A 121,896-nucleotide genomic window follows, 5' to 3' on the forward strand; every position below is an offset into this window, starting at 1 on the left:
ATCTTAATGTCACCTCCCTCCATTAGAATATTGATGTCAGCTGATAGGAATACTGAAATATCTGTTCAAGTATGGCTTCGAAACTGATTAATATCCGCTGGATTAGAAGCCATACTAAAGCCGAGCTTCAAATTAAACTACATTAAAAAGGCCGAGGCAATTAATTAAAACAAGGATGACAACATCCATAAGTAGCGAAGCACAAAAAATCAAGGATAGGAATATTTACAAGTAGATTTAAAGTGTATTAATTAAAATCAAGAATAGATTTATTGGAAAATATAAACACGAAACCTTGTTTTATTTTGTATGATAACGACGGTTTAAGTAAATTACTATACATATAGATGCTGTTTTCTTTAAACGACGAGAAATTTAATTTTGATATCTTTTCCTGAAAAAATTTTAAAAATCGGACCATAAACACCAAAGATATGGGGAAAAATATGAAAATAGCCAAAAACCTAGCTCATACCAATAACGAAATTAATTTGGAAAAAAATCACGAAACCTATACGTGTTTTTCAGCTGTCGTTGGGGGGCAACACATCGTAAAATTGACGACCTCTCCATTTGCCCCCCAAATATTATTTTAGATTTAATTCCCTTGTTGGTTATACCTTATTCCTGCCAAAAACCTGCTAAAAAGCGGTCCAACTGTCTTAAATGTGTTATAGTTAATTGTTCTCCTTAATAATGGAAATGTTGTCAAAAATTTCAGCTTTCTATCTTTCATAGGAGCTGAGCAAATCCCATTTCCTCCATAGCGTTACGGACTGACTGACGGACAGACAAATTGAATTATAGAGTAGCTTCGCTACTAAAAATTACGTTCTATTCCAAATCTTTATAGGGATAAAATTATATTTCTAAAATGTTTATTTCAATTCCTTGCCTAATAACATTGAGTATATATTTAACTGTATAATATTTGTGATTTATGATAGATGATTTGGATAGATAATTAGACAGTATTTAATGTGTGTAAAATTCGTTATTTGGTGTTTTCACTCAAAGTGCCAGTTGGACACTGATATCCCCCACCGAATTTTCAAATAAATTATAATGAAAGAAGGGGTAGGGTATTTCCCCCTTATGTCTAACTCATGCGGGAGGCCCATTACCCATTACTCAATAATTTATTTTTTTTCTTTTTAAAACGAGAGGGTAGGGTCGTCTTATATCTCTCAAAGCTAAATATATAAAACTTTTTACAACAAAAAAATCTATGAAAAGGGTAAATATAAGCATTCATTTTGATTCTTTGTTTTTTATAAGATGACACACAAATTTAGGGATCGATTTTGTACAGTGCATATCCTGAACTATGGTATTTTCTCGTGTTTTACAAATATATTTTTACAAATGTTCTTCTGAAATGTCCCAACAAAATTATTTAAAACCAAATATTAATATAAATTATCTTGTACATTATAAACTTGTGTACAATCTCGGAGTACTGGTTAGCTGTCACCCTAATAAGATATTATATCCTTGTAAGTATAAAAGAAACAAAATGGCTGGGGGTAATATATGTACGATTTGTAGGTCATATGCGAAATACTGAGAGGGTTGTTAGATCGTCGTTGGGGATGTAATAGGTTTAAATCTCGGTTTAACACTGCGTCATAACCAAAGACGTAAAAAATGGTTCCTACTGCTGCTATGTCAGATGCGCGAAATTAATAGATAGAATATGGTGGTAGTAGGATCTAAGTTTTATAAATACATTGCCCCTTTCTATCCTAATATTGTAAACAAAACATTGAGCTAAGTACAATATTAATATTCTTCCTGAGTAAATAAATATAAACTTATTTTATACAAGGATTTCTTCATATATAAAGAAAGTATTTTTATCTAACTTAGGGGAATGAATATAGATTATCAGTGGATATATTGGCAGGGGGGGGGGGGGAATTGTCGTTAATTTAGGTTGCTAACATGGAACTCGTTTATTGGCCAGTTCGTCCATAAAGTAGGAGGAAAGGGGATAGTATAAAGGGAGTGGATGGGGGTGTGGTTATTTCAGACCCGCAGCGAGTTTTACTTTATACTGTAACATTAAATTCTGGTGTAACATCCAAGTAATAATAAATCCATTACCATGGGTTAGTGGATATGAAAAATACAAATCCTTGCATGAAAGTATTACGATGTTTTAATGTCTGTCACAATTTATTGGAATAGTTATTTCTCGCATCGTATTATAAACACCTTTCCGCGGATATAGAATGTACAATTATAAGATTAAAACCAGTTTTTTTAGCCCCGAGGTGCCGAAGGCATTGTTTACTTAAAAGGCCATTACAAACTACAACATGTATTTTTTCATCATGGTTCAGAACCATTTTGATCAGGTGGAATTACATAGTATTTAATGAAGTGCATCCAAGCCTTTTTAAATTCAGGGGGTAAAAATCTAATTAGTGGAAGTAAAATAGCGCACAAAGCGCGCATAATTGTTTTGGGGGATTATTAATTTTTTTGGGGGTAAATACCATCTCCTTTATGGTTAAATTTTATATATTTATATTGAATTCGTTTTGGGAGGTAATCACTCCTTTACCCTCCCCCTCTTGGACGTCCCTGTCAGTCCGACCAAACGTGTAGAAACAATCTGACCACATAATTGGTGAAACGTGAAAAAATTAGTTTTTTTTCACATTGGGAAAATGACATCGTCCAATTGTACAATTTAATTGACCAATGGTAAAATGTAAACTGGCCTATCATTGGTCATTTGTATTTTATTACGTCATTTTTATAGGCGCTATAAGTTGCTTCATCTGATTGAGCATCTAGGTTATTGAATGTATTAAAAATGTGACGCTACATGTGAGCACAGTACATTGAATAGAATTACACATAGACAAGCATGCACAATTTTAATAATTAATTGCAAGTATCACTGGAATAAAGTAAAAGGTAATTATAGTTAGTCATTTATCGCATTGTATCATAGAGAACATTCCGCGTATGAAAACTTAATGAATTAAAACTCATAAAATTAATTCCAGTTTTGTTGATCCTGAGTTATGAAAGATCCTTGAAAACAAAATAGGATTATTTTTTTGTGGAACATTGTTTCTTAAAGAACATGTTTTAATCCAGTGAAAATAAATCAAATTCAGAGCCATACTAAAAATTAATACTAATAGGCCAAAGGTATTTTTACGCTCGATAGCCGCGCGTGAGCTGAGTTTGAGCCTCAGTGAAATTGTAATATTATAGCTTTAAATATTAGCCGACTGCCGAGCCCTGGTTATTTTAGTTAGTACTCAATACTCTTTTTTATACCAACCATGTACAGACATCTAAAGTTAAACCCCATTAGAGGTCTAGAACAGTTATTCATCTCATAGCTTTCCGCGAGTATTAAAATAAAAAAATATGAGATTATAACCAGTTTCCTAACCAAACCTTGAATTAATTTTATGAATGTTATTTCAGTATGTTTGAGAACCGGCTTTATTCTAGCGGATACTAATCGGTTTTGAATATACACTGTTAATTATTTTTCGATTATGAAAGGAAACTCAAAATTACATTCTTCCTATTATCTTAGCAAATAGACATCCAATTACTGCAAAGAACGACATAAACATATACTTCAAAAAAAATTTATATCCGATAAAGATCATAAAAAAAACACATCAGGAAGAAGACACATTTTATGGTGGTTTTTGGTTTATAGGTTCTTAGGACGAAAATTTTGTAGAAGGTGGAAATAGTAAACGTTTTTCTCGTATTCATTCGAATCCGGTGGATAGGAACCGGTTCTCATCCATACGAAAAAACTATGTCTAGCATCGTATTATAAACCGCTTTTTACGAATATAAAAATGTACAATCATATGATTAAAACCAGTTATTTTAGCCCGTGCCTTCGGCACCTCGGGGCAAAAAAAATGGTTTTAATCTTATAATTGTTCATTCTATATCCGCAGAAAGCCGTTTATAATACGATACGAGAAATAACTATTATACTATTTTGAAATACTTTATCCTAGAAAAATGCTTTAGTTAAATGCTTGTACTTTAAAATTACTTAATCTTAATTATTGTAGGTGCTTCAAATTATTTCTTCCAAGAAAAGCTAATAATTGCATGTGTAGTGTGTACTGTGTAAATTCGATATATTATGTTCTCTAATAAATTGAAACGCGCAGCTGGCTAAAATATCGATACCTGCTATCCACCCTTATTTCCCCATCACCTCCCCTATTACTCGATAAATGGACTGACCAAATTAAAGGCCCATGTGAGCAACCTAAATTAACGACAAATTTTCTCTTTTCAATATATCCACATATATTCTATATACGACCGTGGCTCAACACGTAACGCATCCACTCGTCGTCCGGAAGGTGATAGGTTCGATTCTAGGCCCGACACCGCGTCATATCTAAAAATGTTTCCTACTACTGCTATGTTAGGTGCGCGACATAAATAGTTAGAGAAGGGGGAATACATTGGTCTAAAGCAGGCGCAACTCACTACCATGCACAGTTAGGACTTCTCAGACAAAGGTCGTGCAATCCAAGGGTTGGGCAAATGGACGCTATACTCCGCAATCATAGGGCTTAGGCCAAGGGCTGACAACCCTATCCTATACCCATAAAAAAGCCACATTGTTATAGAAACTGTGACAAATTGTCAGGGGCCTTTGCTTGCTCCCCCTGTGGAGTGAAAAGGGCTTGTTACTGTTACTGTTTATATTCTACTAGCGGCTTCGCCCCTAGCCTCTAGGGGCTTTGACCCAAGAGGTGATCAAAAATTTTTTTAGCAAAATTCGTAAAAGGACCAAGGAAATCTTCAAAAAAAGAAGAAAAAAAAATGGGGGGGGGATTTTTTCTTGTTTTTGGGGGGGTTGGGGGTGTCCCACCCCCCAAGAAAATAGCCTAAAACCACCACAGGACCAGTAGGTATATTCCCTGAAGAGTAGAATCCAATCGATTCAGTGGTTACCGAGATCTTAAGGGACGGACAGACAGACGGACAGACAGACAGACAGACAGACGGACGGACAGACATCATTCTACTTTGTATTATAGATATCCATTGCTGTGTAGAAAAGACGGGCATGCTCTTTTTGTTGGTAGGGTACAGAATATTGAAAAGGATAAAATGGCTTTCAACCCCAAGTTATGCTCTATGAAATGTCTATAATTATATTGAAGTAAAACCAAGACGCGTAGCGCCAAATTTTTTGGTCTTTGTTTCAGGTGATTATATGTTTTGTCTATTACGGATGGTGGAGGGTTTAATACTATAATTCAAAATCTCCCGCCCTACTTTTACTTTTACTTTGTAATATAGCATTAATCCGTCCTATTTGGATAACCTATAAAAGAGGACTGGATAAACCACTATTGCATGCTTACTTTGATTTTATTATAAACAAAAATATACCGGATTACGAAATCAAACGTACTATAGACAATCAACTCTTTCAGTGCACGATCATTTGTCTGGATGCTACAAACTGTGCATATGGTAAGGAGTTGAGCCTGTTTTGGGCCAAGGCATTTCCTTTTCGCTAGGGTTGGGCCGGATACTTTTTTTGGCCGGATACCGGATATCCGGCTGATTTCAAATGCCGGATATCCGGCCAACGCCGGATATCCGGCAAATATCCGGTTATCCGGCCAAATTACCGGATATCCTGCCGGATAACCGGCCAAATTACCAGATATTAAAGTAGTAAAAAAAATTTCTTCAGAAATCTTATATAAATTTACATCAAGTTAAACTTATTCAGAAAAAATGTTCTTCTAGCTTCAATAATACGAAAATTATAGCCATTTAAGATTTTAAAAAGCAAAGATTTTTTTGTGTAAAGTATAAAAAATATTAGAGCCGGATATCCGGCCGGATAGTTTCAATATCCGATATCCGGCCGGATATTGAAAATGGCCGGATATCCGGCCGGATATCCTGCCCAACCCTACTTTTCGCCTAGTGGCTTTAGAAATAACGTAACCACCTACTAACTTATTACATGTGCTATAGCTAAAAAACAAGGATTGCAACATCCATAAGTAACAAATCTAGGAAAAAGCGATTTACAGAGCAGTTTTTATGTATCTTAATATTTATATTTTTTTGTAACATTACTGAAAGACCGAAAGACCAAGTAAAATAATATTCTGAATCCTTATAGGTATGGTGAATCTTCTTAAAAAGTCAAAAGTCTAAAACTTGAACAGAAGCCTATAAAATCCACCTTCTCCCCCTACTTTACAAGCAGATTATATAAATTATAGAGTAGCTTCGCTACTAAAAAACTCTAAAAGTTAAACACAGATTAGAAGGGATGATAAGCTTTATTACGATTCTAGAAAAATACAAATATTAATGATGATTTCAAATCTGATTTTTAAGAAAATACTATATCATGGTTTTACGTAATCAAATCCTACAAAAAAGGGAAAATATATCAAAAAGTAGATTAAGTATTGTTTATGAATATAAATTTTTTATTTTCAAAAATATTTTTATAATTAAATGTTACTATAAATAACTTAAAATTGTCCAAAAAGTATGATATTTTAAAATATATAAACTTAATAAACATTGTACATCAATTATTATTTCAGACAGATATAAAATATATATTTATCGCATCGTATTTTAGACAGCTTTCCGCGGATATTAAAATGAAAAAGAATATAAGCTTAAAACAAGGTTTGCTTGCCCTGATTGGCCGAAGGTCCGGGATAACAAAACTGATATTTATGATATTTATTTTAATATTCGAAGAAATTTTTTTGTAATCGATGCTATACATGATTTTTCATTATCAACCAATTAAAATTATCGGTTTAGAAGCCATACTGGAAAAAATTCTTACACTGCACTGTTTTGAAATATGTTTCTAAAAGAAAATTTGAATATATTTTGGCTCCAAATGAATCTATACAAAACTTTCTATGATTTCTTGGAATATAAAACAATCCAACATGTTGATTGAAAAGAGAAAAAAGTATCTCTAAGTAAGGGGACAAAATTTAAAAACAAAATGTTATCAAAATCAAATCTATTTTGTTTTCTATTAATTCTTCAGTGATTAACAACTTAAGATCAATAAGATATAAAAACTAAATAATACATTTTGTCTATATGATAATCATTTAGAAGATTTCGGTATAAATAGATTAAAATGTAAGATTTTTCAGAAAAAGATATTTTTTATCGTTTACTTAATTAAAAAAAAATATCATTACAATAATATGTTTATTCTCCTCCGGGTGACTCCGCAATCTTGTATAGGGTCAGGGAAACGTTCTAAAATCATTAAAAATTTGTAAACATATATTTGAAAAAGATGAGCATTTTGAAAGCATGCATTTCAATGAAAACAGTAAAAGTGTCTAACTATGACGTCAGAAAAAAAAACAATTTACCAATAAGAAGCCAGTATTCACTGTGATAAAATATATAGCGGCCTCTCATTGGTTAATTGTTAACTTTTTCTGACGTCATAGTTAGACACTTTTACTGTTTTCCATTTCAATAAAAAACTATCTATCTATTATACCTTATCGACAAAGCTATCAGGAGTATCTGTTTATTTTTCAATAATAACTATCTTGTATCTATCTATTTATCTGTCTGTCTGACTGTCTATCTATCTGTCTGGCTATCTTTCTATCTATTATACCTTATCGACAAAGCTATCAGGATTATCCGCATGTATTTCAATAAAAACTGTTTCACACACGTTATCATCGTCCTCGATCTAAAAAATTATTAAAAATATTAAAAATATTAAAAAACAGGGATCTAAAGGGATAAGACAATGAAAGATAATGATAATAAACCAAATAATCTCTTTTAAAATGTTTTTTATTGAAAAAATTGGTCACTACTATAGTTTGGAACCAACCAATTAAAATTCAGAAAAAGTACTAAAGTTTAGAGCCAATGGAAAAGATAACGTGGTTATAAAACTTTGGGTACCAGTTTAAATCACAGTCTAATATCCCCTCCCGCCCACAATATATGATTAATGATGACAACATTCATAAGTAGCAACGCATAGATGAAACAAGGATGACAACATCCATAAAAGCGAAGCACTGAAACGGTAGGACAAACGGACATTAATACTCTTATAGTGTAAGAACTGAATAATCAGAATATAAATGTACAAGAGTCGAAGCAAAGTTGTAAGTAAAATTGTTGAAAAACTGCTTAATACAGAATAATGTTTATGGACATACTTACATTTTTAGGACTTGATTATAGAGTTGCTGCGCTTATAACATTATACTTTGATGTCCCAGGAATCAATATACCAAAAATCAGGTAAATCGGATGATTAGATAACATAAAAATTTGTTCTTAAAAAAGTAAAAAAATCATCATGTTTAAAATGGACGTACGGACATTCTGGTAATGATTATAGAGTTGCTACGCTTTCTAAATCGTACCTAACTACTACAGGAATCATCATGCAAAGTTTGAAATCGATAGGACAATTCTAACATGCCTAAATTAACGAATAAAAGCTATCTATCTCGGACGGACGGACGTACGGACGGACGGACGGACGTACGGACGGACGGACGGACCGACCCTAATTATAGAAAAGCTTCGCTTTTAACAAGGATGACAACATCCATAAAAGCGAAGCACTGAAACGGTAGGACAAACGGACATTAATACTCTTATAGTGTAAGAACTGAATAATCAGAATATAAATGTACAAGAGTCGAAGCAAAGTTGTAAGTAAAATTGTTGAAAAACTGCTTAATACAGAATAATGTTTATGGACATACTTACATTTTTAGGACTTGATTATAGAGTTGCTGCGCTTATAACATTATACTTTGATGTCCCAGGAATCAATATACCAAAAATCAGGTAAATCGGATGATTAGATAACATAAAAATTTGTTCTTAAAAAAGTAAAAAAATCATCATGTTTAAAATGGACGTACGGACATTCTGGTAATGATTATAGAGTTGCTACGCTTTCTAAATCGTACCTAACTACTACAGGAATCATCATGCAAAGTTTGAAATCGATAGGACAATTCTAACATGCCTAAATTAACGAATAAAAGCTATCTATCTCGGACGGACGGACGTACGGACGGACGGACGGACGTACGGACGGACGGACGGACCGACCCTAATTATAGAAAAGCTTCGCTTTTAAAAACATACTGATTTGTCATTAAAGTAATACAATAGAGGGGGAAGGGGTTAAATAACTGTATGCCCCTCCCCGTGGACGTTTTTGCCGACTTTCGATTGTTTAATTGTGTCTTTAATAGCATCGGAAATAGTATCACAGCCAAGTTGCTACAAAATAGCAGAAACCAATTTGCTAGCAAACGAAAAAGGTCTCCAACACTAGATCCAGGTAAATGTCTGAGTTATTAGTCTATACCTTGTTTATTGTTTTGTCCTAATTTTTCATACAACGGTTTTTAGACTTAAGACAGGCATTTGACTATAAATTATCCAACCTGGAAAAGTCCACTCTTAAAAACAAAAGTTGGAGTTTTGACACCAAGAATTCCCTCTCTGGATCCAATACAACAAACCTATAAAGAAACAAGATTATTTTTCATGAAAACTGATGCCTTTACAGTTTTTTTAAATTTAACACACCAAAGAAATGATGAAGAGCATTGAAATCCTTTTTATTAATTGGTGGAAGAGCCGAACACTAGATGCCTTTTTATCAAAAAAGGAAAAAAAAGATTACTGTCCTTTCGTGTACAGACATTTAATTACCATTAATTTAGATCCTGACAACGTCATAGGATTGAAGTGTATTCTTCTTTCCGCGCCTTCTATGGCTTATGAGGAATTATAATCATAACAAGGATGACAACATCCATAAGCAGCGAAGCACTAAAAATTCGAGGAAGGACAAACATAAAGATGAATTATAAAGAAGATGTTCAGTCGATAAATGTGATATAATTCATAGAAATCACGAAACTTTCTGATGTAACAAGAACAAGGATGACAACATCCATAAAAGCGAAGCACTGAAACGGTAGGACAAACGGACATTAACACTTGAATAGTGTCAGAACTGAATAATCATAATATAAATTCAAAAGGGTCAAAGCAAAATTGTAAGTAAATTTGTTAAAAAACTGCTTGATACAGGATAATGTTTATGGACATACTTACATTTTAAGGACTTAATTATAGAGTTGCTTCGCTTATTACATTATACTTTGTTGTCCCAGGAATCAATATACCAAAAATCAGATCAATCAGATGATTAGTTCACATAAAAATTTGTTGTTAAAAAAGTAAAAAAAATCAACATGTTTAAAATGGACGTACGGACATTTTGGTAATGATTATAGAGTTGCTACGCTTTCTAAATCGTACCTAACTACTAAAGGAATAACCATGCAAAATTTGAAATCGATAGGATTATTCTAACATGCCTAAATTAATGAAAAAAGCTATCCGTTACGGACGGACGTATGGACGTACGGACGGACCGACCCTAATTATAGAAAAGCCTCGCTTTAAAAAATATTTTTAATGTCTTTATTTGCATGACTGACAGACTGACGGACAAAGTAAATTATACACTTGATGCCCATTTCAATTTTAGCTATTTATCTTCAATAGCAGCCGAGAAAATCGCAATTCCCCCATGGCGTTAAGGTCTGACTGGCAGAAAAAGTGAATTATGGAATAACTTTGCTAATAAAAAAATCAGATTATCTGCAAGTTATATCATTAAGGGATAGAAATTAGAATATAACTTTTATTTCTAATGTACATTTTTTACCTACAAGCAGCTACGCCCCTAAAAGGATCTAGGGGCACTTAAGGAGGGGAGGGGAGGATTAAGTCGACTCCATCCATCTTTTAATTTTAAGATTAAAAAAGAAAAAGAAAAGAAAATGTATTTTTGGGAAGAGGTAAATTTTATTGAAAGGGTGGGGATACCCTCCTCGAAAATAGTCAAAAACCTTCCTTGAACTTAAAATAAGCTCCACTGTAAATTGTACAGACAAAAAAAGCTTACTACTTTATATAAAAGGAAAAATAAAGATTATGAAAACATATTCAATTTCTAAATCCGGATTCTTAAAGTTTCAAAAGGATTTTATGTTAAACTCGTAATTGTCAGCTTATGGACTCTTAAGAAATATTTTAAAAAGATTTTTATTTCTTGATAAACTATTTTATAAATCTTTAATTCGAATTTAAAATAATTTTTTTTTTATAATACACGGAAAAACAATAAGAACGTATTAAATATTGATCATAAATAAGAGAGTAGAGCAGCATTAAAAGTTGCAAATTTATTGGACGAAAAACTTATAGCAAAATGTTTGGTATATCAAAATTCTATTATAAAATGTAGTAAGCTCTTTTTTTAACTGTAGTTAAGAATCTCTCTAACCGCGGAACCGATACGATTCTCCTTTACAGTGAAGCTTTTTTTAGGTACAGGAAAGGTTTATAACTATTTGAGGGGAGGGTATCTCCAACCCTCCCAAGTGTTTTCACCCCTGCACTGGATCAAATTTACCCCCTCCCAAATTTTTTTTCACTTTTTCTTTATAAAACTTAAAGGAGGGGTCGGCTTTAGTTGCCCCAAGAGGCTTCTTTGGCATACCCCTTGGTAACTAAATATATTAGTTTAATATGGCCTAATTTTATACCCCATGCACTTCCCTAGGAGGGAAAGGTACAACCCCCATGGAGCTGTTTTTTTTTTGAGGTGAAAGGAGGGGGTTGGGAACCACCCTATCTATGACAAATCTAGGAGTGCTCTACTAAGCATGGTTAAACATTCTACAAGATATCTTTGAAATAATCTGGGCTAATGAATCTACTAAATTGTACAGATTAATTAAGGTTCACAAGTATTTCAGTTTGTAACTTGGGGGAATAAATATATACGGCGAAATTTGAGACGAATTTTTCAACGATATATTTTTTAGAAAGCTAACTTGAAGCTAATAAAAGTGGCTGACCCAGATTATGACGTCAAAAAAATTAACCAATGAGAGGCCACTAAAAATTTTAACATTGGTAAATTACAGTGTATACTTTTTTTTGACGTTATAATCTGAGTCAGCCACTTTTACTAGCTTCGCTAACTTTATTCAAAGAATTTTATATCCAACTTATTATGTTTTGTCGTATGCTTCACATTATACGAGGGGTTTGGAAGGGAGTGAAAGGGGATAAAATTTCGTTAATTGGCCCATCCCTTAATAGCATAACCTACCTCTCTTTCCAGCATGTTGCTGGCAATCTTGACTGACAGGAAGGCATCCTGAAGGATTCCAGATATAAACACGGAATAAACTCCAGGCTCCTGAAATATTGATTAATATATCAGAGCGAGAGGTGACAATGGGTTGTTAATTACACTAGTTACAAAAATTTTATAATAATGTTTTCCTATTCGTTTGCTTAACAACTTTGGGAACTTTTGCTGAATTTTTATTTGTTGGTTTATTAAGTTGAATGTTCAAACGTTTCAACCACTAATTTTTATCTAAAGAAGGGTTAATATTTTGTGTAATCATTGGAGATTTTCGTCAATTTATCGGCCTTATAATTTAGAGTATGGTGAATGGTTTGGCCAAAAAACAGGCGTACCTCATTTCCCTGAACAGTTAGGACTATAGGAATTCCAGACAATTAAGGTGCGGCAAGGGGCCCGACTGTTAAGGGTTAAAATGAATAAATCTTATCTATCTCTCTCTCTCTATGAATATAGAGATATTAGACAATCATTAACTCTAATCCAGATTTTTCAAAACATTAAGCTTAAGTCGCAATTACAATATTAATCTGTATATTTTAAACCTACCTTTTATATTAGCGAAGCTACACTATAACTCACTATGCATATCCGTCCGTCTGGCGTCAGTTTGTCAAGTAGGCAATGTGGTTTAATAAACTTCTGTTATTTCTATAATTCACTTGATTTCTTTTCTCAATTAGCGCATCCGCTCTTCGTCGGGGGAGGTGATAGGTTCTAATCGCATCCTGACCCCGTGTCATAACTAAAGACGCTAAAAATGGTTCCTACAGCTTCTATGACTGGTGCGCAACATAAATAGTTAGAGTAGGGGAAATACCTTGGCCCATAAACAGGTGGAACCTCACATGAAATCGACGCCCCAATTCGGTAATTCCAACTCTAAAACTTATTTTGTAATTTGTCCATTTATTAGTTCTCTATGCTGCATTATTTATGGATGTTGATATCCTTGTTAATCAGTTATTAAAAATTAATTATTCGTTTTAAGAATTATAATCTATGATCATCATAGCTTAATGTTGAATTATATCTTTTTAACACTTAAATTGAAATCATGAAGTTGGAATTTTAAAATATGAATAGCAATGTTTTAAAATATATTGAAAAATACAAGGATTACTTATCCTTGGCATTTTTCTTTTCAATATGTTTAGAAAAATACAGAGTAATGTTATTTTCACAACCTTACCCTCTATTTTTTAATTTTATTGGAAATTAATTATTTTGAATTTTGTCTTTATACTTAGCCATAACTTGATATATTGTCTTTTTATATAATGTTTTAATGTTGATTAATGTCAACGTAAATATGAGGTCAACTAGTCCCTAGATGTCTTTAGGGGCACTTAGGAGAAGGGGGAAGTCGTGCTCTGCTTTTTAAAAATGGTAGAGGGGGCATTTTTTCTAGGGGCGATTGAAGGGCGGAGGTACCCTTCCTGAAAATAGTTTTAAAAACTACTTTAATCTACAAGAGACTTTACTGAAAATGAGAGCCATATCGGTTCAGTGGTAAACAAGACTTTTTGGCAAAAAACACATCCTGTTACTATGAGGGATGGAAAAAAGGGATGGCCCCTGACATATTAGCGAAATAACGATGCAGTAGTCATGTTGTCATACAAAAAAAATTGAGTGGAGACAATGGACTTTTAAATAAACTGGTCCCCACAATTTTTAAATCACGTCCTCTCATTCGTTGACTTAAAAACTTGGAACAATTATTAAATCTTGATTGGTTGCATCAAACTTTTATTTAGAGACGGAAAACTTTTTGGGGACCATCGTTTTAAATGTCCCAAGGGACATACAAATGACTAGAAACGAGAAAATGGCCTGAAAATTAATAAAGAGTGGGAAAATAATATGGTTACAATAGCTAAATAATATTGGATTTGTATAAAGTATTGCAATAGTTTTTTACCTTATTTATTATTGATAAAAAAAATCAGAAATTATTTGATTCATGAATTTTCTATAAAATAGTATACATTTTCATTTAAAAAAAAAAAATTCCATATTTTCCTTATTTATTATTGATAAACAAACAAAAATCAGAAATTATTTGATTCATGAATTTTCTATAAAATAGTATCACATTTTCCTTTAAAAAAACAACATTATAGTTAATGCTAATTTTAAAGTCATCTAAAGTATTTTTATTTAGATGAAAATTAAATAATTCTTAATTAAAGCCAAATGTTGATTTTCAAATCATAATACATTATAAAACATTTTTATAAACGCGTTATCAATCGACTCAAAAGTTGAATTTTGATTGGTTGGTTCCAAACTTTAGTCATTTAAAATGATAATTCTAGTCTACAGAAAATATGATTTTGTTTTTCATAATTGGGTATGAACATTAATTTATTGTCCATTGTCTTATTTCTTTAGATCCTGCTAGATTTTTTTACCTGGATAACAAATTGATCATTTGCATCATCCCAAGGCATTTTATTCATAGCTGTGAACCTAAAATTATTATTCTTTATTGTTTGAACACATAAAAATCAACTAGTGACTGCGTCCCAAGCATTTAGGGTTTCTATATTCGAACAGGTGAGGGAGTGGGCAGTAAAATAGCCTCAAACCAACCCAAGAATTAAATCCTATTACAGGATGTTTTCTGCATCTTCAGATCTCGCCAACCTCTTAAACGCGATGGATCTCCTTTACATTGAAGCTTCTAATTGGTCCAGGAAAGGTTTACTTCTATTTTAGTAGAGGTTATCTCGACCCTCCCTAAAGAAGTCCTTGAAAAAATGTGCCCTACCCTTAAAATTCTTTTTTACTTAAAAAAACATTTCAATGAAAAGTGGAGGGTCGACTAATCATCGTAGAAAAATATCTATATTACGATGCTATACATGGTTTTTCAATATGGCTGAGAACCATTCAATACAAAGGATATTAATCGGTTTTGAATCCATACAGGAATATTTTATCAAATCAAATAATCCAACATTGGTAAATTGTGTTACCTGTCAAATTTGACGAGTCCATTTCCTGTCATGGGTGTCAGGGTCATGCAGTCCACATAGGGTCGGTCATTCGTCATTATCAGGCTGTCCATGATGGGTCCAATGTCAGGATGGTTGGGGTCCAACGCGTGGGCTGCGCCACCTCCATTTTGTGCTCGCACCTCGTTTATCTAGATAAGTTATCAATTAGGTCAGTTGGGACATTTTTCGCTCCTAAACTATAAGTACAACAGAAATCGTTTTTATATTTAAAAAACTAGAGTTCATAGCGGTTCTAACGGTATGCTTAACATTTTTCTACTAACTTAAAATTAAAAGGGTCCACATTTATTTTTGCTCACCCGGCCTTTAGATTTAAAAATTAGCATGTTTAATAAAAAACCTTTGTGGTAAAAAAATAGAATAAAACAAGGGCCCAGCAGCCTCAGTAGCCTAAAGAAGCCTTAAAATTAGCCTCCAACTTCCATTAGACTAAGCCTTAGCCACAACTCAGATTAAACCATCTTCATCTGCGGCCACTCTTATTCTCACATTGCTTCTAAGCCACACTTAGCCCAAAAGCTATTTAGTACCTTCAACCAATTTTTATTTCAAAATGTATGTTATTTTATGTGGACCCTAATATACAGAACAATATAATTTTATACCTTAATGCTAAGATCAGCAACTGCTTTGTCCAAATCTTTCTTGGTTGAACATTCGGTCTCAAGCTTACGAACTAAAACAATTGTATATGATCACTTCAGCTGCCAAATATTGAAAAAAGGTTGGCTTATTATCGGCTGGAGATTGATAATAAAAACTGGAGGCTTCGCGCTTACCACAAAGAAGTGGTAGAAAGGGGATAGAAATAGAGCCTCAAATCGACTTCTTGACTTGTGTTTAGAAAAAATAGCCTGAAACCGAACCAGGAGGTTTATAAAGCTTTCCTAAAAAGGAAAACTTCATCAAAACAGTAGATAGACAAAAAAGTCTTCATGTAATATGATTAAAATAGTGTGGAAAGAAGCTTTATAGAGCCTATAAAAAAGAGGAAAAATTTAAAACTTTTGGCCGAATGACGCCGTGTTTCATTTCATTCAGTAGGTTTTTTCATTTTGTGGAAGTAATTTGCTTGCTTATGAGTATTAAGACATTGCATGGGTCCGAATTATTGGTTCAACTCTACAGTGAAGCTTCTGAAAGGTTTAGGGAAGGTTTACAACTATTTATGAAAGGGTATAACATCCTCCAGAAAGAAATCGCCCATAGAGAAAATTTAAAGGAAGTGGTCGACATCAATAACCCCCGCCCAGCCTATCATGTGCCCCTAGAGGCCTCTAGAAGCGTATCAACTAGTTGTTATACATTTCCTTTAAACAACAAAGTAAAATATGCACAGTAACCTATTTTTAAAATCCGTAAAGGTTATGTGTTATAAGTAAAAAACAGTAGTAGAACGATAAAAATTTATGTTAACTTAAAAAAAAATTTGTCTATAGTTCTTTTCAATAAGAAATACACATATTTAGTGAATATTATCGTTCTACTACTATTTTTAAGCCTTAAAACACACACCTTTACGTATTCTACCAGAAACCTACCCCTCTTTTTAAAGTTTAAATTTGGTAATTATTATATTGTACCTGTTTGTTGAAGATGGTCTGAATCAGCTGAATTGGTAGATTTTTTACCAGAATCCAATTTTCCTTAAATAATTTTACAAAAATTAATTAGAGAGCTGGCAAGAATAAGTATTTTAGTAACAGGGAATTTTTTGGTTCTTTTTTTTAGTTTTGAAGCTACTCTATAATTACAAATATCCGTCCGTCCGTCCGTAAGACACAAAGTGAGAGAAACGTGATTTTATCAGCTCCTATTCAAGATACACGGCTTAAACTTGTAGCTTAGTGTCTAAATAATCAGCTATGTGACGTTATAAAAATAAGGGGGATGAGAGGAGAAGTGGGAAAGAAAACCCCTGCAAAAAAGATGGATAATCCCTCATTTTTATGACGTCACATCCCTGATTTTTTGAGACACTTTGTACAGCTACTTAAACTTACTAATATTATGGACCATAATTAATTATAAACATCCATGGCAGTTGGAATGCTTTTAAGCAGATAAAAAGTTAATTGTGCTTCGCTACTTATGGATGTTATCATCCTCGTTTTATTTATTTTAGCTGCTGTGCTCATTGAATCTAGAGAGAGGGTGTTAAAATAGCCTAAATCAAATCCAAGACTTAAATTAAAGATATAATAGCCTAAAACCATCCTTTTTTATTTTTTGCAAGCTCATGATTGTACTTAAACTTTTTGCAATTAACTCACTTAACTTTTAATATGATAATTAATTTTAAACTTTTTCCAGACAATTATATACTTTTTAACTTGTATTTAACCTAAATTCTTTTGTTGTACTATTTAATCTTGCCTTTTTAGTAATAATATGTTGTACCAAAGTAGGATATAAAATCTAATAGTATGCTAAATATTTTACTAATAGTACAATAGATAGTACTGCACCCCCAATTGTGATAAACAAAACCTCAACTAATATTCAACCAATACCCCCTGAGTTTTCCTACCTGGATGTTTATGTTTCATTTATGTACTTTTGACTTTAAAAAGACGTTTGATTCGTCTTATTTCAGTAAAAGTGACTGATTAAATGTATTCTAAATTGTACCTTTAGCTAAATGTTTAGAAATCAACAAGCAAAGTTTAAAATCGAAAGTACGACGCTTACACTAAATTAACGATCAGAGCTATACGTACGTGCAGAGGGACGGAATGTATTTTAGAAAAGCTTAACTTTAGAAAAGGGGGAATGCATTATCATTTAACCTACCGACTTTATCGGAGACATCCTTAACCGACTGTTTAACGGCTGTAACTGCTGTTTCTTGACTGCTTAACTTTGTCTCCAACTTTCCAATATTATCCTTTAAAACAAGATTAGTTAATTATGAAAACTGATGCCTTTTAAAAATAAATTAACTTACTGCCCCCTCGTGCTAAGTCATACATAACTTATAGAAATTATATACAGGCAAAACAAGTTTAACATCAATACCTATGACCTGTGGCATTTAGATTCCCAAGGGACAAACAAATGACGAGAAAGCACTAATTTTTTTAATTGATGGAAGAAGTAAAAACTATATGTCTAAAAATTAATAATATTTTTTTTCATCGCATCGTATTATAAACATCTTTCCGCAGATATTAAAATGAAAAAAAATTAAGTTTAAACTGGGACTAATTTTAAGATTTTTATTCAAATATTCGAAGAAATTTTAAGCTTAAGATAAAAAAGCCCTAACTCTTTATAAATTTAATAGGATATGTGTATAAATACCTTTAGTTGATTACTGAATTTATCTAGTTCTTTCTTTATATCAGCCGATGAATCATCTTTCTTTCCTATAAAAAAAAAAGCAAGGATTAAAACATCCACAAGTAGTAAAGCACAAAAAATCATGAATGGACATACGGACAAAGTGAGTTATACAGTAAATGTTCAGAAAGTGAAAGAATATGCGAAAACTTTATAAAAGAGGCATGGTCGACAAACAGTTGGGCTAAGTAAATTCTATGCTTGATACTCATTGGTAAAGGGAATTATCAAATTATCAGCCTTCTATCCTTAATAACAGTCGAAAAAATAACATTTTCCCATAGCTCTACGGACGGACTGACAGATCGCTACTAGTGATATAGATTATTTTTAAAAGTTTGTCGTAACTTGTTGATTTATATAATATCTCTTTAGTAGCAAGGCTACTATATTATAATTCACTTTGTTCATGATTATGTCTTCCTTGCTTAATTTTTGTTTGATTTTGTTACCAAGTCCTGTTAAGAAAGTCGTCATTTTAATTTCATATAAAGAAACACATTTTTGGCTTCTTATTATAATAAATTTAATACGACTATGTTATATTTTTGAAAACTATCTTTTATGCTTTTACGAATAATCAATTAAAAGAAACTGGATGAAAAACACCTATTATTAAAATGAAAACACTTAGATACAGAATAAATTCTGACGAGTAGTTATATCGAATAGTTATTTATTTCATTTGTATTAAAGGCAGTTTTTCGCGGATATAATAATGAAAAATTTTTAAGTTTAAAACCAGTTTTGTTAACCACAAGGGGCCGAACGCCCGGGCGAGCAAAATTGGTGTTAATTTTATGAATATAATTTTGATATTTATTAAAAATTGTCTGTTGTGCGATGCTATATATCATTTTTCAGTATAGCTTAGAACCAGTTGTAATCCAGCCGATATTAATCGGTTTCGAAGCCACACTGGAAAATAAATGAATTTTGTTGCACTGCCTTTGTTTAGGAGTCTTAACAGTAAAAAGGAAGCGCATGTCCATAGAATCCTAAGTCTGGCAAAGAAGCCGTTTTTCTTTGCTTTTCTGTCAAAAAGAAATCAAACGTCCGTCTAATGGCGATGCTCTGAACCACATTGAAATTATGTGGCAGATTGTGACTGACCTGTGGCAGATTTACAAATTACCCAAATAGAGTAATAAATCTATTTTGACTATCTGTAGAAGATTTATCTGATTGATCATCTAGAGTAATACCTCTAATGTGACCACATTACCTGTTGATTCAATTAGCACATTGATCATCTAGGATTATAACTCTATTGTGACTGAATTACCTCTGGAAGATATAGCTGATTGACCTTCTATTGTAATAACTCTATTGTTACTTTATTGTTACGTAGAAGATTTTGCTGATTGATCATCTAAAGTTATAACTCTATTGTGACTGAATTACCTGATTGACCTTCTATTGTAATAACTCTATTGTTACTTTATTATCCGTAGAAGATTTAGCAGCCTGACCATCTAGAGTAATACCTCTATTGTGACTACATTACCTGTGGATTCAATTAGCACATTGATCATCTAGGATTATAACTCTATTGTGACTGAATTACCTCTGGAAGATATAGCTGATTGACCTTCTATTGTAATAACTTTATTGTTACTTTATTGTTACGTAGAAGATTTTGCTGATTGATCATCTAAAGTTATAACTCTATTGTGACTGAATTACCTGTAGAAGATTTTGAAAATTGACCATAATATATAATAACTTAATTGTGACCCTTTTATCCGTAGAAGATTTATCAGATGGATCATCTAGAGTAATACCTCTATTGTGACTAATTACCTGTGGATTCAATTAGCACATTGACCAACTAGTATTATAACTCTTTTGAGACTGTATTACCTCTGGAAGATATAGCTGATTGACCTTCTATTGTAATAACTCTACTGTTACTTTATTATCCGTAGAAGATTTAGCAATTTGGCCATCTAGTTTAATAACTCTATTGTGACTTTATTACCTCTGGAATATTTTGCAGATTGATCCTCTAGAGTTATAACTCTATTGTATTACCTGTAGAAGATTTAGCTGTGTCCTCTACTTTGCCTAATCTTGTAATCACGCCCGCTAACTTTGTATCTGCACTCTTAATAAACAAATTAAATTAAATTAAAATCATGAGTATAATAGTAATTTTCTATATGTTATAGTATTATAGACAGATTTCCACTGATATTCGGCCCCTCTAGGCTAACAAAACAAGTATTAACTTTATATCATACAATACTATACACGGCGTTTAAAAAAAACTGCGTTTTCCGGTTTGAGAAACAACCAGAAGGAATACGAAAAAAAGGAAAATAGGTCCATATTCTATGTAAAAATGTACATCGGATTTACTTAAGGTGTTTTTTGATATCTCTAAAAATGCGGCTGTACTGATTGGTACATGTAGGGGAAAAATGCTTGATGTTGAATATGAGATATCAATTAGATTGAAATAACTTGTATATTTTGCAACATATTGTTTCAAAAGTACAATATCAAAGTAGTAAAAGCTTAAATCAATGTCCCCATATGAAATTTTTTACATATTTTCTTTTTTGGCTCCATACAAAGACCTTTTTAGGTTCTTCAGAATTTAGTTTTTTTCTATTTCTCTTTGACAAAGTCATTTTTAGAAAAAAATCTCTATTAATACTGTGTGCATTGACAAATAAAACAAGTCACTTTTATTTCATTTCAATATCTTTAAAAATAAGCAAGTTAGCATGGTTTGAAATTGTTCGTAAAAAGTGCGTTTTCATTAATTACTCATGTTTTATAAGATGATCTCTTATAATCTGTCAATCAAATTAAGAGATTAAGAGATTAAGGGGGGAGGGGCGAGGAACGAATATGAACAATTTTAATACTAAGAATTAAAATCCAAGCAAAAAGAATATTGATTTTTTATTTTAAAAAAGGCATTTTAAATTAAGTTTTAAATGTAATTATTAGATTATTTTGAAGTTTATGTTATAATGTTGTTTTCAAGTAAAAAAAAGGATTAAATTCAACGTTATAGCATAAAATTCTTTAAGAATACAATAACACACACACACGCAGTTTTTTTTGAAACGCTGTATATAATTATTCAGTATGATTGAGAACCGATTCTAATCCAGAGGTTAGCAATCGGTTTAGAAGCCATAGTGGAAAAATAGATCAGAGCTGAATATGTACAATATTAAATCGGACCTTGACTTTACCTGTCATAAAATGTTTACATGAGATCTTTTCTGCAGAATTAAATATACAACCTTTTAGGTTTTCTACCGTAATCACTTTATAACGGTAAATAACGAAGCAAATTTATTTTTAATTTTTCTGAATTTTTATTTCGAAAAACTTTGCTTTTAATATCTCAAAATACCCCTCTGTAATAGGGTTAATAATAAAACTCTTACCGCAAATTTAGTGTCACAGTCTTTATTTAATTTTGTCATGTCTTCCTTGAATTTCAGTATCTTCGTATCTGTCAGGGTTATTCTAAAAAACGGTTCTTCAGTAATATGACAATCGACGAAAAATTATGTACACCCCTTACAAAATTTTCCGTTCTGTAAATGATAATTTTTGGTGTAAAATTTTTTTGACTAAAGTTTTTTGCAACCCAATCAAGATCTAATAAATTTACCCAAGTTTTTCAGCCAACGAATGGGAGTGTACACTTAGTCGTTCAAGAGTCGGGTTAAAGGGATGTAAAAAATAATTTTTACACCCCTCAAAAAAAACTTGGCCGTCTCTGAGTGTACAGTACAAAAAAAACAATCTATCGTCTATTTTTTTATCTATTAAGATCTCTAAAAGTTAAGAGATTTGAAATTTGTGCTCTTTTAAAACCCTATTGAAATCTGACTGAAAGAGAAATAATTTTATTAAAACAAAATCCATTATAGCACCTCAATAACATCTCAATATAGGCTAAGCAGATGAAAAGTTGTGCTATTCAAAAAGGCAGAAATTTTTCTAACTGTACCTTTTAAGCAAATAATTTAAAAAAAAACACCTAAAACTGGGGGAGGGGGGTAATTGGCTCCCCCCTCTCTGAATATCGTTAAAAAGATATAATTATTTGTATACTCTAACAAAATATAGGTTTAACTCAAAAAATACATAATAGGTAATGTAAAAAAATGGACCTTTAATTAGCCTTAACCAATTTATATTATGACCGTTGATTGGACGTTTGTCTAACTTTATTCCCTAGTTATATAGTAGTATAGCTATTACTTAGAACTATAATGTATCAATAAACAAACGCAGGAGTCCCAAACGTCGGAGTGGACAAACGCAGGAGTGGACCCTTAACCTAACCTAACCTATTTTAAATCATATTTTAGGTTTTTTAAATGCCTAACCCCTGCGGGGGGCTTATTTGTATATTCATATCTTAACCTAACCTAACCTGTATAGAAATACTTACTTAAAGTAAGTAACTCCTGCGTTTGTCCACTCCGACGTTTGGGACTCCTGCGTTTGTCGTGGAACGAATAAAAGCATAATTTAATAAACAAATTAGTGCTTTCCCACAACGTGCCTATAAGGCAATGAAACCCCTCCCCTTATTTTTAAAATAAATTGGAAAAAAGAGGGAGAGTTCGTTTTTTCCCCTAAGCCTAACCCCTGTAGTGCCTATACCTGCGCTGTTCTAACCCTGCGGGCTAGTACTTAACATTACCTAACCTAACCTTAGCTAAAGCAATAAACAACTTATTATAAATAAGAGAGGGGGGGCCCGGGGGGGGGATTGATTGCTCGACAATGCACTTTAAAGGAAATTACCAACAAATCTAAAAATCATTTTTATTTTGAAAAATTCTCAAAAAGCTAAATGTTGTCTGGATCGAGTAAGATTTTGAAATACTATAATTCCATAATAATCATAAAGTACTTTTTTATTTTGTGTTTATCATTATTTGTTGTTAATTATTGTAAAAACCAAAGCTTTTCTATAAATAAATTGTATCGGTCCACCCTTCCGTCGATCCGTTCGTCCATCCGTAAGTAACGGATACCTCATATCGTTAATTTAGACTTATTAATAAACTTTGCATGATGATTCCTGTAACAAGGAATAATATTATAATCGAAGCAATTCTATAATCAAATCCTTAAATTGGTAAGTTTGTCCTTCAACATTACTCTGTATTCAAGTAATTTTGCAACAAATATAAATACCTTTTTTGTTTAGAATTTAAGTTCTGACATTCTACAAGTGTTATTATTCGTTTACCGTCTGATTTAAGAGCTTCGCTTCTATTGGCGTTGTCATCCTTGTTAGTAAAGTATATATTCATCAGTCAATCTATCCATTACTTAATCCATCTGTCTATCCATCCATCCATCTATATATCCCTCTGTTTATCTTTCGATCAGTCTATAAATCCACCATTTCATATATCCATTCATCTATATATCCATCTGTCTATCTGTCTATCTATCTATCCATCTATATACCCATACGTTTATCTATCAATCCATCTATTAATCCATCTGTCTATCCATCCATTTATATACCCATCACTTCATCTATCCATCCATCTATAAACTCATCTGTTTATCTATCTATCCATCAATTTACCCATCTATTTTTCTATCTATCCATCTATCTATGCATCTATCTATCCATATATCTATCCATCTATCTATCCATATATCTATCCATCTATCTATCCATCTATCTATCCATCTATCTATCCATCTATCTATCCATCTATCTATCCATCTATCTATGCATCTATCTATCCATCTATCTATCCATCTATCTATCCATCTATCTATCCATCTATCTATTTACCTGGTATTAAAATCTTCTTTACACTTATCAACTTGTTTTGTGAGCTCATCTTTGGCTGTCTTCAGTTTTCTTTCACATTCTAAATTATTATTTTATGGAGAAGCTTCTTTTTAGTCTTTTTTTGTGCTTTCAAAAATAGGGGAGTAGATAGTTTTTGTATTTATGGCTAACCATGCGGGTGCTACCCTTCACTAAATATAACCTAAACTCACCTACCCTAAAGTAAAAAAAACAACACACGAAACCCCCCCACCCATTTTTTAAAATTTATTTCAAAATAGGGGTCCTCCTTATTTATGAATAATAAGTAATCTAAAACTGAACTATGAGAACAGGATGATTTTTTTCCATTTATTACAAAATTTAATGTTTTGTCTATAAAAATAATAAAATTAATTTTAAAATTATAAAAATTCTTTAACTCCATTGTATTACAGTTTAAAGAGCATTATTACCTTCCTATTTATTTACTTATTCTGTTTAAACTTATGTAAATGTTACATGTTTATATCACAATATAATTATCTTATTAAAATTAGATATAGTTAATATATTAAAAAAAATATTTGAATATGTCCTAAAAAATTTGTATCATCAGCTTTTGCAATTGCCAACCCAGGTTATAAAAGTACCAAACCATGCAAAAATTACGTAAGTAAGTGTAGTAATAATGTTTTTGTATGCTTTATGTTGTAACACATATCTATCTATCTATTCTAATGGCAATAGAAACAATTTAAGGATTCAGGACGTGGGATAGAAAATAAGGTTACCAACGTATTCTACTTGAAAACAATTTCTTAGAAATATTTTGCGGGGGGGGGATAATAATGAAATGATTAAATATTCAATGGTTTCAGGATTTAATGAAAAACGTCACTCCCCATGAAAATTAAATAAAATCATAGAAGGGTTATTAACATAAGATTTTATTTATTTATTTTTTGTAGATTTCTTATGTGATTTTGAAGGATTTTTCGCAAAAACAATTTTGGCGAGGAAGCGGTGCAGTGACCCTATTTTTTTTTTAAGAATCCACCTCTGGTTACATTTGAATCAGGAATAAGGTATAACCAACAAGGGAATTAAATCTAAAATAATATTTGGGGGGCAAATGGAGAGGTCGTCAATTTTACGATATGTTGCCCCCCAACGACAGCTAAAAAACACGTATAGGTTTCGTGATTTTTTTCCGAATTAATTTCGTTATTGGTATGAGCTGCATTTGAATATGATACAAACTAAAACTGGCTTGAATTGGACTTTAGGTAACTAACTACTAGATATTAACCTGAGTTATCTGCTGGTTTATTGGATGCTAATGTCTTCTCAATATCAGTTATATCTGTGCGTATTTTCTTCTCTATATCCTCCTGAAAATCAATAAATTTTCATGTAATTGTAGCTTTGCTTTGCTAATGGAATAACACGAAGCACATCCACTCGTTGTCGAGAAGGTTATAGGTTCGAATCTTGACCCAACACCGCATCATAACTAAATAGATTAAATATGGTTCCTATGGCTGCTATGTCAGGTGTGCGACATAAATAGTTAGAGTAAGGAATATATTTACCATTTGCACAGTTAAGATTTCCAGACAAAGGGCGTGTAATCAAAGGGCTGGTTTTCCGAAGGGCGTTTAAGCATACAATTATACAAAGTAAGCAAGATTTTGCTAAGAGAAAAACCAAAATAAAATCTCGCAAAGGATTCCGTCCTCATAGGCTATCCCCCATCCCATAACAAATATACCAAAACCATTGTTAAACTGTTTTAAAACTATTTTTGAATGGGGGGTCAAAAATATACTAGGACACCTATAGAATCAAACTGCAGAGCCCAAATTTGAATTAAGTCCCCAATAAACTTTTTTGGGGGGATTTAAAAATTAATTAATACTGTTGCTCTGGTTATTTTTACCAGAGCAAAAGGTCTGTTTTTACTTCGTGTAATATTGTAACTTAGTAAACAACTTTATATAATTCACTTTATATTGATACAATAAAAAAAAACATTTTTCTAAAACAATTAGGTAATTTAACTGAAAAATCTGACATAATACAATAAAAAACATAATGCTGAATTTAAACCAATATGAAATCTTCTTTCATTTCAATTCTTTATAATTTCCGAAAGAGTGTTTTCACAAAGTGACTTTTTTCCAATGTGGTTAAATAATTTTTATTTAATTAAAATGAAAAGAATGAAAACCATACACATAAAAGATACATACTTTTTATAAATATTTTTAAAAATAAGTTTGAATAATCTTATTTTAATTTATATTTGTATATGTGACAAAAATAAATTTGTTGTATTGCATTAACGTTTGTTGTCATCTTACATTATTTATCCCTTTACAGCCAATTTTTATGTGTTTTAAATAAGTGAAAGAACACAAACATGTTAATGTTAATTCATTTTTATATTGTAAAGAATTAATTTTTTAATGAATTAATTTAGATGAAATCAAAAGGGCTAATTTTACTCTATACCAGAATACAATATTTATGAAGAAAGACACTCTAAAAGCTGAGTTTTTTACCCACAAAGGAAAGAAATATCACGATTCAGTAAAATTTATTTAATCTATTGTAAAAAATAAACTTTAAAATCCTAATAAAAATCGATGTGGGCAATTGTTCTCATTTTTGGCTTTGCAGTATGATTCTACAGGTGTCAAAGTATATTTTTGATATATATTTCAAAAATAGGTTAAAAACAGTTTAAGGAGTAGAACCATTGCATTTCTAAAAAAACTCTCTTTTTATGAAATATTTTGAATAAATTCTTACTTTAAGTTTATCACACTTGTTTTCTGTATCTGTTTTGAGTTTATCCATGCTTGTCTTAATATCCTGTTCAATTTAGATAATTAAAATAATTAATAACCTTTACAAGTTTTGATAGATGTATGTATATACTATAGATATTATACTATTTAAAGTGGTAGGTTTTTTTGGTCTAAAACCGATTGAGTTCTCTATTAAGTCCTAGTCTTATTTTTAGATTAAAGCCTTGAGTTAGTTTTAGGCCATTTTTCTGCCACCTTCTTAACCCAATAAGGACAAAAACCCAGGATAGTAGAGGCGCAGCCACTAGTGTTGTAAAAAATGAACAAAAATGAAATAAATAAAAGAAAATTGTAAATAAAATTCTACTTCTGATATAACATTTAAGCCTACTAAAGACATTATTTTATTTGTTAAGTAAGGTACTGAAAATGTGTATTTTTTTCAACAGAAAAAAAATAAGTTTAGTTGGCTTTATAACGTATATCTAAGTGATGTGCTGAAAATTGATTGCCTATTTCTTCAATAATTTCCAAATGAGTACAGCAGATAACCCAAATATTGCGAAACCTATTTAAAGCTACTCTGGTCAAAGGGAAAAGCGATATAATGTATAAACGATTTATACATTATACATTCAAAATTTTAATTTTTCAAAGAAGTTGTATCAACTTTTTGCTTTTTATTTAAGATTTTAAGTAATTTAAGTTTTTTAAAAAAATAATTAAGTCGGTTTTAAGGTACTAAAACGCAACAAAATAAAAGAAGAAAATAGCCAGTATGAACAAAAATAGTAAGATCTTTAATTTGACACCTTACTTTTAAAATTCTGTTGAGTAATTGTTGAAAAAATCTATTTTTTTAACCTCGGTTTAATCAAAACATTAAACCTAAATATTTTCTCATACAGACATAAAAAATATGGGTTCATATATACCATTAGAATGAGAAAAATAATATGAATCCATTGTAAGCAAAATTGAAAAAGTTTTAAAAAATTGTAATAAAAAATAGAAAAAATAAAAAAGTTATTTTAAGAATTGTAACTACTAAACTAGCAAATCACAAATCGCAAAAATTGACGAATCGGGAAGCTTAATCTATAAAATTAACCTATAGAATTGCCAGAAAAAAAGGAGAACGTTCATACAATATATACAATAGATACTACAATAAATATAGTGATATTAAAGAACATGTAAAGAATGAAAAATTATGAACAAATATGCATCAGTCTGTTTATAAACTTCAAAACAATGCAGTTAAAAATACATTATTGTTTCTTGTGTTTAAAAAATATCTGCTACATTGCATTGTCTTTTGTTTAGGTTTTTTTTCAGGTTTGGTTTAAGCTAACCCTTTAAAGCCGAAAATTATGATTCTTAAAATAAACTTATTTTTTTTATTATAGTTTTATAAAACTTTTTCAATTTTGCTTAGAATAGATTCGTAATATTTTTCTGATTCTAAAGGTATATATGAACCCATGTTTTTTATGTCTGTTTGAGAAAATATTTAGGTCTAAAGTTTTTATTAAACCGAGGTTAAAAAAATAGATTTTTTCAATAATTACTCAACAGAATTTTAAAAGTAAGGTGTCAAATTAAAGATCTTACTATTTTTGTTCATACTGGCCATTTTCTTCTTTTATTTTGTTGCGTTTTAGTACCTTAAAACCGACTTAATTATTTTTAAAAAAAACTTAAATTACTTAAAAAATAAGAGGTCTACAAAAAAACCGATTGCATATCTGAATTCTATGAAAAATTTTACATCTACTACTTACTGAAAGGACCGGCTAGCTATCTTAAATAAAAAGCAAAAAAGTTGATACAACTTCTTTAGATTTTTTTGGAAGTTTGAAGCTTTTTCAGCTAGTAGTAAATATTGAGATAAGACGCCCGGGGGCTAGATACACTTTTGGAAACTAAAATTCAGTATATCATATAAGTGGAATGGGTGCAGAGAATTTTACAACTGGCAAAAAAAAACAGTCACTGTGTTTCTGACAATAAATGAATGTTTTTTGTTAATTTCAAAATTAGACGTATAATTAAACAGAGCTGGATCTTTAAATGTGTATTCGTTGCCGTAGCCGTAGCCACTAACCTAATAGCGATCTTTAAATCAAATTTTTAAATGTTTTAGATTTTAAATATTTAAAAAAATTTAAGAAAAATAATTTTAATCAATAATTATAATATTATAATTATAAATTAATTTAGTTTTAATTCAAGATATTTTAAATCAAAATCTTTTAAAATCCATGTTTTATTGGCAGCACTGGCAGTGGCGACGGCTACGGACACGACTACGGCTACGGCACAATTATAGATCCAGCTCAGATGTACATATAGTAACTAACTTTATTTATAATTAAATGGATAGATTAAACATTGAAGGTTCTGAAGTTTATCTTAATTTCCTGTATTTTTGTTGACAAACTGGTCGTTTCAGATTGACTGCTGGCAGCTCCCTTCCTCTCCAGGTCATCCAGCTTCTTCTGCCAGCTCTAGATATAGATAGATAGATAGATAGATAGATAGATAGATAGATAGATAGATAGATAGATAGATAGATAGATAGATAGATAGATAGATAGATAGATAGATAGATAGATAGATAGATAGATAGATAGATAGATAGATAGATAGATAGATAGATAGATAGATAGAATAGATAGATAGATAGATAGATAGATGGATAGATAGATAGATAGATAGATAGATAGATAGATAGATAGATAGATAGATAGATAGATAGATAGATAGATAGATAGATAGATAGATAGATAGATAGATAGATAGATAGATAGATAGATAGATAGATAGATAGATAGATAGATAGATAGATAGAAAGATAGATATATAGATAGATAGATAGATAGATAGATAGATAGATAGATAGATAGATAGATAGATAGATAGATAGATATATAGATAGATAGATAGATAGATAGATAGATAGATAGATAGATAGATAGATAGATAGATAGATAGATAGATAGATAGATAGATAGATAGATAGATAGATAGATAGATAGATAGATAGATAGATAGATAGATAGATAGAAAGATAGATAGATAGATAGATAGATAGATAGATAGATAGATAGATAGATAGATAGATAGATAGATAGATAGATAGATAGATAGATAGATAGATAGATATTAGATGTTTTAAATTTTTAATTATAAACTTTAAGGAACATTAATTTTCAATGGTAATAAAATTCCTTAAATTTTTTTATTTTGTTTACTTCTTTTATTTTCGTCTTTTAGTGAAATAATAAAACAAATTACGTTGATAATAAATGGCATTTTAAAATATTCTTACATAAAGAATTTTATTACATTATATTTTCAAATCTAATTAATGTTTTCGAATCAATTAAAAACCAATAAGGGTTAAATTAAGTTGAAAATTCTTGGATTTTCTGTTTAATAAAATTGATGAAAATAATAATGAAAAATTTAAAACCATTATAAAAATCAAATTCGATAATCCAATGTTCATAGTAATCGTTTATGTCCATCCACCTGTCTATCTGTTATTTTTTAAACTTAGTTCTATATTTAAATAAACTACAAGTCATATAAAAATTGCTTCTTGAAGTTAACTGTTCGAAACGTTCAAGACACATTCTTCGCCCAAAATTTATAGAAATATACAGTTATCTCAAATTAAATTAAGTTAAATTTAAAGTCCTATTTTTTTACAGTTCTTATTCTGTACATATGTTTTTTGTGCGTTTTACTAATATTTAAGAAAAGTTTTTTTTTACTAAAATTTAACTTTTAGAAGAAGCTGTATTTTATAAATTTTTGTACTTTTAAACTTGTGTACATTTTTAATCTGTTAGATATATGTAATAATGGAATAACAAACCTTAATCTCTCTATCACAGGATTTTAAATCAGTTTTCAAACTTGCCACCTCTTCTCCCAGTTCTAAAATAACATAATCTAAATATAAATATTAGGGTTAAGCCGGATATCCGGCAATATAATCTTTTATTATCTCCATTTACAAACAATATTTCATTATTTTAACCTTTTCTAAATGATTAAATACTAATTTATGAAGAAACTTATGAAATATCTTGTTATTAGAAATCAGCCGGATATCTGGTATCCGGCCAAATATTTATCCGACCCGACCCTATTAAATATCCGCATCCCTCACTGACTCACTGGATTAATGACTGATTAAAAAATGTTGTATTTGAGTAAATGCAATTAGAGTTTAAGAAAGATAACAAGGATGACAACATCCATAAGTAGCAAAGCTCATAATTATGGATGGATATCCGGAAAAAATGAACTTTATTGCAGTTTCATAAAAAAACATTACACTAAAAAATCACGAAACATTGTAAGATTTATAATGTGAAAATCTAGGAATTGATCTAGCACCTCAGCAAATTAGCAAATCTTAATGAAACTTTGTGGGGATATGTAAATTGTAAACTTATTTAATCCCTATAAATATCAGCCGTCTATCTCAAATAGGAGTAAAGAAAATCATGAATACCTAAAAATCTAGGAATCGAACTAGCAACCCAACCAATAAGCAAATCTCGATAAAAAAAAATAATAAAAGTATGCAGAATATGAAAGTTTTTAATCCCTAAAAATTTCAGCTATGTATGTTGAATAGGAGTTGAAAAAATCACGTTTCCATCTTTCTGTCTCAGACGGACTGACGGACGGACAGACATTTCGAAATATAGAGTAGCTTCGCTACTAAAAATCACAAAATCTTACTAGATGACGATGGTTTTCAATTAAACCCCCAATATCATTAAAGGCGCACGGATGGTCGTATAGACAAAGTAAATTATAGATTAGCTTCACTAATTTCAATGTGAAAAAGTTACCTTTACCACTCTCAGAATTTAGGACCTCCACCATGTTGTGAAGTGTGGTCAAATCTTTCTCTAGGCTCTTGATACTCTTACTGGAAAAAGAATATTTTCATGGGGGGTGGGAGGGGACAAAGTTTATTAAACTAGTGCCAAAAAGTTTATAAGTTTATAATCGCATTATCTTATTGGTTGGTTAAAATTTTGGGTACTTTTACTGACTTTTAATTAATTGGTTCCAATCTAGCAGTATAAAAAAACCAGTAGTTTTAATTTACAAGAGGGGTAATTATGTTTATCACCATAAGGATGTAAATCATGTCAACACCACAAATTTTTTACCTGAAATTGTTGAATTCAGTTTTTTGTCCGGCAGCATCTTTCTTGATAGTTGAGTCAAGATATTTCACTTCTGTAGAGACGCTACGCACCTCCTTTGTGCTCTTCTCTAGATCTGACCTAAACATTTTGTACTAAAATCTTAGGAAAGATTATGATTAACTAATTCTTTTTCTAGAGAAAAAAATAGTTGTAATTAAAAACGTTTTTATTTTAGAGCTTTTATGAACTACATATTAAGGACAAAAGAAGAAAAATATGATGACCTAATTTCTGACGAATATATGAAGGCATCTCATGCAGTTTACGGTAAAATGTTATTAGGATCAAATATCTCTAAAAATTTATTAAGTTTAAGGCTGCTAGCTGCTAAATTGTAAAAATTATATGTTATACCTGTACATCATTATACGTGGCTTAATAAAGCCTATAAATGATCTGGAATAGCCAAGATCCAACGATGCACAGGGAATGTTTGACTACAGAAAACACGCATAAAATAAATCTTTTTCGCGCATTTATGTGCGCTGCGAGATATCTGTCTGTGTGCCATTAAGTAATGGCCATTCCTATTAATTAACGCCTTCTCTAGTCGGTTAAAATTTCGTCGTTGAGCTGTTAGGTCTCTAGGAGCCTTCAAATTTCGTAGACTTTTGGAGATAATTGATCCCTTAGCATTTAACCGTGAATTGCACCAGATCCATATTAAGTTGACGAGTAGGACGTTTTATACCCTTAAGTCTTCGGATAATACTTTTTTAAAATTTAAATTTAAACATTTGCATATTTAAAATAAACGTAAGATTTTCTAGCAGTGACTCTCCTCTTACGATTGTAACTCTCCTCTTAAACCAAAATCCAGATGGGTCAAGGTATTACACTGATATCATGAGTGGTGTATTTTTAGTGTGTGAGGTTGTTGCATATGCAACCTATAGTCAAACCAGTGTCCGCGAATTGGTAAATTTACGCGCACAGCGCGTAAAATGTTTTTGAAACACCCCTAAAATTGCAGCTTTTTAAATAAAGGGGACTGTTTAAGCTGCTCCTTTTTAGATGCTAAGCAACAACCGTTACGTCCCTTCAAATAGAAAAGCATCGTTTTCATATTATTTAAAATAAACATTACCTTAAAGAATTAATATCTTTCATGATATCTGTAACTTTACTCTTCTGACTTTCAATCTGGAATCCTTTCAGTTCTGCTTCTATACTAGAGATTTTATCCAGGCTTAATCTAAAATATATACAATTAACGGCTACGCCCCCTAGAGGCCTCTATGGGCGCCTGGTGAGTAGAAAAAGGGTAAATCGACCCCTTTCTTATATAATAACAAGATTTATCAACTTTCACTGGACATATAAAAAGCTCCACTGTAAAGAAGAACCATATCGAACCAGCGGTTTTCATGATCTTTGCTACAGACCGACATAAATCCTGTTACTTTTATATTAGAATGATAGAGGACTTAAAATATGTATTTAGTGTTCAATTTGTAAAATATACATCGATTAAGTTGAAAAAATTACGTAAAATTAGATTTTGATCCTATTATATAAATTGTATTAGATACCCAACTCTTTAGCTTTAAGTCGCACATGTAGTGTCATTTAGTGCTCATCCATAAAAAAAACTGTCTTTTTGGATATGGTGAAGTCTTTTGGATCTAAAAGGGATAGGACAATGGCCGATAAATTGATTTATATCCCCAATGATGATGCTCTAAACATTCCTTTTCTGTAGATTACAATTAGTGGTTGTAACGTTTGGACACTGAACTTAATGAATCAACAAAATTCATAAATGACCCAAAAGTTGTTCAGCTAACGAAAAAGAAAACATTATTAAAAAACGTTGGGAACTCCCTCCCTGGTGTATTCTAGAAACACACTTTATGAAACTATCCATTTTTAAAGAAAACTTACTTTGTTGAACTGAAGTCTGACTTTATGGATTTTATTTCTTTATTGGCTTCCTCTACTTTGCTAACTGTAAATTATTTTAGTTTTAGATCATCAGAGTTTTAAAGAAATTGCCCTTTGATTGTTACTAATGAGTTTTTAATAGCAAAGCATTTCTAAAAACAAGGTCGGTCCATCCGTACGACCGTAACGGATAGCTCTTATCGTTAATTTAGGCATGTTAGAATTATCCTGTAGATTTCAAATTTGGCATGGTGATTCCTGTGATAGAAGGTAGATACGATTTAGAAAGCATAGCAACTCCATTTTAAACAGGTTAATTTATAACTTTTTTATGTGATATAATTATCCTTTTGGAATACTGATTCCTGGGACAACAAAGTACAGTGTTCTGGGCGAATCCTCTCTATAATCAAGTCCTAAAAGTGTGAATGTGTCCTTACACAATATTGTGTATTTAAGCAGTTTTGCAACATATTTACAATGTTCTTTCGACTTATACATTATACTCTGCTTATCAAGTTCTGACACTAGACATGTGTTAATGTTCATTTGTCCTACCGTTTCAGAGCTTGGTTTTTAAGGATGTTGTCATTCTAGTCTCTAGAAAAAGAGATTAGTCAATAAAGAAAAATATTTGAGACATTAATTTTTCAATCGCTCCTAAACCAGGAATCTTAAGGTTAAAAACTATTGGTTGAAATGTTCAAACATTGCCAGTTTGAAAAAACAAATCAAGATTGTATAATAAAGTACCCAAGGTTTTAAACCAACAAATGAGAGAATGTGTTTACAAATGTTTGGGTACGGGTATATCCATTAACAGTCCAATATCCCCTTAGCAGCAATTTTTCCACGAATAATGATAAGTTAGGGATTCAGTTAATCAGAATATAAAAGGTTTCATTCTGTATTTTAACTGCCGTTCAATTTTTTTGGGTCGTGCACTACGTCTATTAGTTGTACTATTTCTTTTACTAGCGACTACTGAAGGAAGTCCAGTAAGTCATACAGTGGTGCCGCCTAAAATATTCGCGATTTCTCTTTTGAGGTTGGTGGTACCCTCCTCCCCCAAAATAGTTTTAATCCTTTCCAGAACCTTTGAATAGCTTCATTGTGAAGGAGAATCATTTCGGTTCAGCGGTTAACGAGATCCTTTGGTACTAACAGACACACACAGAACCCAGGGAGGGAGGGAGGGGACATTTGGCTGTTTATTCCACGAGTCTCCGAAGTTTTCTAATAACGTTTCTTATTCGTTGGCTTAACAACTTTGGGGACTTTTAAAGAATTTTGATTGGTTGGTTCATTAAACTTTGTTTTCAAACGTTTCAACCACTAATTGCATCTATAGAAGGGGTCTTTATGTGTAACATCATAAGGGATATACATCAATTTATCGGACTTTGTTTCCTTCTAGATCCATGAAATAAATCATCCAAAAAATTTCCTTCTAATTAGGGAATTGATTCTTATTTAACATAAACAATTATCTCCTAGAAATTAATTTTCAAATTTACAGATTATTATGTCCAATAGGTCATCTAGGGTGTTTAATCTATTAAGTAGATAAAGTATCTATTTGATGAATCTAAAATTTCCTGAAGATTTGAGATCTTGTTTCATTTTGTCAATTTGTTTTGTATACTCTTGCAGTCCCGCGCTTGTCTCTTCTAAAAAAAGGTTTCTCTCAAAGTGCCTAGTAGAGCACAGAACCCCCAACCCCAATTATTTTCAAAGAAAATAAGAATAAGTTTGGTGGGATTTGTGTTTTGATCAATGCTTTAAGAAAAGTTAAGTAATGTAATTTCGGGTACAGGGTATAAGACCCCACCGTAGTGGTTATACATAGAAAAAAAACTCTCCTCACCGGCCTTGTTTTAATTAATTTCAAGACTAAGAGGATTTTGGAGGAGGTTCAGTGCTCGATAGGCGATTTGAGGAATAGCACCTAAGATTCTTATTAAAATATAAAGAGATTGTGATCGTAATGACAAGGTAAATCTTAAAGTAGATACAAATTTGTTGCATAAAAATTAGGTTCTCTTTAAATCTAAATGAACAATTTAGTTTTTATGTCAAAATGACCTATGCAGTAGATGTATATTAATCCCAGATTTTGAATAAAGTTGAATTTTATTACTCTTTGCCTATCCCTCTAGTCCAATGGTTTTCAAGATTCTAAGTATAACCAAATCCGACTTGGATCTGGTAACTTGAATTGAGTTGGTCAGTGTTAATGAATTGTGGTCAACACATATAATATTACAAAAGTAATACTTAAGGAAAAGCAGAGTAGGTTACATATGGAAAACTCTTATGTTATTTTCTTTATTTAAAAAAATGTATTCAATAAAAGAATAAAATTTTTCATATTAATTGTATTCAAAATGTGAAAAGGGGAAAATAGAAAATTGGAATAGTAAACTAGAATTTAATACTAAATCCTTATTAGTTAAGGAATCTTCACAAATAATTTCAGCTATCTATCTTAAATAGCAGATGAGAACATCATTTTTACAGAAATGAATAAAGACGGACATTTCAGAAAAAAAGCCTAAAAGCATAAGCATTATGGACACAATTGATTCGATGAGTAGCTTAACAACTGAAAATTGGCCTTACCATTTTTATATTTTACAGCAGAGGCTTCATCTTGAAGGGATGTTATTTTTCTGTCCATTGAAGCAGATGTATCTGTTACTTTAGATTCTAATGTGCTAACCTAAGAAATTATGAAGGTATAAAAATTTAGATATGGTTGAATAAAGGTAGGTTGATAATTCACCAACTTCCATACTTGCAAAAGACATTAATATTTACTAAGTTTATAGTTCATCATCTATTTTTCATTTTAAATGCTCTAATATTTACTGGGGTTGATTGTTAATCAACTTCTTTTATTTTAAAACATATTTCTCTTCTCTGGGTTGATAATTTTTCAACTTTTGTTTTTCCTAAAGGCTAAAATACTTCTCTGTGTTGATATTTAATCAACTAATGTCTTTAACCCTTACAGCTCGGGCCCCAATTCCCACCTTAATAGATTTTTTTTTGGGGGGGGGGTGGTCATATTGACCCCCCCCCCTCTATCTCGGCTTCTGTTACAGTTAGAGACATAAAATTTTTTTCTGGTGGTTTATGTGTATTTTTAGAGAAAATTACTTTTTCTAGTCATAGCAGTCAGACCGCTCCTTAGCCGCTTTTTAGCAGCCAGCTGCTAAATATTAAAACAGCTGTAGAGCGGCCAATTTTAAAGCTAGGATCACCAAATTTTAGGACAAACTTTTATTTTTTATAACAAAAAAAAATACTTTTTCTGACCATCGCCGAAAAACGGCAAATAACGGAAACCGCAATTTTCTGCAGTTACGGTGGTGAAACAGCGGTTGGCGGCGCCAATTAATATTTTTATCTGTTTCTGATTACAATAAAAGACTACATAAAAAATTTGGTGGGTCTAGAGCTGTTTTGAAATTTGGCAGCTGGCAGCTTAAAAACAGCAAAATTACAGGTAGGAAATAGAAAATCGGTCAAAAATCGGTTTAGGAGTGGTCAAACGATCATGACCTTACTACTCACGGAAGTTTATTATTGCTCAAGGATGTACTACAAAATTTTTTAGGTCTCTACCTGTAATAGAAGCCACTATATACATGATGTAAGGTTATAGTAAAAGCCGGACAAAAAATCAGTCATAAAATTGGTCAGGAAGCGGTCAAACGGTCATAACACCACTATTCTCAGATGTTCATTGATATCACAGTATTCACCAAAAAAAAATTTAGGTCTCTATCTTAGACACAAAAGTCATAATGAAGAAATTAAGATTTATTTAGAATTTTTTCTAAATTTGGTGCCACCTAACCGACTTTGACCAGACGCCATGACCGACACAGACCAGATATCCTTATAAGACCAACTCTTGCCGACGTGTAATTACTAAACTTAAAAAGTCATGAAGTCACAACTCTCTATCTTACCTAAAAAAATGACATTGAAAAAACTAGAGGGGGGGGGGTCAATATGACCCCCCCCCCCGATCTGTAAGGGTTAAAAAAAATTTTGTTTTAACCTGGGTTGATAACTTATCAACTTCTGATCTTGTTTTCTTGACTTCTTTCTGTAGACTTGAATCCACATCATCTATCTTGGTTACTTAATAGAAAAATAATATGTAAATACATCTTTCAGTCAAAGAAATATAATAAAAAATTAGCTTTTTAAAGTTTATATCAAGCACTCAATTAAAAAAACAGCAATTTAAAATTATTCTATCAAGCACTTGGCAGCCACACCTCAGCTGTGCATCAACCTCAAATTCAAACATGCTTGTGCATAGCTGCCAAATTTTAAGATACCTATCAATATATCTAATGTATTTTGTTACCTAAGTCTGTATAAAGTTTATTTGTAAGCTCTGTTTTCTTATCAGAATCATCTGTGACAGGACGTAGATCAACTTTCTTGTTGAGTTTGTTCAGTCCATCTCTAACTGTTTCAATATCCTAAACAAAAAAGAAAAAAAATAAAGAAAAAAAGATACTTGAAATAAGCTTTATATAGTGCCTATTAAAAAGACGTCATACTGGCCTACCATTAGTCAATTAAAATATATATTGGTCTGCCATTGGTAATTTAGACTGCTTCTCTTTTAAAAAGTCCTATCAATATCAAGGAAAATCAATATAATACATGTAAATATAAGTTACATAAAGTGTGAAAAAATAAGAAGAAAAATAAAAATAAACAATCTTCTTTTTCTATTATTTAGACATCATAAAGAAAAATCTACAAAAAAAATAATTGTTCTTTTTAAAAAATAGATAATTCAATATTGTACATTGTATTTAAACAAAGAATAATTTATTAAACCCAAAGTTGTATAAACAGAATAAAACAAGGATGACAACATCCATAAGTAGCAAAGCTCAAATATGATGAAGAGATATCTAAAAAAAAATAATATAGAGCAGTGTCATACAATAAATATGAAACTTAATAAAATAGGGAAATCAAGAAACCTTTAAAATCACGCCACCTTTAAAACTTAAAAATCTAGGATTCGATCTAGCACCGCAATTAATAGACAAATCTTAATGAAACTTGATGGAAAAATGTAGAATATGAGCAAATTCAATCTCTGATAATTTCAGCCATCAATCCTGAAAAGAAATAGAGAAAATCACGAAAACCTAAATATCTAGGAATTGATCTAGCACCCAAATTTATAAAAAAAAATCTTAATAAAACTTGGTGAAAATATGTAGAATGTAAAATTGATTAATCCTTGAAAATTTGAGCCCTCTATCATGAAAAGAACATGAGAAAATCACGAAAATAAAAATCTAGGAATCGATCTAGCACCACAAATAACAGAGAGATGGACAAAACAATGAATATATTAGATGGGCATATATAATAGGAATCTTCACTAAAAATTTCAGCCTTCTATCTTTTATAGGAGCTGAGAAAATCACGTTTCCCCCAAAACGTTTCTTACGGACAGACGGACATTTTAAATTATAGAGTAGCTTCGCTTCATGAACTACAATATTTATACAAAATTTGGATCTAGTGCAGACGCAGTTCATGGTAAAATGTTTCTGGTAACGATTATCTCTAAAACTCTAATAAGGCTGCAACCTTCTAAGTCCTATAGATAATCAGGAATAGCAAAGATCCATTGAATACGCATTTGGAAAGATTTACTGAATAAAAATGTGCAAAAAAAAGTCTGCAAGATAACTGTGCTTTATTTAGTAAAAACTATTGTAGATTATTTGTAAGCATTCTCTTGCCGGTTAAAATGTTGTGCATGCATAATCTATACATTCCCCCGTTTGGCTGTTAACAGCCTTCAAATTTCATAGATTTTTGTAAATATTTTTTTCAGGAATGTTTTGCAATGAATTTCACCAGATCCCAAAATCTTATACTAAATTATATTCAGCATGTGTTACTATCATGTTTTAGAATGATTGGATTATATGCAATTAAAACGTGCAAAATATTTTAATTATTAGAAATGAAAATTGGTTCTTTTCCTTTAGGTGTCTATTGAGCACTTGACCCCCCTCCCCTTAAGAAATTAAATTAAGGCAAATGTAGTTTTTTCCAATGCCTAACATACATACCTAATCTAGAGACACACTATCCAATCTAATCTAAATCAGCCAATAGAATAACGGTGGAAGAATAATGTTTTTGGTTGAAATGTGTACAGATTTCGGTAAGAAAGAGCAGCAAACTTTTGATTTCGTTCTCATATTGAGTCAGATATAATAAATAGTCACATATCTTTATGAAATTCGTCGCTCGTGTAACTTGAATGGATTGCATGTATCATTATTCAAGTACAATGTATACAACAAGATAAGTGCTCGATAAGATACATTGAGGAAAGTTGCCGGAAAAATTATAGTCTAATTAGACGGGTCATTAAAGATATTTGAAAGGTAGATAACGCAAATTAAATCTTTAACAAAAGATAAAAAATATCCCTTTATTTAAATTCATAAAACACAACAAAGATTAGCGTATTCTGAAAAGATTTAATTATTCAAATTTTAAAATTTTCCCTTTCTTTATCATTAAAAAAAATTTAATTGTTTAAAAGTTAAAGAAAAGAAAATTTGGATCATATGAAGGAAATGAAGTCATTCCTTAAAAGGACAGAAATTTCATTCCAAAAAGGACAGAAATCATCTTCCTTTTTCTCAGATAAGTGAAATATGGACAAAAATCACTCTCCTTTTTCTCACATATCTGAAAAAGAGAATAAAAATCACCTTCCTAAATCTCACTTAATCTTCCTAATCCTAAGAAAATTAACCTAGTTCCTCTAAATTCTACCTTTTCATAACAATGTCTACCTTTTCCTTACACATTCTCACTTATTCTCAGATAACCTACCTTATTCTAAGAAATTCTTCCTAAGTCTAAGAAAATCTTCCTAAATCCCCCAAATTCTTCCTTATTCTAGGAAATTCTACCTTATTCTAAGAAATTCTTCCTTATTCTAAAAAAATCTACCTTATTCTAAGAAATTCTTCCTTATTCTAAGAAAATCTACCTAATTCTAAGAAAAAATACCTTATTCTAAGAAATTCTTCCTTATTCTAAGAAATTCTACCTTATTCTAAGAAAATCTTCCTTATCCTAACAAATTCTTCCTTATTCTAACAAATTCTTCCTTATTCTAAGAAAATCTACCTTATTCTAACAAATTCTTCCTTATTCTAAGAAATTCTACCTTATTCTAAGAAAATCTACCTTATTCTAAGAAATTCTTCCTTGTTCTAAGATAATCTATATTTTTCTCCCTAATTCTTTCTTATTCCCCCAAATTTTTCCTTATTCTTGGAAATTCTACCTTATTCTAAGAAATTCTTCCTTATTCTAAGAAAATCTATATTATTCTCCCTAATTCTTTCTTATTCCCCCAAATTCTACCTAATTTTAAGAAAATCTACCTTATTCTAAGAAAATCTACCTAATTCTCCCAAATTCTTCCTTATTCTAAGAAAATCTACCTAATTCTCCCAAATTCTTCCTTATTCTAAGAAAATCTACCCAATTCTCCCAAATTCTTCCTTATTCTAAGAAATTCTACCTAATTCTCCCAAATTCTTCCTTATTCTAAGAAAATCTACCTTATTCTAACAAATTCTTCTTATTCTAAGAAAATCTACCTTATGCTAAGAAATTCTTCCTTATTCTAAGAAAATCTACCTTATTGTAACAAATTCTTCCTTATTCTAAGAAATTCTACCTTTTTCTAAGAAATTCTTGCAATATATAGAGGTCCCAAACTCAAAAACGAATTTTCAGCGCGATCCGACCACCCGTTCATGAGATACGGTGACCTGGTGTCCTTGGTACCGATGGTAAGATTTGGGAAATGGTTCGAATCTTTAATAAATATGGCAGTAAAGGCCAAAAATATTTTGGCACTTATTCAAAATTTTGAAGAAAAAAAACCCAGGTGGACAAATAATTTTGATCAAAAATTGAAAAGTGTCAAAATATTTTTTGACCAAATTTTCTAAGGATTCGACCATTTCCCAAATCTTACCGTCGGTACCAAGGACACCAGGTCACCGTATCTTAAGAACGGGTGGTCGAATTGCGCTGAAAATTCATTTTTGAATTTGGGACCCCTGTATATTGCAAGAATTTGGGTGAATTAGTTAGATTTTCTTAGAATAAGGAAGAATTTCTTAGAATAAGGTAGATTTTCTTAGAATAAGGAAGAATTTCTTAGAATAAGGTAGATTTTCTTAGAATAAGGAAGAATTTCTTAGAATAAGGTAGATTTTCTTAGAATAAGGTAGAATTTCTTAGAATAAGGAAGAATTTCTTAGAATAAGGTAGATTTTCTTAGAATAAGGAAGAATTTGTTAGAATAAGAAAGAATTTCTTAGAATAAGGAATACTTTGAGGGAATAAGGCAGATTTTCTTAGAATAAGGAAGGATTTGGGAGAATAAGGTAGATTTTCTAAAATAAGGTAGATTTTCTTAGACTAAGGAAGAATTTCTTAGAATAAGGTAGATTTTCTAAGAATAAGGAAGAATTTCTTAGAATAAGGTAGATTTTCTTAGAATAAGGAAGAATTTAGGAGAATTAGGTAGATTTTCTCAGAATAAGGTAGATTTTCTTAGAACAAATAAGATTTTCTTAGAATTAGGTAGAATTAGGGGGAATAAGAAAGAATTAGGGAGAATAAGGTAGATTTTCTTAGAATAAGGTAGAATTTCTTAGAATAAGGTAGATTTTCTTAGAACAAGGAAGAATTTCTTAGAATGAGGTAGATTTTCTTAGAATAAGGTAGAATTTCTTAGAATAAGGTAGATTTTCTTGGAATAAGAAAGAATTTGGGTGAATTAGGTAGATTTTCTTAGAATAAGGAAGAATTTCTAAGAATGAGATAGATTTTCTTAGAACAAGTAAGAAATTCTTAGAATAAGGTAGAATTTGGGGGAATAAGAAATAATTAGGGAGAATAAGGTTGATTTTCTTAGAATAAGGAAGAATTTCTTAGAATAAGGTAGATTTTCTTAGAACAAGGAAGAATTTCTTAGAATAAGGAAGAATTTGGGAGAATAAGGTAGATTTTCTTAGAATAAGGAAGAATTTCTTAGAATAAGGTAGATTTTCTTAGAATAAGGTAGAATTTCTTATAACAAGGAAGAATTTGAGGGAATAAGGTAGATTTTCTTAGAATAAGGAAGAATTTGGGGGAATAAGGTAGATTTTCTTGAAATAAGGAAGAATTTCATAGAATAAGGTAATTTATCTGAGAATAAGGGAGAATTTGTGTAATTAAAGTAGAATTTCTGAGAATAAGGAAGAATTTGGTGAAATAAGGTAGATTAATTAAACATGGTTGTAATAGTGAGGAAAAGGAAGAATTTCTAAGAACTAGGAAGAATTTGTAAGATGGTGGACAGAGGTCACCTTCCTTTAGTGATAATTTGTAAGATAGTGGACAGAAATCACCTTCCTTACTGAGAATTTGTAAGAAAAAGGAAAGGAAATATCCTTCCTATACCCAAGGAAGGGGATTTCTGTCCTTTTTAGGAATGACTTCATTTCCTTCATATGATCCGAAAATTTATATCTTTTTAAAGTACTTTAAGAAAAATAAAGAAAATATTACTTTCGTCATTCTGATATCCAGGTTGATAACAAAGATTTAAATCAGATGAGTCAGGGATCTCAAGTGATAAGACAATATACGATAAAGTATATCTCTAGGGATATTAAATTGATAATTAGAGTAAAACACTAGAGGGAGAAAGGGTTAAATAACTGAATCTCCCCTTCGCAATCGTCTTGTCCAACCTTCCTATTGGGTCATTGAAAATCAACCAATGGTATCGCTTATATTAAAACAGCTATAAGTAGCAGAAAATTATTTAGAAGCAGACGAAAGTGGCCTTTGAAAAAATGAAGGGAGTTAGTTGTCTGTATATACATCTATACTATAGATCTGTTATTGATATACTGTAAACCCCCAATTGAAGTAGACAAAATTACCTCTTCTTTACAAATTTAAATTATTGTTCGAAAAGTTTAGATACTGCTAAAATTTACTAATAAGTCAAGATTTAATTAAAGCCTATAAGTTTACAAAACTAACTTTGGAGACCTATCTTCTCTGACCATAAAAAGGGAGAAAGGGAGAAAAGGGACATTTTACTGTAAATTAAACTGGTCCCCAAAGTTTTATGACCATGTTCTGTTCGCTCAAAAACATTGGATACTTTTATAAAAAGCTTGACAGATCAAATAATTAAGGGTTCAAACTTTTACCAATACTTTTTTTACAGAAGGGGTAATTTGTATTATCATCATTGGGGATGTACAATGTTCATAAATTTATCGTCCAGTGTCTTATCCCTTTAGATTACTGGACCTTAACCCAATATTTGTTTTACCTGTACTGTCTCTTTATTCTTTCCCTTAAGTTCTTCCACAAGTTTTGTGATGTTGTCCATCTTGGCTTTCTGACTTCCTTGTTCAGCACTTGTACTGTCATGACTACTTTTCAATTTCTACAAAATAAACATAGAATAAGACCCAGTAAACCAAACATAAGTAAGTAAGTTTCAGAAGTACAAAAGCAAAAAACCACTAACATGCTGCTTCTAAAAGTTTAATAAATGTTTGGTTTTAAGCATCTCTTTGTTTTGTATTGAAAACTGACCAATAAATGAGGTCCATATTAGCAATCTAAATGCTAAATTGACGAAAAATTTACTCCTGTCAATATATTCACGTATTTTATATCCATTGCTACACAACTAAAATAATGTTTTAACTACCTTAAGTGATTCTTCACAGCTTGTTGAAGACTTTTCAAGTGATCTGAAATAATTGATATATTGATATTTGCTAATTTGGTTTACAATGGTTATTTATCGCATCGTGTTATAGACAGCTTTCCGCGGATATAAAAAAAATTCTAAGATTAAAACCAGTTTTGTTGTGGGCTGAGAACCGGTTCTAACCCAGCGGATATTAATCTGTTTCGAAGCCATTCAATTACATTCGAACCCACAGATTGTGACCATTTCATCTTTTTCGTTGACAAAAAAACTTTGGGGACGTTAATTGAAATTTGATTGATTGGTTTCAGACTAGTTAGTGTCCAATCTTTTCAACCAATAATACCTGATTTGTTTTGTTATTTCTTTGACTTCTGACAAAGTATCATCACTGAACAATTTTATGCTTAATTTTATTCATATTCATTTTATTTATCTAAAATAATGAGGGCTCTGGATGTCTAAACCTGTTCCTAATTAGACAATCCAACTTTTCGGATTACATTTTTTTTGCTCACAAGCTGGTTTAAATTTTAGGCATATGCTGCCCAGCACTGAAAAAAATTATATTTGTCAACTTGCTTCAATAAAATCTCTAATATTTAATGTACTTTAAAAATGTAATACCTAATTATTTTTATCATACATATTACATAGTTCCAATATTAATATCAAATTATATATTTTTTTTGATTATTTAGTTTCAATAATGTAATCATAACAAGGATGACAAATTCTTGTGAAAAATCTTAACATATAAATTTCCCCATATAACTTCTAAAGTAAAGTATTTTGTATTTAAATCATTTTTAAAAGCGAAGCTTTTCTATAATTAGGGTCGGTCCGTTCGTCTGTCCGTCCGTACGTCCGTCCGAGATAGATAGCTTTTATTCGTTAATTTAGGCATGTTAGAATTGTCCTATCGATTTCAAACTTTGCATGATGATTCCTTTAGTAGTTGGGTACGATTTAGAAAGCGTAGCAACTCTATAATCATTACCAGAATGTCCATACGTTCATTTTAAACATGTTGATTTTTCTACTTTTTTAACAACAAATTTTCAAGTGTTCTAATTACCCGTTTAATCTGATTTTTAGTATATTGATTCCTGGGACAACAAAGAACAATATTATAAGCGAAGCAACTCTATAATCAAGTCCAAAAATGTAAGTATGTCCATAAACATTATCCTGCTTCAAGCAGTTTTTCAACAAATTTACTTACAATTTTGCTTCGACTCTTATACTTTTAAATTCTGATTATTCAGTTCAGATACTATACAAATCTTAATGTCCGTTTGTCCTACCGTTTCAGTGCTTCGCTTTTAAGGATGTTGTCATCCTTGTTTCATTTGTCTTCGGACAACAGACAAAGAAAGCTATCAACAGGTTGCTCACTTTACAAAAAACATCACCTGTGTATCTTTAATGACAGCCGAGAAACTCAAGTTCCCCAATAGCTGTACGGAGGACATACAACGTTAATTATAGAGTAGCTTTGAGATACTATAAATTAAACATTCCTTTGTGATTTAGAGATTTCATTTTCAAGATAGGATAACTTCTCTTCTATCTTTATCTTCTCCTCTCTCTGATTTAAACTCATTGTTTTCACTGGGCGTTCAAACTTTTAGTCGATATATTGTTACGTGGATATTGCCCCAGATTTTCATGTTCTCTGATAAAGTGATGCTCGCAGCTGGCTAATATAATGATACCACCAATCTTCCCCCCTGTAACCAATCCCCTCCCCTTTTACTGGATGAACAAACTGACCAATAATTAAGGTAATTGTTAGCAACTTTATTTAACAGCAAATATTTTCCTGTCATTATATCCATGTATTCTATATCCATTATAGAAATGAATACGTCACAATTTTAAAGGGTAAAAAGGGAAAAACACTGAAATACTTGTAAAAGAATTAATAATTTATGTTAAAGATTCATGTGTTTTGCACATTTTTGTATTTGAAAAACCCAAGAAACAAAACGTATGTACAAAATATGAACTGTTTAAAATCGGACTCCGATTTTGCCCGTCATTTACATATAGTATATGAAGGAACTTATCGTAAATGATATGAGATCGTTTAATTAATTGAGGTGTTAAAATTGCATCTGTTTTGTCAGACGCGTTAAATAAGGACCCAGGAAAGCGTGGGTTAATAAATCCCTTTGACAAAATTTCTGATAAAGCTCATATAATTAAAGTGTCTTCAGAAATAATAATTTAACCATCGCAGATTCAATAATTTTATAATTACCAGTAAACATAAAAATTTTCTTTAAAGTGACTTGTCGAGCCTTTAACCCCCCCCCCCCCCCGTTTCGTTTGTTCGTTTAATTCTTTATATCGGGTTATATATTGAGAACTGGGTAGCCCCGCAGAGTTAGGGCACTGCAGAAATAGACCCCGCAGGATTTGCACACAGGGAAAAAACTAAAAAAAGACCCTCCTCTAATATTTTTTTCTCAAAGGGTAGGGGGGTGGGACAAAAGGTATTTTGGGGCAATAACCATAAAAATGAATACGATCATTAGTATAACAATAAAAGTAATCAAAATCTCATATATGATCTTTATACAAATATACCTTTTTTGCTAATATTTTTACATATTTATTTTCTATTTTTACAATATCTAGAACAGTAAATCCTATTTCCAATTAAAGTTTTTCTATATAAGTTAAAAAATATAAGCTGCACATCTTAATTTTGATATTTGAATGATTGGCGCTTTGTTATATTTTTCATTCAATTATAATCCCTCAAATAATATTAATGTTTAACCAATTTTATTATAGATTATTATAATAGCCTGTGCTACTATGATTAATTAAGAATTTTGAACGTTTTTAAACATATCCTATTATATATTATGAGTAAGGTTTTTTTTTCTTTAAAGCTAAAGATTTTTACTCTTGAACTAATAAAATTCTCCTATTTAGGAAAGCTTCATATTGGTTCATGGATGGTTTTAGTATATTTCATTTTTATATTTAAGCCTCAGCATGGCTTTAGGCTATTTTCTGCCCCCTCCCTTGAAGACAAAACCCCTAGATGCAGCCGCTAGAAACAAGTAACAATAAAAAGTATGTGTATTGTGTAATAGTACATATCAATATACCCAAATATATCTTATTCCAACTGATATTGTAAAATAATTAATACGTCACTACCAGACAAACCGTGACAGGGATACGGAATCTTAAGAAAAAAAATAATACATTTTTCCACCAATTAAAACTAATATATATGTACTTTTCTTTGTTTATATTACAAGGCGAAAAACAATATATTAAGGGTAAGTAATGATGAAAGCAGAAAAGTTGTTCTTAATAAAAAGTTTCTTCATGTTACCAATGTATTATACACAGACAATATTCACTGTATATTGGTTGTCTCGTTTTAACTCTACTAAAATGTTCAAATTCAGAAAGGTTGTACACTGAGAATTGAATATTGAATCTAATCAAACATGTACAATATGAAGTATATCATATAAGTAAAGTATAAGAGTTATCATCACTAGATCTTTTCATGAAAATACCCTTTTTCGAATTTCAATCTTCTGCTAACCTAAAAAGTTACTTTAGGGGCCTAGAAATATATGTACAAAATTTCAGCTCTCTATCTCTACTAGCGACCTAGCGCCAGGCATGTAAAATATCAACAGATAACGGTAGCACGGCGGTTTTAACAATATCTCAGTAGTGTGCAGGTTTTCAGCTCTTCTGCATATTTCAATTTAAACACATAAGGCCAAAGATATTTTATCCAAAAAATCTTTTGTCAAAGTCTACTCTAGACCTAGCGCCAGTCAGTTTTCTAAAATCATGCATTTTATACCTGTGAAAAATGAAATCGCCAGCGCTAGGTGTAGAGTAGACTTTGACAAAAGATTTTTGGGATATCATATCTTAAGCCTTATGTGTTTAAGTTGAAATATGCAGAACACCTAAATTCACCTTCCAAGCCATTCTCTAAGCATTTAAATTTTTTTTTTGAAATAACGGGATTTCAAAACTGCCTTTTGAAAAGGCCTAAAAAATATCTTTTTTTTGTCCCTTTTTTCACTGTATATAGATACAACTTATTAAGATATTATTCTCAGTTAAAAAAAAATTGGCGCTTCCAGCACCAAAACCGGCAAAAACAGGCAGTTAAACTTCTGAACCCCTACTTAACTCCCTGACAGAACCCCCCTCTATCTCGGCTCCTGTTACAGATAGAGACGTAAAACTTTTTTCTGGTTGTTCATGTGTATTTTTAGAGAATTACTTTTTCTAGTCATAGCGGTCAGACCGCTCCTTATCCGCTTTTTAGCGTCCAGCCGCTAAATATTAAAACAGCTGTAGAGTGGCCAATTTTAAAGCTAAGAAAACCAAATTTTATGACAAATTATTATTTTTTTATAATAAAAAAATACCTTTTTTGACCATCGCCGAAAAACGACAAATAACTGAAACCGCCAATTTTGGCGGTAAAATGGCCAATTTTAAAGCTAAGAAACCCAAATTTTATGACAAACTATTATATTTTGTAATAAAAAAATACCTTTTTTGACCATCGCTGAAAAACGACAAATAACGGAAACCGCCAATTTTGGCGGTAAAACGGCGGTTGGCGGCGCTAAATAATATTTTTATCTGTTTATAGTTACAACTTATTAAGATATTATTCTCAGTTTAAAAAAATTGGCGCTTCCAGCACCCAAACCGGCAAAAACAGGCAGTTAAACTTCTGTATCCCTACTTAACCCCATAACAGACCCCCCTCTATCTCGGCTCCTGTTACAGATAGAAACGTAAAACTTTTTTCTGTTGGTTCATGTGTATTTTTAGAGAAAATTACTTTTTCTAGTCATAGCGGTCAGACTGCTCCTTATCCGCTTTTTAGCAGCCAACCGCTAAATATTAAAAAAGCTGTAGAGCGGCCAATTTTAAAGCTAGGAAAACCAAATTTTATGACGAGCAATTATTTTTCATAACAAAAAAAATGCTTTTTCTGACCATTGCCAAAAAATGACAAATAACGGAAACCGCCAATTTTGGCAGTAAAATGGCGGTTGGCGGCGCCAATTAATATTTTTATCTGTTTATGATCACAATAAAAGACTACATACAAAAATTGGCTGATTAAGGTCTGGAAAGGGTCAAGACAGTTAATTGTTTAAACTAATGTAATAGATTTTTATTTTAGTCAGATGCCAGACGCAGACAATTAAAAAAAATAACATTTAGAAATATTATCAATTTGTCTACAAAGGGTTAACAACCAAATCAAAATATACAAATCTAATTATTAAAAACATCAAGATGATCTTCTCTATAAATTTTATTTGTAAAGCATTGATATTTTTATCAAATAATATGACAATGATGACAACATTAATAAGTGATTAAATACAGACAAAAAATAGGATGACAACATCCATAAAGACAAAGCTCTAAGATCAGAAGTAAGGACAACTCTCTTGTAATTACTTTTGTAATATTTAATCAACCTTAGTAAAAAATAAGATGAAAATTAGGTGTTCAGGTATGATCCAGCAGGATATAATCCTCCTAGTCTTCAAATAACTTTGAATGGCTCCAGTGTATTTATTTTTTACTCATAGACTTAAAATTGTAAAATTAAGCTTATCTTACATGCCTACATGACATATTAAATTTTTTTTTTAAATCAGCTGTTGTTTCCAGCTGACAGCAGCCATTGGCGGCAGTCCATGTAAGCTTCAAATCAATTAAATTTTTTGATAAATATATATTAATTCTTGAGTAATAATAAACATCCGTGAATAGTAAGGCCATGACCGTTTGGCCACTCCTTGACCGATTTTTAACTGATTTTTTATTTCCTACCTGTAGTTTTGCCGTTTTTAAGCTGCCAGTAGCGGAATTCTAAAACAGCTCTAGACCAGCCAATTTTTGTATGTAGTCTTTATTGTGATCATAAACAGATAAAACTAGCGCCGCCAACCGCTGTTTGTCGTTTTTTGGCGATGGTCAGAAAAAGCATTTTTTTTTGTTATGAAAAATAATTGCTCGTCATAAAATTTGGTTTTCCTAGCTTTAAAATTGGCCGCTCTACAGCTTTTTTAATATTTAGTGGCTGGCTGCTAAAAAGCGGATAAGGAGCAGTCTGACCGCTATGACTAGAAAAAGTAATTTTCTCTAAAAAATACACATGAACCAACAGAAAAAAGTTTTACGCCTCTATCTGTAACAGGAGCCGAGATAGAGGGGGGTCTGTTATGGGGTTATGTAGGGATACAGAAGTTTAACTGCCTGTTTTTGCCGGTTTGGGTGCTGGAAGCGCCAATTTTTTTTTTAACTGAGAATAATATCTTAATAAGTTGTAACTATAAACAGATAAAAATATTATTTAGCGCCGCCAACCGCCGTTTTACCGCCAAAATTGGCGGTTTCCGCTATTTGTCGTTTTTCGGCGATGGTCAGAAAAGGTGTTTCTTTATTATAATAAATAATAGTTTGTCATAAAATTTGGTTTTCTTAGCTTTAAAATTGGCCACTCTACAGCTGTTTTAATATTTAGCGACTGGCCGCTAAAAAGCGGATAAGGAGCGGTCTGACTGCTATGACTAGAAAAAGTAATTCTCTAAAAATACACATGAACAACCAGAAAAAAGTTTTACGTCTCTATCTGTAACAGGAGCCGAGATAGAGGGGGGGTCTGTCAGGGGGTTAAGTATGGGTTCAGAAGTTTAACTGCCTGTTTTTGCCGGTTTTGGTGCTGGAAGCGCCAACTTTTTTTAAACTGAGAATAATATCTTAATAAGTTGTAACTATATACAGTGAAAAAAGGGACAAAAAAAGATATTTTTTAGGCCTTTTCAAAAGGCAGTTTTGAAATCCCGTTATTTTAAAAAAAAAATTAAAATGCTTAGAGAATGGCTTGGAAGGTGAATTTAGATGTTCTGCATATTTCAACTTAAACACATAAGGCCTAAGATATGATATCCCAAAAATCTTTTGCCAAAGTCTACTCTACACCTAGCGCTGGCGATTTCATTTTTCACAGGTATAAAATGCATGATTTTAGAAAACTGACTGGCGCTAGGTCTAGAGTAGACTTTGACAAAAGATTTTTTGGATATAATATCTTTGGCCTTATGTGTTTAAATTGAAATATGCAGAAGAGCTGAAAACCTGCACATTACTGAGATATTGTTAAAACCGCCGTGCTACCGTTATCTGTTGATATTTTACATGCCTGGCGCTAGGTCGCTAGTAGAGATAGAGAGCTGAAATTTTGTACATATATTTCTAGGCCCCTAAAGTAACTTTTTAGGTTAGCAGAAGATTGAAATTCGAAAAAACGTATTTTCATGAAAATATCTAATCATCACAATAATGAATCTAATCAAACATATACAATATAAAGTATATCGTATAAGTAAAGTATAAGTGTAATCATCATAATATTGAATCTAATCAAACATATCTATAATACAAAGTAGAACGATGTCTGTCTGTCCGTCTGTCCGTCTGTCTGTCCGTCTAAATCTTAAGATCTCAGTAACCACTGAACTGATTGGGCTCTACTCTTCAGGGAATATACCTTTCGGTCCTGTGATGGTTTTAAGCTATGTTCTTGGGGGGTGGGACACCCCAAACCCCCAAAAAAATGAAAAATCCCCCCCCCCAAAAAAAAAATTTTTTTTTTTACTTTTTCTTTTTAAATCTAAAATACGAAAAATTAGGTTGATCAAACCTCTTGGGGCAAAGCCCATAGAGGCTAGGGGCGAAGCCGCTAGTACAATATAAAGTATATCATATAAGTAAAGTATAAGAGTGATCATCACAATGTTGAATATAATCAAATATATACAATATGTATCTCATATAAGTAAAGTATAAGAGTGATCATCACAATATTGAATCTAATCAAACATGGACCATATAAAGTATCTCATATAAGTAAAGTATAAGAGTTATCATCATAATTGAATAATCAAACATGTACAATATAAAGTATATCATATAAGTAAAGTATAAGAGTGATCATCACAATAATGAATCTAATCAAAAATGTACAATATAAAGTATATCATATAAGTAAAGTATAAGTGTTATCATCACAATAATGAATCTATTCAAACATGTACAATATAAAGTATCTCATATTAGTAAAGTATAGGAGTTATCATCATAATTGAATAATCAAACATGTACAATATAAAGTATATCATATAAGTAAAGTATAAGAGTGATCATCACAATATTTAATCTAAACAAACATGTACAATATAAAGTATATCATTTAAGTAAAGTAAAGTAATATATCCTCATAATATTAAATCTAATCAAACATACACAATATAAAATATCTCATATAAGTAAAGTATAAGAGTGATCATCACAATATTGAATCTAATCAAACATGTACAATAAGTATCTCATATAAGTAAAGTATAAGAGTGATCATCACAATTTTGAATCTAATCAAACATGTACAATATAAAGTATCTCAAATAAGTAAAGTGTAAGTGTAATGGTCACAATATTGAATCTAATCAAACATGTACAATATAAAGTATCTCATATAAGTAAAGTGTAAGTGTAATGGTCACAATATTTAATCTAATCAAACATGTACAATAAGTATCTCATATAAGTAAAGTATAAGTGTAATCATCACAATATTGAATTTAATCAAACATGTACAATATAAAGTATCTCATATAAGTAAAGTATAAGTGTAATCATCATAATATTGAATCTAATCAAACATGTTCAATAAGTATCTCATATAAGTAAAGTATAAGTGTAATCATCACAATATTGAATTTAATCAAACATGTACAATATAAAGTATCTCAAATAAGTAAAGTGTAAGTGTAATGGTCACAATATTGAATCTAATCAAACATGTACAATATAAAGTATCTCATATAAGTAAAGTATAAGAGTTATCATCATACTATTGAATCTAATCAAACATGTACAATATAAAGTATCTCATATAAGTAAAGTATAAGATTGATCATCACAATATTTAATCTAATCAAACATGTACAATATAAAGTATCTCATATAAGTAAAGTATAAGAGAGATCATCATAATATTGAATATAATCATACATGTACAATATAAAGTATCTCATATAAGTAAGTTTAAGAGTTTTCATCATAATTGAATCTAATCAAATATACAATAAGTATCTCATATAAGTAAAGTATAAGTGTAATAATCACAATATTGAATCTAATCAAACATGTACAATAAGTATCTCATATTAGTAAAGTATAGGAGTTATCATCATAATTGAATAATCAAACATGTACAATATAAAGTATATCATATAAGTAAAGTATAAGAGTGATCATCACAATATTGAATCTAATCAAACATTTACAATATAAAGTATCTCATATAAGTAAAGTATAAGAGTGATCATCACAATATTGAATCTAATCAAACATGTACAATATAAATTATATATATCATATAAGTATAGTATAAGAGGGATCATCACAATATTGAATCTAATCAAATATACAATAAGTATCTCATATAAGTAAAGTATAAGTGTAATAATCACAATATTGAATCTAATCAAACATGTACAATAAGTATCTCATGCTGCAATAAGAATATCTTATAAATGGAATATATTATAAACATAAGTGATAGGTCAATTGAAAATAAATTAATAATTTTTACTAATTAAAAAAAAACTTTTACTTAAGTTTAGAGAACCCCCCCACCCTTAATTTAAATAAGGTAGGAGGTGATATTTTCTTTATTCTTGAGTATTACTTATAGGTTAGGTAATATTGGTACTGGATATCTCCGTAGGATTAGGACAACACAGAAATAGAACCCACATGGTTAGGTCTCCATGCAGGGGTTATTATATTTATAAAAAAACTACACCTTTACTTTTTATTCATCCAAAAAAATAAGGGAGTTTGTAAAGTGCTCAAAGGCCATATTAAGGTAAAGCACAAAATAATTTTATTCCATGGACTAATTGTAATTAAATTGATTGCACTTTAATAGTCTTAAGAGTTGAAAAATAAAGTTTCAAATTATATAAAACGATCTAGATAGAGCTTTCTTAAAATTAGCATATTTTCTTTGTCTACTGATATGATTTGATATTCTTAATAAGATTTGTTTATTCTTTGTTTAAAAGCTTTGCTTAAGTCAAATTTGACGTTTGTCTGTCAGAATCCTACCATATTGTACATAGTTTTATATTTTTTTTTATCCCTAGTACATTTTATTAATTTGATTATCAAATTTACTATACCTTTGCAATTTGATTAAAGCTTTGTCTTTATAACAGTACACACGTGCTTGATTATACAACAAGCCTCTAAACCAGGAACCATAAGGGATTAGATAATGTACGAAAAATCAAAATACACTCTCTATAACGATAAACAAAATACCCCTTTTGTAGAATAAAACTAATGGTGGGAAAGGTTGAACAACCCAATTAAAATTTATGAAAGATCGTAAAGTTTTAAGTCAACCTATAGAAGATTGTGTTCATAAAACTTTGGGTACCAGTGTAATTAAAAGTCCAATGTACCTTTCCTCCCTGCTCTAGAAACAATGTCAATTATCTTTTTTTAAAGCGAAGCTTTTCTATAATTAGGGTCGGTCAGTCCGTCCGTACGTAACGTATAACTCTTTTCGTTAATTTAGGCATGTTAGAATTATCCCACCGATTTAAAACTTAGAATGATAATTCCTGTAGGAGTTAGGTACGAGTTAGAAAGCGAAGCAACTCTATAATCGTTTCCAGAAAGTCCGTACGTCCATTTTATTCATGTTGCTTTTTAACTTTGTTAACATAAAATTTTTATTTGATAAAATTATCCGATTGGTCTTATTTTTGGAATACTGATTCCTAGGACATCAAATTACATTCTTATAAGCGAAGTATCTCTATAATCAAGTTCTAAAAATGTAAGTATGTCCTCAAACAATATCCTCTATTTAAGCAGTTTTTCAGCAGATTTACTTACAATTTTGTTTCGTTTGACTTTTATACATTTATAATTTATATTCTGATTATTCAGTTCTGACACTATACAAGTGTTAATGTTATTTAGACCTAACGTTTAAGAACTTCGCTTTTATGGATTTTGTCATCCTTGTTTAATTACTTCTATGTGTACATGTAAATTATTAATTACAAAGCAGTACAGTACAAGGTTTGATACATAAATGGATATATTATGGATACTTGGATGTTGCACCAGATTTTTATATACTTTGGTAAAGCGGTGCTCGCATCTGGCTAAATAACGATACCCCCAATCCAATCTCTTTATTCTATCCCCTCCCTTCCTACTGGATGAATGATCTGACCCATAAATGAGGTCCATATTAGCAAGGAAATTTTACGACAAATTTTCCCTTATTAATATATCTACTCTACATACATCCTATATTACTTGTTGTTTGTAACTAGAAGAATTTATACAAAAATTACTAAACATCACTGTGGGTTTCTAGTAGTAAAAAGTAATGTTTGAAATAATGTCAATATTGAATATGATCATATAGCATAGAGGCCTCTAGGGGCACTTGTGGTAATAAGAAAGGGGGGAGGGATAATCGACTCTCAACTTTCTATTTTAGAATTATAAATAAAATAAATTTTTGGGGGGAATGGTGATTTCTTCTAAGAAGGATTTCATTTGGAAGGATCTCCAAAATAGTTCTAAACCTGCTTTGGATCCATAAGAAGCTTTACTGTAAAGGAAGATAGGTTAAGCTACAGACAGGCAGACACACATTCACACATCCTGTTACTTTAAATGAGGATATACATTTAAATATTTTTGAAGACTTTTAAAAAGTTTATATTCCTTTTTCTGAAAGAATTGATAGCTGCCCAGAATACTTGTCATCTAAAAACAAAACGCATAATATAAAAATCTGTTCCAGTATGGCTACGAAATCGAATCTTATCCGCTGGATTAGAACCAGTTCTGCGCCATACTGAAAAATTAAGTATAACATCGTAATACGGACAAGTTTCCACGAATAGTAAAAAAAATACTATGTATGTTGGCATGGGCTTTCACCCCTCGGGACTAACAAAAATGGTTTAAATTTTACAATTTTTCTTTTAATATCCGCGGAAATCAGTCTGCAATATGATGTGGAAGATGAGCACTAAAATTATATCCTTAAAAATAGATAAAAATAAGGGGGGAGGGGGGTATAGCTGATTTTTAATCCTATGTCTATGGCCATCTTGTGGCTGTAATACTGCGGGGGACCTATTCCTGCGGTGCCCTAACCCTGCGGGGCTATCCTGTAACTAATATTACATAACATTACTTGATTTAAACAAATAAACAAAGAAATACCCTCCACCCATTGTTTTCAATTTTGTATAAAAGTTATGGGGTTCAACAATTCGCTTTGAGGAAAAGCGCCAAACCTATTATAATATGTAATATGGCACTACGTCAAACACTAGATACGTCAAACAGTAGATGCGACAAACGCTAGACAGACAAACAGTAGATGCGTCAAACGCTAGACAGACAAACAATAGATGCGTCAAACACTAGACTACGACAAACAGTAGAATTTTTAATTTCGCGACAAACAGTAGAATTTTTAAAGTGCGACAAACACTAGAAGCGACATACGCTTGAATTTAAACTTATAAATTATTCATAGATTTTTTTGGTTCATAAATACTAAATTTATATTACTATCAATGCAGGCATCTAAAGGTATAAATAATGGCCGAAAAATCTATGTACATTTAAGTTATATAGCATAACATTAGTGGTTGAAACGTTTGAACACTGAACTTATTAAATCAACCAATCAAAATTCATTAAATCACCAATGTTTAGCCAACGAATAAGAAAACAATTATATAAAACGTTGGGAAATAGTGTAATAAACAGCCCATTGTCCCCTCTTGCTCTGCTATCATTGTCCTTTCCCTGCAGAAAATGTGATATAGCAAATAAAAGGTGATTTTGAAATACAGTTAAAACTAAACCAGCATGTGACATTTTTTATTTATAGTCCTTACCAGTTTTGAAATTAAAGATACATTAAATAAGGTTTATTAAACTAAGTTTAATAATATTAAAGAGATAAAAAAATATAGAACTTTAATTATAATAAATAGTAATTTAGATATAACAATAACTATTTCTAAATAACATGTTTATTTAACTACAGTTTTTTTTTACAGTTGCTTTGTTTAAACATCAAAGGGAGATAGATATAAATGGGTGGAGTAATATGTGACATTAGATATGAGCAATAATTGTTTGACCATTTATGACTTCCCCTTACAACCCTTTTTTCAACAGCGCAGCTATTAAGTAATACGGGTATATCAGTACATCTATAATTCTGAATATCCGTCGCTTGACTGACACGTTTTTATTTAACCTATATAGGCCGTGGATAAGATCAAATAAATTTAAATATATATAATAATTTCAAATGTATTGGAATTTTTAATTTTGTGCTTACACTACTTTTTTATTACAATAGGTTACAAAGAAAAACTTTAAATTAGTGCTAGTTATGTAATTTTACATCCATCTTTGATATTATACTATACAAGAAAATAAATTTTGAATATACTTACTTGAAATCGAAAATGCTTTTATCTAAACATGTTTTATTATTTAGGGAAGGGGATATTTTTTTTTTTTTTTGTGGGGGGGGGGGGTTATTTTTATTGGAAGGGTCGAGTTATCCTCCACAAAATTAGTTAAATACCATCCCTTAACATTTATGAAGCTTCACTGTAAAGAAGAACCATATTGGTTCAGTGGTTAGTGAGATCCTTTGCTACAAACAAAAAAAGGTTATTAATTAATATAATAGGATTAATTCTAGCGTTTGCCGTATCTATTGTTTGTCGCCTTTAGAAAAAATCTAGTGTTTTTCATATTCTAGCGTTTGTCGCAGTCTAGCGTTTGTCATATCTAGCGTATGTCGTGTCTATGTTTTGTCTGTCTACTGTTTGTCTGTCTAGCGTTTGTCGCATCTACTGTTTGACGTATCTAGGGTTTGACGTAGTACCATGTAATATATGTTGTAAATAATATATTTCAAGTAATATCATCCAGTTATTTGAGTTAGACATTCATGAACTAAAATTATGAATAAATTAACAGCAATATTTTATTGAATATGTCATTTAAATTTTCCTTAGATTAGATTATTGCTTACATCAATTATCAAATAAGGTGGGTTGATATTTAAAAAAAATACTAATAAAAAATACCAAGGAAATAAATATCTTCTTATATAATATGTAATAACAATATTTTACATTTCATTGGTTTATTTTGTCAGAATTATTTAAAATCAACCCACATAAAAACAAGGATGACAACATCCATAAGTAGCGAACAACAAAAAAAATCATGGATATACATACGGCCAAAGTGATTTAAAGACCAGGTGTACAGTCAGGGACGTCCAAGTTTCTTATTTTGACGGGGGTAAAATAAAGGGTTGCAAAGGATTAAGGGGGGTAAAATAAGGGGTAAGGATTGAGGGTTGTAATCTTAAGTATTTTTAAATTTTGAAAGGATGGTATAATGATAGAAATTATTAGAAAATAATCAAGAAACCTTTGACAGAAAATGGATAATACAAATTATATACTGGATGCTTGGTATGGATATTCACCAAACAAAATTCAGCTTCATATCTTATATAGCAGCAAAACAAACGTTAAATCCTAAAAGCAACTTACGGACATTTTAACTAAAGTGTAGCTTCTCTACTATAAAAAATCAGAAATAACATACCCTGACTTTTTAATTCTATAAAGTTGTCTTGGCAATTTTTCTCCAACTGTTGAATTTTATCTTCTAATGCCTAGGTAAAATATTAATTAAAATATAAATTTGACAAATATAAAAAAAAATACTTATATAAAAGTAACAGGATGTCTGTCTGTCTATCTGTCAATGTGTAAGTCTGTGTTTCTGTCAATTTGTCTGTATGTGTATACTGAAGGATATATCTAACCGATATGATTCTCCTTTACAATGTAGCTTCTCATAGGTCCTATACTAGAGTAGTAAGGCGTATTGGAGGGATTGAGATATTCTGGTAAGCCGAGCGTTCTCGGCCCACGGGGTAACGAGTTCGGATTCAACGAGCCCTAGCCTTTAAGTATTCTACCAAACAAACAAGCAGGATTCAATCATACAGAAATTATATATTTAAACTGAATAATATTTACAAGTTATGTTTACTATATATATACAACAAAATATGACAATGGTTAGGTTTGAAGGGGGTGTGGGGCGCTAGGGCTTAGCGCCCGACGGTAGACAGGCTGTGGGGGCAGCGGTGGTAAAAGGGGAGGCAACGCCTCCCGATTATATAAGCGCGTGAGGGACTCGTGATAGTTGCATGTTTGAGTCCCCTCCCCACATTTAGGCAGGCTAGTTTGACCGCTGGGTGCGGGGTCAACAGCGGTCATGAGATGGATGGTGATATAATAGGATTAGTGCGGGGGGTTTGTTATCATAAGTCACAGCGAAGCAACTCTGTAAACGGCCTGTCCGTCTGGGTGTCGTATTACCACAACCTCCCCTTCAAGGGTTGCGTGGCTCCTGAGCCACCAGGCCTTGAACCTGGGGATACGACAGCCTATGCCTGCGCCGGGCAGGCAGTTCTTGGGGCACAGCTCGATGGAGGACAGCTCGGGCTACACAGGCTCCCTGGGACACTCGTTGCTCGGTCTGACTGTGGTTGGTGATCAGCATTGTCAGCTCCTGGTTGGCTTCTAGGCGTGGGTTGGCGACGGCCAAGCCTCGCCGCTGGAAATTTTGCCGCGTCTGTAGGATCAGTTCTGTCGCGGCTGGCAGCTGGACACGGAGGCCTAGGCAGACTCTGGTGGTTCCTAGGGGTGGAATGGTGATGGCAAAGGGTGCATAGAACTCCATGGGGGCGCCTGCTTGATTCAGGTTGCTTGGTCTCCTAGCTCCTACCCGGATGGGGATGGCTGTCATCAGCAGGGGGCACATGGCTTCTTCTTCTTCTTCTGGGGCGGCCTCTTCCATCGCAGTGGCTGGCTCTCCTCCTACAGGCTCGCTGCTGGCTGGCAGGTTCTCCATGTCCGCGTCAGGGTTCCAGATGGCATCTCTGAGTGGCTCTGGAGCGGGCGGCGGCGGCGGTGGTTCGTTGGGCTGCTCCTGCAGGTTCTCCTCCACTGGGTCACGATCTTGGCCGCTAGGCTGTGGGGCGGCTGCGGCTGGCTGGTGCACTGGGAGCTCCCCTGGGTTGCTAGCTGCGGGCGCCGCCGCTCCAACTGGCAGCTCGGTGGCATCCTCGTCGCCGTCCACGTCAATTTGGATGTCTTCTGGGATCTGGTGGGCAGTCACATCTCCAGTGTATTTGCGCAGTCGGCCTACATGCGCGGTAACTTCTGAGATCCTGGCTACGGGAGAGGCAGGTTTAATGACATAATGGACTTCTGTAGCTTTCCTCACTACTTTCCAGGGGCCAGTCCATCTCTTGGTAATCTTGGCTGCCTTCCCTGGCACCAGGCGGGGGGCCAGGTACCAGACCAAGTCTCCAACCTCATACTTGGCCGTGCCTTCGTAAGCTGCCGCGCTCCTCCTGATGGCTCCCTCCTCCTTCTGCTGGATGGCATCATACACTGCATAGTAGCGCTGCAAGAGAGCTTGGACGTTGGCTGGAACTGAAGCATATTCGGTCTCTGGCAGCCGTAGCACCATGTCCACCGGAAGTTTGGCCTCTCTCCCAAAGAAGGCCAGGAACGGGGTCACGCCAGTGGATCTGCAGGCCTTGGTGTTGTAGGCAAAGGCGATGGCAGGCAGGTGTGGCTCCCAGTTGTTATCGTCTCTGTCTAGGAACAGGCGCATGCCTGTGTTGAGCGTCCTATGAAACCTCTCCACTCGGTTGGACTGCGGGTTGTAGGGTGGTGGATGTGTCAGGCCAATCTCAAGCCTGGAGGCCAGTTCCTGGAATACCTGGCCGGTAAATTCCATTCCATTGTCGGAATGGATCTTCAGGGGACATCCGAACGTGGCCAGGTGGCGGTGCAACAGGGCTTCAGCCACCGTGAGGGTGCGCTTGTTGGGGATGGCGTAGAGGCTGACAAACCGGCTGAATCCATCTTGGCAGGTGAGGATGTAGCGGTTCCCAGCTGGGGTCTCTGGCAGTGGCCCCACCAGGTCGATGAATAGGACTTGCTGTGGATACCCCTGGCGGGAGGGCACGTGGATCCCCTGCTTCAGCCTCTCCTTGGTAACTTTCTGGACACACTCAGGGCAGGTTTGTACCATCAGGCGGACGTCACGGGCCAGGTTGGGCCACCAGAAGTGCATGGCAACGCGGGCGATAGTTGCGTCCATCCCAAAGTGCCCAGCCATGGGGGTCCCATGGGCTAGAAAGAACGCGTCCTGCTGGAGGGCCGAAGGTAGCAGGTATCTTGTCCTCTCTCCTGTCAGAGTCTGGTCAGTGGTGGTGAGGCAGCCGTGCTCGTCAAGCCCCAGGGCTGGGAAGCGGCTTGTGTACTGCTGCTCGTCTCGTTCCTTGCCACGCAGCTCAGCCTTGGTTGGGGCTTTGCCATCAGCCACCCATTGGCGGACACGGAGCAGGAGGGGGTCCTGTGTCTGGGCCTCCAATACTCTAGCTGAATCCAGTCGGGCGGCAGGAGGCCGGCTAGCTGCGGCCTCCCCTAGCTGGCAAAGGTTGTGGATATACTCAGCCTGCTCTGCTAATTCTTCGGCGCTAGCCGTTGGCATGTTGTCATCTTCCCGGCGGCTGAGGGCGTCGGCGTTGGTATTCTGGGTGCCAGGCCTGTGGCAGACGGTAAAGTCTAAGGCCGCTAGCTCCTCCTGCCAGCGGGCCACCATCCCTGTGGATGTGTTTAGTGATTTCATCTGTAGCAAGGCAGAGGAATCAGTGTTGATCTGGAAGCTGCGGTAGGACAAGATGCCGTGGAATTTTCGGATCCCATACATGATGGCGGCCATCTCTCCCTTCCAGGACGGGTAGCGCGTCTCAGGGTCGGTTGTCTTGCGCCCCACGGCGGCAATCAGCCTCTCCTTGCCCTCCTGGCATTGACTCAGTATGGCAGAGATGGCGCGGCTGCTGAAATCTGTGGTGAGCTGGAACACCGCTGGCAAATCAAACCTGGGCGGCGCTCGGATGGGGGCCTTGCGGAACTTGTCCTTGAGTTGCAGCAGCTGGGCTTCCATATCAGGCGTCCAGGTTAGGGCCTTGGCCGTCTTCTGCCGATTCATCTCGTAGGTGAGGTCTGCATACTCTGGGATGAACAGGCGGTAGTATCCAAAGAACCCCAGCAACGCCAGCAAATCCTTGGGGGTGCTAGGGGCTGGCCAGTCCAAGATACGGTCTATATAGCCCTCTTGCATGGCTATCCCCTCACGGCTGAGGGTGTGGCCCAGGTAATCCACCTTGGATCGGAATAACTTGGTCTTGGCTGGCTTGAGGCGGATCCCTCCCCTACGGTGGGCTTCTAAGACCTCTCGGAGCCTGGCCAGGTGGGCCCAGGTATCCTGGTGGAAGGTCAGGACGTCGTCAAGGTATGACTGGAGGTTGGCTGTGCCTAGTGGGTTTAGGACCCCTGCAATAAACCTGGAATAGACAGACGGTGCCGTAGCCAGGCCAAAGGGCATCCTTTTCCATTGATACAAGCCCCTGGGGGTGGTGAAGGCGGTGCAGGGCCGGCTGTCCTCGGACACACGGATGGTGTAGTATGCGGCCACCGCGTCTAAAGCACTGTAGACACGGTGCCCGCCAGCTCGTTCCACCAACTGCTGGATCCTAGGCAGGGGGTAGCTGTCCAGCTCCAGACACTTGTTGAGGGCTCTGTAGTCGACGGCCCAGCGGGTGCTCCCGTCCTTCTTCTTGATGGGCACCAGGGGGCTGCTCCAGGCAGAGTCTGACGGCTCTATAACTCCCTCCTTTAGCCAGGTGTCCAGTTGTTTCTCCAGTTCAGCCTCTTGCCGCGGGTTCAGATCCCTAAATCTCTGGCGGATCGGCTGGGTCCCTGGCTTGAGGCGCAGCTGCAACTCAACCACATCTGTGCAGCCGGGGGTAGAATTGGAGAAGACGTCCCTGTACTCTGACAACATAGTCCAGACCTCCTTCTTGAGCAAGGGGTCCTTGCGTAGGAACTCATTGTCTTCCATCTCCAGGGCCTCCCACAACTCCTGCATGTCTATAGGCTCAGCAGGTTCTTGGAACGAGTGGAGACGCGGGGGAGGCGTATCAGAGACCTCTAAAATATCGGGTTTGACCAGCTCCCCTGCCACTGGGAGGCCAGCATCCAGCAAGAGGGGCACCTCCCCCTCATTGACCACCAGTACTCTAAACACAGTGGCAGAGCCAGGCCTGTGGGCATACAGGCCCTCTGGAATAACCAGATCCTCCCCAAACCTCTGTTCTGGGGCAGCTAGTTGAATGGCATCCTTGGTGCGATGGCCTACTAGCTCAACAGGGACCGCCATAACCCCGCGGCCAGGCAGGACCACCCGCTTGGCTGTGCGGAGCTGGGGTGGCTGGCCATCAGTTGGAGTGACAGCGCTCAGCCTATACGTGGCTGGTGCGGGGTCAGCTTTGGCTCCGGGACCCACCGGCCGCGACTTGACGGGCTCGGCTTCTGGAGGGGCTGACGTGTCGGAGCCAGGTGTGGCTCCGGGGGCGTCCGGCCACGATTTGACGGGCTCGGCGCTGGGAGAGGCCAAAGTGCTGGGTCCAGCTTTGGCTCCGTGGGCGTCCGGCCGCGACTTGACGGGCACGGCGCCGGGAGAGGCTGGGGCCTGAGAGTTGAGTGTGGCTCCGGTTACATCAGACCGCGACTTGACGGGTCTGGACTCGGGCTTGGCTGGTGGACTGGCTGGAGGTCCCAGGTAGAGGGGGCCAGGTGGACACGGCTGGCCGTTGATAAAGGTGTCGGCGGAGAAAATTGGTTCTGGAGGGCTGGCAATCTCAGGAAACGTTGTTGGCAGGCTCTCCCTTGGCACCTTGGGCACTGGGGGCAACCCCATGGCTAGCAGGTTAGCTCCCTTGTGTGCGTTGAGCTCAGCGTCCACCCAGTGTGTGCCTGTCTCAACCACACGCGGCTGCTCAGGCAGGGGGCCTGGCAGAGGCCCCTCATAGCTTAGCTCTCTCTCGGCTGTCTCCCGGTCAATGGGGACGCCACGGAGTGGGATAAACTCCCCACGCGCCCACAAGCAAGGTGGTTGCATGTCGAAACAGAGCCTAGTTCCGAACTCCTTGAGAAAATACCCTCCTAGGTTCAGAGGGTGTGAGAGGTTCCGGACCACGGTTACGTGGTAAAGATGGAGGATAAGAGTGTGTGAGACTGCCATATATAATTCTTTCAATTTTCCTATTACCTGGAGGGGCTGGCCTTCCTCGTTAGCAGTCAGGATTTGGGTGTTGTCCGGAATCAACATGCGTTGCACGCCCATTGCGTGCATGAGGTGTTCAGAAATTACAGCAGACCCTGGTACACGGTTGCCAGAATCGATCATGGCATCAACCTGTACATGCTGGGCAGGGTCAGGAGTAGGAAACCTCACCCTGATATGGCAGGGGAAGTGGAGGTCCTGCCCTTGAGACAAGGGGGCCTCCCGTTCGGCTGGGGTTGGCAGAAACTTCGGTGGTGGCCGAACCGCAGCTATGGTGGTATCGCTTACCATGGTGGCTTAGACTGTAGCTTCGAATCACTAGAGCTTATTAATTATCACTAGGTCAACAATTTTATATTTATTTTTTTTATCACTTGGTTGACATTTATACACACTGATGTGTTGTTATCACTAGGAGCTCTAGGTGTGATTCTGGAAGCACTGGCAGCAGGGAATGTCCGTCCTGCAAGGTTCAGAGGGGTGACGGCGGTAGGGAATGACCCGTCCTACAGCGCCGCTGGTTCGAATCCCGAAAATGGCGGCAGGGAATGGCCCGTCCTGCAGCGCCTCGGGTTCGAATCCTGGGAGGCAGCGGCAGGGAATGTCCCGTCCTGCCGTGCCTGTGGCTCAAAATCTGCTATCCGTCGCAGTGGTAGGGCTTACTTGTGTGCTGAAGCTTCGCAGCCACACATTGCCTTCTTAGGGAGACCAGCACCCAGCTGTCTGTCTCGTAGGTTTGGCCTGGGTGTCCTGGGGCTTGTCCCAGCTACACTTGCCAATTTAGACTCAGTTCTGTAGCCGTCTGAGCTAAATTATCCGGTTGCCGTGGCTGCGCACCTAGCGCTACTCCTACACGACACGGAAAAAGCGTCTTAACTGGCGCTTTTAGCAGGCTAAATCTGCTTGCCGTAGGCCAGAGGCCCACATATTGCGTTCAAAATGATGGAAATTCGACCTAAAAAGGCCGTCTCACGGGTCAGTTGGCGGCTGATTGTCCCCTTACTTGCCAAAGGGTCCAATCAGAGGTAGAATAGGCTAGTTTCTGTAAGGCTCGATTGAAACACGCTGACACCAAGTTCTGGTAAGCCGAGCGTTCTCGGCCCACGGGGTAACGAGTTCGGATTCAACGAGCCCTAGCCTTTAAGTATTCTACCAAACAAACAAGCAGGATTCAATCATACAGAAATTATATATTTAAACTGAATAATATTTACAAGTTATGTTTACTATATATATACAACAAAATATGACAATGGTTAGGTTTGAAGGGGGTGTGGGGCGCTAGGGCTTAGCGCCCGACGGTAGACAGGCTGTGGGGGCAGCGGTGGTAAAAGGGGAGGCAACGCCTCCTGATTATATAAGCGCGTGAGGGACTCGTGATAGTTGCATGTTTGAGTCCCCTCCCCACATTTAGGCAGGCTAGTTTGACCGCTGGGTGCGGGGTCAACAGCGGTCATGAGATGGATGGTGATATAATAGGATTAGTGCGGGGGGTTTGTTATCATAAGTCACAGCGAAGCAACTCTGTAAACGGCCTGTCCGTCTGGGTGTCGTATTACCACAATATCACCCCAAAAAAAAAATGTACTAACTAATTTTTTTCATTTTTCTTTTTATACTTAAATACTATTTTGCTCAATGTTATTAATAAATTATTAAAAAAGTATTTTTTTTACATTACCTGATTTTTTACATCAATTTTGCCTAAATCTCTTCTTAGCTCATCAGCGCTGTAAATTAATAATTTATAAGTCTACTAGCGGAGTCGCCCTAGTCTCTAGGAGCTTAGCCCTATGAGATAAGGGGAAGTTAGTTTGGAGGTTAGGGGTGTACCACTCCCAAAGAAAATAGCCTAAAACCACCACAGGACTAGTAGGTATATTCCCTGAAAAGTATAATCCAATCGTTACGTTGGTTACCGAGATCTTAACCGACGAACAGACGGAGAGACATCATTCTACTTTGTATTATACATACAAAAATGCAGGATTCTATTTAAGTATATACTTACATTTTGATAACTATTGTATGTTATTAATGGTAACGATTATAACGAGTTACAATGTTTTTCAAACCATACATAAATGTTACAGATATTATCATACAATGTTTAAAATGGATAGGACAATTACAACATGCCTAAATCAACGATAGAACTATTAGTTAAAGACAAACGTACGGACCGACCCTAATTATAGAAAAGCTTCGCTATTAAAAAATGATTATAACAGTGAACCTTATTATGGAACTCTCATTCCTTGTGGATTTTGCTTGTGCTTCCTCTTTTTCTAAAACGAAAATTATGAGAATTTATTCCAGAATGGCTGCAAAACACTTTAATATCCGCTGGATTAGAACTGATTTTTAGCCATAATATAAAATCACGTGTTATAGAAATTTTCTACGAATAATAATAAGAATCATGAAATCCATACCAATCGGTTCAGTAGATACTGAGATCTGAATCTTCAGACAGACGAAAAGACAGCTAGACAGACAGACATAGTTCTACTTTATATTATAGACTAGCGGCTACGCACCTAGAGGCCTCTAGGGGCGATTATTCTTGTGAAGGTAGTTGTAACCTCCCCCGAAATAGATATAAACCTTCCCGGGACCCATGAGAAGCTACCCTGTTAAGGAGAACCAGATCAGTTTAGCGGTTAGCAAGATCCTTCGGTACAGACAAAAAAGCTTATTACTTTATATATTAGGATAACTTACGTATTTTAGTTGCTACTTCCAACGCTTTATCAGCTGTTGTCTTGGCATTTGCTGCCGTTTTAATAGCAACAGAAGCGTCAGAGGAGGCGTTGACAGATTTTTCAGCAGCCTCGGCCGCTTTATCTGCCTTGGCAACTGCTTTTTCAGCTGCTGCCGAAGCCTTGTCAGCTGCTTGTGATGCTTTTTCTGCGGCTGTAACTGCTTTGTCTGAATTTGTGGATGCACTAGTCGCAGTCTTTTCTAATTGGTTGATTTGTCCTGAAATATGTAAAATGTATAAAGTAAAGGGCGGTTATATTCATAAATTTTGTAACTTGGCAATCATGCTCAAAGTATTTTTTTAATAATCAAATAGTTCGAGGGAGTAGTTGAAATTGGGCTGTAAACTTCTATGGTACCCTATAGGGTTGGGCCGGATAACCGGATATTGAAGTAGGGAAAAAATTCTTCTTGAAAATCGGCTAGCGTTTAGCTGCCGAATACCGGCTGACAGATGCCATGTACAGCTGCCGCCGCTAAAAATCACGTTTTGAGATTTATAACATTTTCATATAAATAAGCATTTTCTGAAGAAAAAAATTTCAACAATTTTTAGAAGTAAAAACATTTCAGCCATTTAAAATATAAAAAGTAAAGATTTTTGTATTATGATATTAAAGATGAAATTGCCGGATATCCGACCGGATAGTTTCAATATCCGTTATCCGGCCAAACCGGATATTCGGCCCAACCCTAGGACCGTAAAGTCATCTTATTCTCTTATACTCATATATATAAACTTTAGGATCTTTTGTTTAATTTTGATTTGCTAGTTCCAAAATAGAAGTGTATAAACTTTTCAACCAATGATTATATTCTACGGAATTAGTATATTGTCTATCATTCATTGTCTTATCGCTTAGGATCCCTGAAATAAACTGTAACGCATCTACTTATGGAGCGAAGGCCTACTAAAGTGATTAAAAATGTATAAAATACCTGCTAATGTTTTGAGCGTAACTTCTATTTCTACAATCTTTTGTTCATAATTACGTCCGGAGGTTTCTAAAGAATAAAATCAATAATGATATCAAAGTTTAATTGAATCAATTCCATTACTTTTCCGCATATTATAAAAAAAGTGTATTAAATCCACCAGCTCCTTAATTTTAAAATAAATCAAAAATAATGTTGGGGTTTGTAATGTATGTAATGTTTGTAATGTTTGTAATGTTTGTAATGTTTGTAATGTCTGTAATGTTTTGTAATGTCTGACCACTGCAGAATGCAGAAGCCCTAACGCCGCGGGGCTAGAAGGCAAACGAACATAATCTAAACCGACCATATTTCTATACCTTTTATATTCTTAATTCCACAGCTGTTTCCAGCTTCCATATTCCTATACCTGTTATTTTGTTATTTCCACAGCTGTTTCTAGCTTCCATATTTCTATACCTGTTATTTTCTTATTTCTATACCTTTTTCTAGATTCCATATTTGTATACCTGTTATTTTCTTATTTCCACAGCTGTTTCTATCTTCCATATTTCTATGCCTGTTATTTTCTTATTTCCACAGCTGTTTCTAGCTTCCATATTTCTATACCTGTTATTTTCTTATTTCCACAGCTATTTATAGCTTTCATAATTCTATACATCTTATTTTCGTATTTCCACAGCTGTTCCCAGCTTCCATATTTCTATACCTGTTATTTTCGCATTTCCACAGCTGTTTCCAGCTTCCACATATCCATACCTGTTATTTTCTTATTTCCATAGCTGTTTCTAGATTCCATATTCCTTTACCTGTTATTTTCTTATTTCCATAGCTGTTTCTATCTTCCATATTTCCATACTTGTTATTTTCTTATTTCCATAGCTGTTTCTAGATTCCATATTTCTATACCTGTTATTTTCTTAATTCCACAGCTGTTTCTAGCTTCCATATTTCTATACCTGTTATTTTCTTATTTCCACAGCTGTTTCCAGCTTCCATATTTCTATACCTGTTATTTTCTTAGCACTTTCTACAGCTGTTTCCAGCTTCCATATTTCTATACCTGTTATTTTCTTATTTCCACAGCTGTTTCTAGCTTCCATATTTCTATACCTGTTATTTTCTTAATTCCACCGATGTTACAGCTTCCATATTTGTATACCTGTTATTTTCTTAATTCCACAGATTTTACAGCTTCCATATTTCTATACCTGTTATTTTCTTAGCACTTTCCACAGCTTTTCCTAGCTTACGTATTTCTATACCTGTTATTTTCTTATTTTTACAGCTGTTTCCAGCTTCCATATTTCTATACCTGTTATTTTCTTATTTTTACAGCTGTTTCCAGCTTGCATATTTCCATACCTGTTATTTTCTTATTTCCACAGCTGTTTCTAGCTTCCATATTCCTATACCTGTTAGTTTCTTATTTGCACAGTTGTTTCCAGCTTCCATATTTCTATGCCTGTTATTTTCTTATTTCCACAGCTGTTTCCAGCTTCCATATTTCTATACCTGTTATTTTCTTATTTTTACAGCTGTTTCTAGCTTCCATATTCCTATACCTGTTATTTTCTTATTTTTACAGCTGTTTCCAGCTTCCATATTTCCATACCTGTAATTTTCTTAACACTTTCCACAGCTATTTCCAGCTTCCATATTCCTATACCTGTTATTTTGTTATTTCCACAGCTGTTTCCAGCTTCCATAATTCCATACCTGTAATTTTCTTAACACTTACCACAGCTTTTTCCAGCTTCCATATTCCTATACCTGTTATTTTCTTATTTCCACAGCTGTTTCCAGCTTCCATATTTCCATACCTGTTATTTTCTTATTTACACAGCTGTTTCTATCTTCCATATTTCTATACCTGTTATTTTCTTAGCACTTTCCACAGCTGTTTTCAGCTTCCATATTTCTATACCTGTTATTTTCTTAGCACTTTCCACAGCTGTTTCCAGCTTCCATATTTCTATACCTGTTATTTTGTTATTTCCACAGCTGTTTCTAGATTCCATATTTCTATACCTGTTATTTTCTTATTTCCACAGCTGTTTCTAGCTTCCATATTTCTATACCTGTTATTTTATTATTTCCACAGCTGTTTCTAGATTCAACATTTCTAAAATTGTTATTTTCTTATTTCCACAGCTGTTTCCAGCTTCCATATTTGTATACCTGTTATTTTCTTAGCACTTTCCACAGCTGTTTCTAGATTCCATATTTCTATACCTGTTATTTTCTTATTTCCACAGCTGTTTCTAGCTTCCATATTTCTATACCTGTTATTTTATTATTTCCACAGCTGTTTCTAGATTCAACATTTCTAAAATTGTTATTTTCTTATTTCCACAGCTGTTTCCAGCTTCCATATTTGTATACCTGTTATTTTCTTAGCACTTTCCACAGCTGTTTCCAGCTTCCATATTTCACCTCTGAGATTCATCTCAACTCTCTTCTCACTGTCATTCACTAAAAACAAAGAGATGGAATAATTTTTTGCTTTCTTTGGTGCCTGTTAAGCTTTAATCTCTCATTTTTGAATTAATTGTAGATAAAGCGGGGGCGGTGATATTTTTTTTTTATGCATATTCCCTTATTGTGACCCTATCCATTATAGCACTACCTAACCATAAGAAACAAACAAAAAGAACTTCTCCCCCTCTGCTTATTTTTTCAGTTCAACATTAAAACATTAGAGGGGGTGGGGGGTCGGGTTTTAGTGTGTATCTTTATAAATTTCATACATTTTTTTTGTTTATAAAAGTTTCACTTTCTTTATTTCAATAGGTTTATTTATGATTTTTAGTAATATTATTACTTCTATCCTTACCTGCTGTTTTAAGGTTATTAATTTCAGTTTCAATTTTGGCGGAGTCTGTTCCGTTTGTCACAGCCGTAGCAGCCGTAGCAGCCGCAGCAGCCGCAGCCGATCTTTGCGGGTTGTCGTAGATTTTTTGTCGGGGGCTTGGCACTGGCGGTGTTTCTTCAAGCTGAAAATAGTCAGGGATCTTAAGGGATAAGACAATAGGTGACAAATTGATATACACACATAACAACGATAAACAAAATTATCATTTCTATAGTTTAAAATTAATTGTTGAAAAGTATGGTCATTTTTTATTTGAAGAAAAAAATAAAACCTATAGGTATCTGGAAAGTTATATGCACAGTATTAATTTTATAAAGATAAAGAACTGATCACCTTTTTAATTTTATTTAAGGCTGTTTCCATTTGTCCATTTACTTGGATTTCAATGCGTTGCTCTACCTCTCTCACCTAATACATGTAAAGAATATTAGAAGTATTACAGGGAAATATTAATGGAAGTATATATTTATCAATTCACTTGGATTTTAATTCGTTGCTCTACCTCTTACCTAATACATACAAAATGATAGATCAATACAAGATATATACCCAATTTCACCAGAGTATTAAATAATGTAACATATAATAAGAAAATTAAAGTTACAGCTACTCAAAAAAAAGACTTATAGAAAGCAAAGCCATTGGAGATAAAATAACATTCTTCGACAATAATGATGAATAAAATTACCCCTTCTATAGATTAAAACTATTTGTGGAAAAGTTTGGACACTAATAATCTTTAACTAACCAAGAAGATGATGAATGTCCCTCAATGACGTCATAAAAATGAGGAATAAGGAGAGGAGGAGTGGGAAAGAAAACCCCTAAAAAAGAGATGGATAATCCCCTGTTTTTATGACGTTACATGCTGATTTTTTGATGGACTTTCTTCATCATCACTAACTAATCCAAATTCCATAAAAGAACCCACGTAATTTAAAAAACATTGTAATTACCAATCCAATTTTCCCTCCCTCCCTGGTTTGTGCTGAATATGATATTGTTTTCAGATAGACCCGCTTTTCATTTTACATCCTACATAATTTATTGGTAATTACATCATAAACACTAACCCACACACCTTCATAGGGTTTAATATTCAATGGAGCGAGGCCACTATTCAACAAGGGTATTCTGTTGACCCTTTTCAATATTATTCTTAATGTTACAAAAAATATATTGAAATTTGTAGAGCAGCTTCATTTTTGCGGCCACAAAGGCTCTGCAAACCTTTCCGGGTCGTCCAGGTACAGAGCGTTCATACCTTTTAATAGGAAAGGAACCCCAGGCTTTTTACCTGAAGTGCCTTATTGAGGCCCATACCCCCCCCCCCCTCTTTTTTATGATAAATTGAAAATGGGGGGGGGGGGAATGTCGGTATTTTTTTGTTTATTTTTTAAGGTCAGGTTAGGTAAGGTTATATTTGGTGCTGAGTAGGTTTGGGGCGTCGCAGGTTTAGGCCTCGCTGTGAAAAAAATTCCTCCCCTCAACTGCCCCTTATATTCAATTTATTTCAAATATAAGGGAGGGATTTTTAGTGCTTTATAGACTTTATGAGGTCATTTATAATCATACAAATAAAATTTTATTCCCTAATCTTGCTGCGCTACTTAAAGACAACATTTTCTGGCTTGACCGTGGAAAATAAAATATCTAACAATAGAACAAATATCTGGATATAAGTATACTTATTATTTCTAACCAATAACACCAAAATTATTTTTCCTATTCTTCATTAAATTATCTCAATATTTTGTACATAAACGTCATATAGAAAAAAACCTAGAGAAAGAGAGAGGAGACAATGGGCTCTTTATTACACTAGACCCCAAAGTTTTATAATAACGTTTTCTTATACATTGGCTTAACATCCTTAGGGACTTTGGTGAATTTTGATTGGTTGATTCAGTAAGTTTAGTATTAGAACGTTTCAATTACAAATTTTAATCTACTGAGGGGGTATTTTTGTGTATCATATTATCGGGGATGTACATCTATTTATCAGCCATTGTCTTATCCCTTTAGGGGCGAGATAACGTTTGGGGAATTAATCCTCTCCACGCCACCTTGGACATACTCCAAATCTTTAGATTGTGGAATAACGCAGTCAGTCATGAGCCCAATGGTTAATAGCAGCAGTAGATACCAGTTTTAACCTATTTACAGTTCAATGTAACCTTAACTTACATGGAAAAAACTATACCTGATCGTTAAGGGTCTCCATTTGTTTTTCAATTGTTCTATTGATTTTATTCATCCTATCAAACTGTGCAAATAATTCTCCCATCTCTCCATCTAAATAAAAATAAAACATTTTTGATGACAGTTATTCAGAGGAATGAGTATGTACAAATTGAACCTAGTAAAAGTGTCTGACTCTGATTATGACGTAAAAAAATTAGCCAATGAGAGGCCATTATACACTGTTATGACCAATGGTAAAATTTATAGTGGCCTCTCATTGGTTAAATTTTTTTGACGTCATAATCTGAGTCAGCCACTCTTACTAGGTTCACACAAATTTAACAAGAATAGTTTTTATGAAAACTGAGGACTTTTTTTTAACAGAAATAACAATGATTTTGTCATACCGACCGACACAGGCGGACAAAAAATGTATAGAGCAGATGCGATTAAATATTAGGAATCTTGACTTAAAATTTCAGCTGTCTATCTAAAATAGCAGTTGAGAAAATCACATTTCTCCAACAATAGAGTTTTTGTCTTTTTCAGCATGAACGACAGACAGACGGACAAAAAATGTATAGAGTAGATGCACATATATAATAGGAATCTTTACTAAAAATTTCAGCTTTCCAATTATCTTCAATATCAGCCAAGACACGTCACACAAAGCATGTTTCAAATGGATGTACTGACTTTCTGGTAACGATTATAGAGTTGCTATGCTTTCTAAATTGTACAAATTGTCATAGAAATCATATTGCAAAGTTTGAAATCGATAGGATAATTATATTATGTCTTGTTTAATAATTCTATCATACAAAAATGTTGTCAAAAAAGTTAAAAATGAGCATATCTTAAATGGACGTACGGACTTTTTTGGTAACTATTATGAAGTTGCTACGCTTTCTAAGAGAGCATTAAAAAATATTTTTATTTGATAGAAGAACCGAACATCAGAGGACTTTTTGAAAGTACAAGGGCAAATAACCAATAAAATATTGCTTTTAAATATCTAATGAATATTTGTTTGAAGAAGAATCTATCTGTTAGTACGTAAACATTTTAATACATTTGTTAATCTTGCGAAAAAATGTACTCTACACTTTGAAGTGTAAAGAAGGTCAAGAAGGTCACCACACAAAAAAAGATCAGACGGTTTTCCATAAAGTGCCAGTTCGAGCACTGGTGACTAAATACCACCCCTATCCCCCCACTCTCTTATTATGCAAGGAAAAGGGAATATGATTCTGACAAACAATTCAAAGTGAAAATTTTCCCTCAACCCCATTCCCTTTTTTATCCCCCCCTTCTTACCCACTTCCCAAAAAACAAGTTTTACTCCAACTTTACTCCAACAAAATATTTAATTTTCGGCAATTTCAAATGGAATTAATTGGCTGAATAGCAGCCCCTGCTTTTTATGAAGTAAGTGAAGGGTTAATTTTAAGTTTGTTCGTCATTTATTTTAGGTAAGATTAGGTTGAGATACAGCACTAGATATGGCACCCCAGGAATATGACTCGTAGAGCTTAGACAAAGAAAACAAACTCCCACCATATCACTGCATGATAGACTCGAAATAAAGTATTACCAAACTTTACCAATAAACTGTAAACAAATATGATAAATATACAAGCAAAATAACAAGTTAATGTTGAGATTCAATTCCTTCTCGTTCCTTCTTAAGCATAAAATGAATTTGAAAATTTTTAACATAAACTTTAATATCCTTATCAGGATGTTGATTTTATATGTCGTCTTTATGACAGGTGAAGATGTTATGAATATATTTCTTAAATTATGTATATAAAAAAACATTGTACGGTAATATCAAATTAAATTAAAAATAATTTATTTTTTTTGTTTTTTTTGTACCAGAATCATCCCTGCAATGAAAGAAGAAAAAAATTTGTTTTGTTTTACATAGCAGACTAAATGTATTATGATAACATACAACGTCTCTTTGTGAGTTCATATTTATAATATTGATTTTTATAAATGAATTAATGAAAAAATATTTGTTTGAAATTTGACTAAATGTCATATTGCATAATTTACTTAATTCTTAACAGTCGGGCCCCTTGCCGCATCTTTATCGGTCGGGGGTGAGGGGGTGGTGTTCGACGCCCCCTCCCCTATTATCCGAGCCACTATTAGAGCTAGAGGTCTTAAAATTTCTGTGTATGTCCCCTGTTTGATAATAAATTTCCGACTATAAGTGAGTCAAAGTAAATTTTTGCTTTCTTCATCCTTTTATTTAACAACCTTTGTTTTTAGGTCCTTTTTTACTTAAATATTACTAACGGCTGCCTTTATTTTATTTTTTATTAATATTTTATTTTCTACTGAGAGCTACAATTGAATTTTCATCAGAGCATATTTCAATAAATTTGTATCTACAAATAACTTTCTTCTTTAATTATAGTTAAGTAGTTAAGTGCTGCTACTCTATAATTACAATCTTCTTTATAAGGACTGTTAATGTTTATGATAATTCATATTAAATTTCAGCAATGTGAAGCTGCTTTGTTTAGGAGTGAGGGGGTGTTTGAGCTAATACTATTCAGAATCAAATCTTTAGTGGTGAGGCTACTCTATAATTCACTTTTTCTGTGTGTTAGTTAATCCGTAACACTAAGGGGAAAATGTATTTTTCTTAGGTCTTATTGGAGACAGCTGAAATATTAAGTGAAGATTCTTTTGACATTTATTCTTTACAATGCCTTTTTGTCTGTCTGTTGGTCATGCTTCAAAAGACATATTACATATTCTCTCCTCTAATTTGTATTTGTTAAGAAAACTTAACATCTGCTCTCACTTTGTGCATTTGACCATTACAAGATTTTTTTTGCTTTGCTACTAATGGTTGTGGTCATAAATGTTTTATTTTGACAATGATCAAAGTATAAGCCAATAAATTTTAGCATGTTAGTTTGTTCTGAAATTTTTGCAAGGGGGTACTTTCATGAATAAAAATATATCACAAATTCAGTGTGTCAAAAATATTAATAAGAAGAATGTTCATAAAAAAATAATACTAAAATTTTTGTTCTGATCCCACAATATAAGTTTCAAGTTAGTGTGAAACTGCATTTTGATACTCCGTGCATCATTTTACCCACAAACCTGTCGCATAACTCTTTTTTTAATTTGAATCCCAAAAAAGCTTGGGTGTCTTTGATTTTTATCCTTATATAACAGTAACATGATGTCTATTTATCTATTTGTCTCAAAGGATCTCGCTAACTGCTAGACAGATATGGTTTTTCTTTACATTAAAGCTTTATATACATATGTCCTGGCCATGTTTATAACTATTTTGGGAAAGGGTACCTCCACAATATAAAAATTGCTCCTAACAAAAAATAACCCTCTAAAATTTTTGAAAAACTATGATCTTAAGTGTAGTTGCGACTCTCCACCCCCCACCCCTCCCTCCCCTTCCTATCCCCAAGTGTCCCTAGAGGATTTAAGGGTACGTAGCCGCTAGTCCTTATATGGAAATAACGGGATGTATGTATATCTGTCTCTAGCAAAGGAACTCTTTATCCGCTGAACAGATGTGGTCCTTGTTTTTTTTTGTAAAACTTAAATTAAAAAATAGAGGGGATTAAATTCTAGTGCCCATAATGATTGCTGGGGGCGTAGCGTTTTTAGCATGGCAAGCATCGTTTTAGAATTAAAAAGAAAATAAATGTTTCAGTTAATAACAACCCAACAAATAATGTCTATAGCAATTTGATCAGCTGATTGGTTTTAATACTAGATGTTTTTTTAAGTAGCGCAGCTACTCTAAATCTAGGAAATAAATCTAATTTTGCTTAGAATTTACTTTTAGGTGTTTTAAACGTTGTAAATTGAAGATTTTATTTTGATAATTAACATTTTACAACAATACCCTCTATAAACTGTGAGTAAGTTTGATAAAATTACGTTTTTTTTGCAAGCTTTTTTGAAAATACTTCATTATTTTTATAATTCTGACAAAATAGAATTTCTGTTTAAGTAAATAACATGGCCACAAAAAGGTTTAAGCAGTTATTGAAATATTTTATTACCATTCTTGCTAATTAAATAGTTGTTAACTATGTTTAATTTGCATTTTTTTAAAAGACAAGAAAAATATTCTACTTAAATGCTACTTTTATGAAGTTATCTTAAACCTTTTCCAAAAGTTTGTTTTATAAAAATATTTTATTTTCCATTGATTTTATTGATTATATAGGTTAAAAATATCAAAAGTATTTTTTAAAGGCTATAGATTAGTTTTGATTAATTCCGATTTTTAATTTTTTTAATTTTTTTCAAATCTGAAAGAATATGCCTGTCTTTTTAAAGAATAGATTATATAAAAAGACTAAATTAAACATATTCAGCTATCAAAAAGTTAAAAATATTTTTTTTTTACTATTAAATCGCTAATTTTTAAAATCATTAGATTTTAAGCTTATTTTGCATGGAAACACACTTTTTCAGTCATTTCTTCTCAACAATGGATCTTAAATGATTATTACTGAAAACTTTTATGAAAATGTTATTAACCAAAACTCCAAATAAAGGAAATAATTGCCGTTTGCGAAAATGTGTGCAAAAAGTTGCCAATATCTCGTTAGAAGGGACTTAATGGATTTTAATTTTTACTGCTTACGACTTAGTGGACTATAAACTATTAGAAAAGTATCACTTCAAGGTGGAATTTTAAGGGTCAACTTTTTTTCTTTTAAAATTCGCAGTGCATACTCAGCATAGGCGTCCAAGGGGGGGGGGGGGTAATGGGCCATTTGGCACCCCCAAACGATTTTGGGGGTGCCGTAGGCACCCCCAAAATTTTTTGAACAATATCCCCCCCCAAAAAAAATTACCCCCCCCAAACCATTTTGGGGGGGGTAATTACCCCCCCCAAAATAAATGTTCTTTAAAAAAAAATTTTTTGGGGGGGTATTTACCCCCCCCCCCAAATTGAATGTTCTTAAAAAAAAAATAAAAAGAATTTCTATAGGCGATTTCTTTTGGGAGGATGTCAGGGTGTCTCAAAACTAGTTATAAAATTTACCAGGACCTATAAGACGCTTCACTTTAAAGTATAATCATATTGGTTCATTGGTTAGTGAGTTAATTATTGTATTTTTATGTTCTAAAGAATGAGATACTACTATATATTTGAATAGTAGTGGCGCCCTTAGCATCTAAGAACTCGTGTTTTCTAAAGGGTAAAAAGGGAGGAGAAAAATAGCCTAAAACCACTCAAAGGATTGACCTATAATAGTGTGGAACCATCATGGGATCTATGTGAAGCTTTCCTAAAAAGGAGAACTCAGTATTAAAAGTAATGAAATCTGAAGCTATAGTCAAATAAACCTTACTTACTACTTTATGTTATAGGATAGTACTTATTAACTTAATAGATTAGGTAGGTGCTTTTTTTACATAATTAAATTACCCCCCCAAAAAATTTTACCCCCGGGGTAAATTAGTTTGGGGGGGGTAATTACCCCCCCCAACAGATTTGGGGGGAGTATTTACCCCCCCCCAACAGACTTTAGGGGGGGTAATTACTCCCCCCAATCAAATTTTACCCCCGGGGTAAAAATTTTGGGGGGGGTAAAAAAAAATTTCGGCGCGCTTCGCGCGCCATTTTACCCCCCCAAACACGAATTACCCCCCCCCCCCTAAAATTTTTTACCCCCCCCCAAAAAAAAGCTTGGACGCCCCTGATACTCAGGGAGTAAGGGAGGGGACAATGGATCGAATATTCAATTTTTAGTAGTCTCAGACTTTGGGTACTGGCTTAAAGGGAATGTGCAAGAATTTAGCACTTTCTGACTGACTTTGGGTACTAGCTCACAAAATGCCGCTAACTCGTTTGTTAGTTTTAAATATTGCAGACAAGTATCAATAAACTTAATTTGTTATGATGTGGCTGGTTTTAACAATTTTTTTCTCTCCAGAAAATATCATTTCATAGATAAAAACTTTATTGTGATATTTGTTTAATAAACAATCTAAGAATCCAATTGAATTTTGGGTTATGGGGCTATGGGTTGAATGGGTTCTAGGGAGATTTTTCTAGTTATTAATTACAGAATGGTTATGTCAGTCTGATGTGCTGGTAATATAATTTTTAAATGAATGCTTTTTTCTTTGAACTTTCTTCTTATTTTATAGTTATCTGTATTGTATTAACTCTCCCTTTACAATTTCCTCCATATTTTCTGGATTAATCTGGATTTCAAGGTCTTTCAGCAAATACTCTTAAATTGAATTAATTGCCCATTGTCCCCTCCCTTACTCCCTGACCATACTTCTAAATTTAAGAATGTCTTTTTGTATGTCTGTTTGTTATTATAAACACATTTTGGACAAATTTTAAGTCTATTTCATGTTTTCAATATTAACATTTTTTTAATGTACAAAAGGAAAAAGTAAAAAGTTTGTACCAAATATTTATTGTAAAATTCTAAGAAGTAAAGAATAAAGAAAGTATAATAAGTGAAATAATCCTATGACGAGTTTGGTGTCTGACACTCAAAATAAGGACACAATTTTGCCTAAGCAGCACAGCAATAACAATTTGTGAATGGATCATGAAAAACCACCTGATTCTTAGTTAGTCTGATGAATTTAATACCACTTTTATTTCACAGTTTTTGAAATCCTACTGTAAATAAAATTTGTTTAAACAATTTTAGATGGACGGACAATAGGACATTAACATAGTTGCTGTACGTATTGAAATAGAAAATACTTAGTGCTTTTGTAATTAAATTATAAGGACCCTCGAGAATAAATAATCACAAAAGTTATGAATAGCAAATGTAAAAATAATTTATATTTTGTATACTTATTTATGATATAATGAATTTTTTTAAGTACGGCAATTACAATATTACATGTAGATTATACAGATCATAAAAAGTACTACCTAATTTAAGTTTGCCTAATACATTTAGAAATACCTTAATTTTAAAGTATTTGAAATCCTACTGTAAATAAGATTTGTTTGTATTATAATATAAAGAAATTATAATGAAAACTTAACAAATCTTTTTAAAAAAAGCATCTTAATTTGGAGGATTTTTTTGGCAAAATTGAAAGATTTTTTTTTTACATTTAAAATATGATTCATTAATCTTTCAATTCACACTGAAAACTACAAATATATGAATCTTGAGTTTGAACATATATTAACATCTACTCTAAAATGACTCATTATTATAACAACTATATTTATATGTCTATCTATTTCTCCATCTATCAAAAAATCTGTACATCCTTTTGTCTATCTACTTAATGTATGTTTCCATCCATATCCTAATCTATCTATCCAGCATCCATCTGTCTGTAAATCAATCCATCAATGCCTCTCTGTTTGGAATTCATGATTAATTTAACAATTGATCTTAAACATACCCTTAAATTACCATCTTTCTAATATCTACCTATCTCATTTTCTATGTATCCATCCATCTGTCTATCTAGTATACATTTATCTATTATCTATCCATCCTTAACTTTCTATTAAATAATAAGCTATTTATCCATTTTTCTCATCTATCAATCTTCCTACTTAATTTTGTTTCAATCTATCTCAATATCTATCTATCCATCCATCCATCCATCCATCCATCCATCCATCCATCCATCCATCCATCCATCCATCCATCCATCCATCCATCCATCCATCCATCCATCCATCCATCCATCCATCCATCCATCCATCCATCCATCCATCCATCCATCCATCCATCCATCCATCCATCTATCTATCTATCTATCTATCTATCTATCTATTTATCTATCTATCTATCTATCTATCTATCTATCTATCTATCTATCTATCTATCTATCTATCTATCTATCTATCTATCTATCTATCTATCTATCTATCTATCTATCTATCTATCTATCTATCTATCTATCTATCTATCTATCTATCTATCTATCTATCTATCTATCTATCTATCTATCTATCTATCTATCTATCTATCTATCTATCTATCTATCTATCTATCTATTTATCTATCTATCTATCTATCTATCTATCTATCTATCTATCTATCTATTTATCTATTCATCTATCTATCTATTTATCTATCTATCTATCTATCTATCTATCTATCTATCTATCTATCTATCTAACTAACTATCTATCTATCTATCTATCTATCTATCTATCTATCTATCTATCTATCTATCTATCTATCTATCTATCTATCTATCTATCTATCTATCTATCTATCTATCTATCTATCTATCTATCTATCTATCTATCTATCTATCTATCTATCTATCTATCTATCTATCTATCTATCTATCTATCTATATATCTATCTATCTATCTATCTATCTATCTATCTATCTATCTATCTATCTATCTAACTAACTAACTAACTAACTAACTAACAAACTAACTAACTAACTATCTTTCTATCCATCCTTACCTCTCTGTTTAGCATTCAGGATGAAGTCACCAAATTGATCCTGGATCATTTTCATAATAAAATCCTTGTTGCTCAAACTTTCTTGGCTAAATGAAATATTATAAATTAATATTGATATATCAATACAAGTGGCTACCACCTAGAATCTAGGGGTTATGAGTATAAAGGGTAGGGAGAGGCAGAATAATCACCTTGAAACCATCTCTTAACCTATATGAAGCTTTCCTGCAATGGTGAACTCAATTCAAGGTTAAGTAATTATCGAAATCTTAAGCTACAGACAAAAAAAAACTTACTACTTGACATAATAAACTAATATCAATAGATTAAGTCCAAGGTTTTGATAATCAAACCTGTCAAAACTACTAAATCAAAAGGTTTCAGTGATCGAATAGACACTTTTGGGAAAAAGGTAAAAGTGTCGAACTATGACGTCAGAAAAAAAAATAACAATTAACAAATAAGAAGCTAGTATTCACTGTGGTAAAATATATAGCGGCCTCTCATTGGTTAATTGTTAATTTTTTCTGACGTCATAGTTCGACACTTTTACTGTTTTCCACTTTTGGGGAAAATTTTACGTTGAATTAGTGCTACATATTAACTCTAATAAACGTTGATAGAGTTAGCTACCCGCAATTCATCTACAGTTACCTAATCATTTTGACGACCTCTTCCTTAGAAAGGCCGCTGCCGGCATTCTGTAGGTCCAGCCGGCTGTGGGGCCGACTTAATCCACCCCCTATACCACGATCAACTTTAGCCTCTAGCACAGTAACCTAAAATTACAAAAATTATGAAACTGAAATTTGAACATGTACTTTTAAATCCTATTATATAAAGTACTAAGCATTTTTATTTGTAGCGAAGGATCTTGCTAAACAACGAACTGATATGGTTCTCCTTTAGAGGGAAGCCTCGTATAAGCCTTGAGATGGTTTTATGCTATCTTTCTGACTTCCATACTCCTTCGAATATAGATCTCCTAAATGCTAGGAGCGCAGTCGCTAGTAATTATATAAATTGATATAATTCGTTATTATTGTCAAAGAGGAATTTTTGTAGTCAGTTTAAGTTGCTCATATAGTCCTTAGATATTTGTCTATATACGTTCATCTATGGTCAAATAAGGGGATGAGGGACAGTAATAAGATTTTTGGGACGGGTTGTATCTTAATAATAACCCGCTAGTAGAAACATGTTAACAGTGTATACGAGAATCTATAACAATATCCATGTATTTTATATCAATTACTAAATACCGTGTCTTTAAAGTAAAACTACAAAAAATTGTAACATTAGTAGTATAATCAACCTAAAACCTTATGCTTTAGCATGTTCGGATAAACTTGAATCAAACGCTTTGCTAAAGTCAATGATCCATAAATTGTTGTAATATTTGGAAGAAACTTGCTGTAAAATTTTAGGATCATGGAAAGATAACAAGGTAGGTAGGGGGTTTCGTCATATTTTCACAGTAGCCTCTGATAGATTATTTTAGGTTAGGTTAGGTAAATGTTAATGATTGCGCCGCATAGTTCTCTTTCCATTATCCAAATTTCATTTACTAAACTAAAATAAATTTAATTCTTTTTTTTCTGTTGCTTAATATCTCTAAAACAGCTGGATCTAAATGGTGTGCAAAAAAAATGCGGACTTTTTAAAAATTGAAATTGCGCGGCTTGTGTTAATAGTAGAAAAATGTTATGTATATCGTTAGAACCGCTAAGAAGTCTATTTTTTAGAAATATAAGAACGATTCCTCTGCTACGTATAGTTTAGGAGCTATATGTTAAAATGTCCCAACTGACTTAAAATTTGACTTGCGAGTAAATTTTGGGACATTTTACCCCCTAGCTCCTAGATTATTTGTAGCACAGGAACCGTTCTTATATTTCCAAAAAATACAGTTCATAGCGGTTCTTACGGTATGCGTAACATTTTTCTACTATTAACACAAGCCGCGCAATTTGAAATTTAAAAATGTACGTACAATTTTTGCAAAATATCTTCTCTAATTTTTAGTTATATTTTAAAATTTACTCGCAAGTCAAGTTTTACATCAGTTGGGATATTTTAACACGTAGCTCCCAAACTATACGTAGCACAGGATCCGTTCTTATATTTCCAAAAAATAGAGTTCATAGCGGTTCTAACAATATGCATAACATTTTTCTACTATTAACACAAGCCGCGCAATTTCAATTTTTAAAAAGTCCGTATTTTTTTTTGCACACCCTTTATAAGAAAATACCTGTTGATCAAGGGTGGTGACAAGCTGAATCAACTTTTTGTTTTCCTCTGTCAGCCTAAACAAATGAAATAGATAATTTCCAGGGATAAGACAATCGAATATACATTCCCAATGATAATAGTCCAAATTACCCCTTATGTATAATGATATAATTATCAAGTAAAAAAACAACAATTCAAATTCCATAAAAATACCTATAGCTTTTGAGCCAACGAATAAGAGCTTTGAAATCTTTAATCTATGGGTATTCGTTAAGACTTAAAAATAATGTTAATATTAAATGCCCTTTTTTAATATTCGTTAGTCTGTCCTGCTAAGCTGCGCTATCATTGATTTTGTCATCCTTTTTAATTTACCTTTTGAATTTTTCTTCACTTCTGGGATCTGTTGTTTTTATTTCTTTTTCCTAAATATAAAAATATTTATTTTTAATTTTCTATATTTAAATTACATGTTTGTCAATATTATGATAGTTATAAATAGCACCGTTTTAAAGAAAGTTGATGCTGTGAGTATTGGTGCAAAAAATGGGGACAAATTTCAAATTGTTTTGGTGTGTGACGTCATACCCTCATCTCTTTTCTAGGGGGTTTCTTTTTTCCTTCCCTTTTCTTTCCCCTCACTTGTGACGTAAATAATCAGCCCCGTCAAATCAATTTAAAATTTGTCCCCATTTTATGCACCAATACTCACAGCATCTTATTTTATATTTAAATATCAAAGCTGAAACCAAAATAAAAGCATGTTTCAAAAATAAAAGTGTATTGATACTTTGTGTTTTAGCTCCTTTAAAATCCGTTATTATTTTATGAAATCATATTTTTGTTTTGATTTTTTGTGACAAAAAAAGCAAAGCAAAAAATCGACACCATGGAAACTGTCCCGATTTTGTATAACTTTTGCGGAACATGTTCCAGTTACGTCATATTTTTCTTTCCCGAAAAAGGGAAGGGGGGAAGAAAATCTCTTCAAAAGAGATGGGGAAAACCCCCTTTTCTCCCATCTCTTTTTTCTTCCCCCTTCCCTTTTTTTTCTTTCCCCCTTCCCTTTTTCGGGAAAGAAAAATATGACGTAACTGGAACATGTTCCGCAAAAGTTATACAAAATCGGGACAGATTCCATGGTGTCAAAAAATCACTCAAAAATCATTTAAAAACCTATCTACCTTATTTTCATTGGTAGCTGTATTTTTGAATTTATTCTAAAAAACATTTAAAATAAAAAAATAATAAAAATTAATTTGAAATGGATTATATAAAAATTAAAGAAGTACATTTATTTTCTAAAAACATTTTCACGAAAGAAAACTTAAAATTACATTTAACTTTAGATAATAAAAATTATAAGAAATCGTCTTTTGTACAAGAAAACCATAAAACTTTTAACTCTTAACAGTCGGGCCCCTTGCCGCACCTTAATTAATCGGGGGGGGGGGGGGGTGGTAGTGGAGGAAGTTCAACACCCCCCCCCCCTATTATCTCTGTTCCTATTAAAGCTAGAGAAGCTAGAAGAATTTTTTTTTGCAGAAAATGTTTATCTTTATGTAAATTTTATATTTGAAATATCAAAGTATAAATTTCAGCGGCCGCAGCTGTACTTGACAGCTGCCAGCTGCCACAGTTGGAGGTCGGCGGGAAAAAGCGGCGGATCTTTATGAAATTTTTATACATTATGTAGACATGTGTGAAAAGCTCAAGTTTAAAATATGAAATCTCTAAGTCAACAATTACGGCCACAGGAGCCTTTTAAAGATTTCTGGAGACCTGGAGGATCAGAACCTGCAGGATCATACCTGAAACCTGAAATTGACTTGAACACCTGTATTTAATATGAGGATGTACTACTAGAGGATATTTTAGTATTTTGGTAAGATAAAATGCTTTGTTTATGTCACAAAAAATATTTTTGCTCTTTACCTGGATGTTCCTGCCAATTTTGCTGGTATCCTGTGCCCGCTAGGATGGAGATATTCAAAAAATTCCAACTCTCAGTTATGTGTCATACCTACACTTACTACACTTACACTTACTTACTTAACACCCCGACCGTTAAGGGTTAAAAAAGAAGTTTACATCAATTCAAATTAAGTCATCAGAAAAAAATCAGCCTTTGGTTACCACGACTAAAGCGGATAAAAGCTATTGATATCCCATTATGTAAAGAGTTAAAGTTTTTTTGCCCGTTAAGATCTCGCCCATACTTTTCCATGCCTCTAGAGGCTGATGCTAATTAAACTATTTATAAAGAAGTAACGTATTTTAAGATTTAAAATTCCTACTGAATTCCATAGTTGTCTATTTATTTTAAAATTATGCCACTGTAAAAAAAATTTTTCAAAAGAGGTCAAATAATTAAACACAATGATTGATAGACAATACCTGCTGGTCCTTCTCAAGCTTCTCTAGTTCTGTTAGAGTTCCAAGACAGAGTTTGCTCAGCTTTGTAATATTCTCCTAAAAATATAAGAAATCAAGATTAGTTTTCTTGAAAACTGATGCTTTTTTGATTAAACAAGGATGACAACATCCATAAGTAGCGAAGCTCAAAAATTATTAAAAAAACATCTGGATAAAATTATCTATAAGTAATGTCATAAAAAACTTTAATACTAAAAATCACGAAACCTTTTAAAAATGTATATTGTATAATGGTCTTTTCAAGCATTAAGCTAATAAGAAAGACGTTAAAATCTAAAATTCAATACAGCACCCCAACCATAAGTAAGTCTTTATAAAACTTGGTCAAAATATGTAGAATGTTGACTTAATTAATCACTAAAAAATCCAACCGTTTATCTTGAACCATTTTTAAGAAAATCACAAAAACTTGAAAAACTTGGAATCGATCTAGCACCCCAACCAATAAGGGTATCTTGATAAAACTTCATGGAAATATGTAAAGTGTAAACTTATTAAATCCCGGAAAGTTTTAACTGTCTATCTTGTATAGGGATCGAAAAAATCATGAAAACTTAAAAATCTAGGAATCGATCTAGCAACCCAACCAATAAAGGCATCCTAATGAAAATTGATGGAAATATGTGAATTTATTTAGTGCCTGAAAATTCCGTTTATCTTGGACAGGAATCGAGAAAATTACAAAAACGTAAAAATCTAGGAATCGATCTAGCACCCCAATTAATAGACAGTTGGACAAAACAATGTATAAATTAGATGAGCATATGTCATAGAAGTTTTCACTAAAAAATTCAGCTGTCTATCTTTAATGGGAGACGAAAAAATCACGTTTTCCCCATAGCGTTATGGACAGACTGACGGACAGACAAAGTAAATTATAGAGTAGCTTCGCTATTAATAAAAAAGACACTGTCCTCTCGTGTAAAAACTACAAACCCCATGGATTGGCAAATAGAAATCCAATTACTACATAGAAACACTTGAATTATTGCATCGTATTATAGACAGATTTCCGCGGATAGTAAAATGGAACTTTTTTCCAGTTTTTTTTTGCCGAAGACCCGCTCCAACAAAACTGGTATACAGTTTATGACTTTTATTTTTAAAATTTTGAAGCCTACACTTGAATTATCTTTCAAAGAATTTGGTTTTCATCAAAGGACAGAATACTTTTAATTAAAACCCTTCAATTGAAATTTGTTTTCTTTTTGATTGATGAAAACAATAATTTTAATTAGCCATGGTTCTCAAAATAAATAGAATATAAACAACGGTGCTTTCCTTCAATGTGCTTGTGCTTGAAACCCCCCTGAAATAAGAAGGGTCAGTTTTTACTATGCCCTACCTCTGATGGGGGTTGTAACCTGTGGGGCCTATATACCTACCTTCCATAACCCTGCGGGGCTACCTTTGTCAAATGTAACCTAACCTAACAAGACCTAAAGTAATAAGCAAACAAACTAAAATCTACAGCTCTTCTTTTTTTTCAATTTTATCTATAATACAAAGTAGAATGATGTTTGTCCATCCGTCCGTCCCTTAAGATCTCGGTAACCACTGAACCGATTGAATTCTACTCTTCAGGGATTATACCTACTGGTGGTTTTAGGCTATTTTCTTGGGGGTTGGGACACATCCAACCACCCCAAAAACATAACCCCCCCCCCCCAATTTTTTTAAAGAACTTTTTTCGCATATATTTTGCGAATTCGCCATTTATTTGCGGCTGGGTAGGTAATAGAAGATGTAATGATTGCCGTACTTAAATAATTTTTTTAGGCATGTACCTAATGTTTTATTTTAAATGACCTATTATGGCAAAGCCCCTAGAGGAAAAATTTAAAAATAAAGGAGGTAGGGATTTTTTCTGCTACATAAGCAATTTAAGGGAAAGTACCGACGTATTTATTCTAAAAACCACGAACAACTTACATAAGACAAACAGGATGTTTTGAAAAAATATTTTTCATCTAATATTTATTGAATTAAAAAATGTAGTGAATAATAATAAACTTATGACAAATCGTTAATACGCAAAATCCTATTATTCAAATGCTTTGTTTAAGTTGAATATACAATTTTTTATTCCTATTATATAAATGGTAAGTTTATTTGTCTGAAGCTTCAGGTTTAAATGACTACGTAACTATACGTACCTAATTGAGATAACCCCTATAGGGAAGCTTCACAGAGATCAGGTTATTTAGTCCAGATGGGGAACATTTTGCAAGTTCTAGCTCAGATGATACTGTCAAGGTATGTTAGATAGATATATAGACAGACAGACAGACAGACAGTCAGACAGATAGATAGACAGATAAATAGACAGATAGATAGACAGATAGATAGATAGAACGATAGATAGATATATAGACAGACAGACAGACAGACAGACAGACACAGACAGACAGACAGTTGCTTATATTAGTCTAAGGGAGGGAGAAAACATTGGACAGTAAGTTTTACTTGTACCCATAGTTTTATCAGGTTATTTCATATTAGATCAAAGCTTTCAGATAGTTTTATGCTATTTTATTACTTGCACCCACAGATTAAATATCTTTAGGTGCTTGTAGTGATTGTTTTTTTGTACAAAACTCGTTAAATCTAAAAATTTGAACAATAATTCTTAATTTTACCAACAGAGAGGGTAATTTTGATCAGAATCATTGGGTATTTATATAAATTTATTTTCCATTGTCTTATCCCTTTAGCTCCCTGAAAACTAGAAATGTATTTGCAGGGATCTAAAGGGATAAAACAATTGCCGATAGATTAACGTACATTCCCTATGCTAATACACAAAATTACCACATCTGTAGTATTACAATTAGTGGTTGAAACGTTTAAACACTTACCTTAATAAACCAACCAATCAAAAGTCCCCAAAGGTGTTGAGCCAACGAATAAGAAAACGTTATTTAAAACTTTGGGGACTAGTGTAATAAACTGCCCATTGTCCCCCTCTCTCTGTATATCAAAAGGACCTGATTTTATAAGTGAATCCTTGACACCGAAAGTACCCCAGTTGGCGTAATTTGTTTAATTATAAAGAAGTAAAAAAAACAGAGTTAAACTAATATTGATAGAGGGGGACTAAGCTAGAACTAGAAACATAAATATAAACAGAGAGATAAAAAGATTGCTTACATATAAGCAGAAAGGGAGGGGACATTGAGCTGTTTATTACACTAGTCCCAAAGTTTTATAATAACGTTTTCTTATTCATTGTCTTATTAAATTTCTTGACTGTATTGCATTTTAAATGGTTAGTTCATAAAGTTGAGTTTTCAAGTGTTTCAACCACTAGTTGTAATCTTCAGAAGGAGTATTTTTTTTGTAACATTATTGGGGATGTACATCAATTTATCGGCTATTGTCTTATCCCTTTAGATCCCTGTTAAAACAATGAAGAGTATAAATAATTATATATTTGACTCACATTAAATACAAGAATATTAACATTCATAGACAAAAGTAAAGATAAAGATATAAAGTTTGAGTCCTAATCCAAAATATGAGTAAGGTTTATAACTATTTTGGGGGAGGGTACCTCCACACTCCCAAGAGAAATTGCCTAATAAAAAATAGAAGAACCCCCCTCTATATTTTAATAAAACTTTTTTATAAGTTGAGGGTCTACTTTTCTCACCCCCAACACTAAAGTAGCGTAGCCACAAGAATAATAAGAATCTAAAGGGATAAGACAATGTCTGAAAAATTGATGTACATCCTTTATGCTAATACACATAATTATCTCTTCTGTAGATTAAAATTAGTGGTTGAAACGTTTGAACACTCAATTTAATGAATCAACCAATCAAAATTCATTTAAAGTCCAAAAAGTTGTCAAGCCAACAAATAAAAAAAACGTTATCATAAAACTTTGGGGACTAGTGTAATAAACAGCCCATTGTCCCCTCTCTCTCCTTGTACAATATCCATTTAGCTTTGCTATTTTATCCTTCCTTAAAATAAATAACACAAAAGTACCAATAAACACTGAGTAAAAACACGTAAAAACTAGTTGCAATTTATCCAGCTAAAAATAGAAGGATAAAGGTTAAAAGTACTCTAATCAAGTCTAAAAAATATATATTTATCCTCACATGTATAAAAGAAACAGAACGTCTGTCTGCCTGTCTTCAGTCATAGAAACCTAGGGCTAATTCTTTTGTAACAGCTTAATTTTAATTGGTGATTGAAAGTTTTCTTTTACAAAAGACGTTTTCATATTATTTTTATTAAGGTCTTTATTATTATGGTTTCACTTTTTCATGGGGTTTATCAGTGCCTCACTTTGTGTAAAAGCACATTAGTTCCTTCATAGATTTTAGCATTGTTCAAAATATAATAATTTCAAAGAATTAATGATTTGTTTTATAATTTATATTCTCTCTAGCGGTTGCGCCCCTAGCATCTAAGGGCTCTATGTTTGAAAGATAAGGAAGAGCATAAATATAGCCTATAACCATCTAAAATCTTAAATTTGTAAATAAAATAGCCTACTAATTGAGAATTTAAAGAGTAATAATCTTGATTTTAATAAATACATAAACTATAATCCAGAATAATGTACGCATTTGTGACGCATGACGCGCCCAACTTGAGGCCAGCCTAGCTTTTATTTCACCCAATAGATAAAAAAGATCTAGATGGCCAATCTGGCTAAATAATCCGTCGAACTGCTTTGAACTCTAATTTGTGGAAATATAAAAAACGATTTCTGTGCATTTTAACACGTAGCTCCTAAACTATGCGTAGCACAGGAATATTTTTACATTTCCAAAAACTAGAGATCATAGCGGTTTTAACAGTATGCAATGCATACCTTTTTTCTACCATCAACACAAGTCTCACAATTTGGATTTTAAAAATCTCTGCATTTTTTTTGCTCACCCTTTAGCAGATATATTATACATGTTTTGTCATGTGATTTTAAGGGAAGAAGTTTTCCTATTGGCTAATTTAGATGGTATGTATCTAGATTACATATATCTATTGCTTTACTCCTTTTACTTGACGTTTAAAAAATTCAGTTTGACAGATTTTTTTGTTAGCTTGTATGTTTTTACAACAACAAAATTATTAAATTTGAAAAGTAAAAAATTTTATATTCAAAAATAATATTGGAAAAAAAAACAATTTAGCAGGGAGAAGGGGATACTGGGCTGTTTATTACACTAGTCCCCAAAGTTTTAGCATACCGATTTCTTATATGTTGGCTTGACAACTTTTGGAACATTTATTGAATTTTGATTGGTTGGTTCATTAAATTGAGTGTCCAAACCACTAACTGTAATCTACAGAAGGTGTAACTTTGAGTATCATCATTGGGGATCTACGTCGATTTATCGGTCAATGTCTTATCCCTTAATAATTAAAACCAGTTTTACTCCTAGTGAGAAGCTCTTTAAAGTTCTAAGTTTTTGTTTTGAGTTCATGCATATACCTTGCGAATAACATTTTAATCTGATCTTAACCTAATATTCAAGTACGGTTAAGCCTTTTTATTTTTTTTTCGAGGGAGCAGTGGGTGATAAGGGTAAATTGATAGCTTTCATGGGTTTGGGAGGTGGGTTATCTGGTTTATTTTCAAAAACTTTGAGGTGCCGTATTTTGGGCCCCTAAAATTATGTGTTTTTGGAGGGGTGTAAACACCTCTTTACCCCCACCCCAACTTAAAAGCCATTTTAATTATACTGGATATATCTAAAACTTTTATTTTCTTCCTAAAATATAGATTTTCAAAATAGTTTTTTAGCTAAAATGTAAAAACTTAAAAAATGCAGTTTGAAAGATTTTTCTCATTTAACAAGTATAATTATTTTTGAGCTAGTAACTAACAAGGATGAAAACAATCACGAGTAGCGAAGCTTACAAATAAAAAAAATACTAAAATTGAAGACTGAAGCCCAAGTTGAGTTATTAAATTAAATGTTCAATGGTCACAAAAATTCAGCAATATATTTCCAAAACAGCCGAGAAAAATACTTTTATCGAGACGTTTACTGTCCCTTAGAGCATTACAGATAGACCGACGCACCAACAAAGGAAGATACACATTGAATGCTCATTTGTCAGCGAAATCTTCACAAAAAATAGAGTTGCATAAAGACCATAACACATAAACCATGAAATAAGTTATACATATGATGCTTGCCTATTGGTATAGGGAATATACTGTTTATCTTAAAAAACACGAGAAAATCACATTTACTCCATAAAGTTACAGACCAACAGACTGACGAACAGACGGACTGAAGTTGTAGAGTAACTTTGCTACTGAAGAGGATAATAGACAAACAGGACAATTTAAAAAAAATAATTAATAGACTTTGTTAGCTTATCTGATTATTTATGCTGTTATTTAATCTAAAAAAGACTATGGCCAAATTATCATTTAAAGAAAAGCGTCTGCATATCAACATATTGTCAGCTATTGCCTCTTTTATTGAATGCGAGTAAAATATTAAATCGACTAAATGCATTTATGTTGGATCAGATTAAAGCCAAGAGTATACCAATATAGTCATGATAACAACTCGGTGATATGTCAACGAGGGCCACTTTTTAATGTCATTTAGTCAACTTAAATCATTACGCTAATACACATCCCTTTATCTCACTAATGGATATAAAAATTATATTGTGACAGGGAAAAAGTTGTCGTCAATTTTTGCTAACATGGACATCAAGTATTGGTCAGTTTGTTCATTAATTTGGAGGTAAGGGAATGGGGTATAGGGCGTGCATGGAAGGAATCGTAATTCTAGCCAGCTACAAGTTTCACTTCATTAGAGTACATGAAAATCTGGGGTAATTTAAATGTAATATTAATTCCATTATGCCTCTACAGAATTTATGACCTTAGTAACAAACAAAAGAGAAGAATGAAATAATTTAAGTTCATTAGGGAACAATTTTTATTTTGACACTTCAGTTTTTTTTACTAAATTGTTGCAGTGCACTGTGGGGAAAATAAATAAAAACAAGAATGACAACATCCATAAGTAGCAAAGCTAAAAGCAATAGGAATGAACATAAAAAAATGAATTATAAAGAAATGCCATTTAAAAAAACCTTTTAAAAATCTATAATGGTGAAAATGTAGAAATCTATCTAGAACCCTAACCAATAAGCAAATCACAATAAAATCTTACAATTTTAACTTGCTTAAATTAACGAAAAAAGCTTTTGCGATCGGACGAATCGACCCAAAATGTAGAAACGATTCGCTTTTATAAATACTTAACCCTAAAAAAAAGATATTTAGCCCTTCTGCAATTTTAGACGCTAAAACGACATTTTTTTGTTCAAAGGGAAGATTTATTTTATTTTTCATTAACATATCCTTGCATCCTATGTTAACTTTAAGCCCTTAGTGAAAGGCAGTAAAAGAACAAGACCGAAATCAGTCATAGATTCATAGATTTATTAAATTATGCCGTGTAGTTTATCATAGGTACTGGGAAGGTTTATAAACTTTTTGAGAGATCATACGACCCTCCCTAGATAAACGCCCTTGAACCCCCCCCCCAAAAAAAAAAAAAAAAAATTTCTTTAAAATCTAAAATTGGAAATAGGCGAGGGTCGACTCCTCACTCCACCCCAAATGCCTATAGAGGCCTCTAGGGGCGTATCCGCTAGTAAAAATCTATCTTATCTAAAATGTTATTGTTTACTAATATTCTCCTATAAATTTGACTTTATTACCAGATACTCTTATGGTGGTAGCGGATACTTATATAGTTGCTACACATCTAAAAAGAGTTTAAATATGTTTCTCGTATTCATTTGAATCCGGTGGATAGGAACCGGTTCTCATGAATACGAAAAAACTATGTCTAGCAGAACCTAGTAATAGTGTCTAACTTTTTATCTTCGTGACGTAACAAAAATCCATCTCTTTTTTAGGGGTTTCCTTTCCCACCTCCCCTCTCATCCTTCGATTTTTGTTACGTCACAAAGATAAAAAGTTAGACACTAATACTAGGTTCTGTCTAGCATCGTATTATATCCAGTTTTCTACGAATATAGAAATGTACAATCATAAGATTAAACCAGTTTTTTTAGCCGGTGCCTCCGGCACCTCGGGGCTAAAAAAACTAGTTTTAATCTTATAATTGTACATTCTATATCCGCGGAAAGCCGTTTATAATACGATACGAGAAATAACTATTAACCTAGATTTGTATAAAATCCTGAGAATAGCTACAATGAAGGTCAGGCGAATAAAGAAAGTAGATCTAGATCCCCACTCAGAATAAAGAACCAATAAGAACCAGGTAGGGAGGGGACATTTGGCTGTTTATTACACAAGTCACCAAATTTCTTTATTAATGTTTTCTTATTTGTTGGCTTAAAAACGTTGATTGGTTGATTATTTAAATTGAGTGTCCAAACGTTTCTACCACTAATTATAGAATAAAGAAGGGGTAATTTTTTGTATTATCATTGGGAATGTACATCAATTTATCGGCCACTGTCTTATCCCTTCATACCCTGAATAAGAACACACTGTAGAAACTATCTGGATATATTATGAGAATAAATCATGTATGAAACATAAACCCATATGTACATCTGCTAGAAACTCCTTCTTAAGTTGTACAGAATATTGTGCCCGACAGTCTATCTGGGGGTTATAAGTCTATTGTCAGGGGGATAAGTTCAAGAACAAAATAAAAACAAAGCATGCAAGCTACAAGATACAAAGTAAACAATAGAGACAATTAGAAAATCCATCTAAAACTGGAAGGATTATTGTGTCTGACAGTCTATCTGGGGGTTATAAATCTATTGTCAGGGGGATAAGTTCAAGAACAAAATAAAAACACAGCATGCAAGCTACAAGATAAATAGTAAACATTATAGACATAAGATAAAGGCGATGATTCATGACAATACAGAAATAAAGAGGCGAGCAAAAGGGGTGTGTAGGCACCCATTAGCAAATTAAGGGAAGTAGATAAATCCCTATTAGAATACCACTCTACATACCCATAAAGAGCTTGATAAATACTCCTAATACATCCTAGAGGGGTTAAAATTTAAAAGTCACATCCTTTAGAATTAATCTTTTAAAGAATCATAATACGGCGTTCTCCTCTTACACTACCTTCTGTTTGTCAAGAGCATGTTGGTGTTTGTCCAGGGTTGCCTTCACATCTGCAGGTATGCCACCAGCTACAGAACTGCCAGGGGTAACTTCACCTGACCTGGGCGTGTCTCTGGAGGCCTAGATAGATAGATAGATAGATAGATAGATAGATAGATAGATAGATAGATAGATAGATAGATAGATAGATAGATAGATAGATAGATAGATAGATAGATAGATAGATAGATAGATAGATAGATAGATAGATAGATAGATAGATAGATAGATAGATAGATAGATAGATAGATAGATAGATAGATAGATAGATAGATAGATAGATAGATAGATAGATAGATAGATAGATAGATAGATAGATAGATAGATAGATAGATAGATAGATAGATAGATAGATAGATAGATAGATAGATAGATAGATAGATAGATAGATAGATAGATAGATAGATAGATAGATAGATAGATAGATAGATAGATAGATAGATAGATAGATAGATAGATAGATAGATAGATAGATAGATAGATAGATAGATAGATAGATAGATAGATAGATAGATAGATAGATAGATAGATAGATAGATAGATAGATAGATAGATAGATAGATAGATAGATAGATAGATAGATAGATAGATAGATAGATAGATAGATAGATAGATAGATAGATAGATAGATAGATAGATAGATAGATAGATAGATAGATAGATAGATAGATAGATAGATAGATAGATAGATAGATAGATAGATAGATAGATAGATAGATAGATAGATAGATAGATAGATAGATAGATAGATAGATAGATAGATAGATAGATAGATAGATAGATAGATAGATAGATAGATAGATAGATAGATAGATAGATAGATAGATAGATAGATAGATAGATAGATAGATAGATAGATAGATAGATAGATAGATAGATAGATAGATAGATAGATAGATAGATAGATAGATAGATAGATAGATAGATAGATAGATAGATAGATAGATAGATAGATAGATAGATAGATAGATAGATAGATAGATAGATAGATAGATAGATAGATAGATAGATAGATAGATAGATAGATAGATAGATAGATAGATAGATAGATAGATAGATAGATAGATAGATAGATAGATAGATAGATAGATAGATAGATAGATAGATAGATAGATAGATAGATAGATAGATAGATAGATAGATAGATAGATAGATAGATAGATAGATAGATAGATAGATAGATAGATAGATAGATAGATAGATAGATAGATAGATAGATAGATAGATAGATAGATAGATAGATAGATAGATAGATAGATAGATAGATAGATAGATAGATAGATAGATAGATAGATAGATAGATAGATAGATAGATAGATAGATAGATAGATAGATAGATAGATAGATAGATAGATAGATAGATAGATAGATAGATAGATAGATAGATAGATAGATAGATAGATAGATAGATAGATAGATAGATAGATAGATAGATAGATAGATAGATAGATAGATAGATAGATAGATAGATAGATAGATAGATAGATAGATAGATAGATAGATAGATAGATAGATAGATAGATAGATAGATAGATAGATAGATAGATAGATAGATAGATAGATAGATAGATAGATAGATAGATAGATAGATAGATAGATAGATAGATAGATAGATAGATAGATAGATAGATAGATAGATAGATAGATAGATAGATAGATAGATAGATAGATAGATAGATAGATAGATAGATAGATAGATAGATAGATAGATAGATAGATAGATAGATAGATAGATAGATAGATAGATAGATAGATAGATAGATAGATAGATAGATAGATAGATAGATAGATAGATAGATAGATAGATAGATAGATAGATAGATAGATAGATAGATAGATAGATAGATAGATAGATAGATAGATAGATAGATAGATAGATAGATAGATAGATAGATAGATAGATAGATAGATAGATAGATAGATAGATAGATAGATAGATAGATAGATAGATAGATAGATAGATAGATAGATAGATAGATAGATAGATAGATAGATAGATAGATAGATAGATAGATAGATAGATAGATAGATAGATAGATAGATAGATAGATAGATAGATAGATAGATAGATAGATAGATAGATAGATAGATAGATAGATAGATAGATAGATAGATAGATAGATAGATAGATAGATAGATAGATAGATAGATAGATAGATAGATAGATAGATAGATAGATAGATAGATAGATAGATAGATAGATAGATAGATAGATAGATAGATAGATAGATAGATAGATAGATAGATAGATATATTGATATATGGAAGAATTGATGGATGGATGGATAAATGGATGGATGGATGGGATGGATAAATTATTGGATAATTGGATGGATAGATAGATATTTTTTAATTTTAAGAAAGTTCATTCAGTTTTCATCTGTTTATAAACATTTTCCTGAAACTAAAGAGACACATCCTGTTTTGAGTCAAAAGATTTACAGTATATTTATAATTTTCAATAATTGATTTTTTTCATTCATCCAAAAATCATGAAAATTTATTATATAACTAATGTTCGAAAATAAATTATACGTGTACATTTGAAATGGTTGCACCCCCCTCCCCTCCCCAGTATGTCTGGTGTCTGTTTATACCAAATTATCACGCTGAGAACTGATATGGTTCTCCTTTACAATATAGCGAACCCGGTATTAGTGTCGGACTGATTATGACGTAACAAAAAAAATTAGCCAATGAAAGGCTACTATGAATTTTACCATTGCAATAATGGCCTCACATTGGCTAATTTTTTTTGTTACGTCATAATCAGTCCGACACTAATACCGGGTTCCAATATAGCTTCTAATAGGTCATGGAAAGGTTTTATAACTATTATAAGGGAGGGTGCCCGTACCACTATCCTCCCAAGAGAAATCGCCCCTACAAAAAATATATCCTTAACCCCCCAAAAAATGTGGGGGAGTCGACTTCCCCCCTTCAACCTCAAGTGCCCCATGAGGCTTAGGCATAGCCACTAGTCTTGGATATAATAGGAAGTTCTTATCCTTGTTTTTATATCCTGTTCCTTTAATTCTACGTTAAAAATTTATTTAATTTCAAATATTTAGAAATTTGATTGATCAGCAGTTTTAATTTTGAAATTAGGATAATATACTCTTGCATTTTTTTCCTTAAAACTTTCTAATAATCTAATATCAACTTAATTATTTCAAAAACTGAATTTAATAACAAATAATTTTTTTTAGATTTGAAATAAAAAAAAGTTTTTTTGGAGGGGAACATTATTTTTTTGAGGGCGGGGGTAGAGTAAAACACTAGAGGGAGAAAGGGTTAAATAACTGTATCTCCCCATCGCAATCGTCTTTTGCAACCTTCCTATTGGGTCATTTAAAATCAACCAATGGTATCGCTTTTATTAACACAGCTAAGTAGCAGAAAATTATTTAGAAGCAGACGAAAGAGGTGTTTGAAAAATGAAGGGAGGTAGTTGTATATACATCTATACTATAGATTTGTTGGGCGGGGTAATCTTTTTCTGTTGGCGATTTGTCTCTGGAGGTTGGTTGTACCCACCCTCCAAATAGAAGAACCATTTCGGTTAAGTGGTTAGCGAGATCTTTCGGTACAAACAAACAGAATGGCAGACAGACAGACAGAGATCCTGTTACTTTTCATATAAGGATTAATAATTTTTATTTAACTATTGGAAGTATTAAAACTTTATAGATCCTTGTGTTTAATGAAAAGTAAGGTGCGTGCACAGGATTTAGCTCAGTAAATTTGTGTAGACAAACTTGTAAAGGAAACATATTTATTTAGAACTAAAAACATCTTATGTTTCTTTTTTTAAAGAAGAGTGTTTTAAATTTTTAAAAAATGGTTTCTTTCATGTTCTCATATAAAAATAAAAACAATCAGAAATAATCAGTTTAAGCTTTATATAAAACACTTAACTTGTCAGTTATACGATGCTATACATGGTTTTTCAGTAAGGGTAAGAACTGGTTCTAATCCATCGGATAATAATCGGTTTCAAAGCCATACTATATGCATTTTTAAAAAATGAATTACGATTGTAGATTCTGTCTTGTTCTCTTTCAAAAACTCAAAGACAGATATTAATCTAAGCTTTATAGAAAATGCTTTGCATGTTTAAACTTTACCTTAACATCTTGTTTGATTTTAACAATTTCTTTCCCTTGTTGGATAAGAAACTCTTTCAGATTGGCAATTTCTTTACTAACATCCTAGAATTACATCAATATTAGCAGGAAGAATAGTTACTTATCGCATTATACACAGCTTTCCTCAAATAGTAAAATGAAAAATTATGAGATTAAAACCAGTTTTGTTAGCCTCGAGGGGCCATAGGCTCCGGCAAACAAAACTACTTTTAATTTAATGATATTAATGGAAAATTGTCCATAATAGATGCTATACATTATTTCTCAGTATGGCTGAGAGCTGGTTCTAATCCAGAGGATATGAATCGGTTTCAAAGCCATACTGGAATATTTAATAAACAATAATAAATAAGGATGACAACATCCATTCACGAACGAACATGAAATTGTACACTTATAGAGTGTTCAAATTTATTAAGCAGAACATTTTTTTAAAGGTATAAACAGAATTTTATATGAACTTGTTGCAAAATTTACATATTTGCATTTTTATGACTTTATTAGGGAAATGTATCGGTTTGAATATTGTTCCTTGTTGTCCTAGGAATCATTGTTGCAAAAGTTAGATGAATTACATGTTAAACTATATAGACATACATACACTAATTATAGAATAACAGCGCTTCTAATACCAAATATTGAGCATTTTATAAACAACAAATTATTTTAAAATGATTCATTGTTAAATTGAACTAAAATTCATGCACCAATTTTGTAATTTCGATTGATTTCTATACAGAAAATTTACACTAATTTACACTTTTAGGGCTTTAAAACTATTTTCAACTGCAAAATACCAGGAATCTACAGGGATAAGACAAGGGCAGATAAATTAATATACATCCCCAATGATAATACACAAAATTATTCTATCTGTAGATCACAATTTCTGGTTGAAACGTTTGGACATTCAACTAAATGAACCAACCATTCAAAATTCAAAGGCCTTAAAGTTTTTAAGCCAACGAATTAGAAAGCGTTATTATAAAACTTTGGGGACAAGTGTAAAAAAGTACCCAATGTCCCCTCTACCTCTGCAAAATACTAATTAGCACATTTTTTTATAACTTTTTCAACATTTAGATGTAAAAACAAATAAACTAGCCGTGCTACATGAATTTTTATTTCACTGTATTACTAGATACAAGTGCTTTATTTAACTTTAGACATAATCAAATCATTTGACAAAAAACTAAACTATTAAAACTTTTAAAACTGTTTATTACTAACAATTTAAGAAATTAAATTGTTTAGCAATAATATTGACTATAAACCGGACATATACAATAAAATAAGGAGCGTACGGACGGATGCAACACCTACAAAAAAAAAACTTACCTTCTTGAATTTTTCGTCCATATCTTTGCTGTTACCCATTTTTAAAAATTTATTTAACTTTTCACAAATATAAATCAAATACAATCTAATGTCCCAATTAAAGTTATATCTAGTCTAAAGTTTGATGGCCATCTGAAATAAAAAAGATTAATAACAAGATTAATCATACCCAAAATAATTCGGCAAACAGGAAAAAAGGATAGTCTATGTACACAGGGACGTTTAAGTTTTTATTTTAATTTTAAAGGGGGTTAAATGATGGGTTTCAAAGTTTGAATGGGATCAGGGGTAGCTATTCTAAAAATCAATTCTACAAAAAAAAATCACGAAACATATTAAAGTATCGTGGAAATATATTTTGTTTTTTTTCATGGAAGAGAAGGGGAGAAAAAAGGGAAAGGGGGTTGTGGGGAAATTTTCCTGTAGAATTGTTTGTCAGAATAATATTCCCTTTCCCCTGAATGGGATAAACAGTAAACACCAAATGACCCCCATCCTGACAATATTATTAGATGTCGTTTTAGGGTGGTGTGCAAATGTAGTGTCCTATATTGTAAACATGTTTTTAAAAGTGAAGCTTTTCTATAATTAGGGTCGGTCCGTCCGTACGTCCGTCCGTAACGGATAGCTTTTTTTCGTTAATTTAAGCATTTTAGAATAATCCTATCGATTTAGAAAGCGTAGCAACTCTATAATCATTACCAAAATGTCCGTACGTCCATTTTAAACATGTTAATTGTTTTTTCTTTTTTAACAACAAATTTTTATGTGATCTAATCATCCAATTGATCTGATTTTTGGTATATTGATTCCTGGAACAACAAAGTATAATGTTATAAGCGAAGCAACTCTATAATCAAGTCCTAAAAATGTAAGTATGTCCATAACCATTATCCTGTTTCAAGCAGTATTTCATCAAATTTGTTTACAATTTTGCTTCGACTCTTTATATTTTTATTCTGATTATTCAGTTCTGACACTATATAAGTGTTAATGTCCGTTTGTCCTACCGTTTCAGTGCTTCGCTTTTATGGATGTTGTCATCCTTGTTTTTCAAATGTTTTGAACATGTCTTTTGCTATTATGTACAAAGGTTTTTTCAAAACTAAATGTTGAACCAACATTTAAATTCAGTATTCAGTGCATGTTTTCTCTTATACTTTCTAAATGTGCTTAAATTTTTTTCAATACATCAACAAATTAGAAGATATCTGTAGTTTCTAACATAATATTGCAATAGTAGAAAAAAATTGTGCTAATTTACCCGCATTTAAGTTATCATATCCACAAAAAAAACTTTTTTAATGAGACTTTAATTGTTAACAACAACAAAAATAAAACAAACCTACAAAACATAATCTAATTTTTAAACATCATTTTACTTCAACATAAGAGAATAACTTTATAATTTTAACTTTTAACTAGGCAGATATTTTGACACAATACATTTATTACACATTATTTTCAAGTTTAAACATCACATTTGTAAAGCTGAAATATTCGCATTTTTCTTACTTTCTGTCTATTTATTTAAATTCTGTTTCGGCCTTACACACTGCCTGAGTAGAAAGTGAAAGAATAAGGGTGGGATACAGTCATAGACTAAGAATTGATTTGTATCGCAAATCAGGAAGCTCTTCATAGTGCCTATAAAAAAGGGGATGACGTCATTCGGATACTTCAACCATAAGTTTTTATGTTTATTAGGAATCATGGAAGCTGGAAAGTGTGTCCTAAAAATGGTGACAAAAGTTACAGTATTTGGCCAAAGTATTCCAATTTACATCATATTTATAGGAGATATGAAGTTGATAAGGATATTTTTTTAATTTGTCCTCTTTTACCAGCTTTCATTATTTTCAAAGCATAGCATAATTATTTCAATGTTTAACAAGATCTTATATTTCAGATCAATAGAAAGAAAGAAAACAGACAGATACATTTTATAGATATTAGATAATTAATGGCTTGAAACCTATCATCTAGGGGCTCTGTATGTAAAGGAAGAGGAAGGGACCAGAAAAATAGCCTAAAACTATCCTTATACCTAAACTTAAAGATTAAATAGATAAAATCTAACACAGGACCTATGTAAAGCTTTCCTCAACTGTAAAACTCAATCCCTTCAAGATGTAAATAGAAAAAAATACAAAAATTTTACATTTGTACACTAGAAAATTACACTTTTTTTATCTGGATTAGAAATTAAATAAAAGTACTTTTTGTTAATCATATATTCTCAAAGTAGAATAGTACCTTTAACATATATACTAACAAGTTATATTAACCCTTTACAGTCGGGCCCCTAGCCGCACCTTAATCGGTCGGGGGGGGGGGGGGGGGGCGTTCAACGCCCCCCCTTATTATCTCAGTTCTTATTAGAGCTAGAGGGCTAAATTTTTTTGTGCAAGTCCCCTGTTTGATAATGAATTTCCAACCTTTTATAGGTCTAAGTCAATTTTCGCTTCCTTCACCCTTTTATTTAACAACCTTTGTTTTTAGGTCTTTTTTTACTTAAAAATTTCAAACGGCTGTATTTTTCTTATTTTTGAAGCTAGAAGAAAATTTTTTTTCCAGAAAATGTTTATCTTTATGTAAATTTTACATTATAAATATCAAAATATAAATTTCAGCGGCCGCAGCTGTACTTGGCAGCTGCCAGCCGCCGCAGTCGGCGGTCGGCGGGAAAACGGCGGCAGATCTTCATGAAATTTTAATACGTTATGTAGACATGTCAGAAAAGCTTAAGTTTAAAATTTGAAGTCTCTAGATCAAAAATTGCGGCCACAGGAGCCTTTTAAAGATTTCTGGAGACCTGGAGGATCAGGACCTGCAGGATCATACCTGGAACCTGAAAGTGACTTGAACACCTGTATTTCATATAAGGATGTACTACTAGAGGATTTTTTAGTAATTTGGTATGATAAAATGCTTTGTTTTAGTCAAAAAAATATTTTTGCTCTTTACCTGGATGACCCTGCCAGGTTTGCTGGCATCCTGTGCCCGCCAGGATGGAGATATTCAAAAAATTCCAACTCTCAGTTATGTGTCATACCCATACTTAAAAAGTCAAGCAGTTTGGGCTCTTTATCTTTCACACACAGAAAATGAGATAGAAAAAACCGGATGGGGGGGCGTTCAACGCCCCCCCCCCCCCGACCGTTAAGGGTTAAGTCCAGCGGGCAGCACATATTAAAAATTCATAATTCTAATTGAAGAGAGTAGAGTATACTGTTATACAAAGATACAGGATCAAATATGTTAAATCTCTCAATATATTTACTTTATTATTACACTAGTGGCTTCGCCCCTAGCCTCTAGGGGCTTTGCCCCAAGAGGTATAATTACATCTTCTATCACTTACCCAGCAGAACGGATCACAAATTTTCGCACCTACCCAGCAGGAAAACATTTTGCGATTAAATTCGTAAAATTCGTAAATTTCATAAAATTCGTAAAATTCATAAAATTTGTATAAAAAAATGGGGGGGGGATTTTTTTGTTTTTGGGGGGGTTGGGGGTGTCCCACCCCCCAAGAAAATAGCTTAAAACCACCGCAGGACCAATAGGTATATACCCTGAAGAGTAGAATCCGATCGGTTCAGTGGTTACCGAGATCTTAAGCTTCAGACGGACAGAGGGACAGACAGATGGACAGACATTGTTCTACTTTGTATTATAGAAAGATGTAATGTCATCACTCATCAGTGGCATGCATACTAATTCATTAGGTGGGTATAAAGCCTTTGGTGTTTTAAAATAGGGAAGATATTCCTTCCCAATTTTGATTTTAAAAGGGTGCCTTCCATTTTGAATGCTTATATTATTATTATTCAATGAAAAACTGTATGCCATCAAATGCTAAAAAAGTGCTGTCAGATGGACAGACCCATAGACATAATAAAGTTATGAGGTAGATTTTCTACAAAAACTATAAAATAACATGACATTAACGGTGACAACATCTTAGGATTTGAGAATGTTCTTGAAAAAGATTAACACGTTAAGTAGATAAGTCAAAATTAACTTGTTATTTCTGGAATATTCAAATAATTGAAAATGTTTTTAGTCTTAATTTAGATAATTATATCATTAACACATAATGTATGTTCTATAAAGCTTCATTTGCATGACTATATCACACATGAAAGGTGCCAGAACATAATTGCTGTTATTTGATCTTAATTATTACAAATTTATAACAGGTTTCTTTTGTTTCATTTCGATATTTTAAAACTTTCATTTAATCCTTATATCTTTAAATTCTGATTCACTTTCTTGAATACTCTTAATCCTTTGCTTTTATCCTTACTATACATTTTCTGTTCATTTTTAGAAACTGAACAGCTACTCTATCAATAGCAAGGATCTTACAGGATAAGACAATGGATGATAGTTTGGTTAAATCCCCAATTATGATACACAAAAATACCTCTTCTGTTGATTAAATCTATTTGTTGAAAAGTGTGGACACAACTAACCACTGGCAACAACCTTTTAGAATTGATTATAAAACTTTGGGTGCCAGTGTAGTTTATAGTCCCATGTCCCCTCCCTCTCTGGTTAATAGTCACTTTGATATATTATGAGCTAAATTACCGCTTATATTTTTTATTTCATCTTTGTGTGCTATGGCTGTTTGTGGTATTGTTTTGAAATAACATTACAAATTTAACAAAATAATCTTTTTCAGCAGAAAAGTATATTTTGTCATGAGAATAAAGATGACATCAAAATTTTTAATCTGATATATATTTATGATTAGTCTTTGTACTCTCGGGTCGTTTGTGAGCTATTGAACAAGGGGAGCAGTCAGACTCGTGTCTGTGTGTGGCCGGCGGCGGGGGTATGGTAGAGATAGGGGAATGGGATAAAGCACAGAAAAATTAGAGAGCGGTCAGACTAATATCCCTTGGGGGGATTAGAGGTAAATAAGTTCTTACAAAAGAAAATGAGAAAGTAGATTCTGAGAGAGAATGGGGGAAATGGCCTCGTGTCTGTCAATTGTAAATTTGTAACTGGGGTAGAGCAAGCGGTCACTCACAAGAGCGAGTGTGTTGAGGGAAGGGGGAGGGGAGGTTACACGGGTAAGAAAGGTACTAGAGAGGGAAAGAGAAGAGGGGGTAGGGAGCGGTCACACTTTCAGGTGTAATCTATGAAAGGGAGTTGAAAGCATAAAAGACGCTTTTATGAATAGAGAAGCGTTTTCACAAAATTTTAATTAAAGAGTAGCTGCGCCATATTAAGAATTATATGGATATTAAGTAATTATTACTGTCATACACCTTTTATTATATATTTCATTATATTGAAATCTGTTTTTCATAACACCTTTTCCTGTTCATAAGTAGGAAATGAAAAATGTGTCAGCTGATTTGAAGAACTTTCCCCAATTTTGAAAACAAATTATTTATATGTAATACATTGATACAATGCATAATTCAACAAGGATGAGAACATCCAAAAAAAGAAGGACAAACTAACAATAATCCTTGTAGAGTGTCAGAACTTAATGAGCAACATATTTTATTTTTAAGTCTTAATATAAATTGTAAATATAAAAATTTGCAAAATTGCATAAATACAGAATACAGTGTAAGGACATACTTTAATTTTTAGGATTTTATTATTGAGTTGCCTATCTTATAATATTGTACCTTATTGTCCTAGTAATCAATATTTCAAAAATCAGATAAATAGGATAATTGTATCATACAAAAAGTTAGTGTCAAAAAAGTAAAAAAATTAGCATGTTTGTGTACGTACGGACTTTCTGGTAAAGATTATAAAGTTCCTATGCTTCCTAAATCGTACCTAACTGTTCATCGTGAAAAGTTTGAAATCGATAGGACAACCTAAACATGTAATGATAATCAAAAAGAGATAACCTTAACGGGTGGACCCTAATTATGGAAAAGCTTCGATTTCAGCAAGGACAATTATGTTATTAAGTAGCGTAGCAAAATATGACTATGAACAGAAAGATTACATGTAGATATAATTCTAAAAAGTTTAGACGATCCAGTCAATAATCGTATCAATATTATAAGCCGTCTGGATGACATCTTTAAAATCTTGATATAGAGTCGATATGCTCCTACCACAGAGACTATATTTACAATATTAATGTTTTATTTAATTTGATTATTTCAGCACTCTAAAGCAAAGCAGTCGTGGCCGAGTGGTTAAGGCGTCTGACTCGAAATCAGATGGGGTCTCCCCGCGCAGGTTCGAATCCTGCCGGCTGCGAAATTATTTTATTTATTTTTTACAATTTTATGATATATCATTTGAACAGTTATTGTTGAAAGTACAGATTGTCAATAATCAATCAGGGAGGGAGGGGACATTGGAATGTTTATTACATTAGTCCCCAAAGTTTTGTTATTCGTTGGCTTAACAACTTTGGGACTTTTATGTATTTTGATTGGTTGGTTCCAAACGTTTCAACCACTAATTGTAATCTACTGATGGGGTATTTGTATATATCTTTATTGAGGATGTACATTTATTTATCGGCCATTGGCTTATTCCTTTAAACCCTGATAATCATTAAATTAAAGTTTGTTTAAAATGTAATGTTTAATGAAGGAGATTTATATGACCAATAAGATAGCTTTCGAGGTTTCGTGGAATATTTGAAAAATAGATTGTGTCTATTATAAATACAATACAAGGCAATTGATTTTAAAATTTTTAAGACAATTAATGAAACATCGAAATATACAAAAGATTCTGAATTAATAAGCATGTCCAGGGAAAAGGGAATGTGATTCTGACAAACAATTCTAGATGAAAATTTTCCCTTAAACCCTTCCCTTTTTTCTCCCACTTCTTACCCACTTCCCTTTCAGTTACACAAAAAACAAGGTTTACTCCAACTTTACTCCAACAAAATATTAAATGAGCATGTCTAGAAAAAAAAAATCGAGCGTGACAGGACTCGAACCTGCAATCCCCAGATCCCCTTATCCATTAGGCCACACGCCCTAAGTATTATACTATCGAAAAAATTGTAAAATTAAAAAAAGAATAATTAATGAAAGTCGCAATATATTTTTATCACCAAACCTAACACAAATAAAATTCAATTTCGGAAAATGAATAAAATAAATGGGAAAATTTTTATCGAGCGTGACAGGACTCGAACCTGTAATCCCCAGATCCGAAGTCTGGTGCCTTATCCATTAGGCCACACACCCTATTGTTAAAATACATTAAAATAATGTATGTATAGACCCTAATAGGGTTTTAGGGCCATGCAAGTGTTTGCAATATTTTAAAAATTAGATAATGGATAAGTTTCAGTGTAATTCATAAGAAGGCTTTAGTGAAAGCACCGAATGATTTTATTGTTATACAAAAAGCAACATTTCAATTCAAGTACAAATAAACCTCTAGAGAAGGAAAAAAATGAATACCGCTAGAATATCTATAATACAAAGTAGCTTGATGTCTGTCCGTCCGTCTGAAGCTTAAGATTTCGATAACCACTGAACCGATCGGATTCTACTCTTCAGGGAATATACCTACTGGTCCTGTTGTGGTTTTAGGCTATTTTCTTGGGGGGTGGGCTTGTGGAAGCACCGAATCATTTTTTTGGTTAACAGATAATTAATATTATTAACCAGAGACAGTGTTACCAAAAATAATAAAAAATATCTTATCAATAAAAAGTAAAGACATTATTTTATTAGGGAAACCTGCCAAAAAAGGTTACATAAACTAAAACAAGAAGAACAATATCCAATCAAGGTAGAAACAAATCAAGTATTAGTTTTCTCGTATTCATTCGAATCCGGTGGATAGGAACTGGTTCTCATCCATACGAAAAAACTATGTCTAGCATCGTATTATATCCAGCTTTCTACGAATATAAAAATGTACAATCATAAGATGAAACCAGTTTTTTTAGCCCGTGCCTTCGGCACCTCGGGGCAAAAATATTTTTAATCTTATAATTGTACATTCTATATCCGCGGAAAGCTGTTTGTAATACTGAAATAACTATTATTAAATTAGGGGTAACTAATACAAACAGACCTTAAATGAGAAAAAGCATAACTTACAAAATTGAAACTTTAAGGGTATCACAAAAAAAGACATAATAAAAGGGTGTAGTTTTATAATCTTATTTTGTAACTAATTAGTCATAATGCATTTTTCCTTCCTTTTCACAAGAGTTAAAAGACGGCAGTGCTTTTTAGTAGCGAAGCTACATTACAATTCACTTTGTCCATCAGTCAGTACGTAACGATATGAGGGAAACGTGATTTTCTCGGCTCCTATACAAGATAAATAGCTAAAGTTTTTAATGAAGATTCTTATGACATATGCCCATCTAATCTATACGTAGTTTCATCCAACTGTCTGTTATTTGGGGTGCTAGATCGATTCCTAGATTTTCATATATCTAATAGTTTTGTCCATCTGTCTGTTATTTTGGGTGCTAGATCGTTTCCTAGATTTTCATATTCTCGGGATTTTCTCAATTCCTTTTCAAGTTAGAGGGCTGAAATTTTCAGGTATTAATTAATTTTAGATTTTACTTATTTTCACAAAGTTTTGATAAGATTTGTCTATTAATTGGGGTGCTAGATAGATTCCTAGATTTTTAGTGTTTCTTGATTTTCTCTATTCTTATTCAAGATTGACGGCTGAAATTATCAGGGATTGAATATGCTCATATTCTACATATTTTTTATTAAGTTTCATTAAGATTTGTCTAAAAATTGCAGTGCTAGATCGATTTATAGATTTTTAAATTTTCGTTATTTTTAAGGTTTCCTGATTTCCCTATTTTATCAAGATTAATGTTTATTGTATGACACTGCATTATAGTAATTTTTCCCGATATCCAATTATAATTTTTGAGCTTCACTACTTATGGATGTTGTCATCCTTGTTCATAATACATTTTCCTTCTTTTCATAACAGCCAAAGAGTTTATAGAGTTCAATTTTGAAAATTTAAGTCTGAAAAGAAGCCAAAATCTTTTATTTCACATTAAGGTACTATCATATTTTCTTTAAAAAAGCTAACCGCTGGATCGATATGGTTTTTCTTTACAGTGAAACTACTTGTAGGTCCAAAGAAGGATCATAATTATTTTTGGAAGGGTAGATTCACCCTCCTAATAGAAATCTCCTTGGCGCTTGTTTTGCATTAAGTTTTAAATTGTTTTTTTCCCCTAACAGCTATATCTTATCTTAATCCTTATATAAAAGTAACAGGATCTGTGTGCGTGTGTGTGTCTGTCTGTACCGAAGGATCTATGTAAACACTGTTCCGATATGGTTATATTTTACAATGTAGCTTCATATAGGTCTAGAAAGTTTTGTAGCAATATAGGGGAAGTCTCGACCACCTTCCATAGAAAAATCAACACTATAACCCCCCCCCCCCCTCAAAAAGGGTAGGGGATACGATAGTCTTAATATGTAAAGCAAAATATAAACAAAATTACTTTTTTTTCAAGGCTTCGACATATGTAATCATAATAAATTACATCTTAAGTCAATATAATAATAGTATAGCAACAAGGATGACAACTTTAATATAAGCGAAGCTAAACTACGTAATAGACGTTCTGACCATAAAACTAGTATAAAATACTAGCGTTTTAACTGTTAAATTCTATTTACAAATTATATATAGTTTAGCATCAAATGTAACGTTAGAGTAACTTAAACTTTTATGCTTCTTTTGATATAAATCTTGACGTCCATTTGGACGTACTAACCTCAAAAGTAAAGAAGCAATGCTTTTAGTTCCAATGTAATCAAGGAGTGGGAAGGTACAATTGACTATAAATTATACTGGTCCCAAAATTTATACAAACAAGTTTTCTTATTCGTTGGCTGAAACTTAACTATTTAATCTCATGATTGGGTTATACAAACTTGGAATGTTCAAACTTCAACTATTAAAATTTACAGAATTTGGGATTTTACATAAATTTTTCGTCCTTTATTTTATTCCTTAATATTTGTAATATAGACCAGCGAGAGAGAGAGATGACAATTGGCAGGTTATTACACAAAGTCCCCAAAGTTTTAAAATAACGCTTTCTTACTTTGATTGTTCAAACGTTTCAACCACTGAATTAAATCTCCAGAAGGGGTAATTTTGCGTATCATCATAGGAGATGTAATTAAATTTATTAGCCATTGTCTTATCCCTTAATATCCCTGAAAGTAATATAGACTGTTGTAAATAATATGACCCCTGAGAACAATATACCCAAACACCCTTTTTCATTACAAATAAAAATGGAAAACAAATAATGATATTTTTTTATAGCAACAAGGAAGACAACATCCATAATAGCCCAGCTCTGAAATGGTAAGACAAACAACATTGTTAATTGTTGAGTATTTGATCTGAATAAAAAGTCTATAAAAAAACTGCTCAAATACTGCTTATAAAATTGTCCTATGAATCAGTATTCCAAAATCAGATGAATAATTATATCACATAGAAAATTCTATACAAATTAGTTAAAATCGACATGGTTTTAATGAAAGCACGGACATTCTGCTAACAATTAAAGAGTTGCTACGCTTTTTAAATTGCATCTAACTACTACAGGAATCACAATGACAAGTTTGAAATCGATAGGAAAATTCTTAAATTTCTAAATTAACAATAAGAACAATCTATAACAGACGGACGGACCGACCCTTATTAAAGAAAAAATTCGCTAAAATCTAAAATTATATTCTTAAAATAATCCAGGAATCTAATCTACACCTGTTTATAGACCACTGCAAATCCACTAATAATATTATATAAATCAAACCCACCTCAAATAGCAGTTGTTTATTTCAAGTTCTTTAGTATTTCGCGAATTAAAAGCACATATTTTTAAACGCTAAAGCTTTTCTATAATTAGGGTCGGTCCGTACGTCTGTAACGGATAGTTCTTATCGTATCGGGTAGCTTTTTTAGTTAATTCAGGCATGTTAGAATTGTCCTATCGATTTCAAACTTTGCATGGTGATTCCTGTAGTAGTTAGGTATGATTAAGAAAGCGTAGCAACTCTATAATCATTACCAGAATGTCCGTATGTCCATATCAAGTCCTAAAAATGTAAGTATGTCCACAAACATTATTCTGTATCATAACATTTATATTCTGATTATACAAGTGTTAATGTCCTTTTGTCCTACCGTTTCAGTGCATCGGTTTTATGGATGTTGTCATCCTTGTTTATTTTAAGTCTTCTGTTACTTTTAAAATATCTTATAGATAATTAACGCAAACGTTTAAAATCTTCCCAGGGAGAGAAAATCTCCGGATCAAAAAAACAGAAAATCTCCGAAAAAAAATATGACGGAGAAAGTTAGAGGAATGAGCGGAGTATAAAAGCGATGAAACCATCTTTGTACAGCGGAGAAACTTTTTGGCATTGCAACGAGCTCAAAGTAAAACTAAAACACATAAAAACAGTGTAAGTGTTATTTATTACATTGTACTCTAGTTTTTAAAATATATTTTCTAAAAAGATTTAATTTTAAATTAAATTAGAAATAAGTTTCTAACTTTTTAAATTTTGTTATCAAACATCTTGAAACACTTTTTATAAATTTTTTGTAAAACCGATTATCTGTCCGATGCTAAAAGCAAGTTATATATAACTATCGGCTGCGCTCCTAGCATCTAGGGGATTTGGATTTGAAGGGGTAAGAAAGGGTTAGAAAAATAGTCTAAAACTATCTCCTGGCTTAAATTTAAAATGAAATGGTCTAACTTTTCAGTACCTTTGCAAAGCTTCCCTAAAAAGGACAACATAATCATTTCAGATGCTATAAAGATCCTAGTCTACAGACAAAAAACCTTACTACTTTATAAAATAATTTGATGATTTTTTTTACAGAAATGACGCCCTCATGGAGAGTACCAATTGTGTCCGCACTTTTCCTTATCCTTTTTTGCCAGGTAAATATTATTTTCTTTTGCATCGTATTACAGACAGCTTTCCACGGATATTAAGATGAAAAATTATAAGATTAAAACCAGTTTTGTTGGTCCATATAGGGCCGAAGGCCAAGGATAACAAAACTGGTAAAAATGTCTTATTACAAGATTCTTATTTTGATATTGTTGGAAAATTGTCTGTAATACGATGCTTTACATTATTTTTCATTATTTTTATGGAAAAAATATATTATACGAGGAAAAATATAGATAGATAATAACTCATGGTTAGTTGTGCTCAAATTAGTCACACCCTGCCTTTAGTCACATAAAAACAATATTACTTTGACTAAAACCCAAAGATTTCTATTCGTTGGCTTAAAAACATTGAATAATGTTATCAAATCTTTATTGGTTGGTCTAAACTAGCAGTGTGCTAACTTTTATAGCAATGATTTTAATCTACGGAATTAGTTTAGCATCATTGGGGATGTACATACATAAACTAACCGTCCATTGTTTTATCCACAAAGATCCTTGAAATTGATCTTAATTTTTACTAAGGTACATCGTTTATGAATAAAAACACTAATACAAACTGAATAAACCTAATGAATTAATTAAATACAAACCCAAGGCATATACACACGTCTTAATTTAATTATGTACGTGTATAAATGAATAGATACAAGAACTGACAGTTTTTATTACATAAAATAACACTTTTTTTCCTTCTGTCAGGCAAAAAAACTTTTATGAATGGTATCATGTAAAAAAAATCAATTAAGAAAAGTTTATAATAACGTTTTCTTATTCATTGGCTCAATAACTTTGGGGACTATTCTTGAATTTTGATGGATTGGTTCATTAAGTTGAATGTCCAAACATTTCAGCCACTAATGATAATCTACAGAAGGGGTAATTTTGTGGTACATTATTAAGGATGTACATCAATTTACCTATTTTTGTCTACCTCTAATAATGCTAAGAAAAATGGCATTATTTAGAACAGCGTACATTTTCATCTTTCAACGTCAAAGTAAGGTTTAGAATATCAAAAGAAGAATCAAAAAAAGTTTAAACATTACATAGCTTAGATTTCAATCCTTTAACTTGAGAAATTGTTATGTCAAATTTCTCAAATTAAACAAGGATAGCAAAATTTAAAAGATTCTCATACTAATTTAGCTAGTGAAAGATACAAAGTAGTCTAAGAATGTACTCAAGTTATAAAAGTACAACGGCAAAATAACCAATAAAATAACGCTCCTAAAAATTGAATATGTTTTGCACATTTTTGAAAATATTTGTTAAACTCGAAAAAAAACACATGAACATTAAAAATTAATGTGCGATAAGCAATAAAAATAGAAATAAATAACCGATAGAAATCTTTTAAATTTACTTGCAGCTGCGCCCCTAGTGTCTAGGTGATGGATGACAGTAAATAGGCTAAATCCAGCTTAAGACTCTAATTTAAAATAAGATAGTCTAAAACAATCAAATGACCTTTGTAAAGCTTCTCTAGAAAGGAATCTATCAGTGGTTAACAAGATCTTACCAAACAAACAAACAAAAAACCTTACTACTTTATATAGGATAACTTTTTTATATTTTAGGGATTGAAAGCAGCAAGCTTTAGCCCTGAGTTGTGTATGGAAGACGATGTTCAAGATTTACCTCCCAAGTAAGTACCACATTATTTGTAGGTCGGGAGGGAGGGAGGGGACACTGGACTTTAAATTACACTCACACCCAAAGTATTATAAGCACAATAGGTTTTTAATTAAAATTAGATTGGTTTGTTTCAACTTGAAGTGTCCAAACTTTTCTATAAACAATTTTAATCAACAGAATTAGTAATCATCATTGGGGGTGTTTATCAATTGTATCGTCTTATCCCTTAAGATCCCTGACGGTCATGGAAGACAGATCAAATATTTTCGTGTATTCATTCGAATCCGGTGGATAGGAACCGGTTCTAATCCATACGAAAAAACTATGTCTAGCATCGTATTATATCCAGCTTTCAACGAATAAAAAATATAGAATCAGAAGATTAAAACCAGTTTTTTTAGCCGGTGCCTTCGGCACTTTGGGGCTAAAAAACTGGTTTTAATCTTTTAATTGTACATTCTATATCCTCTGAAAGCCGTTTATAATACGATGCGAGAAATAACTATTCTTTTGTATAACTTTAAAACTAATAATATGTTTTTTTTTAGATTTCAAGCAATTTGTTTAAGAATTTTAGAGTATATCTATGCTACTAGAGGCGAAGGACTAGGTAACAATTTAGAAACCTATTAATATACGCTGGATTAAAACCAGTTCTCAGACATACTGAAAAATCATGTATAACATTGTATTATAGATAATTTTCTACGAATACTAAAATAATGATCAAAAGATTATAAATGCTAGTTTTGTTAGCCCAGTACTTCGGCTCTCGGGACTATTAATACTGAATTAGTCTTATAATTTTTCATTTTGATATCCGCGGAAAGCTGTCTATATGCGATAAATAACTTTAATTAATCTTAAGTATAACTTCTTAACATTATAATAATCACAAAAGGTATCGTGATTTTTTATTTTTTTTTTATAATTTCTAATATTTGTTTAGGCAACGAAATGCGAGGACTAAACCAGGCTGTGGGTGCAAAGAGAAACAATCCTGATCATGTATTTTTAAGGTAAGCTTGACTTTGGTCTTTTCAACAAAACTAGGATATATCAATGGCAGAATAATCCATAATTCTGCATTAAAACATTAGCTTGTAAAGTTTAAGAAATATTTTCGATCAGGAGTATCCAAACGTTTAAACTATTAATTGTAATCTATAGAAGGTGTAATTTTGTGCATCATCATTGGGGATCTGAACATTATTTTATCAGCCATTCCCTGAAAGTAAATAGTGCAATATCTAAGCTTAGTTTAAAAACCAAAACATTTTGGCTTAAAAGATTTTAATCTAAATATATTTTCAGATTTGGACGCAGTGGTTAATCAACAATGAAGCAAAAAAACCTTACATTTTCTACCTATACAAATCATATAAAAAATCAATATTCAAAGTCTAAAAATGTTACATGTCAATATTGCCCTTTTAGTTAAACTATCCTTAAATAAATCTATTTTATTTTTAAAAGTTTTTAAATTGCTACAAATTAACCCTAAAATTGTGATTATATACCAATGAAAAGCTATTTTTTTTGTTGATTTCCCTAACTATAAATTATCATATATATGTTTTTGCTTGATATGATCATTTATCTGTTTAAACTAAATTGTATTTGTATATCATATGATTCTGAAAACTATCTATAAAATATTGTTTGTTATTTGATCAAGACTGAAGTTTTTTCTTCTAAATTATTTACAGAATAAAAACTGGTTCTACACATTTAAACTTAATTATAGCTGAATCTTATGAAGCTTTTGATGCAGATGCTACTCTAAAATTTCAATATATGAAGGAGAGAGAAACAAGGATCCATAAGTAGCGAAGCACAAAAGTTTATGGATATACAATCGGACAAATTAAAATATCAAGAAATTGTCTAGTGTCTTTAAAATGAAAGAAATAAAAAAGAAAATAAAAATAATAATAAAAATCATGAAACCTTCATAAATTTATCTTTATGTGTTTTGTTGCACACAAACAGACGAACAGGCAAAGTAAGTTGTATTCTGGTTACTCTTCTGAAAGAAGAATATTCACAAAAATCAGCATTGTATCTACAACAGTAGGAGAGAAAATAGAAATATTTTGACATTCAAAAAAGCTCTTGTCCTTTAATATATAAACATGTTAGAATGATGGAAAATAATATTACTTACAAAAAATTTGAAACTTGGACAAAAGCAAAATCAGTAATAAGAAAACAACTGCTTTAAAGCAGTTGGACTACTATTGTTAGGTTTTTTTACTTAAATAGATTTCTAATAATGGGAATGTTGACAGGAAATATCAGAGGTCTGCTTAATGGGAAGCTGTTTAATTCTCATATTTAAACGCAACAGACAAAGTGAATTAAAACACAGGGAAAGATTTAGAGGGGGTGTAAGAATGATGCTTCAGGGTATAAAATGGGATTATATGTAATTAAATCACACTTAATCCTCTCAAATCAGATTTATCTAGAAATTTTACCAGCCTTATTAGGATATTTAAAACATCATCTTAGACAAATCTAAATATCTATTAATGATATTTCATAAGGTTCTGGTGTTGGAAAGAAAAAGAATATTTATTTGAGTTGATACTTTAAAAATAATGAATTTTGTTCGCTCCTCACTAATTGACATTAACACATTCACAATTTAAGAAAAAAAGAAAAAATCTGAAAAGAATTGATAATGCAATATCTTGCTTCTTGGTAAATCCTTTGTTATCTTTGCCATAGGCTGACCGCTGCTATACCATTGGTTTGTATGTGGTTTCACAAGGTCTGCCAAAGCTTCCTTAGTGTTCAGATTTTTGCTTTTTTGCAGCCATTCATGGTATAAGAATTTAAGAGTAGTATTGTATATGTGCATTAATTTGTTTTAGCATAAGATAAAAATAAGTTATTAGAGCATATTTCTTGATTTCTTATCGGTGACAAAATAGATGCTCAAGGGTCATTAAAACCTATACAAAAAATCAGCTGTTTTTCCATAATAAAGGCTAATGAAAGCTCTACTTTCTTTTTATAACAAGGATGACAACATCCATAAAAGAACTGAAACGGTAGGACACTAGGACATTAACACTTGTATAGTGTCATTACTGAATAATCAGAATATAAATGTATAAGAGTCGAAGCAAAATTGTAAGTAAATTTGTTGAAAAACTGCTTTATACAGGATAATGTTTATTGTTTATGGACATACTTACATTTTTAAGACTTGATTATAGAGTTGCTTCGCTTATAATATCATACAGTACTTTGTTGTCCAAAGAATCATCATATCAAAAATCAGATCAATCGGATGATTTGATCACATTAAAATTTGTTGTTAAAAAAGTAAAAAAATCAACATGTTTAAAATAGGCGTACGGACATTCCTTTAATGATTATAGAGTTGCTACGCTTTCTAAATCGTATCTAACTACTAAAGGAATTACCAAGCAAAGTTTGAAAAAGATAGGACAATTTTAACATGCCTAAATTAACGAAAAAAAGCTATCCATCTGTGACGGACGGCCGTACGGACGGGTGTACGGACCGACCCTAATTATAGAAAAGCTACGCTTTTAAAAATACTAGAGACTACGCCCCTTAGAGGCCTCTAGAGGCACTTGAGGAAGGGGGAGTATAATCTCAAAACCTTAGATTATAAAATAGTTATAAACCTTCCCGGGACCTCTGAGAAGCTACAATGTAAAGGAGTACCCAATCGGTTCAGCGGTTAGTGAGATCCTTTGGCACAGACACACAGACAAACACACATCCTGTTACTTTATTATAAGGACTAGTGGCTTCGCCCCTAGCCTCTAGGGGCTTCGCCCTATATAGTTTTGGGAAGTCAACCCTCCTTAATAGAAATATTCAAAAAATTATTCTTTGTTTAATTACTCTGTGGTAAAATTAAACCCAGGTTGTGCGCTTTATGCACAAAAATTTTAATTTGTACAAATTAAACCCAGGTTGTTTGCCGTATACACAAAAATTTCAATTCGTAAAAATTAGACCTAGGTTGTTCGCATACACAAAAATTAAAATTAAAAAAAAAATATTTTGATTTTTTTTTTCGGGGGGGGGGGATATTCATGGGGGCTTCGCCCCATGTTGCAGTGGGGTTCCCCCACCCCAATTACTGGTTTTTGTTTTAAAAAAATTAGAAGAAAAAAAATTTTGGAAGTGGGGAATTTTTTTATTTTTGGGGGGGTTGGGGTGTCCCACCCCCCAAGAAAATAGCTTAAAACCACCAGAGGACCAGTAGGTATATTCCTAGAAGGGTAGAGCCCAATTTGATTAGCAGTTACTGAGATTTTACAAAAAATGTAAAAAAAAAATTTTGGGGGTTGGATTTTTTTTATTTTTGGGGGGGTTGGGGGTGTCCCACCCCCCAAGAAAATAGCCTAAAACCACCAAAGGACCAGTAGGTATATTCCCTGAAGAGTAGAATCCGATCGGTTCAGTGGTTACCGAGATCTTAAGGGACAGACAGACAGACGGACAGACAGACGGACAGACGGACAGACGGACAGACATCAAGCTACTTTGTATTATAATATATAATCTGAAATTTACACAGAAGCATCAGAAAAGCTTAAACCTTTTTTTGTTTTTAAACCGAAATAAACTAAACTAAATATAGACAAATTGCTATCAATTTCAAACTTTTACCTTCTGCGTATTTGTTTACTGATCTATTATTCATGCGAAATTCTTTATTCATTTCTGGCAATTGCTAACTTTCTTTCAAATTTTCCTGTCTCTTTTTAAAAAGCTAAACTTTTCTATATTCAGTGTCGGTCCATCCGTCCGTTCGTCTGTAACGGTTATCCTTTTTCGCTTATTTAGACAAATTATACAGAATTGTCCAATTTAACAGTTTTGCAACAAATTTTTTTTACAATTTTGTTAAAACTTACACATTATATTTTGCCTATTTATTTGTTACACTCTACAAATGTTAATGTTCGTTTGTCCCATTATTTCAGTGCTTTGTCATTTCGGGCTAACAAAACTGGTTCTAATCCAGAGGATACTAATCAGTTTAGAAGCCATACTGGAAATAATTTTATGTTTCACCTAGTGCTCTTTGGATCGGTTTATATTTGTTTGTCTGATGTGTGATTTGTTGAGGTTTGCTTTTATGGCTGTTGTCATCCTTGTTTAGGAAACAAAGTTTTAGGTATCTAAATATATTTCTCGTATTCATTTGAATCCGGTGGATAGGAACCGGTTCTCATGAATACGAAAAAACTATGTCTAGCATCGTATTATATCCAGTTTTCTACGAATATAGAAATGTACAATCATAAGATTAAAACTAGTTTTTTTAGCCGGTGCCTTCGGCACCACGGGGCTAAAAACACTAGTTTTAATCTTATAATTGTACATTCTATATCCGCGGAAAGCCGTTTATATTACGATACGAGAAATAACTATTATACTGCTAAAAGCTTACAAAATAACATTCACAATATTTTTAAAGATCTAGTGCTCCTCTACGTTGAATGTTATGAGTGAGGCATCTCTATAATCAATTCCTATGTGCAAGTATGTCCTTTAAAATGAAATTATTAGATATTAAAAGCGCTAACTCTAATTTTGTTAATGTTCGATTTCCTGACGTATGTCTGATTTATTCTCAACTTTACTTTTACATAGATGTTGAAATCCATATTTTAAAAGCATTAATATAAAATGTAGAAAAACAAGGATGACAACATCCATAAAAGCGAAGCAATGAAACGGTAGGACAAACGGACATTAACACTTGTATAGTGTCTAAACTGAACTATCAGAATATAAAAGTATAAGAGTCGAAGCAAAATTGTAAGTAAATTTGTTGAAAAACTTCTTGATACAGGATAATGTTTATTGAGTTTATGGACATACTTACATTTTTAGGATTTGATTATAGAGTTGCTTCGCTTAAAATATTGTTCTTTGTTGTCCCAGGAATCAATATACCAAAAATCAGATCAAACGGATAATTAGATCATATAAAAATTTGCTGTTAAAAAAATAGAAAAATCAACATGTTTAAAATGGACGTAAGGACATTCTGGTAATGATTATAGAGTTGCTACGCTTTCTAAATCGTACCTAACTACTACAGGAATCATCATGCAAAGTTTGAAATCGATAGGACAATTCTAACATGCCTAAATTAACGAATAAAA

The 121,896-nt window shown here is 32.7% G+C and overlaps 3 protein-coding genes and 2 non-coding genes across 5 annotated transcripts; 2 read left to right on the forward strand and 3 right to left on the reverse strand.

Annotated features, from left to right (window-relative positions):
• Positions 1-6,310: 6,310 nt before the first annotated feature.
• On the reverse strand, positions 6,311-27,305 carry LOC145333761 (uncharacterized). The gene is made up of 15 exons (XM_080178987.1): positions 27,245-27,305; positions 25,740-25,821; positions 24,449-24,527; positions 22,056-22,137; positions 20,680-20,752; positions 18,607-18,671; positions 18,097-18,190; positions 16,887-16,949; positions 15,909-15,979; positions 15,262-15,431; positions 14,695-14,752; positions 12,236-12,325; positions 9,483-9,560; positions 7,667-7,744; positions 6,311-7,290 (listed from the first exon to the last, which is right to left on the reverse strand). Exons 1-15 carry the CDS (start codon positions 27,290-27,292, stop codon positions 7,240-7,242), a joined length of 1,182 nt encoding a protein of 393 aa, XP_080035113.1. The 5' UTR covers positions 27,293-27,305; the 3' UTR covers positions 6,311-7,239.
• Positions 27,306-29,630: 2,325 nt separating this feature from the next.
• Positions 29,631-102,281, reverse strand: LOC145333173 (uncharacterized). The gene is made up of 33 exons (XM_080178324.1): positions 102,130-102,281; positions 100,771-100,854; positions 96,605-96,724; positions 87,445-87,519; positions 86,232-86,267; positions 85,423-85,472; positions 85,067-85,121; positions 83,467-83,591; positions 82,813-82,898; positions 74,388-74,479; positions 72,518-72,592; positions 72,146-72,305; positions 71,695-71,784; positions 69,313-69,378; positions 68,335-68,592; positions 67,847-67,898; positions 67,292-67,340; positions 59,998-60,067; positions 57,058-57,099; positions 46,725-46,815; positions 45,548-45,592; positions 45,199-45,241; positions 44,812-44,928; positions 38,758-38,875; positions 38,443-38,525; positions 36,993-37,092; positions 35,969-36,040; positions 34,371-34,434; positions 33,574-33,681; positions 32,448-32,564; positions 32,121-32,200; positions 31,130-31,191; positions 29,631-29,753 (listed from the first exon to the last, which is right to left on the reverse strand). The coding sequence occupies exons 1-33, from the start codon at positions 102,166-102,168 to the stop codon at positions 29,631-29,633; spliced, it is 2,847 nt and encodes a 948-aa protein (XP_080034450.1). The 5' UTR covers positions 102,169-102,281.
• A 6,015-nt stretch (positions 102,282-108,296) lies between these two features.
• Positions 108,297-108,378, forward strand: TRNAS-CGA (transfer RNA serine (anticodon CGA)). Its single transcript has one exon. It is a non-coding gene; the product is annotated as a tRNA-Ser (tRNA).
• Positions 108,379-109,258: 880 nt separating this feature from the next.
• TRNAR-UCG (transfer RNA arginine (anticodon UCG)) lies at positions 109,259-109,331 on the reverse strand. The gene has a single exon. It is a non-coding gene; the product is annotated as a tRNA-Arg (tRNA).
• A 4,122-nt stretch (positions 109,332-113,453) lies between these two features.
• Ms (neuropeptide receptor myosuppressin) lies at positions 113,454-117,462 on the forward strand. The gene is made up of 6 exons (XM_080179739.1): positions 113,454-113,580; positions 114,009-114,070; positions 115,669-115,736; positions 116,275-116,336; positions 116,676-116,745; positions 117,041-117,462. The coding sequence occupies exons 2-6, from the start codon at positions 114,011-114,013 to the stop codon at positions 117,057-117,059; spliced, it is 279 nt and encodes a 92-aa protein (XP_080035865.1). The 5' UTR covers positions 113,454-113,580; positions 114,009-114,010; the 3' UTR covers positions 117,060-117,462.
• The last annotated feature ends 4,434 nt before the right edge of the window (positions 117,463-121,896 follow it).

The sequence above is a fragment of the Acartia tonsa genome, chromosome 12 (assembly GCF_053477335.1).
Source record: "Acartia tonsa isolate MP-2025a chromosome 12, ASM5347733v1, whole genome shotgun sequence".
In the NCBI taxonomy this organism is placed as follows: domain Eukaryota; kingdom Metazoa; phylum Arthropoda; class Copepoda; order Calanoida; family Acartiidae; genus Acartia; species Acartia tonsa.

What these genes read in the sequence shown, in the direction of transcription:
- LOC145333173 (XM_080178324.1), bottom strand. Translation starts at nt 102,168, where the DNA reads ATGGGTAACAGCAAAGATATGGACGAAAAATTCAAGAAG. An exon ending in TAAACTTTATACAGACTTAG is followed by an intron (nt 38,526 to 38,757) that starts GTAACAAAATAC and finishes TTTTCTATTAAG; the next exon opens with TAACCAAGATAGATGATGTG. An exon ending in TGCTGTAAAATATAAAAATG is followed by an intron (nt 36,041 to 36,992) that starts GTAAGGCCAATT and finishes ACCTTTTTTTAG; the next exon opens with AAGAGACAAGCGCGGGACTG.
- LOC145333761 (XM_080178987.1), bottom strand. Translation starts at nt 27,292, where the DNA reads ATGGATAAACTCAAAACAGATACAGAAAACAAGTGTGATAAACTTAAA. An exon ending in ACAAGTGTGATAAACTTAAA is followed by an intron (nt 25,822 to 27,244) that starts GTAAGAATTTAT and finishes ATTGATTTTCAG; the next exon opens with GAGGATATAGAGAAGAAAAT. An exon ending in TTGCTGATCTTAGCATTAAG is followed by an intron (nt 15,432 to 15,908) that starts GTATAAAATTAT and finishes TAACTTATCTAG; the next exon opens with ATAAACGAGGTGCGAGCACA.
- Ms (XM_080179739.1), top strand. Translation starts at nt 114,011, where the DNA reads ATGACGCCCTCATGGAGAGTACCAATTGTGTCCGCACTTTTCCTTATC. An exon ending in TCCTTATCCTTTTTTGCCAG is followed by an intron (nt 114,071 to 115,668) that starts GTAAATATTATT and finishes TTTATATTTTAG; the next exon opens with GGATTGAAAGCAGCAAGCTT. An exon ending in TACTAGAGGCGAAGGACTAG is followed by an intron (nt 116,337 to 116,675) that starts GTAACAATTTAG and finishes ATATTTGTTTAG; the next exon opens with GCAACGAAATGCGAGGACTA.